This window comes from Ammospiza caudacuta, chromosome 8, assembly GCF_027887145.1.
Source record: "Ammospiza caudacuta isolate bAmmCau1 chromosome 8, bAmmCau1.pri, whole genome shotgun sequence".
In the NCBI taxonomy this organism is placed as follows: domain Eukaryota; kingdom Metazoa; phylum Chordata; class Aves; order Passeriformes; family Passerellidae; genus Ammospiza; species Ammospiza caudacuta.
In genome coordinates this window covers 29,559,159-29,672,246 of record NC_080600.1, presented here as the reverse complement: position 1 = coordinate 29,672,246, position 113,088 = coordinate 29,559,159, and the positions used below count along the sequence as shown (strand labels likewise).

Here is a 113,088-nt window from a genome sequence, read left to right as displayed (position 1 = left end):
TCATCATGCCCACTCCTCAAGGCTTGGTTTTCATTAATTGCATGGGTTTGGGTTTACTATCTCCTGCTCCACACACAGGCTCTTCCTGAATGGCCAAGATATTTCTGCAAAGAAAAGTCCAGAAGAATATTGTGAAAAGGACTTTCCCTTTTAGATGTTGAAGACAAAGCTCCATTTGGGCCTGTGGCCATCTTTAAATAGAGTTGTATCAAAAGATGAGTCTGTCCCTTCATTTATCAAACAAAACAATTTATCTCTCTTTTACTCATGTGTTGCACTAAAGCTCTACAAGTATTGGATAAGGCTGGCTGAGCCACGTTCTGCCTAGCCTCACTGCTACCATGATGTTTTGGGGTTATCCGTGAAGAAGTGAGAACGTTGGATACAGATGGATGTGCTCAGGTAATTCCCGCTCCTGCTTCCACCACAATTCCTCCACTGGGCTCAGAGGGATGGAAAGGGTAAAAGGCTGCAGCAAGCCAGGCATGGAAGCCAGCTGTCCCATGCACAAGTCTCCAGGGCCTTAACCTCCAGACCACAGCGCTCAGCTTCTTCTGAAAAAGGGCAAGGCTGTACAGCAGAACTGTGGAACTGGAAGGCTTGTGGGCTGAAATGAGTCCAAAAGACATATTAACAGGCATGAGAGGCCTGTGATGAAATAGCTAAGGTATTAATGCAGCCAGAGGCTGGTAATGAATATAAAAAATGCCCACATTTACCCAAGAGGTCCCAAAGGTCTTTTGTCCAGAACATTGTGATCCTTAGAGAAATCTCTTAAGAAAGTTAAACCACAGGGTTAGGGCTCCAGCACAAAATCTGGGCTAGTGTGGTCTCTCAGCTGTTCCGAGAGACCTGTGACCTGATGAGACCTTATTTGCAGTGTTGTTAAAGAACATGGATATCATGCTCTGGGACTTGTGCCCTGTCAGGTGAGGGTGCCCTCCTGCCCCTGTGGGTGGTGTGAGTCTCCCACTGTGTCCTGTGGCTGTGCTGCAGGTAGCAAGGTTAGCTCGTGTATTTTCAGATGAGATTCTGTCCCCTGGTGACAGGAGAAATCCTGAATGCTCAGGTACTACCCATGATATACAAAATGCTCTTCTGATACTTAGCTCTCCATCTCTCAGCTGCTGAAGAAAACCTCTGAGGTGCAGAGCACAGGATAAAGTGCCACCATCACAATCTGACCTTCACCACTTCTTGTTTCCTTGGCCCATTCATTTTTTAATGCATGGAGAACCTTGGTCCTTGGTGCTTGAACCATGGGCTCTTGGTGCTGAGCAGAACTGGGTTGCAAGGAGAAAATGGGCCCTGGAGGCTGATGAAAGCAGAGAGTTGGATGGCTGAACATGGTGCTGGATAAAGTGCACACATCACAGAAATGAGGAAACAAAACCAGGTTTGATGGATCTTCCTCTAAAGTATATTCTAAACCAATGCCCATCTCATCTGCTTTTGGAGTGGATGAATCCACTTTTTGGGACTCATGTACTGCAGTCAGGCACCTTTTGGACGCCCCCAAAGGTGTGGCAGGCCCTGGCTATCCTCAAGGCTGTATCTACACTGCTCACCCTATGTCTGTGTGTCCTTTAGCCTCCCCATCCTTCAGAATTTTTTCTTTTGTACATATGATTTCCCATTCAGAGTGCCCCAATGAGGATGGGCTGCTGAGTGGAGGCATTGCTGTATGGCACTGGCATGTCCCTTGGCATGAAAACACCACCAATGCTGTGATTATTTTGTGCACCTGATGTGAGAGTCGTACAGCCATTCTTTGCTTTCACCATTAACAAGGCCTGATTTTAGTCCAAAACAAGCTTTCTTGAAACAAAATAGTAATTTTCCAGTTTTCCTGTGGAAGCCAAAAGTATTTTAAGTTGGACTGGGGTGGCCTAAACACAGGGTGGGGAAGGAGTCGGTAGGTTTGGGACATTTTAATAATGAAGAGAAGAATGTGAAAGGAAGGATTAAACATGGTGTTTTATGTGTATTTATTGAGTCAATTTATAAGGTGCCTTTTGCAAAATATCTTGAGCACTGCATGGAAAACCACAATGCAAAATATTTGAAAAATCTGAACACAAAGCCAGAGTGTCCCAGCATACAGCCAGGAAACAAAGGAGAAGCTGGCACTGGGAGCAGTTCTCTAATCACCAGGCCCCAGCAAAAGGAGATCTGTGTCTGCAGGACAAGGTGAGCCATCATGGGAAGGATCTGTTCCCTGTGCTCCAGACAGCCCCAGGTGGGTCTCTGTGGGCAGCCTGGAGGACAAATGGCTCAGCCCATCAGATCTCCTCCGAGAGAGACCTGGGCTGACAGACCTCAGTGGAGATAGGGTGACCCTGGCTGATCTAGGAGGCCTGAAGGTGGCCCAGTGCAAGCCCAACTGGTGAACACATAGGAGCAGGACTGCCTGGATGGGAGCACTTTGAGGAACACAACCGCTGCTCCATCTGTACTGCACAATCCCCAGGACTGCTGCCCCTGGACCCTTTTCAGGGAGAGGCCAATTAGAACCCCATTCCACCTGGCCAAGGCAAGAGCACAGATGTTTATGGCACTGTTTCTGCTACGGGATTTTCTTGCTTGGAACTGAAGCATGAATTTTTGGCACACTGCTGTGCTGATGGCTTTTTCCTGTGAGATGGCCAGAGCTGCCCCTCCAGCTGTGCGGCTCTGCTAAACCCTGCGGAGGGGCTGCCAAGTGCTCCCCAAAATCCTTGTGAAGTCCATGGGACACCTGTGTGGTGAGGAACACTATAAATGATGCACTTAACAAGAGTGCTTTGAAGTAATGGGTACTGCAAAAATATTCTGTGGAGGATTTAACTGAATTAAAGAAGAGGTAAAGACCTTAAGGCAAAATTGCCACACCTCTATTATACAACTTCAATAATTTTCAAGGGTGGCAAGGAACTGCAAATGGGTAGAGTAGAAAAATGACCATACTGATTGCTTTGAGCTATACAAGGTGCATTTTTTAGCATCTGTAGCACACTTAATTTCCTTATACATATATTATTTTTCCTAAAAATAATTTGCTATAATAAGAATGAAGGAATACCATGCCCATGGGACAGCGATTAATCTGCAGTACACAAGGACATATCTTCAGGGGAGGAATTATACCTACAAGAGGAGGTATCATACCTACAAGAGGGGGTTTAATTGCAGGAAATACTGCTCATCAAATTGCTGAGTTGTCAGCATATTTGAAGAGATAATTTTGTTTTGCAAATCTAACCTGTGCAGTTTCTGCTGTGGCGGAGGCTGGGAGAGATGAGCGAGATCAACAAATGTTGTGAGTGGGGTGACCCTCATCACTTCCATCTCTTACAGTCAACCACTTGCCTCTCCCAATGAGAAGAGGTAAATACTTTAAAAAACCCGAAGCAAAACAAGAAAACCAGCTCATAAAGCTTCATCTGTTGGCAGCGAGGCCCAAGACAGGACTTCAGTCTGGTTTTAGCTCATCTGACAGAAGGTCAATCCACAAAGTAGCCCCTTGGTTGGCTGGGACATTTACTACATATATTAAGGCTTTGGGCAATCTGTGTTAGGAAAGGGGTTTTGGACAGGTGTCCTTGAGAGTGGTCCAGGGTCTTTCAGTTATGAGCTGCTTGTCCACCTGCCTGTCCCAGTGTTGGAAGAGAGGTGAGAACAAGAACTATGAGGGCCAAAGCTTCCACTTAGATCCTGAATGAGAAGCATGGACTGATGCTTCTGCATCACCTGGCAGCATCCCCAGGCAGCATCACCTGGCTTTCTGTCACATGGCTTTCAGGTATTATCTGGACATTGCCCTTACCTGGAGGACTTTACCAGCTAGGAGCAGAACTGATTTACAGCCTGATATTTTTCAGAAATAAGAGTGTGCCTAAAGCAGAGAGGTGCTTGTATGGATGATGTTAGAATAGGGGTTGATACTTGGAAGTGCTGCAAAGCATTTCTGGAGGAGCTGGTTTGCATGTAGTAGAATTTGACCTTGAATTTTCTCCTGCAGTTCAGGCCAACACCCTCTACCCCCTAGGCCTGAAAAATGTTCCTCCCCCTTTCTTTAAAAATATATTTGTTATGTCTAATTTTTCTGGCCAGAGCACTGGTACAGACTCGTACCCACATTGCTATGTGGGTCAGGGGTGGGACATGATGTGACATGTGAGTGACTTTAGCTGAGCTTACTGGAGTCCCCAGTGCAGTTACACCAGCACAACTGTTCTCTTCTGGGGACAGTTCACTGTCATTCCAGGGGACAGTGGCTTTACTGTCTCAGTGAGAAGCTCTGTGAGTCTTCCTGGGCTCACACTTGGCTGTGGCAGCCACAAGCTTGCTGTGACATCCATGCTGTCAGTTCCAGAGTGGGTTTGAAAGCAGACATAAGCTCTGACCTGCTCAAGGGACCTGCCAAGGGATTCTGGGTGTCTTGGAGCAGTGTCTCTGATGATCCAGAGCATGTGAGCTTGGATCTTGGCTGTGGATCTCCAGACCTTATGTGGGACATGTGTGGGTGTGTGAGTAATGTGACTAGCAGAAGAGTCCCGTTGTGGGGACAAGCTCAGGTAGAAGAGTCATGTCCCCTGTGATCCCATGGGTTAGGCACAGAACAGGACATGGACTGAAGCAGGGATGGAACAGGTTTGTGTGCTCCAGCCACGGAGCTGCAGCCGACTGCCTGGTGCCCAGCCAGAGCACTGCAGCACCCAGGCCCAGCTCCAGAGTGGTTCTCCTTGGGATCACACACACAGCTTCCTCCAGCCCAGCTGCTGGGCAGAGTGGAGGCCACTGCCATGCTGCCAGGTGCGTGTGTGAGTCACAGAGCACAAACCCCCCACTCCCAAGTCAGTCTAGACACGGTGAAGTCCAGCTGCCTGCAAACACCCCATCCCATCAGCTTCCCAACCAGAGCTCTCCTGGCTGGCTTGGGTAATTTGGAAGGACTCCAGCAGAGAGAGGATTTGGCAGGCGGATCTCTCACAGTTCTTCCCAGTTCAGACCAATGTGGTGAACTGGTTTACCAAACACTTCATACTGTTCACTGTGCTTTTGCCTTTCTTTGAGTAATGACTGTGTTTATTGGCACAGTGTCAACATTCATGAAGTGACACCCCTTGCCTTCGTGTGAGAGGTTACTGTCACACTGGAGTGGAAGCATCTACTTGCTTTTGTGGGAGAAAAGTGGGTATAGAGGGCAATGTGGTAATTTTACAAGCAGCAGTGTTGAGTATAGGAAGCTACATGGTTAAGTCCTGTCTCTGCCACATCAGAGTGGGTTTTCCAGTGAATTCCCAGCAGTGGGGGATCTTCAAGGTGTCTTAAGAAACATTCCACCTGACTGGGAAGATGCAGGCAATATCTCAGTGAGAGCTTGCTCTCAAACCTCTCCAGGTGCTTATCACTGGCATTGATTTTTTGGACATAAATAGTTTGTGTAGAGAGGCTGACATTTTCCCACAGACCATGACTTAAACCTTGTGGGAGCTCATGTGCAGGCTGCTGGTGGTGTGGGTACACAGGAATCCTGGCTGGCTTCCATGCAGCTACCTGCCCTGACCTGTTCCATGAAATCAAGAGATGCAAAAGCTATTTCCTAGGAGATCTTTTGTGTTTATGCTCTGCTGGGTCAGGCTGGCCCACAAAAGCCATTGGGCTGGGGCTGTTTCTGTATTGACTCAGTGGCTGGAAGAGTTTGAAGGCTGGACACCTTTTTATAATACCATGTGCCCCCATCTCCTCTCCATGGGGCAGGGTAGTCCTGCTTGGACAGAAGGCTGGCAGTATCCTCCTGACAACCTCTTCTAGGTGTATTGATGCAGCACTAGAAAGCAGTGATAATGTCCTTCAGGGAGACAGCTGCACAAATCTTGAGAACCTGAGCTAGAAAAATCTTGTTTCATTGAGATATTGGGCAATTCAAAAGAAACACAAGTGGCAAGAATTATTCTTCTGTGATTTTTAATTTTTTTTAGCTTGCCTTCCATCATTTTCTGTATCCACTGCAGTTTCTAGCTCTCTCTTCAGCTTTTTCCTGCCCACTCTCATTGCATTCCCAGTGCATGCAGCCCTGCAGAAAGGCAGCACTGGACCGTAAAGAGCCGACTCTACCCAGGAGCTCCTGGTATCCGGCAGAGGGCAAGCGAGCAAAGACAGCGATCCCGTCCCTGCAATGCTCCCTGCTCAGGGAAGATCTCTTGGGATTGTTCTGGCCTCTCAGCAGACAAAATCACAATATCCAACCCCTTTTTTCCCCTCTTCACCTGCGTGCATCTTTCCATTTCTCCTGGCCAGTAACACCAGATTTTATTTCTTTCTACCCTGGCGTCCTGATAGGTAGTGGCATGATCTTCTAGTCAAAACTTTTAGCTATTTTTCAGTCTGACTGGATACAGGAAGTATTTTTTAATGCTTTTTTTGTTTCCTGAGTTTATTTCCTGCAGTTTCGGAAGACATCTTCCTCTTTTTTGGGTCCATTTTGGATCACAGGCCCTGGGGTCTTGAAAGCTGATTCCCCAGAGAAGCTGTTGTTTCCCCAGCCTGCTAAAAGCAAGGAGCAGTTCTGTCCAACGTGTGCACAAACATGACTCAAATGGCTCCTGCTGCTCCTTTACAGCTACAGTACATCCAGACATTCACGTTGTTACCTGTTACTGTTCCAGCTGGCAGCTTCACAGTCCCATGTACTGGAGGACAGAATCTTTCTAATCAAGTCCTCTCCTTTCTGGGAATGTGCACTGTTCACCCTTACACCTGGCTGAGGGTAAGATTTAAGATTTAATCAGCAAATTAAAAAAATAAACAAAGCAAGTTTGAAGAGAAGCAGATATTCCTGTCCTTTATTTTGGGATGCTCTCTCTTTGTTCTCAGCACAAGTTAGTGTGTGTGCATCATCAAAGGGAATTAAAATGTGGTTCAACTCTCAAAAGACACTGCGGGAAACCAACACCAGTTGCTGTGAATTTGCTTCCTGTGAAAGGTCAGCACTGGGCTGTACTTGCTGTGAGAGTTAAAAATGCTGAAGGAAATCATATACTCATTTCTCTTTGAATGCTTGTAGTGCACAGGCTCCTTGTTCTTTTAGGTTCTTCTGGAAAATCCCAGTAATGAAGGTAAGTAGGCTTTACTCCAGCTCACAGCTGTTCTGGTAGGTAAAAGAGTGAGTAACTGGTTTATTGTCTTAGACAAGGGTGTGTTTGCTCCTGACTGTGCCCTGTTCCTCCCTGCAGCCACATCAGCAGTGCCCACTGGGACAGAGTGACAGCAGGGAGAGCTGGATGCTGTAGAAGGATGGATACAGCATGGATCCAGAAAATGGATCAGGTTCTGGCTGGGTGGATATCTCAGAAGCCAGGGTATTGCATAGGGTTTGGGGGGGGGAGGTTAATTTGGACCCTCTGTTTTAGAGATTGTGGGTGAGGGAGGACAACCTGTGCTTGCAGAAAGCTCAATAGAAAACAGCTCTCTCTGGTGGGGTGGGTTTCATCTGGAATCTGTGAGAGACAATAAACAGGATGTCCCACAATGACATTTTTATAGAGCTGCATTGCAGAGTGGGGCTGTGTTTAAAATCCAAAATTAGTTTATTTGAGTGGGAGCGTCCTCAGCTTTAATGTCTGCTTGCTTTCAAAGCAACATGATAGAGCTTGGCTCATGCAGCTCAGATGTCCGGGCAAACCCGTGATCTGGATCCCTCCTGCTATCCTCCTAAAAGCCCCCTGCCCTTCCATTGAGCTATGCTGGTGCTCGTGTGTTGAGACTTTAGCTGTAATGATTTTGTGTGAAGGGTTAATTAGCAAGCTTTGCTCTGCAGCAGAGATTATTTCATTTTAAGGTTTAAGCATCTTTGTACATCAGGCCAGTAAAATATTCTTGGAACTAGACACAGAGCTATAAACCTAAAATCATGCTCTACTGCTGAATGAGATACAAGAATCTTTAATAAAAGGTCTGGTTAATTACTAGCATGTGAGGGCAAGTGATGAAGAGAGGCTGTGGGCTGTGTTTGTTCAACGTGGAGAAGAGAGGGCAAGAGCCAATTGCTGTATTTGACTCTCCAAAGGGAGGGTTCAGATAGGATGGAGCAAGTCTCTTCCTCAGAGACGCACCACAAATGGACAAGAAACAACAGGGGCAAGCTGCTGTGAGGGAAGTTCTGTCTCAATAAAAAGAAAATAATTTCAGAGGGAGAGTGGTTTAGCCCAGAGTGGCTGGAGATACTCAAAACTGGATCAGAACAGATGCTGAGGCAACCTTTTGCAGCTCTGAAAGGAAACTCTGTATGTCTCTAGCTGAACAGTGTGCTCTGCACAGCATCTGTTTGCTTTAGGTGGGGGATTCCTGGAGGTATAGGTTTGTGGGGTTACTAGGGGACTTTTTCTTGGGATGGAAGGAATATATAGCCTTGGGCAGTGGTGGCCCAAACTTCTTACTTCAGTGATGCCTTTTCTTTGGCAGGGTGTCCACACCAGCAAGAAAGTGAAGAGTTTGTTAGTGCAGCTCCTCCTCTGTCACAGCGAGGGTCCGGAGAAGCAAGCCAGAAACCAGCAGTGATGCTTGGAGAGAATGGTGCAGAAGGGGTCTTGCTTGTGGGCTGCATGTCAGTGCTTGTGTTCTTAGGCTGGTACATATAAACATACTGAAGAAATGGAAAGACTCACTGCTGTAGGAGTGTCTCAGGCTGCCTGGCTGTCTCAGCAGGGCTGCACCAGTGCAGGAGGGCTCATTGTGCTACCCTGGGATGAGATCACCCAGATCATCCCCTCCCACACCTGTCTTGACAGGTAGTGTGCTTTAAAGCACATGATTAAACACTGTGAGTTGAGGCCCTGTGCTTTTCTGCTGGCCCCTGGACACTTTTCTACAGGGCTGGTTCCTCAGTCTTTCTCCTATGCTGCTGCTGAAGAGGGCAAGGGGTTCTGTCTGGAGGCAGAAGGGCAGAGTTGGTGTCGCCCCAAGGTCCTTTACAGGTGTTTCTGCTACTGAGCAGAGTCAAAGGTGGGATGGAATTTATCTAGGTCCTGGAGAGGTGTAGGATGAGGGCCTGTTCCTGCAAGATGCTCTCTCCCTTCTGTTCTTGGCTCCATCTTCTTCTGCCTTGGCCACATATCCAGAATTGAGTCAGGAGAGGTGTAGATCCAGGGCCAGGGAAATGGGATGGGAGAAATTCTTGTTTAAGAAGTTGGTAGGGGGTTAAAGGCACTGCAGTGCTGTGTGTTCCCTAGTCCTGGAGTAGCTCCTGTTCTTCAACAGCCAGAGGACTTTTAGTGCTGGGGTTTCCTTTGTGCTAGACATAAATGTCAGCATACCTTCAAACACTTCTCTTGCCCTAGGAGAGCTCTGTGCTCTGAGTCAAGATCTGAATGGCCTGTCTTGCCCCAGCCAAAACACGACTGTTCCCTGTGTTTCTTCCAGTACTTGTTTTATTTGTCCCATGAGACGAATAAAGTTACTTCCCTGAGGAGGCTTTGACATAGGCAGCTAGAGACCAGCAGCTGGAGTCCTTTCTTAATATGTACTCACACTACACTTTCCTTTCCTTCATCCTGTTCCATCCAAGCACTTTCTGTGGACTCATGTAAGCAATCCCTGCTCTCCCTGGGGTTGCAGCTCCTTTCCACTCCATTCCTGCATGCAATGTTGTTACTCAAAGCAGTATCCCAGCATGGTGCCTAGAAAAGAGCTGTTTTCTCTCCTGAGTAGGTTCTCCAAAGCTGTTATTACTTTTCCAACAGCAAATACAAAGCAAGTGGAAATGTTGGCTGATGCTGCTAACAAAATTCTTAAGCATCTATGTGTACTTTGAAATGCTTTCATCCTGCTGCCCTGCTCAAGGGGTACCAGGCACTGATGGGAAATTTGTCAATGCAAATGTCAAAAGGATCTTTGGGTTCTTATATCTGTCAGGGGAATATTGTCCATTCGCTATTCCAGGGCCTGGGAGGCTGTCCCGGCCCTCTCCGAGAAGCTGGACCCTTTAGCATCTGGACTCATTGAAACAAAGGGATTTTTAATCTAACTTTTATCTTGGGACCTAAATCCCCATGGAAACCATGGATCATTGGAAGACTCGGTGGGTGTATGGATTGTGGTGGCTCTTACACCCAGGCACGTGAGTCTTTGGAAGCATTCCTCCTACTACTGAAGGGAAATCATGGTGGAGTGGTCTGGAGAGGAAAGGTCTCTGAGGCCAAAAGAACAGGTCCTCAGGTAAGGGCTGTTAGTCACCAAATATGAACAGTACTAGTCCCCATTCCCTCTAAGTTACAGCTGGAATTTTGTGATGTCTGTAAAGCCACTAAGAATCTAGATCTTTGTAAACAAGTCACCTTCTGCTGATATCCTGAGAACTGCCACTGGGAAACTGTAATAAAGAAGCTGTGTACAGTACTAGGTCCTTTAGCCACCCAAGGCCCACTTCAAACAGATTTGTTTAAAGTAGGAATATCTCTGCAAAGATGCACTGCTACCTTGGCTCTTCCTTGCCCTTCCTCAGCTACATCTCCTTGCCAGGTCCTCTTCCAAGAGCAATTATTCTGGTATCTGCAGAAATCAAGGGCAGTCTCCACATAAATCCTCTCTGCTTTTGTTTTATCATCTCTATAAGCTAAGCCACTGTGCCTAATCTGCCTGGGTCAATATTGAAACTTTTTTCCTTACCTCTTCCTGGTCAGTTGCTTGGTTTCAAAGTGTTTTAGACACCTGCAACTAATGAAGGCATCTTTGAGAGAAGCTTAGGGATGAGTGGGGAGTCACTATGGGGTGTCCAAGCCTCTGCTCTGTATGGCAACTGCAGACCAGACAAACTTGTGACACGCTGCCCCTCTGCCCTGCAGCCCTGCAGGAGAGCAGTGGTGCCTGGGACATGGGTAAGTACTGAGCACCTGGCCCCTTAGCATGAGAATCACCATTGCTTTATGCCTTCCAGCTAATGGGTGGTTTCAGCTCTGCTAATCTCTAATCAGTGCTGGAGAAACCTAAACAAACTAGCCTGGACCATTCCTAAGCATTCATAATTACTGGATCAGGCTCAAAGATAATGCATTTAGGGCTGCTCTAAAAACATTTCAGATAGGGTGAATGTAAATAAAGTGGCCTATAATTGACCCTTCTGCTGACATCTGAACCCTGGCTGTGCTGATGCACCTGGAGAAAACAATATAAGGATGGAGAGGGGTGCCTGGGGCATCAGGCAGGCCCAGACCTACCTCTGAGTGTGACCTGTGGAGCAGCAGAGCTATGGGTGTGGATCAGAGCTGCAGGAGCGTGTGGGGTACCTGAAACCCTTGCATGGGAGCCAAGCAGGCTCCAGAGAACAAGTGCTGATGGAAGTGTGAAACATGCTGATGAGTTTTGGGGGAGAAGATGTGACGCTGGGAACTCATTTCTGGGTCATTCCTTTTTTCCTTGAAAGCTTGCTGTTTATTGTGTGATTGCCTTGGGCAGCAGCTGTGGGCAGGATGGAACAAGAGGGTCTTGCCAGTGCCTCCCTCCTCCCTGCAGGGCCCTGCTGAGCTCACTGGCACCACCCTAATTCAATGAGCAAAGTTACTGAACTGGGGTGGCTGAAGGCAGAACAAGGCAGCATGGGGCTGGCATTGGGACCTACAGTCCTGGGGAGTGTGGAGAGAGGGACAGAGGGCCAACTCCATGGCTGGATCCAGCAGCCTGGATTAGTGCTCCTTTTGAGGGGGAGTAAAGGTCCCCCCTGCAGGGGCAGAGGGCAGGGCAGAGCTCCTTCTGCCCTTGCTACCGACTCTGGCCTTGGTCATGTTCCCCTGGCACCCCCTGGGAAGGAATGGGGATGAAGGAATGGGGATGTTGTTCCACTTTGATGTGCTTCACTGTGAGACAAAGGCAATTCCTACCTCCCAGTACCTTTTACTAATGGCCGAGCTTCACTGAATTTCCAGGGAGAAGGCAATATTCTTTTATGGCTCTGTCCTTTGTCAAGGATGAGCTAGGAAAAATAAACTCACAAACAGAAAGTGGAGGTGCAAATACATCAATCCCAACCTTTCTCCTCACAGCCTCCCCTGTGTCATCACCTGCCCCTCACCATGCCAGCTCTGGCACTCAGGAGACTTTCTCCAGCACCTACCATAAAGCACTTTGTGTCAGTCTACTGAAAAGGAGGACTTTAAAAATAATTAAAACACTGTTTTAATCTTCTTGACTTTTTTTTCTTTCCCCCCTCCCCCATGCCCCATTACCCATGAAGAAAAAATGAGGGAAAGAAAAAGGCAGAAGGGCACTTTGTTTTCTCCCCCCACGCACTCAGAGCTGTAAAATACTTCTTAATCATTGGTAGCAAGAGGATCTCCGTGCTGGGCCTCCACTTTTTGTTTGTGAGTTTATTTTTCCTAATTCATCCCTGACAAAGGACAGAGCCATAAAAGAATCAACCAGCGCGTCTGTGGGAAAAAACTGCCCTGAAAAGGGTCGGAGGAATACTGTAGCATTTCCAAACAATTCCAAGGGCTAAAGCCTGTGTGAGATGCAGCTTCAGCTATAACTTGCCTTTCTAGGAACAAGCCTACATGTGTTTGGCAATGCCATATTTTGTAGGGTAAAATAAACCCTTGAGAACAAACAGGCCAGCTTATCCAGAGGGGTAAATGCTTGGGAACAGAGCTCACTTGTTAATCCTAAAACTGTCAGCAAAGACCCACTGGAGAAATTATAGCTGGCCATGGGCACTCAAGCTGTTTCCCTCTGCCTCCCTGCCTCCCCCATCCCCATAACAGCTGTAAAATCTTCTTTATTGTTCTGCTGGAGTTGGAGAGCAGCACAGAGAGGTCTCCCAGCCCAGGGCTGCAGCAGCAGGGGCAGGAGGAACATCTGATCCATTGTATCTGCACCGGTGTTATTGCTTTAGTGGCAGACAAAGAAAATGACGGTGATAAAAGGAGAACAGCCCGAGCACCTACTAAAGAGGCATATGAACAGGAAATCCTGGCTCGTTCCCACATCTGAGCTAAGTACGGTTTCTTTCCCTACAGGATCATTATGTTTAATGTCCTTCTGCAATTCAGGCAGCTGAGCCAGCCGAGCCCCTTCTCACCCCCTCCTCTCCACCTTCCCTTCTCTCATCAGATTTCGAGCCCTCCCTGTGGAAAAATGATTTGTGCACAAGCAGCCTACACAACGGCGCTTAGAAGGAATTTGCCCTTGCCAGGAGTTATTAATGGCATCCCAGTAAATGCCCCCAGCAAAATGGGCCGCTGCAAGCATCAAGTGCGTGTTGAAAAATCGGGTTTAAATCGTCCCTTGGGCAATGACCTATTGGCCACCTAAAAAACACAGGGTTGGTTTGCTGTATAATTAAGTTCAGGCCATCTCTTGTGCTTACACATGCAGAAACCCAGATGTCAGCTTGGTGCGAGTCAAAGTTCTGGGCTCTTTTAAAGCACCAGAAGACAGACTGCGAGGGCATAATATTTGCCACTGGAAGAAAACCTACTTTGAATACTTGGAATATTTAACTGACTGCAACAGATAATTAGCCAAACCCTCTTACGCCTCCAAATATAGATTCATTAGTCATATGAAAATATCTCATTGGAACCAAATGTGAGTCATTAGTGAAGTCAACAGCAGATCATAAAAAAGGTACCGAGAGCCTCCTTCTCGCTATCCCCGAGAAGTTGTAAGTGTGCAGTGAAAATAATTTGCTCCATTTTCTATTGAACATCTGCTGGGAAATCTGTTTAAAAGGGAGGCTTTTGAAGGGCTGCTGGTATGCAGGGCTGTGCATCCCATTTTCCCACTTCGAGATTTGTGGGAGTAACAATTGCAAATCCTCTGCTGTGCATTTTCACTGCATTTATTTTTCTTTTTGTCTTCTGGAAGAGACTTTCTCAAGTCACCCAGGCTAAAATTTGGGTTCTGTAATATAAAATGATATTTTGTAACATAAAGTAGAATAAAAATCTCTCCATTATTTGCTTGTAATTTCAGGGGAATATGTTGGTTGGCTTGGAATTTCAGAGTCCCCTGCACTCAGAGCAATAAGTGCTACTGCCACAGGGACCCCAAAAACAACTGGATACTTTCCAAAGGGAAATGAAGCTGGTTAACATCAGTGTCCAGCTTAAGCAAGGTGCAAAAAAGCAATGGTGTGCTTTAAAAACTAAAGCAAGTGGGTAGCTCCTCTATGGCAAGGTATCTGCAGCATGATGGGCAGACAGAGAAATTGACCATGCTTGATTAAACTCTTGTAAAACCTGAGTTATTGTTTGGGAAGACCCAGGGACTGGGTTGGGACTGCATACTCAGTCCCAGGACATATCACAGATTTCACAGAGCATGCTGAACGCTGCAGTCCATCAACCAACCCTGCAGTCATCAATCTCACAAACAAACATGTTGTTGTATAACTCCAGAGCCGCGAGTAATCCTGTGCCAAAAGTTGTGTTGTGCGAGTTGTCAACAGCAGCGTTCTGTATTTTTCTTAATTTGAAAAAAAATAAAACCAGAACAACAAGAAATTATACCACCAAATTTTAAATGCTCCAAAGCTGTCATTTTTCCTGTGGCTGAGGGAACTCAGGCTGCCTCAGTGCCTGACTTTAACCATACACTCCACAAAGATATTAACTGAGTTTTCCAGTTTCATTAGCTCAGTTGCATTCCCTTGACTTTGTTGTTACTATTTTTTTTTATTACAGAAAAAAATGTCACCTCTGTGTAACACCCCTTGTAGTTAAAATCTTCTGTGTAGCCTGTGGCAGTTGGACAGCAGGAAAAGGAGTGTGATAGGCTTTAAAATGGGCATTTCATACCAAAACGCCCAAAGCTCAGAGACCTCTGTTTTTGTGCCTCTGGTTGTACCCCACTTTTGGTTACCTTCATGAGGCAGTTCCACATGGAGGTGCTAAGTCAGTTGTAATTTGATCAGGAGGCAAAATACCCTGTGGGCAGCCAGGCTGAAGACTTGGGGCATCCCTATGGGCATGGAGCGCTGGGTCTCCAAGAGGTCTCTCCCAACTGCAGGCTCCTGTTTCTATGGAGGCATGGTGGCTCCCAGGACCAACATTAGGTGAGCAACTGGGTGTTGGGACTGTCCCTGAGTTCAGGTGTCAGCCCCCATGCCCATGGTGGCACCTGGATTGAAATGAGGCCGCTTGTGCCAGGCCTGGCCCTTTTGTGGCAGCAGGGTGAGAGCGGGCCCTTGCTTAACCCCCAGCTCCCCTCGCTGTTGGGGGTGTGGAGATCACCCAGTTCCCCCTCTCGGAGCACGTGCTGTGAGGCACGTCCTCAGCCCTCTGGTGGGGTGGGATCTCCATCCCTCCCTGTTCCAGGTGTGTCTGTGAGGCGGGTCTTGGTTCCCGTCGTGTTTAGCTCCGCCGTATTCAGCGGGCAGACCCCCATCCCCAGAGGGATGTGTTTCCCACTACAGTAGGCCCTCGCCCCGTGTCGGTCAGACTCCCCATTCCTCTCTGGCTCATCCCCAATCCCGTGTGCGGCTGGCCCCAGCCCACTCTGGGTCTGATCGCCGCTCCCCACCGGGAGGGACAGCCCCGACCCCCGCAGGGGAACGGGGGAGGGCGCGGGGGCGGCTCTAGGACCCAGCAGCGGCGCGGCGCGCCCGGCCCCGCTCAGCTCCGCTCAGCTCCTCTCAGTCCGACACCGCGCCGAGCCGAGCCGAGGCGTGCTGTGCTGTACCGTGCTGTGTCTCGCCGGGCCGTGCCGTGCCTTGCTGGGCCGTGCCACGCCGCCTGGTTCCGCTCCGCTCCTCTCCTCTCCGCCCCGCGCCGCCCCGCCGGGGGGCCGAGCGGCGCGTCCACCTGCCGGCCCCGCCGCCCGTCAGTCCCGCCATGGCGCTCGGCGGGGTCGGGCGCGGCGCGGCGCGGGCCGCCTGGCCGCGGCTGCTGCTGGCGGCGGCGGCGGCGGCGCTGGCGCTGGCGGGGCCGGCGCTGCCCGAGGTGCTGTTCCGCTGCCCGCCCTGCACGGCGGAGCGCCTGGCCGCCTGCCCCCCGGCCGCCCGCCCGCCCTGCCCCGAGCTGGTGCGGGAGCCGGGCTGCGGCTGCTGCCCGGTGTGCGCCCGCCTGGAGGCCGAGGCGTGCGGTGTCTACACGCCGCGCTGCGCCGCCGGTTTGCGCTGCTACCCCGACCCCGGCGCCGAGCTGCCCCTGCAAGCCCTGGTGCAGGGACAGGGCACCTGCGCCCGCCGCCGCGACACGGCCGAGTACGGCGCCAGCGCCGAGCGCCCCGCAGGTGAGCAGCGCCCGGCCCCGGCCTCCGCGGGTCCGGCACGGCGCGCCGGGAGCCGCGCACCGGGGACGGGGCACCGAGCGCTCTGCGCGCCGCGCCAGGGACCGGGCACTGCGCCCCGGGGACCTGGGACTGGGCACCGCCGTCCGGGCTTCGGGCGCTGGGGACAGTGCACCGTGCATCGCTCACCGGCTACCGGGCGCTGGGGACAGGTGGGCGCTGGACACCCCGCCCTTGGGAACGTGTGCCGGGGCAGCACCGGGGTGGCGGAACGTCCAGGGGACAAAGGAATCCTAAAGGGGAATCAAGGGGGTCCTCCCGGGGCAGAGCGACCCCGCGGGAGGGCAGACATGAGGGATCCCTGCGGGAGAGGAGCGAGAGTAAGTCCAGGGAAGCACAAAGAGGGAGGGAATGAAAGGGGCTGGAGGAGGGAAAAAGCATGAGAGCATCCCTGAGGTGGGCATAATGGGGTGTTCGGGGGTGCAGTTACTTCGGGCTTAGAGAGGTTTGCTTGGTATGGGGCAGGAACCCCAGGGGTGGAATGTAACGCGGGAGGCGAGGGGGAATGCAGGGACTGCTCCAGGGGGCAGGCTGGAGGTTGGGGTCTTTTAGGAGAAAAAACCCACCATGGGAGCAGATACGGGTGAACTTTGTGGAGATGCAGCTGAGAGATAGGGAGGGTCCTTTGGGGAGCATAGAGAAGTGAGCGTTCAGATTTGTGTTTGGTGGAAGAATGAAACCACCCTGAAGGGTGATGGATGCCCCACAGATAAGGAGAGAGGTGGTGTGGGAGGACCATGTGCTGCCTGGTGAGAAGGGGGAGGCTGAGGGACTGCTATGTGAAGAACCCGTTCCCTATGGCCACCCTTCCAGCAGAGTCCGCTTTGGAGATGAGGTGACCTCTGCCAGCTCCCGTGGGGGTCCTGGCCCCCTCAGGCTCTCCTTCTCCGGGAACTGGGTGCAGGGACAAGAGGAATGCCTCCCGGGGACACAGCCTCGGGCACAGGGACACCAACAGGCTCCTGACCTGTTGCTGTGATTGCCGTGGGAGGGAGCGCTCTTCGGGTTGCCGGTACAGCAGTGCTGGGATTTATTAATGCCTCCTCTCCCGTGCAATCGACTGAATTGACAAATCAGCTCTGGAAATTAACACTAGCACTTTCTCCTTTGTAATCACCCCTCCTTGACTTCTGCCTCCTTGCTGGTTTTGCTCCCCTGGCTGTAACTTGGCTTCTTGACCCTGTTTGCATAACTAGTTCAGCAGCACGACTTTGAACTCCCTCCCTTCCCTCTTGAGGCTTGATTTAAAAGCGCTCTGGACCGGGCTGTACCTCTTGGCTTCCCTCTCTTGGGGATGGGAATGCAGCCAGGTACCTGTGCATGCTCCTCAGGGTACCTGTGCATGCTGCTCCGCTCGAGGAGGAGAGATGGAGAGAGCGCAGTAAAGGAAAAAGAGCAGCACGGAGAACTTTGCACGTTTCAAGCGGCTGCTTCACACAGCCAGGCTGTGACTGCTGCTGTCCCCGCTCCTGTCCCCTCTCCTGTCCTTGCTCCCTTGCCCAGCTGTGAAGGGCTGTGGAGAGCCAGGACTCTGGAGAACAATGTTAATGCAAAATCTTCCTTGACTACAGAGTATAAGTGTCAAGGGAATGAATTTTAGACTCTCCAGAAGAAGCCAAGGGCATTTAGATTTAAGGAATTTGGCACTGACTTCCAGCCTTATGCTTTTACAAAAAGTTGGGGTGGGTGGAGGGCATTGCAATGATGGGCTGAGAGGTGATTTTCTGAGTTAGTGCTTCTTTTTTTTCTTTTACAGACTTTAATTCAGAATTATGTTAACTTCACTCAGCATTTTGTTTGATTGGAATATCTTTATTCCTTTACAATGAGTGTGATTTATTTGATTGTATCTCTGTGGATAATACACACACACACAAATAGCACACTGTAGAGAACCCTATAATGTATGTGGTGTTCTGCAATATCCATAGGGGGTGAATAATCAAAATACTGGCACATCCTTAACCAGCGTGATGTGAAACATGCAGCTGGAATATTCACAGTTGAGCATGTCTTGGCAGAGGAGCTTGGACATCCAGAAAAGGGTTTGTGCTCTTCAGATTACAAAACTTTTAACAGGTTATTGTAGCCATTAGGAAAAAAAAATCCCAACCAAAACAACAACAAAAACAAAATCCGAATCTGCCAGCTTCACGTGATACTGTTCCCTTTAGACTGCCATCTTTGATCCCATCTGCACTTGTTTGCTAAACATATATGAGGGAGCTGAGTTTGCTTTTAGTTTTAAGCAGTGAGAGGGAAAGCACTCTGGCACCCAAAAGAGCAGGGACTGGAATTTGCTTTCAAATGCTGATGTTAAGCCAGTTTCGAGAGTGCCCCAAGAGCAAGTTTTTGCCTGCAAAAAGCAGGTGTTGAGGGCTTTTTGGTGTGGTTGGTTTTGTGGTGCCTTTTTTCTTTTCCTTTTAAAATGTGCTTAAAGGTATTTACCCTTTTTCCCCTTTCCAGCTTGAAAAGGCTCCTTTGGCTGATTCAGGACTGGAATGCAGAGCTCGTGCTATTCCTAAATTAAGAGGTTGGCAAGTTTTTTTGTCCCTGATGAGAGGCAGAAGGATTGCCGAAATGAAACAAGGAATAAAACTCTGCAAATTCTCCTGCTATGGCTCCAGCATTGTTTAGTCTTCCACTAAGGTCTGTAAAGCCAATCCTGAAATGGTTGTAGGCGGAAAGTAACATAAACCACCATGTAGCTAAGGAGCAAGGGATGTTGCTCATTGCACAAGAGGCTTTGGGTATTTTGGAGATGTTGGGAATGTTGGAACAAAACAGCAGCAGTCTGTGGAAATCAGTCTGAGAACTTCTTCCCTCCCAGGGGAGGCGAGTGCATCAACCCCCATCAGTGGTGGGAGTGAGGTGGAGACTCAGCATCTACAGGGATCAGGGCCTTTTAGGTAGTTCTGGTGCCTCTGGACCTCATTCCATTGCAGTTTGTTTCGGGTCATGGTGTAACAAATTCCTGTACTTCTGACTGGAACCGCCTGACCTGGGGACAGAATTGTTACTGTGTGTGCAGAGCTCGTCTTGAGTGTGCTTATTCTCTCAGCACCTCAGCAAGATTATCACAGTGTTTTGCAGATGGTGTAAATGATGTGCCCAAGGTCCTCCAGGACACAGGGAGCAGAGTGAGGACTGTCTTCTCATTGTGTTAGTCTGTGTCCTGGCAGAAAATATCTTAGTCCCTGCAGCCACCCTCTATTCAAAACAGGGCTAAGGTGGCCATATGGGTCTTGTAGACACAGTGTGATTTGAGAGGCATTTTAGGTAGCACTGGGGTCTTTCAAACCCTCCAGTCTCAGCCAGAGGGTGGGGATCCTGCCTTCTGTTTTAGCCATGATGAACTGGAATCAGGGGCTTGTGTGGTGTTGTCTAACTCTCAGCTTCCATGTCCTTTGCCCTTCCTTCTGCTGGTTCAGCTCTCACGTTATGTCAGAGCAGGCTGGTTCAGGAGATAGTCCTGCTGCAAGCTAGCCTTAAAAAACAAGTGTCAGGTCAATGACCTGAACTGGCTTAAGGTGCAGCAGGGTGCCCAGCAGGATGCCAAGTACTGTTTCCAGGTGGGAACTTATGCTAAGAGGTGGAGCAGGGCAGATCTCAGTGATGTCGGCAAATGCCCTAGATTGTTTTACCCAAGCTATGAGAATAGTTGAAGTACATATTTTCTCCTAATGGAGACAAGATCCTTGGAATAAAACTTGTTCCACTCTTAAAAAATGTTTCTTGAGCCACTGTTCAAAGCTGACCAGTTGAAGGGATTTTTTTTCCCTTTGCCAATTCAGTTCAATTGTGTTTGTAGCATTACTTTGTTGTTGGGATACTTGTACTAATTTAGTGGGATACGTCTCAGAGCCCACTGCTAGCTAATGAGTCCTGCTTTGGAATCTCACTTACTTATTAAAACTAATGTGTTTTTTCAGTCCATGCCAGTGCAAAGTAACCTTTCCAAAGGGAAAGAGAGCTGTGAAAAGAATGTGGCTGCAAGCAAACTTGAACTTAAAGGTCTGGAGTTGCCTCACTCACCTGACCAGAGTCTCCACTTTGAACTCCCATGACACGAAAACAGTGTCAAAATAGTTAACTGTTAAAAACACAGCTTGTTTTAGCATCCAGCTAAAATCCTTATTTGGGTAGCTCCAAATGCCACACATCCTTCCTTACAGGTCAGATGTCAAAACCTTCATTTCCCCTTGGCAGGCAGCTGCTAAAAGACAGTTTAATGTATTGCTTGAAAACACAGAATACTCTGAGGTTGGAGGTAGCATAATGTAACTGGAATTTTAACAGCAACTTGAAAACCATGCCAGTAATGCTATGAATGCATTTTTCATTTCTACTGAATTGCCAGGAAGACTTCTGCTTTTCTCTTGCTTTTATAAGGAAATGAAGGATCCGTCATGATCTGCATGTGCATGTGTGTATCTGTCCTTCCGCCCCCACAGCTTCTGACCCTGTCAGTCAAGCTGGTGGGTCCGATGCAGCAGTGGATGTCCTAAAAGTACTGCATTGCTAAAACATGGCTGAGGAGCAGAGGAGAGCCAGGCTGTGAGTGCCCCCACATCCTGTGCTGGAAGCACACGAGCAAGAGGGAGGTTAGTTATGGGTGCAGCAGTCAGGCTTTCAGCCCGATTTGTGCAAGCTTGGGCATTACCACACACCAGGAAAGCTGACTACCAGACCCAGATCCACAGGGGTGTGTTACTATGTCCATAGCCACTGCAGCGGCTCTGCCCAGGATTAGCTGAACATCTGCACAGCTCCTTGCCTTGGAAGAAATTATTAAAAGTCAAATGCAATTAGGAACAGCTGTAGGGATTATAGGTGAATAAGAAAACCACACAGTTCATCTGTCCTCATTGCCTCTGGGGCTTTGCCAGGAGGTGGACCAGGGCTTCAGGCTCATCTGAGGCAGCTGTGTCTGGTCAAGAGCTAACCTGGTCGTCTTTAAAGTATTAAGACAATAAATAACACCTTTGTGAAGCAGCTTATTGAAAATAATGCTACCCCCTTCCACAGTCCCACTGGAGTTTGCCGTGGTGAGAGTGCTGCTGGTGTGAAAATGGTGGTTTGGAGGGAGAGGGAAGCCTGGGAAGATTTCAAGGCTCTGACCCAAAGCAGAAATGTGTTTTCATGCTGTCCCTTGGCAAATGATCTGTTTCCTTCTTGCCCTTTGCAGTTGTTTCCTTTCCTCTGGATTTCAGGCTTATACTCACTGAGTATGGTATTTGTCAAGGGAACAGCAAGAAGCCCCGTCTGTGAGAAAGTCCATGTCGTTTGTTTTATCCACATCCAGGAATTGAGCTGAGATAAACAATTCAGGAGGCAAAACAGTGAAAACTGGAATGTGAGAGGTGTCTTTGTGTATGGCTCTGTACTAGACCTGGCTGCAGTATCATCTGGGTCTAATTTATCTGCCCGATGGGTAGCTGTCGCTGTTATCCACAAACACAGCTGGATTTGTGAAGGCAGGGTTTCATCCCAGCAGCTAGCAGCATTCCTGTACCTGCTTTTCCTGGTCATGTGTTCTGAGCTATGGAGCTAGGAGAAACAGTAGTTTCCTTGATGGATTTTTTAAATTTCTATTTGGATTAGACAATTCTAAGCTTTCTGAACATGGTGACATCTGCCTTTCCTGCTGGGACTCCTTCAGGGAGGATCTTTTGCTCTAAGCAGACAGAATAAGAGAAAGACCAAGGTAGAATGTAAAGATGCTGTATAAAGCATTTCTGTTACAGGAGGAAGGCTGAGTTTGGTGGTGTATTGCATTTTCAGGCGTAAGAATTCCTGTTTTCTTTCCTTAAATTGGGGTGAGATATGTAACTGTGATTAAGTGTCTGCTTAGCAGACCTTTTCTGTACTAGAGAGATGCAAATCCATTGCCATTGCTTGCACTTCCACTATCACTTCCACCCATCTTCATCCTGGCTCTCCCCTGGGGAGGTGCTGCTGGAATCAGTGTCCCTATGGAATCAGTGTCCCTGTGAGGGTGCCCTTTAGCAGCACATACTGAACACATTGTGCTTTCCAATTTGTTCTCTTTGACTGTTTGTGTCTGCCAGAAGGGGCAGGTTAGTCGTGAGGCCTGCATTAGTGTCTTCCCGTGGGAGGGAGCTGTAGTACGTGTGTGCAACAACATGGTGCCTCATGAGTGCTGAGTGTGCTGTGGGACTGGGGGGCTGACCATGCTGCATGGCCCTGCTCTGGACTTGGGAGAGAAGGAAAAATCCTTGCTAGCAGTTCTAACATATTGTGCAGATCATTCTGCTGAGCTGATGTCGTGGCAGCCTCGTGCCACTTTATTCCCCGTGCACATTTCTCATGCTCTGTCATACAGGTCTTCGTTTTTGTTTGGACCCACAGATTCATGATAAGAAATTTACCCAACCAAATCTTCACTTTTCTGGAAGGATGAGTTTTCTGCCAATTTATCAGATTTCAAATCTAGTCTTATTATTCTTTCTACAAAGACAAATTACCTTCAGTAGACCAAGTCTGACTGAAACATCTCTGCCTACTTTCAGCAGTCACTGCCAGCAAGCTGGAAGGTGTTTCTCATTCACAAGCGCCAAGCGTGACCTCATTAAAGGTTGAGTTGACACCCAATTACAAGAACACGTGATGTGATGGCTATCCTAGGTAAAGGCTGAGGAAAAAAGGGTTAGTGAACAGTTATCAGAGCTTTGCTGCAGCCCAGCATTTGACTGCTCTTTGTAATTGCATTATTGATTGATTTCTGCTCAGTGCTTTGCCAGACATGTCATTTAGTGAGAAAGATGAAGTCTCTTGTTGCATCAGCTTATGGTAGAAATAAATTGTTTAAGAAAGGAAAGGATCAGGAATTACATGCCTTTGTTATGGACTGAAATTCTGGGAGACATCAGGTCACTTTTATAAGCCTTGAACTGTCCTCTGACATTGCAGCTTTTATTCTGAAGAAAGCTGCACTGTGCCTCTTGGCTGGTGCTCTCTGTAGTCAAAGATCCCATTAATTCTGCCGGCTGCAAGGAATGATTTCTTGGTATTTCATTCTGGACTGTAATTGAGAGTGACACAAAGCACTGGTGGGAATTGGACTGTGTTGAAATCCCTGCTTTTTCTGTTTTCTGCAGATAAACCAGCTCAGGTGGGATGACGGTATTTCTAATGCTCTGCCCTTGAAATTTATAATATTTTCAACACCTTACTGGCTGGAGGCTATTTTAGAGAGGTGTCTTTGAGCCCTTGCAGCTTGTCCTTCTGCTGCAGGATGTCTACAACATTGACACACTGCACTCACTTGCATAACAACATGTGTGGGATTACATGTCCTGTAATATAATGAAAATTCATAAAGCTTTGCCCAGTATTTTTGCTCCAGACTACAGCGAGATTTCCCGGTATGATGTTGCTGGTCAGGCTTCCGCCAGAAGTCTGCTCTCAGCTCTCCTGGCTAGCTGTAGAAGGCTTAGTCCGAGCTGATGAATTTCTCTTGGCTTGGTGAGGAGATTGAAGCCTTCCTTCCCTTGTTTTCTCCTTGCTGTTTTCCAACAAGAAAAGAGTGAGCATCTGACATCCATTTCTTCAAGAGTGCTTGCTGCTCAGTCTGAGCTGACTGGTGAGTTGTTGACTGGTAGTGTTCCTCTTCTTTTGGCCATAATGAACAGGACTGCTTCTATGGCTTCTGCAGGGGTGGTTTGGGTAGGATTTTGTTTAGGCAGAAATCCAGGTTGTTACAGACTATTACAGAGATCATTGGAGCAGAAGATCTGGTTTTCTAGTGGTGTTTAGGGACTATTGCCATTCCTGGGACAGGATGCTGGGTCAGCAGTACAGGTACTAATTAGAGGCTAACCCACCAATTCATCACTGAATTTAAAGAGCAGTCTGGGGCTGGGAGAGAAAAGTGAGACTGGAGCAAAATGTTGCCTTCTTACAGGCCAGCTCACGGTGGGAATTCTGAGTCATTTTGTTATTGTTGATTTTAGTAACTAAAATCAGTGTATTTTCTCCTTTTTTTCCTTGCCAGACCCCACACACCCTGTCACCCCAAGCTTTCAGATTCCATTAATTCTTGTGCACCAAGGGATTTTGGTTGATTAGATTCTTTCTCTGCAGAGGAGCCCAGCTTCCCACTGCCTGCAGATGGGACCTGTAAAGCTCAGCTGCCTCACACACCCAGCTGGGTGGTGGGAACACAGCTTCAGATGTCTTCAGGACAAACTTGGTGCCCTGTTCCTTTCAGAGCACCTGTTGCTGAGAGCATGGCCAAGACTGGGCAGGTGGAAAGCAACTGGTCTACTGAGCTTTGAATAAAGCCAAAATGCCTGTTTTGGGCTAGGAAGGTCTAGATGTCTCTGTACATAACTGAGGCATGGTTGGTCTGTGGGCATGGGGAGGAATTTGGCATGAAGCCCTCTGAAGCAACTGTCTTGTGTAGTAAAACTCGGGCTGTGGGAGTCGGTGTGAGGAAATCACAACATCCACTTTGGTTTCTGCAGGCTCTGTCCCGGGGGCTGGTTGGGTGTTGCAGGAGGCCACAGGAATCCTGCTTGTGACCACAGCTAGATTAATGGCCACTTGGGCAGCCTTTCAGAAGTGAGGAATTTGTCCACTTTCACAATAGTGGGTAGAAATTCCACATGAATTAATTAGTCTTATTACAGGACTTGTCCTTCCTGCTTCTCCAGGGCTGCCTGAAACACTGAACTCATTACATGAAGAAATGGAAATAGTACTAAAAATAAGCACTGGTATTGCAAGCCTTTGTGAGGATACACACAGAGTATACTGACATCCTCCACCAGATGTGTTTCCCAAGCTGTGGCTTTTGGCCAGATGAGATCTAAACTTGAGTTTTAGATCAATTGCAGCCACTTAAACACCCCTGCCTGCTCCACGACTCAGTCTTCTCTCATCCTCTTATTCCCTGCTCAGTTTAGTCTGTTCATCTAGGCTTTGTAATTACTCACACAATTTCAGTTTGATGCTGTGTTCAGATCTGACCCTTGGACGTTGCACAGTGAAGGCTGTGCATTTCAGCCTCCTCTCCCCATTAGAATGGGTTTCCTACCTTGCAAGGACACTGTTGGCTTTTATGGCAGTGAAGTACTTGGAAGTACCCTTGTGAAAGGGTGCTCTGCACTTGAGTTGTGGTGGCATGGGACTTTGGAAATATTTGATTGAGTGTAGTCATAGTAATGTTAGACTGAGTAAATATTTTGGGAACCCAGAGCCAATAATTTTCCCTTGCTTAGGTTTGTGGGGGGTCAGCCTGCAGAAATTTACCACCTCTCACATGGTTTTAAACAAATGTTGTGCATGGACTCAGTGTGATTTTATTAATCCCTTTTTAGAAGTGCTGATGTTGTCTTGAGATTTGCCCTGCTGGTAAGGGCAGGTGTACTGCTTGCTGGTCATTCCAGTGTTTGCTTTATGAACATTGCTGCAGATACTGTGGTTGGATGGACTCATTTTGAGTCCGACCCGTCCTTTCTGCTCAGCCCCACCTTTGTGATCCAGGCTTGGCTTGTGCTTTTTGGATGAAGGGAGTTCAACATGAGAAGGCTGACCAGTGAGGTGGCAAAGTTCCTGCAGGTCCCACGGCACAGAGTGGTATGGTTTCTGATCAACTCTCTTGAGAATTGTGACCCTTATCCTGGACTATTGCCAAATGAGCTAACAAGGACTGAAACACAGAATTTCCAGCATTAACAAAATGTGCCTGTACAAAGAGTAAAAAATGCAAATGCTGACATAATTTCTTCTAATCTCAGATGAGTGGAAAGCTTCTGTTGTTCTAATAATGTTTGTTGTAGATTTCAGTCACTGCTTTCCTTCATTTTTCTGCTTATTCTGTTTATCACGCTGATTTCAAGGATTTCTTACCTTACTTACCTTACTCTTAGTCTGCTCCTGCACATCTGAAACTGACCTTTGCCAATTCAGACTGCACTGAAGGTATGACAGGGCAGTAGGTGATCCTGGCCGAATGTCTGTCACATTCATAATCTGGCCTTGGGTGACAGCCAGCGATGCACAAACTGGGGATTCACGAAAAGAGTTTGGAGTGAGCCTTGAGAGGTGGGAACAGTGCTATGGAAACCCATCATGCTGCTGATACTGCTCAGCCCACGATTTCAGGGATTTCCGAAGCACAGCCTGGTCTGCTGGCTGCTCACAAAGGTGTCTTCATTTTTTGGTGAGCTGCCCTGACTTCCAGCAGGGCAGACAAACCCACAGTGATGTCTGTGTACATCAGTCCTGTGTCTTGAGGCTTCAGCTGTGGTGAGAAGGGAGGTCCCATCTCTTGGGCTGTGCCCAGTGGAAGAACAGCCCTGCCCAGATCTGTTTTTATCCTTAGCTACAGGGTGTGCTAAGAGGGTTGAGCCTCTGGCTTGTCGTTGTCAGCAGTATCCTGTCCCCTGGAGCTGATCTGCCCTAGCAGAACTAAAATGTCTCAGCTGACCTAAAAAACTGCTTGTAATTGAAATGCAGTGGCCCCCATAAATATTTAACTGAGTGTGTGCTTTGCTGTGCATTTTTTTTTCCAGTTCTTCTCTTTTGCTTTTCCCTGCCTGTGTGTGGATAATCAACTGAATGCACATTCCCTCCATGGCATCCTGTGATGAAATGGCATTTTTGGCAGTTAAGTGATGCATCTTGCTTGTCTTCCATCATCATCATGTTTAAGATGGATATCAAGCTCAGTGTTGAGTGTATGAATGCTCCTGTGGGAATGTTTACACTCCACTACAGGCTGCCCACTGCCATGCAAACCACATCCTGACAACCAGTGTGCAGCCTACATTAAGATTTTGCAACTCTGCTGTTGAAGCAGTGGACTCCCATCAGATGAGGGAAGTTACCAAAGTTTTCCCAAGAAATAGCTGTGGATGGATTGGACTTCAGGTTGTGAGGCAGCAGAAGGAGCCTGCAATGCAAGGCTGGAATTAGTGCAGTCAGACAGTAACAAAGGTATCTCTGTGAGCAGCCGGCACACTGGGCTGAGCTTTGGAAATCCCTGAAATTGTGACCTGAGCTGGGCTGACTGCCTGACACCAGTACCTTGTGCAAGGTGTGCAGCCTGCCCTGTAGTGGAGTCACCCCAGCTGGGATGCTCTCCTTTCTCCAGCTGTGGAAGCATGCACTATGCCTGAAGGACATGTAGCCAGAGCCTGGCAGGGACTAGGACAGTGCAGATCAGACTGCTCCTGTGGTAGAGTTAGGCTGGGCGTGCTGCAAAGCCTTTGGAAAGGGTCACCCATAATCACAGCTTAACCCGGAGCAAATGTGATTTCCCATTGTGACAGAATTAACGGCTGCATTTCAGAGCTGGAGAGGTGTTGGTTCCCCTCTGATCTGAGCCCAGTGCAGATGCAAGGGCAGTGCTGCCATCCTGTCCTGGCTGACATGTCCTGGAGAGAGTGGAGCTGTGCTGTTCTCAGCTGGGGTCAGACCCTGGGCCAGAATTGCAGGTTTGCCCTTTTCCCAGACACATGCATCTGTTTAAGCCAGACAAGGCACAGGGAGAGTGAGACTGAATCTCCCCAAAACCACCCCTATATCCCAAGGACCTGACATGGGGGCCACAGAAGTGGGATTAGACACCAGAATTTGAGGACACACATGTTGCAATGCTGCCTGGAGGGTGCTTCTGTCCAGGGGCTTTCCTGTGGAGAGACATAGCCGGGGAAACAGAAATAGCAAGTGACTAAATGTCACGGTTACATTCCTGCCATCTGAAAAGAATTCCCTATTTTCTTTTGGCTGCAAAAATTAACTTCCCTTTTCTCCTCTCTGAGCGGGCGAGCTGGCTCCCGGTGGCTGTGCCCTCGTGGCGGATGCCCAGGACGGTCCAGGTCAGACTGAAAGGAAAACTCTCCTACTGGGGGCTTTTCACTGTTGTGCTCCTTTCTAAAGAAAATGTGCAGGGCTTTTCTTGGCCCTTGTGAAGGCCAAGATGCAGGTCTTTAGCTGGAATAGGATAAGACTGGCCTCATTTGGGAGCTTTACTGGGTTTTGAGCTGCTTGCTTCCCTTCTGCATCCCGCTGAGCTGTGTGGGGTGGGGGCTGGTGGCTGGCATCCGGCTTTTTGTTATTCATGTAATTAATCTCATTCCTCCCCGACTGTGGTTCTGCAGCCCCCAGGCACTGACTGGCTGTTTAGCCTCTGCTGCACAGTAAGAGCTCCACCTGGGAGTCAAGAAAACTGAGGCAGGTACAGCTGAGTGTGTTGTTTTTGGGCGTGCTTGTCCTTTGGTCCTGCTGGAAGATTCAGTAATGTACCTTAGGAGAGTAAGTTCCTTAGACTGAACAGCTTGCTAGTTGCTCCAGTAATGAGCACTACAGAAATGATGATGGTGCCACGTGTTGCCTAGTTTGAAAATGCCAGGGAGGGGGAAACACAGAAAAGGCTCCAGTGCAAAATTCCCTGTGATTTAAAAAATTTCTTTTGATACTCTTTGCAATAGCAGAAGTCTGGACTTTTGTGGGATGAGAGCCTGATGGGTAAGGAATGACTCAGCAGCTGCTCCACCTGGGAGTAGTCAAGAGCTTGGTCCTTTGACTTGCAAAATCTTTTGTGAGCCCTCTGGGATCCCCTTAGTGCCAAGAAGAAAATATGCATCATTATACCCGTGCTGACCATGTGCATTCAGGCCAGCATGCTCATCCCCGTCTCCCTTGCCTTTTTCCTTTGCTGCTTTTTTTTTTTTCTTTTCTCTGGAGCCCTGTAGTTTTTTCCCATTGCGTATTTTTTTGGTCAACAAGTTTATTATTTTCCTGCTATGAGGTGCTGTGCTTTCTTTCTTCCTCTCGTGTTCTTGCTGCTTTTCTGCCAGCCTCATCTTCTCTCCCCAGGCTTGGTCTCATATTTGCTTCACATATTTTCAGCAGGGTGCTAGCAGGATTATTGTGACCTGTCTGGCTCAGTGAAGACCTGCTGCAACCTGCCATTCATTGATCCAGCGGGAAGAGCCGTCAAGGAGCGCTCCTGCCAGGTTGGGAGGGTCAGGCAGAGCTCTGCACAAGCGTGCCTGGGAGCTGTGCAGGTGACACTCTGGGTTTGGAGTATGATGGAAGCCACGTGTTGGTTCCTGCTTGGGACTGATCCTTTTGGTTTGGCTGCCAAACCATTTGAAAGAAAACAAAAGGTAAAACTAAGGTTTTATTCTGGTAACTTTGCAATATTGACATTTCTCCTTGGAAACACAAAGGAACCTCAAAGCAAGCTTGCAGAGATATTTAGGGAGACCAGCAGCTAAAGAAGTTCACCACTTGAGCATCTTTACAGAAAGAAAAGGGAATGAACATCTACAGTCTCAAAAGCAATTCCAAAGAACATGCCACCAGTGATCCAGGGATGTGTGAAAAGTCATCCCAAACTCTTCCCATGCCTGAGAGGTGAAGCCAGGCTGTCTGGGCTCCCACACTGTAACACATGGGTTTTGCAAAACTCTGACATTTCAGTTGGCAAAAGCAGCTGGTGGTGTTTAGGGGAGAGCCTGGAGGAGCACAGTGATCCCTCTGGGCCTGATGAACCTCCTGAGCAGCAACTGCAGGAGCCAGCGGGATCTCTGGTTCAGTGGGTGTGGAAGACTTTAGTCCCAAATGGCCAAACTCCTGGTGGCTTGTGTTGTCATTGCTCCTCCAGTTCTTGCTGAAATTGGGCCATAAACATACCTCCTTGGTGGAGCTGCTGGCACACAGGCTCCCTCCACCCAACTGGCCCCAGAACTGACCACAATCTTCTATTTCTTTTCCTTCTAAAAGGACCAAAAAGAAGCATTGGGTTTGACCATAAGCCAGCCTTTTTGACTTGACTGCTGTTACTGCTGTGATTAAACCCAAACAAAACCAAAACCTGGAATGTTTTCTGTATGTCCAGTTTTAGTTCCTTTTTTTTTCCCAGGTCATCAGCCAAACTAAACAGTTCCAAACAGACCCCAGGTGTTTGCACTGTCCTGCTTTTCATGAAAATGCACAGTTCCTTTATAAAAATGTGTGCAAGAATTTGGGGTTTTCCTACTTGCTCTCTTTCTTAAGGGCATTCAAAGAGAGATCCTCTTAGTTATAGCTGTACAGAGATGTCTTTATCCTGACACTGTCTCTCTCCAAGGCAGGACAAGAAGAAGCCATCAGGAAGCTGTGGAAAGAGTAGTGTGACTGAGAACCAAAGTGAACTTAGGAGCAGAGCCCTCCAATGAAGTTATCCTGGGGGTAGTGTCGACCCTCTGGGTGGGTTAAATGTCTGCATCTATAGCCACCCCCTTTCTCCCCTCCTGCAAACCGAGCAGAGCTTTGCTGGAAGCCCATCCCAAACGTGAGGCTGGTGGCTTGTAAAGTGGTGCCAATCCAGTGCCTGGACTGCACTTGGACCAGTGCCCATCCACTTTCCAGAGTGGGGGAGCCAAGTCCACAAGGAAGATTTTCCCAGGTTTCAGTGAGTCGAGTGACCATTATGGCATGTGGGCTGAGACGTATGTGGACCTTTATGTCTTGGCTCTTTTTCTCCAATTACCTGAGGTGCTGTCTGTCGTCTCAGCATGTAATTCCTCCCTGCTTTGCATCATAATTCCAGCCAGTGCAAATTGCTCTCCTCCTCCGCTGATATCCGTTCTGTTCTCTGACTTAGCATTTCTGCTGCTGCTGAGTTCTGGCCTTCCCCCTTTGGGGGCTGGCACCCACCAAACCCAGCTGAGAATGTGGCCCTTTGTGCTGGAGCTGCTTGCAGGAGCTGGGGAGCTTTGCCTTCCCTGCTGCGAGCCTTTTTGGCTGGAGAACGCGTGCTCTTTCCTGGTGGGGAGGGATTTAGGGGTGAGGGGGAGGTGAGAGCGCTCCTTGTGCTGGAAGAAAAATGATGAATGACTCTCTTGTGCTTCTGAACAAAACCAGGAAATGGGGGGGGGAAGCAAAAAAAAAAGAGGAAATGAGAAACAGTAAAGAGGCCTCCCCCGCCTTCATATAAGCAATCACTCCACAGCATCTGGAGCCCAGTAAAAGGTCTGTTCCCGGGAGACCTCACACTCAACAGCCACACAGATCTCCTTTATTGCACCCTCTTGGGGATTGCACCCTCACCCTCCTCCCCTGTGCTGACCCTGCACCCCAAACCAGCCTAACAAGGGCGAACTGAAGCTCAGTTTCCATGGCCATGAGCACCAGAGATGCTCGAGTGTGGCTCGGCTGGCAGGGCCTGGATCCACCCCAAGGATGTGGTTGTGATGCTGTCGGAGCAGCTGGAGCACCTGCATGCTGTTTGTGCTGGCATGCTGCCTGGCAGCACCAGGGCACTGACAATTGTGGTACTCTTATCTGGTGTGAGATCTGCTGGAGTGCAGTCACCTCTCCTGCTCCCTCCCCCAAAACTGTTCTGGATGCATTAGATGCAGTAGGGAAGAGCAGAGTGGGTCACTGCCCATTGTGGTGTCAGATTTTAAGCACCCTCCTTTGTTATTTGTTAAAAACCACATCTGGTAGGAGCCTCAGTAGGTTAAGCTCTTACTGTAACCTTGCTGGCATTGCTGGTTTAGCCATTGTGGAATGGCCTTGTTGGCAGTAGGAAAACTGTTCCTGAGTGCAGCTTTAAAATCATAATGCAAGTTTCAGAAACAGAGACCCTGAGAGGGGAGTGGTTCCCATCCATTTCCAGATGGAGGTGATCACAGTTAATCACTGAGCATCTTTATGATCCCAGCCAAAACACTGGGTACTAATTTAGTTGTAGCTCTTACTCCTCTTTGGTGTTCATCAAGTCCCAATTGAATTTATATGTTAGGTGGGATGGGATTTGGTTGTTAGTTTCTCTTTCCTGAGCTGAGAGGAGCTCCTCTTCTCCTGGATGTAAGTCAGTGAGCTGTTGTCCTCTAGTCTGGAGATGGGGAGTGTTTCTGATGTGGCATTTGGGTCTTCCCTGGGAATTTTTGGTGTTCAGGTCTCTGTAGCAGAATTGTTTGTCGCATAGGTAATGGAGATAGTGGGCAGCCTCTGTGGTGATGGATGTTTTTGTTGCTTATATCCAGAGATTATACTTTCACCAGGCTTCATTGCAGTGCTTATTCACCTGCTTGTGTGACCCCATTTTCATTCATACAAATCTGGAGGATTGAATGCATTATCTGAAGAATACATTATCTCTTTTTGTGGGCATGGGAAGAGAAAGTTTTCTATTGTGAAAAGTTAAATCACCGCTTTGAATATTTGCAGCTGTTGTTGAAATCCCCTCTTATCCCTTTGTCAGCACAAGGGAATCCTTATCCTGTTTCACAAATGCAGTGTCCCTGACACATATCTCTGCCTGGCATGCTCCCAAAGAAGCTTCTTCTTGAGGGGCTGAGGAGAGGGATGGCTGGGCTCGCACAGGTGCTGACATGGAGGAAAGGCAGACATTGCAGAGGAGTCACAGACACCTCACTGTTTTGTGGAGAGACAGCAGTTATGTGACCAGTCCTTGAAGGAGGGCAGCTTATGATTCACCCCATTCTTCCTTTTGCCTTTACATGAGCAATGCTTTTAAAGGAGGGGTCTTGATGGCTGGGGAGGGGAGTGTGCTGAGTCAGCAGCTGTTGCTGAGATCAGACCCTGATGGGGGGTGTGAAGTTATGGGGATGCCTCAGGCCATTGAGCCTTCTCTGCTGGCTGCCCCTGTGTGAGGGGGGGGGACCTTGTGCTCTCCTTAGTGCAAACCAGCAGCATTTGAGCCTGGTAAATTTACTTTCTCTGGATGTCACTTGGTTGGAAACCCTGGGTCAGTTGACTGGGTGACTGCTGCATTTTGCTCCTGAGCTCGTCAGAGTTAGATGGGCCCACTCAAAGCGAGAGAAATCTTGGGAATTGTCTTCCTTGGGAAAAGCTCCTGAGGGAACTCTGACTCCTCTGTGGTTTCCATAACAGCATGCTGAGGTGTCTGCATGTCCTAATGTCTTACTAATTTGCCAGTGATGATTTTTTTTGAGTTATTTTAAACAGGCACATTGTGCAACTAATGGGCTTTTTATTGGTGGTAAACAAGCCGAGCTAGACAGGAATGCTGCCGAGGCTGGACTGGCAGGCTTGCCTCTCAGTGCTGTAGAAATAACTTGTTCCTTTTTTTCCCTTAAAGAGGGAGAGAGAACCTGTGGCTCTTCTGCAGCCTGATGCTCCCCATGGAAGCAGTGGCAGAGCAGCTGAGGTGCACGCTCTGTACCTCATGGCCTGATTTTTGCGTCTAAAATTGCTTTCTGAATTGGCTTAAGGGACTTTAACCTTTGGTGGGAAGCCAGTGGCTTTGCCCACACACTATGGCTGGATGGTGCAGGGCCCAATCCTCTCCTGGCCCAGAGAGCAGCTTGCTGCCAGGCAGTGCCTGGGATGCTCAGGGCTGAATGCATGGAGCTGGTGTGTCTCCATTGGGGCCGTGGAAAACACAGTCTTTTATCACACCTCTTGCTTGATGGGGTCAAAACTGAGCACACAGAGCATTTCCTCACTCCTGGAGGGGAGTGAGGGCAGGTTGGATCAGCTCCACTCAGGGGAATGCAGGTACTGCCACGGAGTGTGTGGGCACTGTGGTGCCTGGCAGTGCTCAGGCAGCGCTCGCTGCGGGGCCGTGTCTGGCCTCAGCCTCTGTCCCTGCACTGTGTGCCACCACCGGCCAGGATAACCTCAAGTGAAAAGTATCAGACTTCAGTGGCCAAGAAAAGAGTGCTGACCTATTTTGGACACTTATTTATATTCAAGTTGCTTCTCTCTGTCTCTGTGAAAAAGCTGTAGTGACTCCAATACTTTTAAAAAGTTTTTTCCCCTCCCTTAGCTTTTGTTTGTAACCGGATATGATCTAGGACTAACATCTGTATTTTTCAGTAGCCAGAATAAATGTCTTATTATCTTTTATTTTTCTTGCTCAAACAACACTTTTACGGAGCAAAGCCAGTTTTGTAATACGGCTAAGCATTTAGTTGCATTGTGTCTCAATTTTTACAGGTTCTCCTTTTATTGAAAGTCTTTACTATAATTCCCAGTTTTCAGACCAAAATGGAAAAAAGTTGGAAGTATGTCACTGCTGTTTCTGATTGTGAGCAACAAAAAGTCATCTAATGTAAAGTCACAAAACTTCTGGAAAACTGTTTGTTTTTTTGGGTTTCTTTTTTAGTACGGCTTCCTTCTGTCACTTATTGGCGGTTTGAATTTGCTGGAATCTTGATTTTCTGAAGGATCTTACTGGTGAAAATGTTTTGGGTGTGGTTTTTTTGGGTGGTTTTTATTTTTTTCTTGTTTTGACAGCTATTTGCTAACTTGTTGTACTGCAGTTCACAGTTAATTTCTTATGTTTTTTTAAAATTGAAGCTTTAGTTTCTCTTGACAAAATTCTTCTATTAGAATAATCATGAAATCTAAGCAGCTTGGTCTGGGTAGCTGTGTGCACTAACCTTAGGTGGATACTTGCAGTCCTGTAGGTTTTAGGATTTGCAATTCTGTCAACAGTAGGAATCTAAGTTAGATACTTAATCAGCAAGGAAAACAAAGGCAAATGCTATGAATATTCATAGTTCATCCATATAAATGATGGTTGTATCCATAATACTGTATTCCATAATTTTTTCTGCTTTAAGGTAGGAGGGTTTTATTATCTATTTGTTTTTTTTGTAGTGTTGTGGTTGGATTTTTGTTTGTTGGCTTTTTTTTCTTTTTTCCTTTCTGTGCGTGTCTTTAAGACCTGAAAGAGCAAGGGTGAAAAAGCTTGCTTTATGGAAATTGCAAATCCTTTGGCTTCGCTAGCTTGCAAACTCACTGAACAATGCCAACCATGCACTGAACTAGCTGTGCCCTGTGCAAGTGCATCTACACGAAGATCCCATGCAACTCCCAGAAGACCCAAAGTATATCTGAGAAAGATTATGGCATTTTCTCTGTTGAACAGAGTTTTGGTGGCTGTTGTGCTGTCACATCTCTGTTCTGTCTTTAGTGGCTGACATGAAATTACCAGTTTGCATGCCCAGACAGACACACAGCCATTTGTACCCCTGTGTGCAGTGAAATGTCTGTGCATGGATGTGGCTGCATGGGATGATCCCATTGCACCGTGGCAGAAGGGCTGTGCTGGCTCCCTGGGCCGATGGCTCTGTGGCATCAAGTAAAGCTGCTCCTTCAGCATGGTCAGGCTGCAGCTGTTGCTGCTGGTGAGGGTGGCCCTGTGCAGGGTTTTGGAGAGGAGTACAAATTTTCCTATTCCTAAACTACAGTTTTCCTATTCTGGGCATACATGGAAATGATTGTTAAATTTTCCTTGACTCCATCAAGGATTAGTCCCTTCGCACTTTGGCCTCATTATCTTCATGGTTGGTGGTGGTCTTGTGCATGTTTGGCTTCACACCTTACACGCCAGAATGTCAGCATTAGGACAAATTTTTTATAAAGTTACTGGGGAAAACTTATGGTTCCATGTTGTTAGTTTCTTGGAGACATTTGGATCCAAAGCTGAGGCTTGAGTGTTCTTTCGTTGTGTTGCTGCCACCATATTTGTCTCTAAGCAGGAACACAGATTAAATTACAGTGCACCTCTGATAATGTGCACCTATGGCAACTCTCTGAAGTTTCATATTAATTTTTATGTTTCATGTGGTGAATAATCATGCTCACACATCCAGAGGGTTGAGGAAAGAACAGGACACAGTAATTGCTGGATATAAATTTCAAAATTCCCTGTGGAAGACTGTCTAATTAGATTTAATGAGCTGGCTGGTGAGCATGCGTGTGCATGTGTGCTTTCACCACCTCTCTTGAGCCAACTGGATCAGAAGTGCTTATGTGTGTCCGAGGTGAACTGGAGGAATATGTGGAAGAGATATTTTTACACTTGGAGAGTGCAGGTTTGAAGCAGACTTCTACCTGCTTTTCTTGTGTGTGTGCTGTAAAGAGGGATTTCCACCACGGAGGTGAAGCATTTGATATTTTACAGGTGGTAAATTGGAAGTGATTCACTGTGGTTTCAGCTGCTTAGGTGAGGAGAGATGAGAGCAGAGTATCTGTGTCTGTATCTGTGCAGTTGGTGTCCCTTCCTCTGTAATGTACTCCTCAGAGCTGCTGGTGCAGGGGGTAGCAGAGCTACAGCAGGTCACAGGATGTGTTGCCACCGAGCTGCCAGGAGAAGGTTTTGAATTAGCTGGAGGCAAATGGTCAGTGGGGCTGGGATTTCTGTGAGCAAGGTGGATTACAGCCGTCAGGTTTGAACATTGCTGTGTCTCTGATCTGCTCTGCTGGCTGGTTTCCCACCCCTCCATCACTGGAGACAGCCCTGAGGTGATTGTGTGCAGTTTGGCTTTTTTGCAGGGGTCATTGCCATGGGTCAGTGCTCTGTTTCCAAGAAGGACCAGAGCGAGCAGAGAGCTGTGCTGAGAGGGTGGCCATTTTAATGAGGGGGCTTCGGTGTGGTTTCTTGTTTCTTTTTTTTTTTTTTTTAATATTAATTAACCTTTGTTTTCTGTCAAGAAAGTTGTCCTGAAGCATGACTTAGCAAGGCAAACATGCCTGGACAAAGGAAGCATTAAGCCTGCACAGAGGGAGGGGAGAGGGTTACACCTCTAATTACTTTGTGTGCGTGTAATTTTTTTTTCCCCTCTGGTGACTGATGGGTCTTGAAAGGACTTGCCGGGGTTGGTGTGTGATTCAGCAGGGCAGAGCGTGTTCTGGGCTGAGGCTGCCGGCTGTCTGGCCCTGGATGCCAAGGGCAGGCGATGCCCTTGTGCCGGTGTTGCTCACGCCTGAGTCAGCACTTGTGCAGCACAGCTGCTGCCCAGCTGGGGGCCAGCCGTGGGATTCAGCGCTCACACCCCAGCCCAGCTGGACAGGAGGATGCAGAGGTTTGGCTCTGCCACGTGAGCACTGTCTGGAGTGGGCTGGGGTGAGGGCATGTGGAGCAACATCTCCTGGTAGCAATGTGGGTGCTCAGAGCACTGGGTGTGAATGTGGGTGTGGAGCACTGAGCTGCCAAAGTGCTTAGGCCAATGGAGGGGCTGGAGAAGGAGGCAATCCTGAACCCCTTTCGCACATCCGTATCCCCAAACAGGGAAAAAAGGATCAGTGCTCTCCCACTCTCCCAACAAACATCAGCCTACAAACTAACCTGCCACCCTGTCATTTTCTCTGGTCTTCCTGCTGGTCCTGGAGCCCATGGGTAGATACATAGCTCTCCTGAAAAAAATGGGACCTGAGATTGGCTAGGTAGGGAGTTAGAGCTCATGATGTGGGAATCAAGAAGAGGGAAGAGGGCAACTGAGGTGAAGGAGAAAAATGGGTAATAGGCAGTTGTGGGAGTGGTGTTCAGGGAAGAGGAGGTGAAGCTGGGGCTGCACAGAGGAAAGGAGGAACTTGTGGAGTGGGCTGCAGTCCTGGCCTCAAAACTGATGGATTAGAAGGGCTTGGCAGAGAGTTGGGGATCTGGTTTTAGGCAAATAGTGTAAAATATGTGGAATTCAAGGAGAGAGCTCCAAAGCCAGTGGGCTTGGCTCCTAAAGATCCCACAGGACCGAATGGATTTTAGTCGGCTTTCTGTAAAGGTTTTCTCTTTCCCACTAGTTTTTGGATCCATTGACCAACTCCCTGCTGGTGGGGCAGTGCAGAGGTCTCACCAATGATTTTCATCTTCAAAGTTTGGTAAAAATAAATGACCAGGTAGAGGAGGAAAAGCCCTCTTAGTGTCCACTTGGAGAGGAAGGCTGCAGGATGGGTTCAGCTGGAATATTAGACATCAGGACATCTGTGTGGGTGCTTAAGGGCAAAGATGCACTCTTTGGCAGTACTGCTCCTGAGATGCCTGGCTGTCTTTGGGAAATGGTGCACTTTATGCATCAGAATAATGGAATCATTTGGGTTGGAAAAGGCCATTGAGTTCAACTATAAACCCAAAACTGCCAAGTTCTCCACTGAACCATGTCCCTAAGTTCCATATCTTTTAAATACCTTCAGTGGCAACACCACCACTTCCCTGGGCAGTCCATTCCAATGTTTGGTAACCCTTTCTATGAGGAAATTTTCCCTGATATCCAATCTAAACCTCCCTTGCTACAGCTTAAGGGTATTTCCCCTTGTCCTATTTCTTGTTACAAGAAGGGCCAGAAGACATTATTGCAGAATTCTGTTTGGCATATGGAAAAAGCCTAACCCTTCCATGGCACTTAGGAGATGCAGGGGATGGGACCCTTCCTGAGCTGGGTGGTTCCAGATTTGAATCCTGTAATTTTAGATGTGAGGTTTCCCTGCTTCTGGGAATGAAACTCAGTAACTTAAGTATATCTTACTGTTGGAACTTTTTTTCCAGTCCCTTTCTTTTTTTCACCAATTCCTCTTTCCTGATGCTTTCATAAGTCTCAGTGATGCCTTGTGAAGGTTGACCTAGAACAGATGCTAGACAGAGTTATAGAATAAAGTAGGTATTTATTAGAAGGCCTCAATGGATACACCTTAGGCAGTACAAGAGCCCAGCCAGGGCTACACCCAAGATGAACCAAAATGGTCACAAAATGGACGAGCAGTCGTGGTGTCTCTCACTTGTGTAAGTTCTGGTCCATTTGCATATTGGAGTTAATTGTCCAGTTATAGCTTTAGGTTATGAAGTCCCATTTTTCTTGTTTTTCTCACTTCATTCTGCTGTTGTTTATGCTCTTGGGCCTGAGATTTGGATCAGTTGTCCTTGGTCCTCAGCTAGAGAAAGAATTGTTTTGTCTCCCCACTCTGTGAAGAGAACTTACCATCCCCTATTACGAAGCTCAGAACTACAAACTAAAGCAGTGCAGAATCTGAAAAACATAAAAGCTAAAACCTGAGGCATCATCAGTGGCTTAGAGAAAATATTTTTCATATCTTCCTTCCTCCCCCCTGACAATCATCTCTTCTATTGTTTTCATGAGTGAAAAATTGTCTCTAGCAAAAGAGAATGAGAATCTTTGCCATTTTGAGCAAATTCTTGTCCTGCCAGGGTGGGGAAACCTATCAGCGTCACCTGTTTGGTTCCATCAGTTCTTCTCTGCTGATAGAAGATCAGCTGCATCTTGCAATTGAGTTTGGTTTTGGGTGTGGTTTTATTTTTGTTACAACAAACCAAAAAACCCCGCCAAAAAAAACAAATATCCAAACCACCCATCTGTCTGGGAGTACTTTCATTAAATGGAGCTGAGGGACCTGCAGTAAGCTACCTCTTCTGCAGGAATCTCTTTTGGCTTGAAAGGAATTATTCATGCAGTTACGCAATTCACGATGAATTTTCAATTTGTCACAGTTTTTCTCTGCCTCCTCCCTTTTGTCCACCAGCCTAACTAGGTTCCTGCTGAGTCTCTTCACTGACTGACATGCTTTAGCAAGAGTTCAAATGTGTAGGTGCAGTCCTGATCCAGCAGCCCTCCAGGGAGTGAGGGGTTGCAATGTACAGTGAAGTCCTAGATTCTTCCCAGTTTAAGGTCACACCTTCTGAGAGGAAAAGCCATCATTTTTCATCATGAATTCTTTTCTGAGAGCCTGTGGTTGCTTGGTGTCTTGGCTTTCCTCCCTTCATCTGTGGGGGAAAGTCAAGTGGTTCACATTCTTGCAGGAAGAAATCTTGGAAGCGGAGGACTGTGTGATCCTCTGCAGTCCCAACCTGAAGTGTGACTGAAGTGCACAGGTATGGGGGAAAATCTCAGAGCCTTCACTTCCTGAGTATCTGCTCAGATGGGTGGTAGCTGAGCTAGTGTTTCATTTTTCTCAAACAATTTCGTATGTGGGATGGAGGTGTTGACTACTCATCCTGATGTAGGAAGCTCTGCCACCTGCAACAGGAACATGAGCTGCTGCTGGCACCAGTTAAATTTTAAAGAGGAGCCTGTGTGTGCTGCACATCTGTGGTGGGTTGGTCCTGGCTGGATGCCAGATGCCCACTAAAGCTGCTCCATGGCTCCCCTCCTCAGCTGGATGGGGGAGAGAAAATAGAAATAAAGGTTTGTGGTTTGAGATAAGAGTAGGGAACAATCTTACACCACTGCTGCTCTCAGATCAGGGAATTCATGCATGTGCACCCGGGTGGGATGGCAGGGAAGGCTCCTCCTGTCCCCTCACTCTCCCTGCAGAGCCTGGTGCTTGCAGAGGATCTGCAACAGGAGTATGGGGATGGGTTTGTCCTGCAAAAATTGTGAGTGTGGCTGCTGAGGTCTCACACTCACTGTCACATGTTGCCCCCTCCTCTCTCCCCAGGGGAGAATGGGTCAATGGGGTGATCTTGTGCTGAAGGAGCCATGCAGTGGGAGATGTCTGAGCAGCACCAGCACGTTTAGTGAGGCAAATGTTTGTGGGATGCGGATTTTCATTTTACTCCTCCCATCCATAATATTCTGATCAGTGGTAGGAATTACAGCTGATAATGCTAGCTGTTGCCATTAACAAAGGCATTTTCTTTCAAATCCCTAAGAGCTCCAGCAGAGAAAATAATAAAAATTCACTTGCTTGTTCTTGTTTCTAGGGTGTTCATGCCTTGGAGATGCACCAAGATGGAATAAGAAGATCTAAGGGAGGGTAAACTCTACTAGGACTGTTATCAGGAGTATGAAGATCTATTCACAAAAAATATAAAACAAAATAGAACAAACCCAACCAACACTACACTTCCCTAAAGACCACTTTAGCTGCTCTCCCTTAGTGCAGCCCTGTGTTGAACCTGACACCCCCATCCTTCTCTGTGCTGATTTCTGTTACTAATTTCTCTTGCTGCAACAAGTGCTAAATCCCAGCTGCTAGCAGCTGGTCTGGGCTGTGTTTCAGCCCCTTCCTCTTTCCCAGGAGCTGTTGATGTGCCTGTGCTTGCACCCTTCATGCTGTGTCCTCCATCCTGACACAGCTTTTTTCTTTCCTCTCCCTCTCTCACATTTTGAAGGGTTCAGGTTGGGACTGTGATGTGTGTGGTGGGGATTTTTTAGGGATATATCTGTCTTGACAATATTCCTTGAAAGCTGGCCCAACCTGGACAGAGCAGAAAACTTGTGGAATATTTGAATAACTAACTGGTTCAATGGTCTCCTGGGTCATGGGGCACAGGGGCAAATGTTGCTACTGGCATACCTAGAGTTGGAAGGAGTTCTTTGCTGCAGAAGGCACTGCTGAATTCCTCAGCTGTGGTGAGGCCAGCCCAGCCAGGCAGAAGGGTCCCCGGGGCCTGCTGTATTTTGTATGGGTCCTAAAATTACTTCAAGTGAATTCGAACTTCATTTCTCCTGCTTGATCCAGCCCTCTCCCTGGGTTTCCTCCATGTGTGATGTGCTGGAGCCATGGAGATGCAGAACACCTCCTGGATGGTGTCTGGAGCAGAGCCCCCATTCCTGTGCGGGGCTGCTGTGGATGCCGCGCTGAGCGCTCAGGGCCCATGCCCTGGCTCCCCTTGTGCAGCAGCTGGGGGCAGGCGCTGAGCAAGCCCTGCCCGCAGGCTGTGCGAGGGGAGCAACTGGCCCTGTGCTTCCCTGCGGGCTGCTCCGGAACGAGTCTGTCCCTGCTCGTTCGTGGCGCCGCCCGAGCCGCGGGGATGGGGCGGGCAGGATCCCCTGCGCCGCTCCGGGACCTGGCACCGCAGCGCTCCACGTCCCCGCTTGGTGCAGGCGAGTGCGTGCATGCGTTTTACGAGGCTGAGTTCACTGTGCCCCTTAAAACTTCCAAATCTTACCTGGTTTTTTTTTTTTTTTTTTTTTTTTTTTTAATCCCCATCATATGAATGCATACTTCATGCTCATGCTTCCAGAGCATCTCGAGTGCTCACTGTACTCTGAGCGCAGATCTCTCACCTTTAACGCCTCTACAGTGTGCCATGCCATATTAACTCTGTTGAGAGGGCATCTGGCCAATAAAGTGCAAACATGGTCCTTGTTTGGCTCTTGCACTCGTTAAAGACTTCTCTTTCTTGCTTTAAAGCAAGGCACTGGCTGTCCCATTTTGAGCCTGGCTTTCTTCCAAACGAGCCTGTGTGTGGGCACGTGTGGATTATCTTTGTCTCTATGGCTACCCTGAAAACTTTTGAACCGGAAAATTCAGTTGAGGGATTGAGCTCTAAGATACTGGTTTCCTATGGCTTTTATGGAAATAGTTGCTGGGTGGTAGGACTGTACCTTGCTCATGTCTCCTTAGGGGTTGAAGCGGAAATTCAGCCAGTATTAGACATCAGAGAACCAGCAATGTACTCACAAGCACACTCTCAGGAAAGATACGTAGAACTCCTTAAAAATCAGTCTTTGTTAGTTATATCACTCAAGTGTATTAATATTAATTAGGTCATTTAACTAATTACCTGTTCATCTGCATGTAAGGGGCAATTGATAGCTTGTTGATGGGTCCCATCTGGAAACTGTAGAGCATGAGAAACAGACCTTGAGAGTCACGTGTGGGCAAGAGGGGGTTGATTATCACTTCCAAGAGCTCTTGTTTGCTAGGGCTTTAAATCATTTTGGCAATTTCTGAGGCTTCATGTAGAATGGAGAAGTGCTGTCTCTGATGAGGGTTAAACACATGCTTTTTAAGAGAGAATTAGTGCATGTAAGCTATTCACTGGTGCATCCTTGCTAAGAGATGCTTGTCAACATTTTGAGTCGATAACAAGTAACAGCACTTGCACATATCATCATCATCCTTATGTTTTGTCTCTTCAGTCACCTTCCCAGCTGGGGATTTAAAGATGTTTCTAATTAGTCACTGTTTCAAGATCTGGGAGATTAGAGTTGCTGAGGCTCCTTAGCAGAGATGTCTGTATTCTGACCCTCTCTGGATCTTATTCTGGGATGAGCATTGTCTGTGCTTCCCTCGTGAAGGTCACACACTCTACAGTGAGCGTGAGGCGATAAAGCGGGGAGGGGACAGTGGAAGGGGAACCTTGTGTTTGATGTTTCCTTTGGGCTTTTGGTCTCTTAGAAGAGAGACAATCACTGAAGACTTACTGGCTAGTCCTGCACCATCACTAGGATGTGCCAAGTGCTTTTTCTTCCTCTGCCTTGTCCAGCTGCAGTGGCACACAGATGCTGCCTGGCACCAGTAGGTTTTCCAGCCCAACTGTGTCTCTGGGTATTTCCATGCTAGGCTGGACAAGATTTGGTGGTGAGCAAATGTGTAGTCACTTGTCAGTCTCTCTAGACTGACTGTGGAAGTCATGTCCTATGGGTGATTTTTTTCAGTGTGTTTTTTTAAACATAAGTGGTGACATTTCCCATGTTTCAGTCATCTCATGCCTGGTATAATAATCTTTGGAGCCATTCAAACTATTTGTTACTCATTTAATGAAAATTGGCAAAGAGGCTTTTAATTTTTGAACTTAAAATACTACAAATTTGATGTTGGAAAGCCAAATGGAAAGAATTCAGTCCATGCCAGTCCTCTGAACAGACAGCCTCCTTGTTCTGCTCCCTGGAGAATCCTCCAGTCCATTGTCATTTTGGGCAGAAGAGATGTTAAAGCTGGCCTCATCCTCCCCCAATTCAAGAGCATTTTGGTTAAAATCTTGACATTTTAATGCAATTGTTCCTTTCTGGCTTTCAAGCCTTTCCTATTGTTTGCAACCTGCTGAAAGCTGTTGCTTACACCCTTGCTGATGGCAGGTTGATGTCTGTCAGACTTTTCCTGATTCCTTCCCCAGCTCCCTGAGCCCAGTTCCCTTTCTCCAAGTGTTTCTTGATAATGCAGCACAACACAACACTCAAATTCAGATTAAGCTGCCACAGAAAGTGCAGTCCCCAGAGGTTCCATGTGAGAATTTTGATGGTGGAATGGGTTTGAACTACTGCTTTTTTTTCCATCAGAGTGTAAGGAAGATCAGGGTCTGTCAGAAGTTAATATTGCTCTCAGAAGATACAATGAAGGCTTGGTCTGAGATGGGGAAACAAAGAGGGGGGAGTGTGTCCTTACCTGCAACAAAAGCTGCTGTTGCTCAAAGCAAGGAGTGAAATAACATGAAATATAAGTGATGGTGTGGCTTAAGTGGTGGAGACAGGCAAGGAGGCAGCTGCCTCTGGACATCTGCACATGAACAAACAGCTGTCTTGGGAAGAAATTCATTTGCCCTGGGAAGAAACTACTCTGGATGGGAACTGGTTAGGGCAGGTTTACTTCAGTACAAGGTTGCATCATGCAGCCTTTTTTCCCTCCCCTTGGGCCATCTGGGGATTTCCTGGCTGATCCTGTTCATGCTGCTTTCTCTGGGTGCTTGAGAGATCTCTAATAGGTGCTTGTGAACAGCTGTGGGGGATGAGGATCAGGCTGGCCTAGCTCATTATGGGAAAATGGGTTCAGAGCAGCTGAGGTGATCTGGGGGCATTAATTGGTGGAAGAGGAGGACAGGATTTTTCCTTTTCATCGCAGCAGCATTCCGAAGGCATGCTGGGATCTGGGGAGATAGGTAAATGGCAGCTGTATTCATGGAAGCCCTGAAATAAGATTCTCACTGCTCTTGGCACGGGTCCTTTGCCCTGCTGTGTTGCCTCAGCAAGGCACACTCATCTTCCAGTCATTAGTCATTCTCGTGTTATTTCATTTTGTGGAGGAGATTATAACCAGCTGAGGTGATATGGCAATGTGAGAGACCAGGCTGCTGTCTTAGACTGCTGTATTGTCCCTTTGTTTTGCTTTGTCCTCCTTCCAAACCCATGGCTATCCAGCCCATACAATGGAGAGCAGGCAAGAGCATTCCTTAGAGTGGGAGGAACAGACAGTCTGGATTTTTGCAAGTTAAGTTGCCCAACACTGGAGTTATGTTATTCACTGTGGAGCAAACAAGGGCTAAGCATTGTGATGGTGCAGTGTTGATTTCAGAGAATTTATAAACTCTGATGAATTTATGGAGAGCAAAGGCTCAGGGCTGGAGGACTTAATCATGTGGCTGCTTATTGCAGTCTTGGAATCAGCCAGGCCTCAGGATGTTCTGTTCAGCAGGAGCAGGTGGATTTGAGGGAGCTCAACTTCAGCTTCTGGACCTGAAGATCCATATTACCTCATCCAGTCATGAAGCAGTGAGACTGGGGATGCTCATCCTTTCCCTTGGAGCCTGAGTGGTGTTCTTTGATGAAAAAGTCTTTAGGAGACAAGATTATCTCTAAATTAGCCTGTTGAGCAAATTGTATACTGGGACTCAGTTGTCCTGGAGAGACCTCAGGTCAACGCACTGATTTTAAGTTGTAACAATAGTATTTGATCAAATGGCTCAGGTGCAGAGCTAGATTTATCACTTCTAGGAGTCTGACCTTTGCTCCCAGGGTCTTACAGTTCCTTCAGGACCAAATCTTGGTCCTTCTGAAGCTGTTCACTGCCTGGGAGCAGCACTCTGAATGAATAGCTCATTACTGCCTGACGTTTCTCAAGGGCAAGTTGCAGACTGCTGTTGCCTCTTACATGCCTAGGCTTACATGTATTTTGGCACGTACACCTCTTTGATATGAAAAATGATTGGGTTGAGAAAATGCAAATCACTTCTGCAAAATTGCTGATTCTTGTTATATGAAGGAGGAAGGAAAAAAAAAAAAAAAGATGCATCCAAATATTTCCTGAAATTTCCAAGTTTGAGGAGTGTCCAACCTCAGCCAGGCTTGGTAATCACCTGTGCCTGATGCCAAGCAACAATAGGAATTTTTCATCAGGTAAGAAGGTAACAGTGAGGTCAGTTGTGTTTGGTGCTGTGGGGGAACATCTGTTTCCCCCACCCACCCTGCTGTGTTATCCAGACTGAGGGCTGTGTTAGGGTGAGTATTCAGAGGCAGTTGTCTTTATCTCCTGGGTTTCTGCATAGGGTCAGTTTTGCTTAATCTGCGTAGCGTGAGGAAAAAAAAAAACAGGTTGTCTTAGTTTGGGGAGCTGCAGTGCATGAGGTTTTTTGTGAAGAGGCAATTTTTGGAGCAAGGCAGGTGAGGTAATTACCACAATCCTTTTTTTAGATTTTGCTGAACGCCTCCAGCCTTTGCAGGGCTAAAGAGAGAAGGGAATCAAAGTTTCCCCCAATCCCCCACCCCTTTTTACTTTAACCTGTATGTTCAGTGATAATAGCATGACAAAATAAAGGGGAATTATTTATGTGGCACTAAAAGCACAGTCAGTGTCAGAGTAAGGGACTTGGACCTAAATTATCTATTCATTTTAGCTATGTGGCTGTCCTTGCCATAGTTACAAGAATTTTTCCTATCTGCTAGCTTGATATTAACAGTCATTCTGTCAAGGATGGGATTTTTATGGTCCCTTTTTTATAGATGTGTACTGCTGTATAGAGTGATAGAATTAATTCCTCAAGGTCTCTGAAGGATCAAGAAGCCGGGTAGGAGGGCTCAAATCCAATTCTCTTGAATCGTAGTTCACGAACTTGGCTCTGAAACTGTTTATGGGACCTTCCTCGTGTCAGGATTGACTTCCCTGAAGTCAGTTGTATTGTACCACCATAAATTACCTTAAGCAGATTCTGGCCAGGGCCACATTAGTTGCTTTCAAGGACCTCACTGTGAAACAGAACACACAAAAAATGGAGTGGGATCAGGAACGAAGAAAGTACTGAAAACAAAACTCTTTGGTCCCACAGTCAGTAACAGAATGGACACTGAGACTTTCTTAGTCTACCAGAATCCATTTTTGTTTTAGTCTAATTCATCCTCTTTCATTTGCATTTCCCTTTTTTTGGCTCACACTGGTTTTGATGAAGAAATGTGCCAGGCCCTGTGACATCCATGACAAGTCCATTCACAGTCCCTCATGTTGAGCCAACACTACTGACTCCCATCTCAAACAGACCAAAGATGAGGCCACAATTAGCAGACTTAAATGTTCTGCAGTGACAGGGTTTTGTGGCAGTGTTTTTCTGTGATGGTGTGTTTTGTTTTCTTTTATAGTATCCTCAGAAATGAGGAAGGTCTGGGTGGCTGTGATCAGAAGTCAAGGACCCAGAAGTAGTGATACCAGAAGCACTGGCATGTAGCCTATATGGACTGGTAGTGATGCTGTCCTTGCTATAGCAGTGTAAAGATGAGAAAGGCAGCCTTTGTGGGGAAGGTGGAATTATAAATGAAAATTAGGAAAATTAAGAAAATGAACGAAATTCTATGGGGTGGTAGTGATCATGTGGATAAATGTCTCTGTAATGTTTTTGGAAAGATAAAAGTTTCCAAAATAATATTTCTGTGGGAACTTAGGAATGTATCTTAATATCTAGGAATACACATTAACAAACATGTTTTATTAATAAGGCAAAACATAGATATGCCTGGATGTGGTAGCCCAGACTTTTTCATTAATAGAGCCCCAGCAAATGGAGGTGCTATTTTAGGTTTTGTTTTGGTAACTAGTGTTGATGTTAAGAGAGCCTGATTGTACAGAGGAATCTCAGACTTAGTGCTCATAAAATGGATTCCTTTTAAATTAAATAGAAACCTAAACAAAAGTAGATCTGGAACTAGGATACTTGTCTTTGAAAGGGCAAACTTTGAAAACTGAAAAAACCCAGTGAGTGAAGTCATCTGGGCAGAGAATGGTGAATGCAGAGGATACAGAGCCTCTAATTCAGAGGTGCAGAAACTATCTGGACCAGGGGTCCTAGGCAGAGAAGGAGAACAGGGCAGGAAAGGGCTCCTAGCTGAAAGCTGGTGAATAGCCACCTTAAAAAGGATAGCTGGGATTAAACAGAGTCTGTAAGGAATGGAAAAAAAGACTAATTGGCAAAAAAAGCAATGTCTTAGAGGTCAGGAAGGGTAGGGATAAAATGAGAATTGCCAGAAGTCATGCTGCGTTAGGTCTGGCAAAAGAAATTAAAACAAATAGCAACAGGTTTCTCAGCTACATAAATAAAATCAGACTTGAAGCTGCTGTGCAGCAAGGACCAACTGGAAGATCAAAGATGATGTAGGTATGGATACAGTATTAGCCAAATTTTACTTTGTTGTTAAATCTTTGAAACTGAGGGTAAGAACTGAAAGTCAAAAAATCAAATTGTTTGAAATTAGTCAGAGGGTAGGAGCACAACCTCTGGTGGAAACTGTATGTGTGAAGATGTTGAATACATGTGGTTGCACTGTTAGGCTCATTGCTATGAAGAGAGAAAGCCCAGAAAAACTCTTTAGGATAAATGATGTGGATGGTTGAGAGTCAGGAGTGAGATAAAGCCGAATAGAACAGAGTGCTGGGATGGGCAGTGAAAGACCAGACTGAAGACTTTGATGAATGGGACTTCTGCTAGTGAAACCTGCCAGTGGACAGCTAAAACCTGCACGTGTTAATTGATCCCGGGGGAAAGGGGGCTTCCCTCCTGCTTTGAAGAAACCACCCAGGCTCACCCTGTGTCCACACAGAAGTGTCCCACGGTGAGGGAAGCATTAGCCCCCTGGAAAGCAGCTGGCAAGCCCTCGGCAGCAGTCATGAGCCTGAAAAATGGATGTAGGCAGGCACAGGTGCTCCAGGGAAGAGCTCCAGGGGAGTGGGAGCTTGTGCCACGGGGAGGACTTGGCTGCTGTGACGACTTAGAGGAGGAAAACAAAGACAGGGAGGGGAAAGAGCACTGTGAGCTAGAAAATAGTGTTGGCATGAGGATGTCATGCCATAACTCAGCCCTAATAATATCCTAGGTATTAATGTCTAGAAAATATGGCATCTCATACCTCAAGGGCAGGGCAGATACTTCTCTGCTCCCAGGGAGGTTGCTGTGATGTGGCTCGTGGCAAGTCTCACGTCCAGTGGTTCAGGAGGCCTTTGCACTAATCTCATAGAGGATTTTTTTCCTTAAAAGAAGAATTTTCTAAAATGTTTTAGTTCTCTTCATGAGCCCACCAGGTTTTGTCAATACACAGGACACAGTGCTGACCTGCCATGGTAATGCTCCTTCAGCTTGGCCAAAGGCAGGTTTTGTCATGGGAGAGTGATTATTAAAGATTAGTGTGACTAAATGATGATCAAGACTAAATTCAAAATAAAATTGTGTTCAGAAGAGTCTGGGGTTTCATTTACAGTACAGTTGGATTGAGGCTGAAGCAGTATTCCTGTTTCACAAAATGTTTTACTGTATGGAATTTTCAAAGGGAATGGAGAGATCATTTTGCTGTTGTTGTTATTACTGTTTTTTAGGTGAGGGTCCCTGGTCTTCCTGTTTAAGTTAATTTTATTTTAAATTATAGCAAAGCAAGTGGCATGACATTCTCTGACCTAAAGAGGGTTTCCCTCTATTTATTTATTTACTGAGATTTTATTGCTCAGCATTTCAGAGTAGCAGAAGTGTCCTATGTGTTTGTTTTCTTTAGGCTCTAGAGTTTACTCCGCAGCCAAGCCAAACTACTCCAGCTTTGGGGGGAGCTGAAACGAGGAAATGTGTACTTTGTGACCTTACACTTTAAATGAAAGGGGATTTGGGAAATGGAGCAAGTGATCAGAAAGTGAGTATTTGCAACGGTAAGCAGGGGGAAGAATTTAAAACAAAGCCTTTATTCAATGCCAATGACCAGATAATGTGGTAAAGTTGGGAACAGAGATAGAGAATTGGTTGCTCAAGAGGAGGTATCAGGTATGTTGTCTGAGGCCAACAGCCCTGACAGAAACAGGGAAAAGGATAGCTGGCAGCTCTGATACTTTAATTGCAAATGAAACAAAAGCTGGTAGGGGAGAAACTGAGAAGTGTCACATGCCTGTAAGGCCTCCAGAAGGCTCTTCCCCAGCTTACAGCAGGCCTTTCTGGACTGATTTATTCCTGTGACTCAGTGAGGGTTAGATTTTAAGCATTTGCTTCTCTCCACTTCCAAGCTCCCCCCAGCATGGCCATGCTGCCTTTGGGGCAAAGGAGCAAGATGCACTCCAGACTGTTTATGGCTCATTGTACAGTTTCATTCTGGGAACATCCCGGGGAGGCTCATGGCTGTTTTGATGCAAAATATTCATCAGCATTCTGCCATTTTCCAAGTTAATTTGTCTGGATGACTTCTCTGATGACTTCTCACATTTTCCACCAGCTGATGCTCTAATAAGGGTTTGTTCCTTTGTCTGTCTTTGGGGCTGTTTCATTGTATGGGTGCTTCTCCATTTTCTGTCCAGTTTAAGGATTCAGGCTGATCTTGTGAATTCTGGCAACTGATCAAAGCCACTTTTGTAAGGAATCATCATCTGGAGACCTCCATCCCAGCTCCACTGCAGTAGGTGTGATCTGAGCACTGCCCTTTTCTTTGGTGGAGGTGCTTGGTTTAGGGATCATTCCACACAGTGCAGGTCATCTCTCAGGGCATCCATTTCTGATGCTCCCAGGTTAATTTTTCACACGTCTGCAGCCAGAAGGACACTGTCCCATTCTCAAGCCTGCTTCCTGGTCCAGATTTTTGGTATGTGAACCACTGTTTTGATTAGAACACTACAAAAAACTTGGTCTTGACTTTAAAATCACTCATAACATGATACACTATCACAACCCTTTTGTAAACTATACCAGTGACTATTTATTTGGATTTTCCATGTTTCTCTAATCCATTAAATTTTCATCTCAGTAAAAGCTGCATATTAATAAGAGTTCTTTTGGTTTTCCTAGACTTAACAATAGGTGTAGTCAAATTTTCCCTGGTTGCTCTTTTCCTTTCTAGTATCTTATCTGACCAATCTGCCCTACTTTCTTCTGTGGCGCTCCATTATCTATTTTAGGTACAAGAAAGATGCTTGTGTGGAATTATCTCCACAGGTTTTATTCACTTTTGCTTTTCATTATTCATAAGTTTCCATTCTCCTCTTCTCTTACACCTCCTTAACAATAAATATTTATGTTGCCCCATCAGTTTACAAAGTATTCTGCAGATCTCAAAAGAGGCAAAGTCCTGCCCACCGATTTCTTGTCTTTCCATGCACCTTCCATGCTGCTGTGCAGGCACTAGAAGCAGAGATGATACAGCTTTGCAGGGAAGGACTCACATACTGCAGAGGCTGGGTGTATTTTGTTCCTCTGGAGCTCACTGGGGATGGAAGGCCTTCCTAATTCCCTTTTAAAGAGAGGATGACAGCAGCTGGTGGTATTACACATGGAGAGAGTGTGAAAGTGCCCTGAAACTGTACATACCCATTCTACCTTCTCTGGTCCTGTAACAAATCCTGTCTTTGAATGCAAAGTTCGAATTACTCCTCCTGTGAGGTGTTAAATGCCGCCAGTAACTCTTCCCTGCTCATTGCAAACCCCTCCCTCCAGCATTACCTGTTTGCTGCTCCTCCAGGCATGCTTTCTATGTGATGTAGGAGGGAGTAGTGAAATAAGGTGGTAACTCAGCTTTTGTGGCGTTAGGGATCTCTTTGGTCTGGAGGAACTTGATGATGAAGGGATCCGTGGCTGTGTAGGGATCAGCCAAATGAAGCTGGCAGAAATGAGATCAACCCAAGGCTTTTCTTACTCTGGTATTCTTCCTACTGGTATTCAGGAGGAGGACTCAAATGTAAATATGATTGCAAGCACATGTGGCTGTGGCTGTCCATCTTGAGACCTGTTCAGTGAAAACTGGATTTATCTGTTTGCCAAGAGCAACTTGCTTTTCCCTTTAACCCTCAGGAAGCCTTTCAGCTTTAGTCTGGCTGACACCACCACGGTTTATTTAGCAAGGCAAAGCATGGTGAGGCTGAGGGAGGGGTGTGAGAGGCCACAGCTGGGCTTTGTGAGACACTGGAATGGGGCAAGGGAGAAAACAATCAGGAAAATAGCAAGTGCAGAGTTTGAGTGGGAACTTGTAATGTTCAGTGGTAAACAGCTGGTTAATCAATGCCAGATTGTCTCTTGGAAGTTGTCTTAATTACTTTAACCTGTGCCAGACAGTGATATCCTTGAAACCTGAAAAATCCCATTAGAAGGTGCTTTCATTGGTCCTCAGCCAACATGTTTCACTGTGTGACAAGAGGCAGTGCTGATGGGCTGGGGGGCAGCACTGGGGGTGGCACTGGAGGGGTCTCTGTGTCAGGGCGCTCTGTGCAGCTCATCAGGAGCTTGCAGCGAGTTCCTTGCTCTGGGGTGGTGTCCCAGCTCTCCACTTAGGCAGCAGTAAGAACTGCTGCTGCTGTTTTCCATGTGCTTTGGCTTTGTTCCTGTGCCCTTAGCTCATGCCAAGGCCTTCTGTAGTTGCAAAAAGGCTGGGCATTTTTCTTTCTTTTTAAAGAAGAGGTGTCCTGGCTCCCAGCCCCTCACCAGGGCTGTGGTTGATTTTGGAGGCATGCATGGCACACAGCAGGTGCACTTAGCATTCTGAAGGTCACCCCTTGGCTAAGGGGTCTTCAAAGCCTGTCTCAACAGAGTATAAAGGCTGGCACTGTGGTGTTTAGGTCTTTCTGCTGACTTGTTCCTGTGGGCTGAGGGAAAGCTATGAAGCAGGAACAAGAAGATCACTATTTTTCAGTTTCATTTGGCATTCCATGAAAAGATCAAGCAGGGCACAGAGCTGAACTATGAAGGTTGCTCCTGTAAGAAGTTGGAAATGGCCTTGATGTATAAGTGGCATCTAAAAGGAAGTACAGAAATTGATAGATATTTGGCTGGCTAAGAAATGTGATGATCCATGTGCAGCCTCTGGCTTGGAAAGTCCCTGTGTCACTGGTTTCTAGAAGCATAGGAGGTGAACAGTCATTACAGGCCTCCTTATGTCAGCTGCTGGTCACAGAGGAGCAGCTCATTCCCTGACTGCTCCATTTCTTTGGGAAGCAATGCTGCAGAAGCCATCTGCTGATCCGCTGTCCCCTCTCTGTCATGGTTGAAGGGGGTGTCAGTGTGGGTTGTACACCAGTACCTAAATTCTCTGCCTTCCCTAACTATAGAAGATGGGGTGTCCTTTGGAGGATAACTTGAACTGGTGTTCCCACAGGTAGAGTCCAGCTGGGTTCAGCTGTAAAGCCTAAAGAGGGATTTTTTCATAGGAAAGATGTCTGCTTTGTGCTTATGAGCTGTGCTGGCAGAAGAGAGCAGGGCAGGGAGAGGTTTGGAGACTGTAATTTGCTCACTGCCTTCCTCCCAAGGAATCCAGAAGTTTGTTTTGTTAAAGACAGGTCTGTTTTCCTCTCTAGTGAAACAAGAGTCCCTGAGTAATCATCAAACACACAGGAACATCCATTGCCAGTTTGGTATAGGAAGTGCAGAGTTTAATTACATTTTGACTCTCTTTCACTTCACTATTCAGACATTTCTTTTCCTGGGTTTGAAGTCTTGTTGGACTGGGACAGGAAGGAGCAGGGGAGCTCATTCACCTGCTGCTAGTATGCCTTGCTTTTTGCTTGCTTCAAGGGTGGCTTTTGTGTTTAGACACTGGAGAAAAGATACCAGGCAGCAGGGATAAAGGATGGCTGGACTCAGCACTGCAGCATGAAATCAAACTGGAACACAGCACTGGGAGAGCTGACAGTGCTTTGAATATCTTATTCTCATTGGAGGGGGTCAGGCAGGACATTGATGCCTGCTTCCATTGGAAAGGTTGAAAGCCACAGAGGTCACAAGGTGTGACACTGGCTGAAGAGGGGCATTCTCTTGTACGTGGCAGGCAGGAGAACAAGGAGCTGAGGTCAGGGCAGGGCACTGGGGAGATGACTGGTAGGGGTGGGGAGCATTTCTGCTGGGCACATGAAAAGCAAGTGGTGGTGTAACTGAGGAGCTTCCTTCTGGGTGCCTGAAACAGATTGTGGGGATTGCTGCATCACAGCCATGACGTGTGGTGGTTTGATGAAACATCACTTCAGCCACTTACCCTGAAGCTGCAAAAGTCCTGATTTCAGCAGGTATGGAGCTCCTGGGCTGATTGTGTGGGTTGCATTCTGTGTTAGTATTAAGCAGCATAATGTATTTGTGTGCATTTGGTGCCCCGTGACAGTCAGGCGGCCAGCTGAGCAGTCTCAGCCTCTGTCTGCAGGGAGAAAAATACTGTCTGGGATGGTGCCCATCCCACATCATGGCCTGAAAGCTGTGGAAGGATGCTGGGCATGGGCCCTTGTGAGGATGCCACCGACCAGCAAAGGTGCCCAAACTCCTTGCCCCGGGAGGCATCAAAACTTCTCTCAGTGACTGAAAAGTACTTGGAGTGGCTGAGTGGGAGAACAGCTAACTTTACAGGCAGTGCTCCTCTATGTTCCCAGCTACTGTGTGCTTGGCTTCTGGTTTCACAGGGAAACAGGCAAACAGGAGATGGCAAAGGGCATTTCAGGTAACTTCTCCTCAGTTTGGGGGCTTGAAGGACCCTTGTGCTTTCTGGAAGGGATTCAAGCACTGCATGCATCAAATGCAGGCTTCCTGAGCTGGGCTCTTCTGTTGTTCAGGCCACCTGGAAGGATGTGCCAGAGGAGTCTCACAGTGTGATTGTTTGTGAGCAGTAGCTGGCACTGGCACAGCCTGCACTAGGTGGTTGGAGGGGTACATGGGGGCTGTGTTTTGATTCTGCTTTTCCTGTTTGTTGTAACTTGGCAGAGGCAAAGTTTCAGAGACAGCAGGGGCAGCAAGATCCTTTTTCTTTCTTCCTGACATGTACTATACCACCTTCTGCCACTAATTCTGATTTTTTGCTGGGAAAACAATGGGAAGGGAGGATTGGTGAGGTTTAAGTCTGCAGCTTTGAAGCACATAAACCAGAATATTTAGCATGGGGTTTATTGTCTGGAGAGGAGACTTTCCTAAAAGCAGCCCCAGAGATTGTGAGCAGCTGTCATAGTAGCTTTTGTTCCTGCTTCAGGTGGGAATTTAGTGGGGAAAAAAATTTAAAAAGGAAGAATGAAGAAAGAAAGACGCAAACTTCAGCCACATAAAGCCCTTTCTCCAAGGCCTGTTCAGAAAATGGAGATAAAGCAGCAATAAAGTCAAGTGCTCAATTAAGCCAGATGTATGTGCTTTAAAACACTAACAGATGTGGCAACAGTGGCTCCAGTGAAGTGGAGCTTTATGGACCAAGTGTGGTGGAGGTTGATGTTGGTGCCTGTTGCTTCCTGATGGGAAATAGTGCAGCAGTGCTTTTTTTCTGGGGACTGATGAAAGGGCGTGTGTAGCTGCTGGGGACTGTTCTCCACTGTCTCATTGGCTCCTTCCCCCTTTCCTCTGGGCTGGCTGTGGGTACAGTGCTTTCCAGTTGTGGTGGTCTGAGGGCAGATCGAGTTACAGCACTCTGGGCAATCTTCCTACTGACAGCCTCACACCTTAGGGCTCCTGGGATGGTTTGGTGCCTCCCTTGGTGGGCTCCTTCCCCAGAGCCTGTGCTTGGGGACTTATATGCCCTATAATGACTGCTGCATTTTGCTTTGAAAATTTGGGGGTTCCAAAATACCATAAATACAGGCCAAGTAAATGCTGTACAACATGAGCAGAGTACAGTGTGAGCTGTACTTGCTGCAGAGCAGCTGTCTGGGCTGTGGCTGGGGAGGCTGACCCACATCAGGTGTGCATCATGTTCAGGGCTGGTTTGGAGTTGGGATGTAAACATCCATGTGTTACAAGCCAGCTTATGGTGTTTGGCATTTTATGGGGAGTTCCATGGGAACACCAATTCTTCTTGAAGCTGGGGGATCCCCTGCACTTCCTTGCCGAAGCTCAGTGTTTCACTGTTTGGATTGTTTACAAAGGCAGGGGTGGTTTTCTCTAATTTGGGGGCCATCCCACCCAGTGTATCATCAGATCCCACTTTTCATGTGCTCTTTGCCACATGCCTGGATCTTTTCCAGGGCTTTAAGTAGTATCCAAATCATCTGGCCAAGAAAGGGGTGCTGTATAGATCAGGTGTAAAGCAAGCACACCAGGGTGCTTGGTGCTGAGTGTGCTGGCAGGCTGTACACAAAATGCTTTCTGGAGCTGTTTAAGTGGAAAGCTGACTGATGTGCATCCGAGCTTCTGTTCCAGTGCTTCAGCTGGGTTATCACGTTTGTCTCAGTCCCCGTGTTCTGTGGTGGTTTGTTTCTTAAGCTTTGCAATGCCTCCATTCTCCTTGGGAATGCAGCTACTGATGTTCCCCTGTCTTTTCTTCCTTCCTCTACCACATTTTTATGACTCTCTCTTCCTGCCTTTTGCTCAGCAGGAGTCTACAAACTCCCTAGGTTTGAATTTGGGCAGCTTCATGGGTGGCCCAAAATAGAGAGTCTTTTCCAACAAAATGAGATCCAGCCCTTTATAGAAAAAAGGCAAGAGACTAAAGCAATATCATCACAGTGAAGGAGCGGGCTGTCTGGCACTGCTTCCCTCACACCTGTGGGGAGGAATCTTCCCCTTCTGAAGTCCAGCTGGCATGGATGTGGCCATGCTGCAGGCTCTGGAGGTTGGAAGTCGCTGGGGTGACTTCCATTACTTGACTGAAGGTGCCTTGCATTATTTGACTGTGCATTCATTGTTATTTCAGTAGCAGTGCTGTGTCAGTGAAGATTTTATCCTTAGAGAGTGGCAGTTGCCTTGTTTCAGTAAATGCACATACTAAGATAAATAGTAAATGTGCATAACAAATACACATGCAAGACCTGGTTCAGTCCTTTCTCATGGAGTACTTGAACACAAGGATTCAAATTCTGCTCTGCCTCCAGCTGGGAGAAGGGTAAAACAAGGGTTAAAGAAATTGAGCAAAGTGACTGCAAAACTGAGTGAAATACTGCCCCAAGAACAGATGGTCAAAGTGTTTTGACATAACCTGAAACAACTGTGGTGTTGCTTAGCTTGGATGTCAAATGAGAAAAAAACACAATCTGGGAACAGCTCAATTTGTGGCTTAAATGTGGGATATAGCAACTAAGTAATAGCCCTCATGAGGAGGGAAGATAATGACTGTGAGTGCTGGAGGCAGCTGGGAGATGCTCGCGGGCAAAAAAGGCTCAACTAAATTGCAGCAGATACTCCCTCTTCTACCTACAGTTCAGTGCTCTGGTTTTACTTGGAGGCACTGTGTTTTGTGCCTGGGGAACAGGCAGGTTTCTGGGGAAAAAGCAAACAGGGTTGGCTTTAAGGGCTCAGGGGCTGCATGGGGACAGTGGGTCCAGCAGACCTTAAGGTGACACTGATGGTATTGGCTGTTGGTCTCTGGCAGAGTTTCTGAGAATTTGGGAGAAATTACTGTAATAATAGTGTGTTTTGAAAAAGGCAGACTTTTAGGAAATGTGCAATGAGATTTGGGTGGGTGGTGAGGAGAGCCCTGGCCTCAGCTGCTGTCTGGAAAATTGACTTTGGAAAAGTGAGATGTTATTTAAAAACTAGTAATACAAATGACTGAAGTTCATTCCATTTGTGTGCATAATAACTGGAGAAGGCAATGTGGCTGAGAAGGGAGCAGAGCAATACCAGAGATAGGTGAGAGATGGCTCTCACAGGCAGGATGAAGCACCTTTTTGCATTTTAAGTGTTTTTTTTTGCTTTCTTTGTGGTGTTTTTTTGTTTGTTTGTTTGTTGTTTTGTTTTTTTGATTGGTGGGTTTTATTCCTAGTTTTGAGGAATGTTCCACTTTTTTGAGGGTCCAAGGTCAGATTTCTGGCTGTGCTCTACACAGCCTTCCCAGATGGTGCAGTACTCTGCCATAGGCTCCTCTGCTCATGCTGTGTCCAGAGCCACTTCCCCACCAGCCACTGATGCTGATGGGTTTGTGAACAGGCACCAAGTGGTTACCCACAAATCAGTGAATTGCAGTTGGGCTTCCAGAGCCAGAGGACATCTTTTTGGTGAGCTTTTGTCTATTCTTGAGGAGCCGGAACAGGCAGAGGGCATTTTCAGACACTATCTCCCTTAGCTGCTTATATGAAAGAACTCACAAAATTTCCTTCAGCCACCTCTCCTTGAAGCAAGATGTCTTGTGTTTGGCTAAAGCACCCTATCCAAGAGACAGGGACAGATGTGAGTACTTCCTCTAGTAGTCCATCTCTCTGCAGGTTCAAACTGAGTCTGTCTCCAGCTAGCATGGCGTTTGCTTGTTGCTGCCTGCACCTGAAAAGGTAATAATTTAAAAATAGGAGAATAGTCTGGAAAGGTTCTCTATACTATAATTTTTCCCAAAATAGGTGATGAAGCAGAAACATTTAGTATGATTTTGAAGAGTTTCTTGTTTGTGATTGTGTCCATCAGATCATAAGTCCTTCATCAGTCCTTCCTGGCAGGCTGCAGAGTATATACCTGGGAATCAGCCTTGTTGAGATTCACAGCTCCTGTCATGCTGGCAGCATCTGGCTCTCCTGCAGGAAAGAGAGGTGCAGCAACCCAATGCCAGACAGAGATCATCTAGATAGTAATGAACATGCAGGCACCCTCATGGAGGCTGTGGTAAGGAGAACTCTCCTGTGCTTGCATACTCTGGACTGTGGGGTGCAAAACCCCTGACAGATTTGGACTTGGGGTTAGAGACGAGCCCATGTTTCCATTGTGGAAATACAGGTAATTCAAACACAGCAGTTAAAACTACAGGAAATTAATAAGGTAGTTTTGTGATTCACTTTTAATCTGGAAATTCATAGGGACCAAGGATTTAGGTGCTGATCTTATACTAGAAATTGGTTCAGGCTTTTTGGGGGTGCCTGAAGACCACACAGATGCATGTGAGTGAGCAGGGAAGGAGAGCAGAGACTTGGTCTGGTAGGATTAATGGCTTCTTTCATTCAGGCAGAAGCCCCTAATGACTAAGTAGTAACAACTCTGGGGATTTTACAGACAGGGTCAATGTCAAATTGGGAAGCTGCAGTGCAATTAATTTAAGCTGGGAAGTGTTTTCAAGTTAATTCATTTGGTTCTGCTGGGAAGGTTGGAGCTTTGCAGAGGGCTAATTGCAGAACAGTGTTGAAAAGGCTGAGATACGGTTCACTAACAAGGGGGAATGCTTTTATGGTGGCAGGGAGCTTGCAGAGCCTCACTCAGCAAAACCTTCCAAATGCGTTAAAGGTCTTTCCCCTGAGCATGCTGCCTTCACACACATTGAGGTTAAGTACCTGCACAAAAACACTGTCATCAGCCATGAGATGAGACCCTCTGGCTCCTCAGCCTCAGCTTGTAGCTAAGTCCAGAGTGTCTCTGCTGTAGGTGTGCACTGGGATGCACAGTAGCTCCATGCTTGGGAGAAGCTGTGAAAGAAAAGCAGGACTGTAAGTGGAAGCTTGGTAAATGAAGGGACTTGAAGCATTCTCATGCATTTTTGAGGGTCCTGAACAGCATTCTCACCATTCTTGGCACACAGTGAACAGCTGGTGTGGGAGAGAGCAGGATGTTGCAAATAATACGTGCAGGCTCACTGCTGGCAAAAGGAGGGCTGGAGCAGACCTTCCCCAGCAGTGGTTTGTGCTTTGCTGGGTCTGCACAGAGTGGGCTGGTAATGTGCTACACAGCCCTTCAGTAAAATAATTTGGAAAGAAAACTAACAAAACAAACCCTCCTATTTTGTCTCTCTTGAGCCTGGTTGCACATTTCCATGAAATGGTGGAAACTTACTATTTTTGTGAATTGTGTTCCTGTTTGAGATGCAGTTGGCATTTGCTGACGTGTTTGTAGATATATTGAGAGGTGGAGGGGGAGGAGATCTAATAGAGAGACAGGCAGTCATACAAATATACATGCAGAAACACAGAAGTAGGCTGTGTAATTGCACAAGTCCTGTATCCTTGGGATACCAGTCTACAAACATGGTTAAAAAAAAAAAGAAAAAAAAGGCTGTTTGAAGTAAAGCCTGGGGGAAGGGACATCTTGGTCCCTCTTCTATCCTCATCTGACATCAGCTTCATGTCAGCATTGCCTGTCCCATGGTCCTGGAGGGCTTTGTGTGCAGAGGTGCACAGGTGTGCTACGGGGCACAGTGGTAAGAGGTTTTCCTCTGGCTCTGGGTGGAGCCAGGTGGATGGAGGAGGGAAAGTTGAGCTCTCCAGCCACCAGGAATAGGCAGAGAAAAGAGAGCAAAGCGAGCTGCTGAAAGCTGTGCTGCCCGGAGTCAGTGTCCCTGGCACTTTGGAGGAGCATAAAGCATTTCCTGTAGGATGCCAGAGTCAAAGGAAAGCACTGGGTGCCCCTTGGATCACCCCTCAGTGCCAGCTGCTCAGGGTAGGGAGAGGAGCTTGCTAAGCAACCCCTGGCCAGAACATGCCGTTCCCTGTTCCCTCCCCAGTCCTGCCTTCCCTGCTAGTAGAGATGGGCTGAAAAGATCTCATGGCAAAAAACAAACAAAAAAAAAAAGGTGTTTGCAGAGCCCTCAGGGCTTTTTGCCCTAGGAGATGTGTGAGTGTTTTGTGGACAGCTTATCAGAGAGGTAAAGCAAGATCTTGGAGACTAATGTGGGAATTTTCTGGCTGTGGTGTGCAATTCCTCACTGATACTGAGCAAGTTGGTGTGATGAAATAACCCTGGGAGTGCAGGCAGGCAGAGAGTCCTGGGAACTCTTCAGCAGATGGAGAGATGCTCTGAAGTGATCCATGTCCCATGATGGTAGCCTGTGTTTCTGAGAGATTGGGATGCTGATGTTCAGGCCAGTCCTTGCAAGGCTGGGTGGTACAGACACCTCTGGAAGTCCTTTGGAACCAAATCAACAGCTTTAAACATAACCTGTTCCCTGTGCAGAATTGGATGAAGCTAAGCAGAACAGGCTGCTGGCTGAGGAGAGGGGACAGCAAGCAATATGGGGGTGTCCCTGTACTTGAATCCAGAAATGGTCATGCACAGCTTTTCCCTCTTAGGTCTGTCAATGGCTGTTAAACCTAGTCTAGATGAAATAGCTTTGGTGTCTGAGCTGCCAATGGCCAGGAGGAGAGCAGAGGAAGAATTGCTCTGTAATTCTTTTTTTCTGCCCCTCCCCTGAGCATCCATGGTTGCCCTCTGTGAGAGATGCTGTTCCTGATGCTGCTTCTCTGATGTGTGACCTTCTCCCATTGCTCCCTGTCCTACACAGCCCATTGCTTATGCTCTCTCTCTGGCATTTCCAGATGCACTTTTGTGCAAAGTAAAGAGTGAAACTTGAGTGGGTGCTTTGGTTTCATCTGCCTCTGGACAGCTGCATCCAGACTGGCTGGATGATGATGGGGCCAGACCATGTACCAGTGCTCCCACATTTTCCCTCTGCTGCCAGCTGAGTGTGAATGGATGCTGTGCTCAGTGCTTTGCAGGTTGGCAGTGCTGATCAGCAAACCCTGGGTCCTTTCTGGGGGTAGGGTGTGGGCCAGAGGTCCTGGGCGTAGGTGTGGGCTTTGTTCTTGGCAGCTCCTGCTGTGAGGAAATCGCAATGCCAGTATAATCCTTGTTGGCAAAGTTTTTCTGAGGTTTCTGAGTTCCAAGTCATAACACACACACCAGAGCTGTTGCACCTTTGCCCAGGGCTCTTCTTGAAGCACTTTGCATATTGATGAGGCAGAGGTCACTGGGGCTGTGGTTGGGGTTTGTCTGCTCCTTACCTACCTTCCTACAAGTAATTCTTCTAGTGGGGCTGTTGTGTGTACGAAAGGTCAGGCTTAAAGGCTCTGTCTGCTCTCAGGCTGCACAGGACAAGCACTGGCTTCTTGGCAGCCTGGGACACGCAGCTCTGCTCTTTAAAATAAAAAGTGGCAAGCAATAAGGCATTTAAATTATGTTGAAATGATAGAACTTGCAGACACAAAAAGCTAAAAGATGCAAAAATCTTCCCAAACCTAGATAAGACAGATTACACTTGCTCAGGGTGGAAAACCTCTTCATGGATGCTGCATTCCCGCAATCCCAAGTGTGCTCACTCTTGTACATGGTGCCAGGCCAGGACTTGAGCTTCTGGATTTGCCCATATATTCCATACATGACTTTGGGCAGCATTCTCAACTATTTCTGTGCCTTTCTTTTGGTTTTCTTTAACCATGTGCAATTCAGGATGAACACCTTTCTGTCTTCAGGGTAATTAATGAACTGCAAAGCTCTCAGACATCTTCAGAAGGAAAGTGCTGGCCAGTGGAGGCTGTGATTGCTGCGGGAGGGAGATGTAAGCCCTGTCCAGCCCGGGACACAGCTGGGACCCCCAGATAGTGGGGTTTGAGGCAGCGTGTTGAAGGCCACTTGGATGAAACTTTCTATGGGTCTGGGACCTTAATCAGCATTTAAACACTGTACAAACACCCTAGGCAGATAAGCAAATGCACGTGAAACCCTCTGGGCAAGCTGTTGATGAAGGAAAGCAAGTGCAGAGAGAGCAGGAGCAGCACTGGCAAGGGCGGCTGCAGTCCTTGGCATGGTGTGTGCTCCCTGTGATAGAGCCTGGCTCTCCTGTGCTAAGTGAGTGCTACTGGCTCCATCCTGTTCCGCTGCCCAGATACGCTTCAGGGCTCTTCAAAGGGATAAAAATATATTTTTAACCTGAGGCAGCTGCCTTTTTTTGTGTGGTACATTTTTTCTTGTAGGTCTGGAAATGACAGGTTGTTTTTCAGCCCCTCTGTTTCTCAGCTGTCTCGGCAAAGGTGCCTAGAGGTCTCAAACCAGATTCCCGAAAATTTTAGCACTGGAAATTGGTAGTTGCTTTTGAGAATGTTGGCGAGACGGTGCAGCTCCCTACAGACATTAACTGATGGCCATTTGAACAGGCTTTTTCCTCAGCCAAGTCCTCGCCCCATTGAAGCAAATGGGAATTTTCCTTGAAAAAGGCCATAAAGAAATCGTTTTCTTGGCAAGTAAAGAGGTGTTTCATGGACTCTGCGTCAGCATTCAGGAGAACTTCAGCTATCTGCTTAGATTCCTGCCACACTTGTCCCACCCTGCACAAAGCTCTCTACCTTTTGATCTGAAATAACACAGGAGATGTTTTCCACATGCCGTAAGAAAGAACTATAAAACAATTGTTTTGGAGTTTGGCACCACTCCCTTACAGATATATTTAGTGTGAATTGAAATTGGTCAGCAAAAAGGCGTTGGTCAGGATGACAGACAGATTAGGGCTCTGTGTCTTGGGGCTATCACATACCTGCCCATCCTGGGCTAGTAGGGGCGGTAGGTGGCTTCATTAGTTCATGGATTGTAATAAACAAGCATGACTTGCAGCTTTCAGGCAGCATTAGGAAGCATTTTATCTAGCTGTAAGAGGGGTTATTTGGCTTGTGTCATGCTCTGTGCTGTCCTGGCCTTGAGTCTTTATCTTTCCACTCTTGTTGCTCCCCAGCCCTTTTGCTCTTTCAAATGTGGTCCATCACACCTGGTGCTCAGCTTTCTCCTGTGCATGCAGCTTGTCCTGAAAGAAATGCTGGTGCTCTGCACATGCGGCCAAACTCTTCCGTCTCTCCCTTCTGTGATGAAGCCACCTCTGGAAGCTCCAAGTCAGGATAGTCTCTCTTAAGAGCAGCACAGATTTGGGAGAGGGAAAAGCTGTGATGGGGCTCTGCCATCAGCCCCAGGTGGACCAATCCAGCTTGGCAGCAGGGTCAAAGGCATGGCTCACCGTGACTGACTTGGCCTCAGAGAGGAAAGCTTACAGTCAATAGCAGCTAGGCCTTCCTGGCTGCTGATCCAGTCTTGCTCCTGTGATGGTGCCTGGGGAGCCAAGACCAATCTCTCCTGTCTCTGGGTGTGTTCATGCACATTGACTTGCACACTCCACTCCCATCAGTGGTTTTCTTTGGGCTGATACTTGTTAGCATTGGAAAGTGAGAAAAATGAACAAAAATATTATCAGAAGCAGGTTTTGTGAATGAATCAGCCGACAAGAGGCTTACCAGCTCGCCTGCATTTACTAGCACAGTGCTTATTTGGGCAGATGTCTCTGTGTTTTAGTTGGAGGCAGGAAGGGAGTGAGAATGGATGGGGGAGGACATCACTTCCAGTTTGCTGCTTTTCTGTCAGTTTGTACCTTTTTTTTCTGAATGAAGCAGAGGACTGCAGTGTGTCTGAGAATCTGCCCTGCTGCTGCCCTTGTTCTGCTGTTGTTGACAACATGGGGGGCACCAAGGAGAGGAGCACAAAAGAGGTCAGAAGGCTAAAACTCTCCTAAGCCAGCCTTGCCTTTCAGCCTTGCCCATCTCTTCATGGTGCTTTTGTAGTTGATTCTCTCTAAAGGCGGCCTCATGGCCTTCTCTCTTCTCACTATGTGTTTCTAATTAATGGGGAGACTGGTGTATAAACAGAATATTCCTGCTCAAAATATTGCTTGTCTGACTCCTAGGATGATGGCCAGATAGCAATCACCAGACAGCAGCCTAGACTTTGAGCTTGCCCATCTGGCTATCAAACCTGGTCTCAATTCTCATCTGGAACCAGAACTGAGGAAACTAATGGGCTTTGCCAGATTGGTTTTGCCCCATGTTTGCTTTTTAGTTGCTACCTAAGCAGCTACAAACCTGCAGACCAAATGCATTTAGTATTTCTGGAAATCATGAAGAAGTTCAAAAAGATACTGGACAAATCCACTGAGGGTTGAGTCTTTTGGTGACTTTTCAATCCTGTGGATCGGATGCAGTCTTCAGCCATGAAAGTGCTCTTACTGCTGGTCTGCAGCACAGACTGGGAATGGTCCTTCTGCTCCCAACAGCTGCTGATGGTCTCTCATGAATGGCAGGCTGGGCTGGATGGCTCCTTGGTCCAGCCCACCTGGGCCACCCTGGCATCAGGCAGCTGCATGTTTGCTGAGTGAATTCAGACGAAACTCTTCTCGCAGTTTCTTCTTTGTGAGCTTGGGGTTGTAATACCTGAAAAGAGCCTAGAAAGCTGTGGTAGAAATAAAACACTTTCTATTATATTTTTTCACTCTGTCATGACAGTAGGGCTATGCTGACAGTAGAGATAAACAACATCATGCAGATTCTGAAAAAAGGAACTGTTAACATCTGTAAATGCTCTGTATGCTTCGTCCTCTGAGAAGCAGGAGAGATCTATAAATTAAGCACTGTTATGTGAGCTAAATCATTCCTTGTCCTGCATCATGCACAGTTTGATATGATTTCTTTACATCTAGATAAGTGCCTGAGTTTTCCATAATGCTGGAAAGCTGAAATTGGAGGGGCCAGAGAGAGCTCTAATGCTGGGAATTTGGGGGCTACAATTCTTCCGTGGCAATACTGAAAGACACTTCCTGTTAGTCACCATCACCAGAACAGCCTGGTCTGTCCCCTGGTATAATACCTATGGAGCTGCTGAAGAGGTTTTGTGCAGAGACATACATACAAAGCCTGGCACTGGGAAGTGATGTGCATATGTGGGTTCAATCCTAATTTGGGCTGGAAGGGACCTCTGGAGGTCTTGCTTCAAGTCCCAGCTTAATTCAGGCTCAGCTTCAATATTATATTTAGCTATAGTATTAGATTGTGCTTTCTCAGCCAGATCAGAGCAGGCAAAAGGGAGTGATCAGCTGTCACCTCCTAGGTGTTAGAAGCAACCAGGAGGAATTGAGATCTCTCCTCATTGCCACTGCAAAGTCCAAAGAGACTGGTGGCTGCAGCATTGTGACCATCATGTCCTGCTGTGGCAAGGTTTGCTCTCACAAATTTTGGTGAATTGGGAAAATGCATAAATAACAGAGCAGAGGAGATGGAAAAAGTCCAGAAATCCCCAGATTTCCCCTAACTGATTTTAAAATGGCTGTACTAGCTGGGATCTTGTGGCATTCACAGTGGCAGAGTTGTGACTGTTCCACTGTCAGCAAATGCAGTAATAGGTAGAAACTAAATGAGTAACACAGTATATGAGAGACAATGGGAAAGATGGTGTGGCAAGGATGATGGTCTCTGAAATGGCAGGATCTCCAGAGGATGTTAGGGTGGCCACATGGCCTTAGTACAGAGCTGAGGTATTTTTGAAAGCAGAGCTGAGAATTTATTTTAGCACATGAATGTTGAGTAAGTATTCCTGGAGATACTCTGGGGGATGACAGATGGACTCAAGGTATTGTTACTAATCACTGTGGTTTTAAGTGCTGGAACTGAAGTACACTTGGCATCTCCAATCCAACTGGACTTCTAATGGGAAAATTGCATTCTTGGGAAGTAATTTAGAAGGTCACAGAAAAGCCAGAAAGAACTTCTCCAGCAGTGATTTCCCCTGCTCTCTAAACTGTCTTTTAGAGTGGTAATAACTCCAGAATGAAAGAATCTATTCTCACCTTCCAGATGAAAGGGATAATGCAATTTAAAATTTTTGCATGCAAAGATTTTATGGCTTGGTAACCAGCCACGTCTGAAAATGATCCAGGGCAGGATGAACATGTGAGGCAGCGCCTGACTGAGCTGGACACTCTCCTTGTCTGCCCTGTCTCCTGCAGATAATGGTGATGACCGCTCTGAGAGCATTCTCGCTGAGAACCACGTGGATGGCACCGTGGGGATCCTGAGTGGAGCTGGAGGGAGGAAGCCCATGAAGACGGGCATGAAGGAGCTGGCAGTGATGAGGGAGAAGGTGAACGAGCAGCAGCGGCAGATGGGCAAAGTCAGCAAGGCTCATCACAACCACGAGGACTCCAAGAAGTCACGGCTGTCGACGGGCAGGGTGAGAGGGCAGGGCTGTGGGGAGCTAAGGGGGGCAGCTGTGGGCTTACTGGGAAATGCTGAATGCAAATCCTAAATGGCACCTGCAATAAACTGTCTTAAAAACAGAAAAAGTAAATTGAAAGAAAAAAGTGGGGAGAAGCAGAAGAGGAGAAGCAAACATTTTTTCTCTGATGCTGGGCCTGAACACACTATCTGATGAACTTTGATATGCTGGTCAGGAGGCATTATTTTCATTGCAGCTTCACCTCTGGAAGGGGGGCTTCTGCTGGCTCAGCACCTACCTCTGCAGGAGTGCAGGCATGCCCTTTGCCCATGGGCTGGCTTTCTCACACCCTTTTTCCCTAAGTAGGCATGGCCCAAGGGGATTTGAGGGGCTAGGAGCAGGTCTGTCTGCCTGCTGCAGGGTAGCCCCAGTCCAGGTTAAAGAAGGCCACAAGCCCCGAGGATGACCTGTGTGACTGTCCTGTAGCAGGGAGAGTGCTCTAAGACCTCCCGGTCTACTTTTCTGTCCCTGTCTGTTATCCAGTTCTTGGCCGTGGCTTCCCTCTAGTGGGAAGCTTGATCAAGGCAACTAGATGGGATAGGAGTGGAGATGGAGATTGAAACCCACCCCAAAGGATCCACGATATACATCCCTGTAAACATACAGAATATTAGTATCTGGGGAGCACAGGGACAGAAAGGAGCTTTAAAAGAGTCCTCATGCCTTCCAAAGGCTTGGCAAAACAGAAGTTCGAAGTAAAATGCAGGCACCATCAGCTCTGAGAGTTCACACACTGCTGCTGCTCCTTTGCAAAGAAAACCTCACGCACTGCAAAAGCAGAGAGGTGTGGACTCAGTTTGCCTCACATCAGGCATATTTCAGCCACACTGCCTTGGGTGGAAGCCCTGTCTGGGAGCTGCTGTGGAGCAAGAAGGATGCCTCCAGAGGCTGGCTTGGGGTACTCCCATTCCCAGGTCTCCCTCTCCACTCTCATGGAGTCTCACATGCTTTTGAGTTGTACTTCTGGGCCAAAACTGCATCACAGGTGTGTGCTCTGGGCTATGCTCATGGAAACCCTCCTGATCTATCCGGACTAGCCCTGCTTCATGTCACTTGCCACCACCAGTGGGAGCCATGGTACCCTCTGAGGTTTCTCCCCTGTATCCAGGACTTGGGATCTGGTATTATGTTGGCTCTTGTACCAGTCAGCTACATGGGAGATGTGCAAGTCTATGCACAACTCTGATTTTGGGTGACTGGAGGTGAACTCTGGAGCAGGACCTGGGGCAAACATGTGTCTTTAGGGATGCTCATGTGTTCACCCCTGCTGGTGTTACCATTGTCCACAGTGTTGATGCTGAATGGTACCATTGTCCTGACAATAATTTTTTCCTGTTTTCTGGGTTGTTTTCAGACCCCTTGTCAGCAGGAGCTGGATCAGGTCCTGGAACGCATCTCCACCATGCGGCTGCCAGATGAGCGAGGGCCCCTGGAGCACCTCTACTCCCTTCACATCCCCAACTGTGACAAGCATGGCTTGTACAATCTCAAACAGGTAAGAGGGGACAGTGGAGGCTCTGGGGCTGTCTGTGTTTCCAGCAGCAGCTCTCGGCTCACTGTCTGTCCCCATCATGTGCAGACACAGAACATGCATAGTTCAGGGCTGGGCTGATACCCTATGCATGATGTGAGGTGTGGGGTAAATAGAAAATGCTGCACGTGGCATGGACAGGTTTAGTTACACCCCTGTACCTCTGCAGCCACTAGTTTGCAAGTGGAGATGAAATGCACATCCACACATGGCCGTGGGCAGTCCAGAGATGGAGAATCAGTTTAGTTTTCCCCATAAGAGCTGCTTATCTGTCCAGGTCTATTTTTTTTAACTTTGAGCCAGATCTTGTACTGTCTGGGCCCTGCTGCAGGAAAAAAGCAGAGAGGGACTGAATACTGACCAGTCTTGCCGACAAAGCAGAAGGTGCTTCTGGGAGTCAGGAAGGTTTCTACTGTACTTCACTGGTTTTCTTCCACAAGTCAAGGCTAGTCCCCCAGATCCAGGAGGGATTCCTTCCAGGCAGGGTGGGGGTTGGAGTGCAGCATGCTTCTGAAGGTATTTATGGGACCCACAAGAACTCAGAAAATTTGTGTGTCTGAATTCTGACTTTCTGGCTTCATTCATGCTAAACCACCAGGTGTCAGTGGCTGAGGAATGGGAAAAAACTGCTGGGAAAAAACAGCAGGAACAACAGCTGGTGCAGGGTTGACTGAAGTAATCTGTGAATAGTACCTGCATATGAGGATTCCTTATAGCTGAGCCTTTGGAGGGGATCCATCCTCTTTTCATGGCTAGGCCTTCTACTCAGGGCTACTTCTATCCCTTCATCAGAAGCATTAAAAAAAAAACAGGATGCTCTGAGAGAATCTCCCTCTGTCCATTCTCCTGTTTTTGTCCCACTTGGGCCCTCACCCATCCACCCCTGAAGAGCCCCATGGGCTGGCTGGATCCCCCAGCATGAGCACACTTGGAAGGGCTGGATGGAGCAGAGGTGGCAGATTGCCTGTAAGATGAGCCATGTCTGGGGAATGAGCCCGGACACTGTGGGTGATGCTTTGTGTGCTACAGAAGGAAAAACAGCCTCTGCTGCTCCCTGTGCCTGAGGAACAAGTCAGCCTGCACTGGCCTGCTTGGAGTAACCTCTGCATCTCCCACTACAACCTGTTCAGAAATGCATCTGCTGGGGCTGGAGGGATGAACATCAGGGTCAAAGTGCCTGCAGCACTGCAGGGCAAGAGGAGGATAACTGTTAGACAAGAAACTTTTCTCTAACAAGACTGGGAGGACAGAGGCCAGGTCCAGATGCACCATGGTCCCTGCCTCTGTTCTGGCATAAGTGAATCTCTGTTTGGTCTGGCTGTGGGGGCCTTGATCTGATGTTTGTTTAGCCTAATCTGCAGGTGAGAAGAATCTTACACAGATCCTCTGTCAGTCTGTTTCATCCCTCTTTCCCAAGGGATCTTTGTCTCTTTGGATGCTTTTCATCCACAGTTGGCAAAGGGTGATGCATTTCATGGACAATTGTCCTTCTGGTTAATTAAAATTGGCTTCTTGGTCCCTGGCACAGTCCCTGAAGAAAGAGGTTCAGCCCTCATCCTGGACTGCTGGAGTAACGCTGCCGGTGCAGCACAGGCCCTGGGGGGTTTGAGTACAGCATCCCATGGATTTTGCCTGAATCTAAACTAGTGCCACATCACCAGAGGCTGGGGCTTTGGGCTGGGTGACCTGGGAGGTGGTTTGTTCTGTCCTTCTCTTGACTCTGACATGTGTCCTGTCCCTCTCCCTGCAGTGCAAGATGTCGGTGAATGGGCAGCGTGGCGAGTGCTGGTGCGTGGACCCCATCCATGGGAAGGTGATCCAGGGTGCGCCCACCATCCGCGGGGACCCCGAGTGCCACCTCTTCTACACAGCCCACGAGCAGGAGGACCGGGGAGCGCACGCCCTGCGGAGCCTGTAGACAGATGTGATCTTGCTGGCTGGAGGTGGCTCACTGTGGCCCCAGTGCTGGATTTTACATGGGTTTCAGCGTGTCTCTTTAGGCTCTGGAAGAGACTGGGTGCTGCCCTCCTTCCTCAGCTGCCTGGTTCCTGGGGAGGGGAGGGATAAGGGGAGGGGAAGGTGGTGGGGGGTTTGCAAGGAGAAGGGACTGCTTTCTTAGTCTTTCACCCAACATAAACCAGAGAACTGGTCTTTTTTGCTCCTCGCCCTGCAGCCCTGCCCTCCCTGCTGCTTTGTGGCATCTTTCTGCACCCTCCAGCACAGAGTGCCATGTGCTCCCTGACCCCTCCCTGGGCACAGAACCCCTTGCTATGAGTGGGAGAGGGTAAAAAACCTGAAAGAGCCCAGCCTTTTCCCCTCTTTTTCTCTCTTCCCCAAGACCAAAGACTGTAAATACTGTCACCTGCCTCTTGTGTCCTGCCAGTCAGTCTCTTGTGCCCCAGCCCGGCCATCAGTCCTGGCATGGGATGTGGTGTGGGAGGGAGTAAAGGAAGAAAGACCCTGGATTCCCAGCTTGAACGTATCACCATAGTTGGGATGTGTTCCCCAAGGAAGCAGCAGTGGGGGAAAGGGCTAAAGATGAGACAACTGCCACCTTGTCCCCTAACAACACTCTTGGGTGCTTCCTTTGCTTGTGCTGGGGCACAGACAAATCAGCAGGGGCCCAGCTTCAGCCACTGGTGTGGGAGCATGGGGTCTTTGGGTGATAGCAAAGCTAAATGCTTGTTTTTCCAAGGGATTTGAAGGGCTTTTGCACAGTATTTCTTAGGATCAGCTTATGCCGAGGGAGCTAAAATGAACTTGCCGAGGCTGGGTGGAAGGATGCGTGTGTAGATTTAGGATAACAAGCCAGGGAATGTCTCTCTTTCTCTCATTCATTTTTTCTTTATTTCTAGATAGGAAAAAACAAAACAAAACATCTAAAACCTGCGTTCCCAAGCAGCTGCCCTTGTCCCTCCATTTTTGCTTGGGACTGAAGTGAGCATCTGTTATTCAGCACATAACTTTTTCTTTTTGTAAGTAAATTACAATATATATCTTGCTTTGTAAAGGCCCTCACTCACACACACACACAGACACACACACACAAACACACGCTCATACACTCTCACACTCCTCTGCCCACATACACATTTGTATAGATGAAATCCAAGTGATTCCAGGTGCTCTGAGAGGTTTTGTGCTGGACATACTGGGGAGAGATGTGTCTCTGCTGTTAATTCACCTGTTGATTTCTTTCTGTACAGAACACACTGATGCTGAGAATAAATAACTTCCCCATTGCCTAAGCAAGGAGGTTTTATTATTTTCTTCCTTTTTTTTTAATTAAATATGGATGTCCTTGTTAGGGCAATTGCAAAAACCCTCTCCCTGGAGTAAATGTCTTGGGTTTTTCTTAAATGGTTTGTTGTTTCTTGTCCCCCTTCTTGGACCCACATTTCAGATCTGAAGTGTGAAGGGCTCAGGTGGGCTTTGTTAAATTAGGGCTCTCGTGCCTTTGCAGGGGTCTGTACCTGGCAGTGGAGGAGACTGGGGAAGAACCCCCTTTGGAAAGTCGGGGATGGGCATATGTGGATGTGTATGAATGGGAGCAAATGAAAGAAGATAACACACCTCCGTGCAAAACCAAGTGACTGTAAAAATGATGCTGTTTTCTGTTAACATCTGAGGGTGTTCTGCTTTTTCATATAAAATTTGCACATGCTGGCTCTCATCTGCAGTTTGTACTTTGTTTTGTTTAGGAATAGGGAAGTTTTCTTATTTGTTTGCCTTCTTCCCTTTTAAGAAAGCTGAGCTACATAAAATTGGAATAAATTAAATAGGATGCCACAAAACTGTTGTCTTTCCCCTCCACACTGCTGGCAGGACATTTCTTTGCTTGATGCATCACACACAGATTTGTCCCTGTTCATCCTTTGTCCATGGCCAACAAGCAGTAATGGGAGCTGAGCTTTTATTGTTACTGGCCCTGGTTATGTGGGCAGGGAGCAACTGGTGTCACTCCTCCTTTGCCTGGCTATATTCCTGCTGTACACATGGGTCCTTGTGAATCTGTTGGGAAGTGCAGGGAGGTACAGGCTCTGTATGTGACCAGAGTTTGGCTGAGCTGCTCCACTTACACGGCTGTGGAGAGGTGTCCTGCACCTTCTCCCAAGGTGAGAAGTGCTGCCAAAGGGTGCGTGACAGCAGAGCTTGGTGTTTGGTCATCACAGAGAGGCAAATAATAATAAAAATTAAAAAAAAACACCCCATGCTATTAAAATTGCAGCATTGAAGGAGAGGCTCTTTGCTGGCCCTAACATCCTGCATCCAGCAGACTGTTGTTTTCCCTTTGAACTCCCCAAAGGGAGGCAGCACCACTGGACTTCTTCCCCTTCTGTTTTCTTCTACCCCCTGCAGCGAGTTTCACACTGACACATGTTGAGGAGCTTGCCAGTGCTGAGGAGCACCAGGAAACTCTATGGGGGCAGGAGGCAGTGAGTGCAGGGGGCTGCAGGGGAGGTGAAAGAGGACTGGCATGATGGGGGGTGGGATGTAGACTGAAGAACATGGGACAAGTAGCAAAATTACTGTCCTGTTCGGTGCCTCTGGGGTGAGCTGGAGGTGGCTCAGGTGATGCCATGGGGGGAATGCTGAGTAGCAGGGTGGGACATGGGTGCTCCAAGCCAGGTGCTGCCCAGAGAGGGCTGGAGGTGACAGAGGTGCCCAGTGCCCAGCAGTGCCTGGGGCCACCCTCCTGTTCAGGGGCTGGAGGGGAACAAACACAGCTGTGTGTGACAGTGTGTGACACCTTCCACTCAACCAGGCTGCTCTAGGCCCCAGCCAACCTGGCCTTGGACATTCCTACAGCTGGGGTATCCACAGCTGCTCTGCCCAACCTGTTCCAGTGCCTCATCATCCTCACAGTGAAGAATATCTTCCTAGTATTTTCAGTATAAAACCCTGTACAATAGTACAATATAAACGATATTTAATATAAAGAACATCCTTACTGTACAGCTGTATGTTGCATAGCTGTAGCTACTTATACACGTGTATACAGCTCCACCTGTCCTTAGGGATGTGATTTATCAGCCCGTAGCTGAAGGCAGCCATAACTTTTTGCACGCAAAGCTCCATTTCAGGGCCTCTGCGCCTGCAAGCGGCAGCAGCGCGGCCGGGCCTGGCCGGGCCCTGAGGGTAACGCGGGCGGGGCGTGGCGCCGCCTGGTGGCGGCTGCGGCACCGCGCGGCTCCTGCCCCCGGTGCTGCCTGAGGGGGTCGGACCCGGCCGTGTGGGGTGTCCATCGGGGACAGGGTGTCTGTCAGGGACAGCATGGTTGTGCCAGCTCTATGTGCTGCAAGATGTCTGCGGGGTGCATTGTTAGCGCAGCCCTAGCAACCCGCGGTCCTCAGTGCAGCGGCAAAGGGGATGATTTCGCCTCCCGCCCCGCTCTGGGCGCACGGGGGATGTTGGCAGGTGAATGGAGGGGAAGAGGGGCACAGGAACAGGGAGGTCGCGGGGAGCGGGAGAATGAAGGGTGATGGTTGCCTGGGCGGTGAGGCAGGGTCAGATCTAGCACCGGGGAGGACAGTGGGATGGAGCCACCAAGAGCTACCGCAGAGTGTTTGAGGACACGGCCTGGCTGGGCTGAGCAGCTCCAGGGATGTTCTGGCCGCTGGGACATTGGGGCAAATCTTCCAGCGGCCCCAGGAGGTCTGTGACTCAAAGAGCACGTCTGCTCCCAAGCTGTGGAGCTCAGTTTGAGATGGCATTTAGGGGCTTAACGTCACTGGTTGCTAGGTACTTTGCCCTGGTAAACTGCTTGAATGTGTGTGCCCCACTTCCACATCCATGCAAAGAAAATTATAAAAAAACCCCAAAAGATAAAAAATTGTAGCTCTGCTTGCAGGAAGCTGTAAAGTTAAGCTTGCAACTTTTACCAGTCACCTAGCAGATTGTTCTAGTATCAAAAGCTCCCCTAAAGCATTGCCACCGTTTTACCCCATGGCCTGTACCTCCCTGAGCACCCTTGTGGAGCTGGCTGAGCCCCCCAAGGGACCCAACACAGGTGGCCGTGGGATGCTCGGGGCTGGAGCAGCTCACTGGCAGGCCCTGGCACACAGATGCTCCACGAGGGTCAGGCACGAGCTAACTGAATGCATAACTTTATTAAATAAATGCTTTGTCATGAGAAAAGACAAAGATCAAAGAGTAACATAAATTATAAGTTGAATAAATAGTATACAGCAATCTTCACTTTTTAATAAAATGTGAGATTTTTTTTTTAAGTACAAAATGCTAAACAGAGCATTAAGCTCTTCTTCCATTGTCAGTTTTTCACAAACTGCTTTTTTTTTCCCACCAGTAAGATTATGAGTATTTCTTGTTTACTGGAAAAAAAAAAAAACCAAAACAACAAAACCAAAACGAAACAACAGAGCTACCGTATGTATGTAAAGCTATAAAAAGCTACCGTAAAATGTGTAGTGAGTATTGCTTAAAGATAAAAACCAGGCAGGAAACTCGGAATCTGGTGTGTTTTAACAACTGTGTTACAACGGTGGGTAACGTGCGTGGTGACGTCTGTCCCAGTGGCAGTGGCGGTGGCTGGCGGGGCTGGGGAGGGGGCCACAGCAGGCAGGGATCCTGGCCAGGGCCAGGACAGCGGTCTGGAAGCGAGGTGAACTGACAGTTCTTTAAATATACAATGCTCCATTTGGGGGGAAAAAAAATCAACGACAACAAAACAAAACAAAAAAAAAAAAAAGAAAACTAAACCAACAGCAAAGAATTTTCATGGGGAAGGTGGAGAAAAGGGGAAGGGGGGAGAGAGCGGAGAAATAGTGCAAAATGCTCTTGTACTAGTGGTTTTCAAAGTCCACTGCAGTACAGACAAGGGGTAGCCCAGCCACTGAGCGCCGCTCCCTGGGCAGATGTGGTGGAAGGGCTGTCCTGAGCCATCCTTGTCCTCTCCTTCCCAGCTCCCATCCTAGATACCAATGTGGGCTCAGCACAAATACCGTAGCCAGAGACCCTTGAGCCTCATGACCCCCCGATGCACAAATTGCCAGCATCTCCTGGTGTGCCTCAACCCTCCCCAGCTTCCAAATCTGCCCCTTCTCGTTCTCTCATCCTAAATGCAGAGGGGTGCTGCTGGGTGCTGAGAATGGGAGCACCTCATCACTGCCACCCCAGAGGGTGACCAAGCCCTCCTGAAGTCACTCTCAATCCCAGGCTCCAACCCCGGTCCTAAATATTAGTGCAGCTTGTAAACAGCCTCGTCCTGCTGGGGATCCTTAAGGGAGTGGGCAGCTGGGGGGGTCACTTGGTGCCCCATCCTGGGAGCCGAGGTGATCTGGGGGGTGAGGGTGGTGCACCCCAAATGTCCCCAGGTTCGTGGGGACAGGACAGGCAATGCCATCCCCGCATGGGGTGTGCAGGTGTGAGGGAGGCTGTGCGGGATGGATTTTGGTACTCTGGGCTCCAAGGGCCACATAGACTTGCTTGGTAGGGAGAGGACAGAGCACTGCCCTGTATCCCTTCCCAGTGTCTGTGGTTGCCTCTTTGTGACACCACCTGGGGGCATCCTGGCCAAAAGGCAAGGTCCATGGGGGTCGATGCCCTTCCCATCCCACCCTGGGGGCACATCTCCTTTCTCTGCAGCCAAAGGCTTTCAAGTTTTGGGAAATTAAACAAAAAAAACAAACAAACAAATTAAAAAAAAAAAGCAGGAAAGAGGAAGAGAGAAGGAAGGAAGGGTCCTGGGAAAGGTGGTACTGGCCTATGACAGTCAGGAGGGTTTGCACAGGGATCAGCAAGCGGACAGTGTCAACAATGGTGTCCAGTGGCCCTTGGGGTTAGCACAATCTCCTCTTCCTCCCGCTTTCTTCACCCCATTCTTTACTCCACTTGCACCCCAGCATTAATCCACCACTCTGGTTAAACCAACCCTGCTCCATCAGCCCTGCAGAGCCTGGAGGGGTCCCTCTCTCAGCCCCCACCATGCTCCCGTCCAACAACACGGAATTACCCCACTCCAACAGGCTTTTTTGGGGGCACATCTACACTGGAAGCACACTTCCGTCTTTTCAAGGTGGGAAGGTGCTTTGTCCCCAGGACAAAATGTGTTCTGCTGTGTCTCCGTGGAAGTCCATAGGCAAAACTCACTCCTGCTGTCATTTGGAGGGAAATAACCACAGGTGTCCAGTCCTGCCCTCCATCAGGGTAACGTCCTGGTGGGGAGCCCACAGGATGCTTAGGGGAGCAAGGTCATCTCACGAGAGGCTATGAGGGCTCCCAGCCTGTGATGGCAAGAAGCCTTCACCAGCACCCCCTTGTCCCATCCCCACCAGTGGGGCTCCAGTGGTGCTGTGGACCTCCATTTTTCTCTGCCCAGGTCCAGGAAGCTGAAAGGGATATGGGGGTTCAGGAACCTTCCACCTGAGGTCAGCTGTGTCCTTTGGCCAGTGCTGGCTGCCACCTCCAGCTGTGGCAGTAGGATGTGGTTCCCAGCGGGTGTGTTTCCCCACCACAGCACCCAGACCCCACAGCTTCCTTTCCTTTCTTTCCTTCCATTCGCTGCAGGATCTCCTCCCAGCACCAACATCGTGGAGACCCTTGTCAGGGATAAGCAAGAGGTGAGAGTCCCAAAATCAAATGTAAATGTTATGAACAAGAAATGAGTTAGGAAGGCAGCCGAGGGCTGTCCCAGCATGCCCAAGGCAGTGGGTCTCCATGGTGCAGTGGCTGCTGTCACTCAACAAGGAGCTGGGCCCCAGTTAAAGGCAAGGGCCCATCTCAGGATCTTACTGCAGGATCATGGGAATCAGCCGTGGCAACATGAGCAGTATCCTCAATGCAAAAGGATGGCGTTTTCCTAGTCATGGGGAAAACTATAAACCGGCCTTAACAAAAAACCAAGATGAAACAAAGTGGAGGTTTGGGGGTTTTTTCCCCCTGGAGCAAACCATATTTTCGGCTGTGTAAAAAAAACAATAAAAAATCTCCATAGTTGGTCGTCTTTGTGGTGGCAAAGGGTGGTGAAGAGTTTTGGCCCTGATTCCCCTGTCCCCATGTAGGGATACTTCAGTTTGAACAGTGATGCAGTCTGCAGTGTTGATGAGGCCCTGATTCCACAGGCACCGATCTCCTCCATAACTCTGCTTCTGTGCTTAATCCAGCAGGTCATTATTTGTTTTTGGGAGGGGCAGCATATCCCCCAATTGCATATAACATTGAAACCTCCAGATTTCAAGGTGAAGCGTTGCAAGGAGGGAAAGCCACATCAATGCACACACAAGTGCATGCAGGTGACGAACACTTTCACACCTGGATGGACAAAGGTCAATCCTGCTTGTCCCAGAAAATTTCTGACCTTCTAATCAAGATGAACTGGACAGGGGAGACTGTATTTCCTTTTGTAATAATTTTTTTTGAAGTCCACAAATACTTTCTGGGGGTATTTGTGCTGTTGCAGGATCTGTGTTTCCCTCCCCAGCTTATTTCCAGACACAAAGTGAACAGTCCCACGTCTCCTCCCTTGCTGAAATCTGCCTGGATTGGGGGGCAGTCATTTGAGATGGAAATCAACTCAAGTGAGTCCCAGCAACACGGGAAGGACACTCTGGAGGACTGCAAGGGGAACGCTGGTGGCCACAAGATTTGCTCTCAAGACCCTTCAGAAATCAACTAGCTAACATGAAAAAAATATAAAAATAAAAATGAACCTGCCCAAAACCCGTACTGGAGAATCAGCAACTTGGAGAGCTTCCTACATCAGGGTGACCTCTGCTTGTGGCAGAGGGGTGCAGGCAGCGTTGGGGAGAGGTGCAGGATGGCAGAGTGGCCATGGCTGGTTTGTCTCTGGCTCTATCCTTTCCTTGCTGAGTCCTTGTTGTCAAAAGGCTGTTGTAGATTCCGAGTCCTCAGTTTCTTCAGGGTTATTTCTCTCTCTTCTATTTTTTCCTTTTCTCTTCTTTCTTTTCTCTTTTCTTCTCTTTTTTAATTTTCTTTTTTCTTTTCTCTTTTTTCTTTCTTTTCTCTCTTTTTTACTTTTCCTTTTCTTACTTCTTTCTTTCTTTCCTTCTTTCCCTTTCTGTTTTTTTCATTTTTCTTCCTTTCTCTTTTTTCTTTTCCTTTCTTTTTTCGTCTTACATGAGATGAAAGGAATCGGAGTCCCGGGGCGTGGGGAGGTGCGGAGGGGAGGGTGGAAGGGAGTCTGGATAGATAGTGATGGGGCAGAGGGAGGGGATGTGGCTTCACTCCACATTGCTGCTGTCGAACGCGTGGCACTGCAGGTCTCCGCTCAGGAAGTCCGTCCCCGGCAGCTTCATGCCATACTTGTCCACACACCAACACAGCCCACGCTTCCGGCCCCGGGAGGGCTTGCACTGGGGAGACACCCAAGGGCAGAGATCAGAAACGAGCCACCAGACGCTGTGTGGCTCCCTCCCTGGGGACCAGGCCTATCACACCAGCAATGCAATCCCCATGGTAGGATCTGGCTCCTGCTCTCTGCTTTCAGCACTACCCCAGCCCAGGGCTCTCTGACTTTCCCCTCTCCCTCACCAGCTCCTTCAGGATGCTTACTTCAAGCCAGATGGCACCTGGAGCCATCAGCAAGGCCACCCACCACCAAATGTGTCTGGAGATGCTTGCAGCACCACCCAGACTAACCCAGCAAAGGAAAAACCTCCATCCTTCCCACCCAGGGCAGTGGCAGAGAGAAGTCTTCCTGGGTGGGGAACATCTTACCTGCTTCCTCTTGTAGAAGCCCTTGCGGTCACAGTTGGGGAGGTGGACAGCGCGGGGGACCATCCTCTGGCTGCTCTTCAGCTCCTGCAGGGACGCCTCCATGTGCCTGCGGCACGGGCCCTGCACGCAGGGAGATCAAATGTGAGAAAGGAAGCACCTCACAGAACCTTCCAGCTGCAAAAGCCCCCAGGTCCCCCCCGACTAGTACCCATTTCCCAAGGGTAAAAGCCCTCCACAGTCACCTTCCCATGGGAGCCTCATGGAGGGAAGGTGAAGGCACCCACCAGCTCAAACTCCTGCCGGAGCTCGGGGATGACCACGCGAGGGTGAGCCGTGTTCTCAGCCATGCCCACAAACTTCGCCAGGGTCAGCTTCTTCCGGCGGTCCTTCTTCAGGGCTTCAGCCTTGAGCTCAGAGAGGCGCCCGTGCTTGGGCCGGTAGGCCTTGGGCGGGTAGGTCTCCTCCGTCATCTCCGAGGTGGTCGGCTCCTCGTGCTCCCGGGACTCCCGCTCTGCAAGGGATGGGGTACCAAACTGTCATGTCTCCATGAGATGAGTGGGGCTCGCTTTTGCACAGAGACCCTCCTGCCAACCCAGAAAAGAGCTTTGGAGCAGGCAGGATGAAAACAAATAATGGAAGGAATCCCTTTCCTAGCTGCTGACTACAGCCCTGGCTTTATCTCACTGTGTGGGACTTCACAAGGTTTTTTTGTGACCTCTGAGCTTGGGACAGGAAGCTGTCTAGAGAGCATGGAGGAGTCAGAGGTCTAGGATGCACTTCTACATACAAGGGCCATCATTGTTTCTGTGGAAAAAGACCAGTATGAGGGTCATCCAACCCCCAGGGCCAGGTGACACATAAATGAGGCAGAGAAGCCCCTGTTTATCCATGCTGAGAGGATTAAGTGACAAGTTCATACTTCACCCTGCCTTAAGAAGGCAAGAGCACAAGCCAGGAATGCTTGAAGATGAGACAATTCCAAAGCCAAGGTCAATCACACAGCACAGCCACCACGTGGCTGGGCAGACATTTCAGCAGTGATACCAAAGATGTGGTTGACAAGTACTGGGATCTCCAGGGTCCTCAGCTTGCAGCCCCACTCATGGGATCAAACCAGCTCCCATCTGCTGACACACACCCAGCAGCCCGCAAAGCCAAGGGTAACACTGCCAAGTAATGCTGCCTGACTGCCATTGATGGGACTGACAGCAAAGGGGGAACATGTTTAGGTTCTGTCCATGGCATCCATCTTCCTGTAGATCCCCCAGCACAACCTCTGCTGGCAGGATGCAGGCAGGAGCCCTGAGCAGTTATATATAGGAGCAAGCTGGTGACAGTCTAAACTTAGATGACTTGTGACATTTAGTGCAACCACCAGAGTGAAAAAGGGTTATTTCTTGACTAAATTTGAATATAGTTTAAAGGTCCTGAGGCTCCTGGTCTCCTGACCCTTGGGTCCCCAGCTGTCTGGTGTTGATGACAAGTCTGTGCTGGGACCAGCAAGTGACCATGAGGAAACTCACTGCAGCAGAAGGAAAGCATCAGAGTAGCTGAAATCTGTCCCTGAACAGCATCTCTTGCAATTTCTATGCCAGTGAACCCAGATCATCCCCTCCTACGGGAGGGAAAAGGCTCAGGATTAAAACAAAAGCAGATATACACCCCCAACAAGGCAAGCAGGATTCTTTCTGCAAAGCAACTGCTTCCTGGAGCCCAGATGCAGCACCAGGAGGGAGAAAGGTGAAGAGGATGCCATTGCTGCCCAGGGATGCCTGAGGATGCCCAGCGGGGGGGACAGATGAGATGCTTAGTGGCAGATGGCAGTGCCAGACTGTCACACACACCTCAGCCGGGGGGTTTGGAGGTGACCGAGTGTCACTGGGTCACTGGGTGCCCAAGCCATCCACAGGTACAAGTCTTCTATTCCTCCTTGCCAAGGGGACCTTGCACTCTCCCAGCAAAAATTTGAAAGTTTCTCATGGCCACTTATATAAGTGGCCCTTTTTTTTTTGTTTCCACAAGAATAGCACTGGATGAGCATCCCCAACTCTACACTCTCCTAACTGCCAAGAGCAATGTAAACAATCCCCTGTACCATCCCCAGAACTCATGTGGCACCCCAGGATGGGATAATTTTGCCATTTTACCCCATCATGCTTATATGCTTGGCGGTTTATTCCTTGCTGCAGGACTCACCTGCCTGCACAGATCAGGGCTCCTCTACTCTAAGAGGATGACAGACAGGATAGAGAAGAAACTGAGTAAACTGGAAATTACTCCCCAGAAAATGAAACAACACAAGGTGCAGCTGAAGTGCTTCCTTTGCCTCAAAAGATATTCTGGCAACTCAAGGTCTGAAAGAAGAACAGAGGCATCTGCAGTGACTAAGCCCTTCTCATAGCAGTGAAACATGCAGTGTTCTGTCCCAGGAATCCCCTCTGGCACCCACATCCAGGGCTGGTGCTGCCAGAGTACCTCCCTGGGCTGCCCTACAGTAATAAAGGGAAGTTTCACATTGGTGCTGGCAAACACCCAGTAACACAGGAGAGGCCCAACTCATTACCTCAGCAATACCAAATAAGTGAGGCACAGCTTCTTAGGGCAATCCTAACAAATAAAAACAAGTAACAAATAAAGGATACAAGGCAGTGAGGATTCAGTCAGAGAAACAGTACAGGGTGTCCAGTCCCCAGAACTCAGCATGCAATGGGTGTCTGCAGCAGCTCAGACTGCTCACATGGTCAGCAGCTTTACCCCCTTGCAAGCACCTTATCCCTCCTCTCCCTGCAAGCTGCCAGCAAGCCAGAGTGAGCTGGGGACTAATGTGGAGCTCTTTCAGCAAGGATAGATGGCAGCCACAGGAGCCCTGTGCTCCTGTAACTGATGTGCCCTAAAAGCTGCCCAGATCCCAACCCAAGTCTGGTGCTTTCTGCACGGCTGAAAAAACACCTGGAACTGACCCCATTCACTCTCCCTGGCATGCATGTGTTCCCCCTCAAATGGGAACATATGCTTGGGATGTCCTAAAACAAGGATTAGAAGTGATGGGACTCCTTCATCTGTGACTCAGCAGTGGTGTCTAGTTTGGGTTTTTATATCCCAGTGATGGGGTGGTGCCTTGAAGGCATCCCTTTCCTCCATCCTCTTATGTTTTTTATAGCCTAATTTCCTTCAACAACAAGGCTGATGCAACCCCTTCTTCTAACAAGCCAATTTTGGCAAACTGAAGGGCAGAGGACTCTCACAGAAACAAGCTCTGGGCAGCTGGTAAGGGGCCTTCCCAGGGCGAAGAGGAGAGGGAAAGGCAGAGCTGGCACGTGCAGCATCCATGCAGCCCCTCCTTTCTCTTCTTGGCTGGCCCATCCACCTTCACCTGCAGCTGCCCACTGCCGCCAGACCAGACACTCACATCAGCATCCCCAGAGCTCCTGCATCTATCTGCCCATCTGCATCCACCTGCCCATCCTCACCCACCTGCCCATTCATTACCTCTGTCTGCCCCCAGGCTGGCTCATGGCAGGCAGCATTTGGCACCACTGTGCCTCCATGCCTGAGAAGATGCTGGCAGGAGCAACGCCCAGTTTCACCAAATGAGCCCAACTTCTGTGGGAGACTCAGGAAGGAGTTCAGGCTGGAGTTCCTCCTCCCTCACTGTCAGGTTCTGGCCTGCCACACAGCCCCTTCCCGCCTACTCCCATCTGCCTGCCAGCCTGGTGCCACCTGCAGAGGCCCAGCTGCCTGTCTGGGGACACAAGGCATGGCAAAGCACGTTGCACCCCTGTGGGCTTAGGGCATGGGCAGGCAGGCCCTACTCACGGTGTCCCTAGATGAGGGACAGTGGAAAACAGAAGGTGGGTGGCTCACATAGCTCCATTCCTTCTCCCCACAACACAGGAGGAGATCACCTCTCACTAGAGGTCCTAAACTTACTGGCATAGAAAAATTACACAAAAGAATGACATTGCTGGCCAAGCTGAGGATGCCTGGCTAGCTTGGAGGTGACACATGGGCTGAAGCCACCTCAAAGGGATGCTGACCCTACAGCCAAGGCAGGAGACTGAATTCAGTTCAGAGCCACTCCATGGCTTCATGTCTGGTCTGATCCACTGCTGCCCAGGGAAAGAGGGCAAGCATCTGGAAAGGCTCTTGACCCAGGCCAGGCCAAAAGGACTGTGCTGTTGATGAGCCCTGGGACACAGAAAACACCCACAGCAAAGAATGGGATGTCCTATGCCCTGCGCTCAGGCACAGTGTCTTCTCCCCACTCCAGGCTAGCCAGTGGAAACTCCCTAACAGGAACCATTTCCAACTGTTCCCTGCAGAAGGGAAGGGGAGTAGCAAAATACCAGGCACTGTTTCTGGGAAGTCACAAATTGCTCCTGTCTGGCTGCCTGCTGTCCTTAAGAGATACCACCCAGAGCAGACTACACATCATTCTGCCCCACAGCAAAACCCAGCCTGGTGCTCCTGGCTTCAGATGCTTTGGGCCCATGTGACCCATAAGGTGGCGGGTGCACTCACATGGGGGAGCAGAGTGTGTGGGAACACTGCAACCCTGCCTGCTGACATTACAGAGTGGAACACAAAACTTTTTCCAAATGGCTGGGAGGCTCAAATTTTTGTAACACATTTTCATTGGTTTCTGGCAGAAAGGATCTATTGACTGCTGCTCTTAATGAACCGTGGTTGTTACAGCCACAGCCCACTGCTAGAGGACTTGCTGTCCTGTTCAACACCACCCCCAAAAGCCACATGCACTGAAGAAGTACATGCACAACCACAGCACAACCTTGCTAAACAGCCCTCTTAATTATTATCATGATCATTATTATTTACAGCATAGGCACTAACATAATACACCACTTAAGCAGGAAGGTGTTGGAGAAAGACTTAATGGGGATCTCAGTTAAACCTCTAGCACAGGAACAACGAAAATGTCACTTGTGGAGACTCTGAGAATTTGTCCAGTCCTTCCTCTGCCCCAAACTCAGCCATGTCTGTTCAGAGGTGCTCATTGCATATGGGGCTTATACAGGAATTCCGTTCTTAGGTACCTGGCTGGAAAAAACCCTGAGGATTTTCCCCAGCTGCCCTCCCCATTTGTTGCCCACTCCGGAGGAGGGGACATGCTTGACCTACATCAAAACTTCCTGGTACTGGCAGGCAAATTTGTCCCTGACCTGGACTAGCACTTGTGGCCATGATGGGAAAATAAAAATTCCTCCTTCCTGGTCAGCACACAGAGACAGCGACTGTGTTTGCATTCTGAAGATGCAGGGAAGGGAGAATGCAGGCAGGGAAGAGATGCAAAGAGAGGAAAGTCATCTCATCTTGCACCCTTTGGCAGCTGGAGCGTACAACTGAGCAAAAGCATTCCTGAGCTCCCCAGAGGCCACCAGACTCAGCCCAGGCAGAAGCCCAGCAGCTCTCACCCACCTAATGAAGAACAGCTCGCTGACATTCCTGTCCCAGGCACAGCCCCCAGCGTGGTGGTGACCGGCCCCCAGCCCTGCTGGGGTGGTCAGAGAGCGGCCCAGGCACTGTGCCTGTGCTGGGGTCACTGCTGAGACCACCGCCCTGGTGAGGTCAGGCAGTGAGCTCAGGCAGCCCAGCCCGAGGCCATCTGGCACCCACTGGAGCCAGAGCAGCCAGGGCTGAGGATGGAGGCTACAGCCAGTTCCTCCACTAGCCCAGGGTGTTGTCTGCTGGAGAGCCAGCTGCAATGTGCCTTGGACTTTGAACGAACTTTTGTGCTTTGGTGGGGTCTTGGCATCAAGCCGGTGCAGTCAGTCTGGCACGGACTGGTGAGGGAGCATGCTGGTAATGCTTGCAGGTGATGAGAGGCTCAAATGAGACACCACACACCAAGAAGGACAGAATAACAGCAGCCCTGCTGGGACTGCCACCCCACCTCTCACAAGTCTCAGCAATGTGCAACAGACACTTAAATCTATGTCACATAACACCCAAATGCTAACACTGAGGTGTTCTGGATGGCCAAACTCCATGTGTAAGTCATTGCAGAGATGCTGCACCCTCCAAATTGTGACCAGCCCCATAATCTGGCTTGGGTTGTGATTTTAGGGTGGAACAAAAGTCCAGCCTCCTCTCCTGAGACTCCAGTGATCACACTTAGGCCTCCAAAGGTCTGAAGTTAAGAGAGGTAACTCCCACCACCTCTTCAGTCTTGGTCCCCTTCAAGCCTGTGATGTAGTTCCCATGGGCCATGCTGTTTTACAGACACAGGAGCAGTAGTAAGAAAACACGTGCCCTGGGAATTAGGAACTTCAAAACCTGCCAAAGGCAGCAAAACACTTTTGTGATTTGCAGAGTGTGGAAGGAAGTGTTTAGCAGTCAAAGCACTGTGAAGTGCTCCCAGAAACACCCACTCTGCCCCACCACACCCAGTCACCTACCAAAGACCGATGATCAGAATCCAATCAGTCCATGGCTCAAAAGCCACACAAGCTTTTGGAAGAGGGGCTCCAGGGTATTCTAGTATCCTATACCCCTGTGACAACATGGTGGAAGTTGATGAGACCTCACTGCCTTGTTCCACTGAGACACCTTTTAAGGGAAGGATATGGATCAGTAAGGCCAAGCTCAGAGAAGATAATGGAAAAGCATTCAGAGAGCTGGCTTGGAAGGCTAGGCCTTATCTCCATTTCCTTAAGCCAAGAGCCAGGAGGATGCTTGGGAACAGCTCAAGAATACCTGAAGAGCCTCAGAACAAGCACTGATGGCAGAGGGATCTGCTATTCTGTGGCATTTTTTACTTTTTTTTTGAAGTAATTGTTTGGGCTTTGCTGAATTAGCCTGGAAGACCAGCTCTTTCTCAGGTGATTAATGTCTCCTCAGCAGAAACCTGTGGATACAGATTCTGCTGTATCAGCCAGGGCTCACCTGCAGAGCGTGAATATCAGGTGTTTGGGCTGCCCCCAGGTTCACACAGGATTCATGGGAAAGGGAGATCATCATCCTGATGACCTCTGTGTCCTCATACAGATCTGGATGGGGGAGAAATGCAGCTCAGCATGTGGGAAAGGAGCTCTCAAGGGAACCAGCTCATGTTTTGGTCTGCTCTGGAAGTGCAGGAGCTATCTGTAGGAGTGGATCTCTGGGTCAGCATGACTTCACAGTGCCAGCAAATGCCACAGAGGTGGGAGAGGTACAGCTATGGGAACTGGAAGCTTAAGGAAGGATCTGTGTTGCCATGTGCACATGGTACTTTCCTGAGTTGTCCTTTACTGCAGTCACAAAACTCTGAGAGTAACTCAGTAGAGCAAGGAGAAAAGCAGGTTTGGATATGGGGAGCTTCATGATGGAAGCTCCTTCCCTACACATTGCTAGCTGTGAGTCCACAGTCTCCATGCTGTGCTGGAAGAGCCAAGCTTGGGCACCAGCTGGTGGGCCAGACTGGTGCTGCCTTGAGATGTAACAATAAAGACTGTGGCTGAACAGGTGTTGTCTTTGTCTCTTTCCAAGAACTTCCCAAATCTGTTTGCAGTCAGTTCTCCATGCAGGTGTGGGAGTTTGCAATGCACATACAAGACACACCAAGACCCGGTGACGGTCTGAGTCAACAGGCAGCATAGCCAGAGACTCTGGGTTCTCATGACAATGATTTCTGTCCAGGAGAGAGCCCAAAATGTCTAACCAATAAAAGAATTGGGAAACTTTCCAGGGTTTCACCCTCCAGTAAGATGATGAGCAAATGTCCATCCATTTCAATTAAATGATGCTGATGTGCACCATCTTGCAAAATTGCAGACACTCTGTTGCTAGATAGCTGCTTATATCAGCCTGACATTTCCTGAACAAAGTTATCTTCCAGAGAACTGAACTGGCAAGGGGAGAGGAAGGAAGTATTGCAGGACTAGATTTATATCAAGAAGCTCCTGTTGCTGATGCACTGATGATAGGAAGATAAAACGTATTTCCTTCACATCATCTGGAGGCTGCAGATGTTCACCATTCCATATGTTGAAACTGCAGAAGAAGCTGAGAGCTGAATTATGACCCACAGAAATCAAAATAAATCATCTTTCAATATCAGAGTGACCAAGACATATTCTTCCTTCCTGGAAAGGATGAAGTAATTCAGACTTTCTTAGTCTCACATCTTTTCCAATAAATTCACCCAAGCAGCAGATTTCATTGGTTGCAATAAAGGAGGCAAAAGCCATACCAAGCTGCCAAGAAACTAAGAGCAGGAAAGATTAAAAAAGAAAAACTCAGAGAAGACTGCATGACAGTCTCTGCCTAACTAAGGGTGAGGAAAATCTGGTTTAGCTCCTGCAAGGCATCATTGAATTGTTTACCAGCAGTTTCTCCATGGGGCTTATTTGGGACAAAAAGATGAGAACACACATGCTTTAAGGTTTTCTGAATGAAAACAAGAAGTTGTTTGATCATCTGACCACCTGAGATGACTTGGAAAAAATCTTCTTGTGCCCACAGAAATGAAGGAGGTGTGATGTGTCCATCAGCTGTCATTACTGCATGAAAAAGAATCAGGCAGGGGACTTTTTGGATGCAGGTAGCTCAACATCAGCAGTGGAGGAAGTGTAACCAGGGAGAAGGAATAAGTAATTTGCCCTCCTGGACTCCATGGGGCTTATCTTTAAAACTCAGGTGAGGAGTGGTACCAATCTACATGAGACATCAAGAAATCTGGACTTAAAAGCAGGTGCTGCCAGGATGCTTGCCCCTTGCTCCCCACAAAGAGACAGGAAAAGGCCCATCAAGGTGGAGCGTGGAGATGCACCTGTGTGAGGTGTTGGATAAGAACTGTTACAACACCAAAAGTATTTCAGATGTGCAGCTCTGATTGCAAGTTCCAGCCTAGCCTGGACTAACTTCTAGGCCTTCAGCCTCACTTTCACAGTTTTGCCTTAAACCAGATGGAAAAGCTGTGTGAGATCATCCATTGCTCATCTCTGTGTCAGCACCAGATGACACATCATCACATGTACCGTCCATCCTGACTATTACCACCTCTGAGGGATGAAATTTCCAACCTCTGCCCTCAGGACTCCTTTCTTAATGGCTCCCTCTCTCAGAAAGCCTTTGCCTGCAGTAGGCCTGGATGTTATTTAATCTCTCAGTCAGCCTAAGTAGGGCCACAAAAAAGTACCAGAAGCTAGACATTCACACTCAGACAATATTGATAAGGAGGAATTTCCCCAAGTTTGATCCTAATGGGTGACTCTTGCCTCTCTTGGCCATTTTCCACCCTGTACTCCTGCATATATTAGCAATTTCTTTTGGTCCAACACAATGCAAAGATGCTTTTGAATGTTAAAAAATCCCCATGGGTATCTTGATGGACAAAAAGGTATAGATCTCCATTTTGGGGTCTGAAATTCCATGAAAGACAACTGATCACCCCCTTGCCACAGATCTGGAGCCTTTCTGGAATAATAAAATCCTCGTTGCACTTTGTTGTTTCTCCTGCAACCTCAGGCCACTGCTGCTTTTATAAAACCAAATAACTGGCCATTGAAATGGTTATGAAATGATGCAGTAAAATTTCACCCACATCTACTATTTCATCAGGAAAGAAGGACACACAAGTAAGAGCAATGACTGTATGTCATTTTGTATTTAGATAAAATATCTTAAGACATGTAATAATATCTTAAGACATGTAATAATATCTTAAGACGTAGTTGTGGCGCAGCATAATTGACTGCTGGACAGCTATAGGACAGGTATAAGACAATTCTTCTGCAATTCTTCCCTAGTAAAACTTTTCTTCTTTTCCAGCATGTTCTTTAAATTAGGAAGTGAAAGCCAGGTTCCATAGTTTTCACTGGCTTATTTAATTACAGATTTTCATCATTAGTCTAACACATAACATCTGATTTCTTAAGCATGAATAATAAATGACTCTTGATTTAATTGTCCTCTGATGAATCCCATCTGTATTTGGAAAAATAAAGTATTTCTACTGTTTTTCTACAAAAAAGAATTATGAATATTAGCCAACTTTGCCCCCAAAGTTACCTTTAAAAAACATTCCTTCTTCTGTTTAGCTAGGCAATCATTTCCCTAAGTATCAGGATTACTTTCTTGCCCTTAAATAGCAACCAGACAACTCATCTCCATCAACATAACAATCATCTCCATCACCAAGCCAGCTGTGTCCATCCAACAAGCAAACAAACCAAACTGCAACAACAGCCCTCCAGGCTCAAAGCTGCAAAGAAGCTTTGAGCCCTTCCAGAGCCAACAGCCTTTGCTTTGGCCCCACAGTCCTTCGAAGACTGAAGCAGCTGGTTCCCACCGAGGGGAGAGGTGCGCAAAAGCCTTTGATTCTTTGGCCCTAGAGGAAAGGTGCTCAGCATCCTGCAGGATCAAGGTCTGCCAGGCTAAAAGGGACCTGTGTGCCAGTTTGTTGGAGGAGATATTGACCCCCCCATTCTGCATTTGAAGAGACAGTACCACCGGGGTGGTGTTACAATGAAAAATTATGGGAATAACAGAGGGGTCTGGAGAATAAGGGCAATAGTGAGAGCAAGGCCTTGTGCACGTGCACACAAGAAATGCCCACTGACTTCAGAAGGATGAATTTAACATGACTTCTCAAAGTTTAATCTCTTGACCAGAGTTTCCCTCTCACACATGTCCTGGAAACATCATAGACAGAAGACTTACCAAAACATGCTGAGAAATGGATTCCTTGAGAGCAAATTTGCTCACAGCAAATCACTAAGAGCCCCAAATTTCTGCAAACACATTATGCTGGCTCCCGCTGAGATGAACTTCAAGCAGTGGATTGACATGAACACTAAGGGGTCCTCTCAGATCACTAGCATCAGAGAGCCACCTCAAAAACAACATCTTGCTGAGAGTTGCCTTGGCTACACAGCTGAAAGAACACAGTGTCTGGTGGGGGTTGAGTGGAAAGGGGATGGGGGATGTCACCAGATATGATGAGACCCTTCCAGGATGACCTGAGGCATGAATCATGAACTGTGCCCAGTGATCTTAAATGGGCGGCCCCAGGATCCAGGCGTGCTGGCACAACTGTTCCCCCACTTCATGTCCTTACCCTGTGTATCAGCCTGGGGAGACCCAGTGTGGAGGCTCATGCTCACTGGACCCAGTGGGCCAGGACTTAGGGGATTCCAGCATGGGGGGTCAGGTGTCCATCTCCTTCTCACCAGCAAGCCTCCTCATGCTTTTGGCTATTCCAGTCCGGATGATAAACAGACAGTATCTACTTTTTCCCTGTAAAAAGCCTCCTTATTAACAACTGGGTGGTTATCAGGCTGGCTGCCAGTGAGTTCACACAGGCTGAAGATGATCTTTGGATCATCTCTGACTTCTGCATGCATCATGTCTTTGGGTCCTGTAGCTTCCTCTGCTCAGTGCTGAATGAAGGCTGTTTCTCCTGCCCTCAGTTGCTGCATTTCAGCAAATGTGCCATTTTTCCCCAATTCAGTTCTTCTCTCACACTTTCCTGAAGGCCAGTTGCTGCTGCCTGGGCATGGAGAAGTTTGCAGGATCCCAGGGACCTCAGTGTCCCTGGTCCCATCTCCTTCCACCAATGACACCAGCAACCACTGCTCTGGCAGGTGGACTGGCTGTCATTTGCAAGGCACAACTTCACACCTTCGGTGGGAAGAATTTGCTTGTTTGACATGGGAAAATTTGCCCTCAAGAAATCTCTCAGTGTATTATCTTAGTCTAGCCAGAAAACATAAGCCACCTCCAAGCAGAGGGGGTGAGTTTGGATCCACACAGCTGGCTGAGAGGAGGATAGATCTTGCATCTATCTCCTTCCTCACCTCCCATTGTTTGATATGCTCACCAGGTGCATCTCATTTCAGAGCCCTCAGTGGGAGGAGAGGATAGGCTGATCTGTATGCCAGTATCTGATCTTTATGGCAAAATACGATGTGCCAGTCATAACCAGAATCCCTGCATCTAAGAGAGGTTTGTGTGTGCTGCCTGGAAACCATTCTGCCTCCAGAGACAAGAATACTCCGTGTATGTGCTTGCACACATTAAATGTTTATGCAGGCGTGTGTGGGTGTGTGAACACGGGTACGTGTGTGCATCTGCTCACACGCATATCTGCCCTGTGCATATTAATGCTGCTGCTCTGCAGCCCACATCGCTGGGCAGGTGTGCTCCAGACAAATTCTCCACTTAGGTCTGCCCTTGTATTTGCACTACTAAGTGCTTGGGTTAAAAAAAAATAAAAGGAAAAAAAAAAAAAAAGGGGCAGGATTTGCTGTGCCATGGGCGCTTTTATCTGCCCTGTGAGTTAGCACAGCGAAACGAGCTACAACTGTTCTCAGCGGCTCACCCAGCTGAGAGGAGGACGGCAAGCCCCGGAGGGGATGAGGTTCCCGCCACCCTTCCCAGGCTGCTCCCAGGATTTTCAGTTTGCATGGAGTTTAGGGAAGCGCCGCTGCTGCATGTGCGGCTGCCGGGCCCGGCGAGCAGCGCTTCCAGCCGTCGTTAGGAGGAAGCAGAGCACCGCGCTCCGGGTGAGGCAGCGCCGGGCGCCGCCTCTCCTCCTCTTCCTCCCCCTCTGCCCCAACACGTGGGAACAACTAAGCGACAGGAGACCCTGGGGGATGTCTTGAAGCTGGCACAGAAGGTACCCAGTCCTTCCTGCCCCCTTTTGTCAAGCCGGAGGGGACGGCCCGCAGTGAAGCAAACGCTTCCAGTCGCACATGACTGTGCTCAAGTCACTGACGTGCCAAAGCCGCGACGATCATCTGGGCTCAGGATGCTGCTGCTGCTGCTGCTGCTTAAGTATGACACGAGGAGGCACAATAGCCTCCTCCAGCATCCCTCAAGTTTGCAGAGGCTCCCGTTTGAGAGCAGCCCCTGCTCTCCGCTGTGGTGGTGCAAGCTCTGGAGCACTCCCTGCACTGACCTGGAGTGGGTCCAGAGCTGTGTGGAAGCTCGGGGCCAGCTCTATCACTCATGCACGCACGCACGCACAGAGCCACGTCTTTTCTCCGGTGAACTCTGCTGGCACTCGGCAGGAATTTCATTTGGATCAACTACTTAATATTCTCTCTCCTTCCTTAGAAACCAGGCTGCTGAAAAATCCTTCCAGCCAAGGCCCCTCCTTTCCTGTTTGAACCACCCCATCCCTTCCTCCCCCGTACACACACACACACCGCAGAAACCCAGCTCTCTTGCTGGCACCTGATGGATTTCACTCTCCGTCTATTTTTTTTTTCTTAAATATATTGTTATTGAAACTCCAGATCAAAAGAAAAAATGGAGATTTTCCTGTTTTGTGTCTGAGGTTTTGCAGGCCTGTTGATACTAGCTTTCACCTTGACAGCTCGGAGCTGCTTTGCACAATGGACGTGCAGCCCGCACCAGCTGGGTCCCTCCCGCAGCGACATGTGCACAAGGCAGCGCATCCCTGCTCCCATGACCCCTGCCCTCACCCTCACCCCGGAGCTCGGCATGGAGCTGCCCACCTGCCTCCCCACATCCCCTCTGCTCACCCCTGAAGCCTCACATCCCTAAATGCAGAGCAGGGGAGTACGGGAAGGGGGAATGGGGTGGGGGAAAATATGTTGGGGAGCAACAAAGGACAGCACCGAACACAAGCTGCTGCAGGAAATCTGTGCTCGGCAGCACTCCTCCTCCTCCACCTTTCAGCTGACGCTGCAAAGATGATTTTCTTAGGGCTAATTCTGCAAACCCTCCCCTTTCCCCTCCTGGTTATCGTTGGCTCACGGTTTCATAAGGAAACTTGCCAAGTCTTGCTCGCTTTCTAGAAAGAGGGCAGGAATGAGAGAGAAGGAAATATTTGACAACCTTTGTTTTTCCATGAGCGTTTTTACGGCGGCAGGCTCCAATCTGTGCCCTCCGCTCCCTGGTGCTCAGCCTGACCTTGCTGTCTCAGCAGGAGGAAGTCTGGCAGGAGCACAGGGGAGAAAAATGGAAAGACATGGTATATTTCAAAGGAAACCTAAACAAAACAGAGAAAACCCAGAATCCTGCAGCCTGTGCCATAAATGAAGCTCATTCATGTTTTATTTTACCAGGAACAGTCAATTGCAGACGTGATGTTTGGCTTTAAGTAAAGGACAGTGTCTGACTGTTGTGGGAGGAAGGACTACAGGGACCATCCTGTCAGTACCTACGTATCCATCTACTTAAAACAAGTCCTACTAAGGCTCTTTAATCCCACACTTGCTTTCATTTCAGACCTCTGAACAAACCAGGAGGACATTCTGCTCATTACCTCTGGCATTCCTCAGTACCACTGCCCAGCATACATATGAAGAAACTGAAGCATGGTACTGCAAGCATCTTGTCCCCAGGCAAGACATCTGCTCTACAGGAGAGCGAAGCCTGGCCTCCCAGGCTCTGGCTCTGGCAGTGCTGCTCAATGCATTTCTACCTTGTCCATAAGGAGGAAAGCATCTGCGATTTTAAACTTGGCCAGCACGAGGGCAGAAATAGATAGAAATGCAGTTTGATCTAGTCCTCACCACTGTCACATAGTTTATTTTGCAGAGTGCTGATTTTTTCTCAGCAGTTCTCAGCTCAGGGCCAATTTTGGTCATTGATAGATGGGAGGGCCAGGCCAGCTTCCCCAGTGCACGATCCCTGTGCTGCTGGCCAAACTGGCAGAGGCCAGAAAGTTCAAGTCAAACTTAATTTCTTTTCTTTCCCTGTTGCTTAGAAACATGCCTATGAAAATATACTTTGTTCTCACACACTACCAGTCAAATGCCAAGTGACTTTTTTTTCCCCTCTCCCATCCTCAGGAATTCCTGATTTATTTTTTATTTCTATTTGCAATTGCATAAATCTCAAGAGGAGCCTGCTGGTCTCCTGTGGCTTCTTGCAGCAGCCTTTCCAGTCCAGGCTCATCTGCTGTCTGCGAACAAAACCTGTCGAAAAGAGGCCCCTGCGGCACTTGGGGAGTCCAAACTGGAAGTGCAGGTAGTGCCACAGGGTTGGTTTGCACGACAAACCTGCCACCGCCTTCCCGTCCCTCTCCTTGCTCATTCAATGGGTGTTGAATCCCAAGAAAATCAAAAGCAGTGGAATTACAAGGGCCCTGGCTAAAGTTTTCACACAAAGCACCTGCTAAAGAACCAGTTTCCTTGGGAAGTGCGAGGCAGGTGGAACGGAAGGACATTCATGCTGGGAGCCAAGCGCCAAAGCTTTTTCAGGTGCCTGAATGGGGCACCCTCAGCTCAGGCACAGGGATGGGCCCTGCTCTCCTGCTGGGCTCCAGCTGCATGGCTTTGCCTTCCCAGCCACACTGCCTGCCCCTGGCCACACACACACACGTGCAGAGTAAATAAACACCAGGATGACGCACTCTGGGATACTTGGCTATCTCTGCTGACAGTGGTTACTGCCCAGCTTCCTGGGCTCCCCAGCAGGAACGTGGCTCCTGGCTTCACCCTCTGGTCCCTGTGCAGGTCAGCTCCCAACCCTCCTATCTGACAGCTGCCCTTCAAAAAAACAAGCTCAGCTTTGCTGTTTCTAGCTGATTAAAGGGAGTTTGGACATCTGATGTCATTCGAGGGAGGGGGGGAAGTTATTACACACAGAATTTGGTTTTGCTCTGAAGGATGGTGCGTAGCAACGCAACCACTGCCTGCAAGCAGCAAAGGGGAAAAATAATAAAAGCATCACAATTTATTAGGTGCTAGGAAGGAGAAACGGATTCCCGTTGCATGGGTCTAAGCAGACACTTGCTAACAAGTAGAAATGACTGTTTCATGGACCAGAAACAGTGAGGGTTTCTGGTTGTTTTTTTTTTTTTTTTGCCAAGTGGTCTCCTGGACATGCAGACACCCTCCCTACCTCCCTTCACACTGTGGCAGAAATATGGATGTACTTGGAGGAATACAAGGAATCTGTCCTCACATGAGCTACAGGATCCAGAAATGAGAGTGAAATGAGTGTCAAAATGAAGCAGCACTTTCTTTCATGCTTTTGTCACGTGCAAGGTACAAACATTTCAGAAGCTTGGCCTTGCACTGGTGCTGCCATGCTCTCCTTCATGCTTGCTTTTAACCTGTTCTTGCCCATTATTAGCCACACCACCGTTATTTTGGCAAACCCATATCCTGACCCTAATGCACCTGCTCTCTTCATCTCCCTGAGCTAAAAGCCCATCGCCCAACAAAGATGTCCAGCAGCTGGCAGACAGAAAGAACAGGCTGTAGTGAGATTCCAAGGAGGAAATGTGAGGCAGAACAACAAACCTGGGGGTGGCTGAGACTTTGGGAACGGGCTGTTGGTTGAAAGGAGATGCCCTGCTGTTCTCCTCTGTACTTCAATCTGCAGAGATCAGCTCGGGCCCCAGAGCAAGGTGGAGGATATGGTGATAGAAAGTTGTCAGGGAGAGGGCTGAAGACAGAGGTGCAGGAAAGATGTAAAGGATGCAACGGGGAAAGGACTGGGATGCAGTTGTGACTAAAAGGGTGCATCTGGGAAGTGGGGAAAGAAAACCCTTCCACTGGAGATGGGACAATCAAGAGGCAGTGATGGAAGGCAGGGTGGGGGCTGTGAGATGATGCAACAGGAGATTTGACCAGAGCACAGATGGAAGGAAGGATGGGAGAAGTGGCAGGGGGCATGGAAGAACAGCTAGGGGGGTGGAAAAGTACCCACCAAGATGGAAAAGCAACTGTGGGTGTGGGTGGAAGAACATCTAGAAAGATGTGAAAGTAGCTGGAAAGGTGGAAAAGCAATAGGGGGGGGGTGAAAGAGCAGCGGGAGAAGTGGTGGTTGTGGAGAAGCAGACAGAAATGATGGAAAAGCAACCTGGGGCTTGGAAAAGTTGCTCGTGGAGGGGGTGGGGAGGAGAGAGAATGGGGAAATAGCTAGAGAGATGGAGCAGCAGCCAGGGTGTGTAATTGTGTGAGAGAAAGAGAAAAGTCAGGCAGAAAGGCAGAAAAGTAGCCACAAAGATGGAAAAGCAGCTGGTGTGGTGCAGGGGAATGGAGGAGCCGGGAAGGCGAAAAAGCACACGACGGGGGAGGGGGGGGAGGGGGGATGGAAAACCGGGCGGAAAGATGGAAAAGTAGCCGGGAAGGCGGCAAAGTAAGTGGGAGCATGGAAAAGCACCTGGGAAGATGGAAAAGCAGCCGGCGGGATGGGAAAGCAGCGGCGAGGGCAGGGAAGAGCAGCCAGCGGGAGGGAGCAGAAAAGAAAGCGGAAAGATGGAAAGGGAGCCGGAAAGACGGAAAAGCAAGCGGAGGGTCATGGAAGAGCACCCGGAACGAGGGAAAACGCAGCCGGGAGCCGGCGGTGGGGTGGAAAAAGCAGGCGGAAAGATGGAAAAGGAGCCGGCAGAGCGGCTAAGCATCCGGGAGAGCTGCGGATGGAGGATCGGGGTCACTCACCGGCCTTGGCTTGCTCGCGGTAGCTCTTCTCGCTGAGGCAGACGGCGGTGCCGTGGAGCAGGGCGTGCAGCGGCTTCTCCTCGCCCTGGCGCGGCAGGCAGCGCAGCCCGCGGGCGCAGCGCTCCGTGTAGACGCCGCAGGGCTGCCCGGCGGGCAGGGCGCAGGTGAGGCAGCAGCCGCAGCCCGGCTCCTTCACCAGCTCGCAGCCCAGCGGCGACGGCGGGCAGAGCGACAGCGCCTTGGCATCGCAGGGCTCGCACTGCACGAAGGAGCCCAGGCACCGCGACAGCCCCGGGCAGGCGCCCAGCAGCACCAGGAGCCGCAGCAGCATCGCGGCGGGGATGCTGCGGGACGGGGCGCGGGGGGCTGCCGGCAGCGGGCGGCGCTGGCTTTCCGCTTGCCCCTTCGAGGGCCAAAAAAAAAAGAAAAAAAAAAGAAAAAAAAAGGAAAAAATTCAAAGAAAAAATTAAAGAATTTTAAAAAATAAAATTAAAAAAGGAAAGCGCAGCCCCTGCTTGCAGGCGCCCCACTCTGGGGGTTATTCTCGGGGTGCGAGACCTTCCTGCTTTTCTTTTGGCGCTGGGAGAGGGGGGACGTCTAGATTTCCTTTTTTTGTGTATTTTTTCCTCCCCACCGTTTCTCCTTTCAGCTTTTTCTCGCCTCGAAAGGGGGAATTCGCACCGCGATCCGCGGGAGCGCAAAAAAGAGGGAGGGAAGGAGGGGGGAAAGGGAGCGAAGCCTGCAGGGGTTGCACAGCCTACAGGTTGCAGGGGGAGGCGTGGGGGAGCAGGGGTGTTTGGGGAGGTGGGACGGCTATTTCACACACTCGCTCACTCACGCGCGCACATTCACTCTTCCCAAAGGGCTGGGAGGAGGCAGGTTGGGAAAGGAGCAAAGTTCCTTGAAAACCAGTGTCCTGCTAATAATGCATCAAAGCAGTCAAGAGGAGAAGGGAAAAAAAACAAAAAAACAAAAAAAGAAAACGCAGGAGAAGGAAGAGGGGATGCAAAGACCCCCTCCCCTCCCTCTTCTTCTGCAGGAGGAAAAGTCTCTCCCGACGCAGCGAGCTGCTGGGAAGCTTGGTATGAAGCAAAGTTGTGTTTCGATCGGCTCTGTTCAACTCTCCCGCTTTCCTCTTCCAAGATTTGCAAAGAAAAAAAAAAGACCAAAAGAGTAAAAAAAAAAAGTTTTCTGCAAAGTTGGAGTGTTTTGTTGCAAAGTCGGCAGAGGAGCGGTAAAAAATCAGGGGGAAAGGAAAAAAAAAAAGAGGAAAAAATATCCACTTTGTAGATCTCCCAACACTTTTCCCCTGGAGAAGTTTCTAAAGAGACTGAATACTGCAGAACAGGCTGTCTTTTAAATAGACTGCCTCTGGCTGCCTGCCAGCCCCTCGCTGCAATTTGAGATCCCAATGACACCTCAGCTTGACTAGGTGCCAGCAGCGAGGGCCCTATCAGTGCGCGCTCGGGCCGTGGGGGTGGGGTGCGCAGCTCCTGACTTCTGGGCTTCAAACCCCGGGCAGTGATCAAGGATAATATTATGAGGAGAGACAAGGGGAGGAGGAGGGGGAAGGGGAAGCCGAGCGCTGGAAGGCGGGGTGGGGGGGTGGGTGGGGGGAAAGTTCAGATCTTCACGGTTTAAGGAAAAAAAAAAAAAAAAAAAAAAAAAGGCAGCAAAGTGGTTGCCGTTGGGTTGCAGGGCAGCCTGGGCTGCAGGGAGTGTGGATGGGAGAGGTCAGGGCTCTGAGTTTGGGGAGGAGGAGGGAGGTTGATGGTGGGTGCTGTGCCCGGTGCTTTTGGGGCGCGGAGCCCGCGGCGGGCTGGGAGCCGCACAGCACCCGTGCGCTCCGAAGGTGAGCAGGAGAGATGGCTGGGTGCCTGCCAGGGAGCTCCTGTCGCCCTCCCGGGCCCAGCAAGGAGCCTTTGGGTGTGCAGGGTGCCCAGCCCTTCCCTCGTGTTCCCTCTGCCCCCGGGCGAGGTTGAAAACCGCAGCGAGGCTTTGCCCTGTGCCGGGGTGCGCTCCTGACACCCCCAAACAGCAAGGGTTAACGCGGCCGGACAGTGAGCAGAGGGAGGGCTGGGCTGCTTGTAAGCACTGTGTTAGATTCCTCTTTGGAAAAGTTCGCTGTTGCTTAGGGCATGCCAGAAAAGAAGGGGAATTTTGCCATGTGAAGTCCAATTTGCACGTTTTAGCTCATTCTTCTGCCTCTTGCCCTGCACAAAATGGGGAGGGAGAAGAAAGGAGAAAAAAAAAAAAAAAAACAAACGCTTTGTAGTGCTCATCCCCTGTCCTGGGCAGCTTGGGGTTTGTTGTCTTTTGTTCCACCGCTGCATTCCTCAGGGTTACAGTTCTCCCGGCCCTGGTCCTTCTCACTTGCCTCCCTCAGTTCTCATTCATCTCTCGGAGCAAGGAAGCTGAAGCGTAGGAGAGGGAATCTCCAAACGCGGGTGTGCAGCCCCCGCAGCTGTGCTCAGGGGTTACACCTGGAGCAGGGGGTGAGCAGAACCCAGGGTGGGAGTCTGCTCAGAAGCTCAAGCTCGGGGGCATCTACCAGGGCAGTGGGAAATTCAAAGGGATCAGCTAATTCTGAGTGAGGTTTATGTGCGATTCAAGTCAACCCCCCTTCCACACAGGCACACACTCCTCCAAAGCTTCATATTGCCCAGGTTTCTTTTTAGATCAGTCATCTGTGCAGCTGCATTGCATGGATTTTGCCACTAGAATGCACCCTTATCTATGGTAAGAGGAGAGATGGCTGCTTAAAAGCATTAACTCCTTCTTCTCCAAAATTTCCAGCTTAAGGCTTTCTTTGCACCTCTCAGGTGTTGCTTGTTTTACTGCCTTTCTACCCCATGTACAGTCAGTAGTAAAGATCAAATTCCTCCTGTTCTTACCGCTTGCCCTCCAAAAAAGAAAACAACATTGCTAAGCTTGGCTGGGTGGTTTTTTGCTTTTCTTTCTACTAAGAGTTTTTTCCAGAGGTTTTATTTATTACTACCTGAATCTCTGCTTAGATCACAGTTAACTGGAAAAAAAAAAAAAAAAAGTAAAAAAAAAAGCACCTTTAAGGTAAGAAAAGCACTCCCCAGGGGTTTTATCTTGAAATGCTTTAAAATGGTTTCTCCAGTTGACACTTAGGGCTTTTACAGCATATTAATTGCATCCTGCCACTGTTTTTTATGAGAATCTGCCACTGGTCTGAATGGGTGCTTTGCAGAAAATACCACCAGGCAGACAGTGAGCACTGCTCACCTGGAGATCTGGAAACACTTTATGAGAGGGCTTAGAGCAGGAGAAAAATGGCTTTCCTCGTTCTCTCATCTGCCCTGTAAGAAGCAGAGTGCCCCGTATTAATGCCTGGTGCAGAAACAGTGAGAGTATCTGAGGGGTGGAGGAGAGGTTTCACTCCCACTCCTACCTGCGAGACACAAAATGGTGAGGCATGTAGAGAACTGCCTCCATCAAGCCCAGCTGCAAGCCCTGGCATGGGAGGCTTGGGCACGGCTGGATTGCCACGGGGCAGAGATCCTGCGAGGGATCCCAGGGGAAGCTGCTCCTACTTAGGGCTGCCCGGGAAATTTCTCTTGGGCCAAAACCCAGGTCAGGTGAAGTTGTCTTGCAGCCAGCCTCGTTTCACTCCTCTGCTGTCCTGCGAGGACACTCATCCACAAAATCTTGCCTGGAAACTGAGTTGTATCCTCAGCCAGAAAATGGTGATATTTTAGCCATAGGAGGCGCTCTCTTGGCAGGTTTTCCCCCATTTTATGGAAGTAGTCTCAGCTATGGGGTTCTTAGGGCTGCCACCTGTACTGACCCACTGAGGCCAGCAGTTGGGATGGAGTTGCAGATGACCCCTGGTCTGTGCTCTCTCCATGCTTTTCACAAGGTTTGTCTTTATGGCATCTTCTGCTGACCCCAAAAAGCTCCCACTGCCCTGGCAACCTAAGACAGCCACAGGACAGTGTGCAGCGTATGGCTGGCCATGAGCTGTAGGAGAGCCTGCAGCTAACAAAGATCACATTTCTCCTGGCTTGTGCTCTTCCAGGGGAGATCACAATCATGTTTTATGTTTATAAGACATGCTCTCTTATTTCGAGGGAGTGAACAGAGAGCGTTCAGAGGAAACCAACGTTTCTGTTAATGTCTTCTCATGTATTTCATTGCTATAGGCTCTATGTGTTACATACAGCTCTGCTGCAAAAAGAGAAATAATTATTTGGAAAGCAGTTAGTGTTCTTAACATATCAGATATGTTACACTTCATTATGATAATCTCAGTAATATGCAAAAGCACTGACTTTCCTGGGTATGATAAAGAGGATGGAACACATACTTTAATCAGTTTGGGCTAATCTGTGTGTTTTGGAAGCACTTAGAACATAAAAAAAAAAGTTCAGGCTATCTAGAAAGATTAAGAGCTGAATGACAGATACAAAAGTAAGATACTTTTTTCTTCTCTCTCCAGAACCACTGTCCGATTTTTCTAGATCTGAAACTCATTAGCGAAATAATGCTTATACAGGAGAATGTATAATTTTTTTTTCATGAGCAAGCATTAAAAAACACAGAATAGTTGTGAAATCAGGGGCCCGAAGCATTGTTCTGAAAAAAAAGAAAAAGCCAGTACTTCTACAAAGCTTGGAGGGAAAAACGACAAGCACCAGAAGTAGAACTGATGGGACAAGTCTGAGACAGAAGTGCGGAAAGCAGAGATGAACACCAGCAGGAGGTGCAGATATCAGCACTGTATTTCACTTTGCATGGAGACTGCGTTGAGTGTCAAAAGTAAAATGTGATTTCTTCCCGAGATATTCGTTCTTCCCTTGGACAGTGCCTTCTTGCCTGCGATGATAACCCCAGCAAGTGTTCGCAGCTCCGTGCTGGGAGCCCCTTTCCAGCAGGGTCCCGCAGCCCATCCCGCAGCAGTGGCTGTAGTAGAGCTAGCGAGGGCTAGGTGGCATACTGGATACGTTGGAGAGTCACCTCTAAGGACTTCCTTCCACATCCAGCAAGGGCTAGGCTGAATGAAATTATCTCTTTGCAGGCAGCTTTCTGTGTCATTAAAAAAACAAAGCAACCGATGCTTCCAGTGAAGACAGCATCAATGTTTTGCTTTCTAACATGCCTCATGGGGGTATCAATTTTTAACCGCATGTAGAAATGGAGTCTCCCCCCACCAGATCAGCGCCTGGGTGTTCTGCGGGGCCGTGTTGGCTCTGTTTCACATTATCAGGGCTCAGCTGCCAAGATTTCCAGTGGTGACGGGTGACTGGGGTGCCTCCACCTCCCGGTGGCCCACACGGGCCAGCTTGGGGTGCAAAGTGGGGGGGATTCAGTAAGCGAGGGACATCAGATCCTGGGTGTCAGGAGGTCCTTCCTCAGAGACTTTCACAAGGAATGAAGCATAAATGCACTGGATGTTTAAATGATAGAGGCAGAAATAGCACAGGGGACAAATTCCTCTTGCCTGAGCACAGACAAAATTAATTTCTTCTGCTAACAGGGAAAATACAGATGTTTCATCATGAGCAGACAGCACAGGTTCCCCTTTGCACCTTCCTGGCCGAGCAGAGAGCAGAGGTCATTGTGTTGCTGGTGGGTCTCTCAAGGACCTGAGTGTGGGGTGAGCAGTTCAGTGCCCCTTGCAGCACCGTGCTGGCACAGCAACAAGTGGGGCTGTGAGTCTCCTGCCCCACTGGCCATGCATGCCATGGCCATGGTGCCACACATGTACCTGCTTCCCTGGGGCATTGGAAAAGTGCAGTCTGCTCCATGACTGGGGATGAGTTGCAAAAGAAGCTTCAATTTCCCTTATCTGTGCAACAGGACCTATGAGGCTTTTGTGTCTCAGAGAGGACAGGATGAACTTAAAGGGCTGTCTTTGTAAGTGGCTGGAGATCTTGTCAAGGTGCTCTGCAAGCTGGAAATATCCATGTGATTCACTGCTTTCCACCTCCACCTTCCCCCGCTTCTTGCTGCCCACATTGTTTTTTTGTTATTAATTGTTTTAGATTCAGACAATGCCTCTCCTTTGGCCTTAGGCAGACACACTGGCTGAATCACTAAAACACTTTAACACACATCTGCTGAGGCAGCAAAACTCAGTATCTCCTTCTCTCTTTTTCTGCCTCTCCAGTATCACAGTCAAAAGGTGACTGAGACACAAAGTAGATCTGAATTTGGCTGAAAAGGGAAAGTGCTCCCAGCTGAAGTGCAGAAAACACCTGCATCTAATAAAAACAAATGAGAAACATCATCAATAACCAGGAGAAAAAGTAGTGTAAATAAAGAAAGAGTATAAATTCAGATGGTCTCTGGGAAACTTGAACAGATGCCCTAGCCTGCTGTCTTCTGGAGGTATTGGCTAATTATTTACCTTGTAGTGAAATAAAATACAGGGGCTTGCCCTGTCTCTCTGGCGTAGACTCAGGTGCTCTAGAAACCTTGCTGTGCATATGGGTGCCATGGTGATGGGTGACACAGAAATACAATAGATTGTTGCTGTGGCAGGAGAGGAGCATCAGTTGTCCTAAGAAGGATACTCCTTTCTGCCTGTGTAAGGTTTTACATGTTCTCAGTGCTTGGATAATGATTCAAGGTATAAAATGTGTTTGGAGTTGACTGAGAATCTTGAAGTGCCTTACAGGGTGTGTTGGGTGAACATGGGATGTCCTTTGCCTCTGTGGTTGTGTACCTGCTGCTGGCCCCATGAGCAGCAGTGAGGAGTACTTTACCTGGAGGGGATGACTCCTGACTGTGACCTCCCTCCAAGCCTGCTCTGTGCACGTTCATTCCTGAACCTTTGCATAGTGCCTGAGGAGCTGGCATGAAAATACCCTCTTGGAGCCCTGCTGATTTCATTTTTTCTTTTTTCATCTTTCAACCACTCTGGATTCCCTTCTGCTCTGTGCATGAGCCAAGATGGATATAGGCTTTTCATCTCTTTTTGTGATGCCATGTGCCTGAAAATGTTCTTGCCTGAATCAATGTTACCACCAGGAACACGCCAAAACCCCTGTCCAGGGACATGGAGTTGTCATGGAGAATCTCATGGATGGGTGTCTGGCTGCACCATTGGTAGGAGTGGGTACGGATGGTTAGGAGACTTTCTAGGGATGAGGAAACATAATCCCTGTAGCCTGATTCTGAAGAGTTCTCAGAAACCCTCCTGTCTCTTTTGCTGAGGTGCTGCAGAAGTTTCCAGGGACATCCAAACTACTCTGGGATCTGTGGGTAGCAAATGCTGGCTGTTACCATTTATAGTCCTTTTAAATAGAGAGAACTCTCCTGCCTGTGACTATCACACCTTGAGTTCTTGCAGAGCTTTCTGCTGGTGGGTTGTCTGAGTGCAGCTGCCTTCATTAAATACCCACAGTGAGCAGTTGTATTATTCAAAGAACAATTAAGGTCCTCACCAAATTAATCCAGGCATCAGCTCAGAGCCTCAGCTTCCCCAATGGGAAAGGAAAGGAAGATATCCTGTCTCTGTCCCATCCCAGACACACGCATGGAGCCTCATCCCTGAAGGTCTGCAGAGTGCTGTAGGATCAGAAATGCACAAAACATTTCAGGGTCCTGCTGAGAGTCTGGGGACAGCAGGTTCTGTGATGGGTGTGCAGGCTCATGCAGGACTGGATGGAGATGGTCCCAAACCAGAGAGGCCCTCAAACCCTGCTTGGATACATCCTCTTCTCAGCCACCAGTAACTGGCCTGGATGTGGGCTCATGATTATATCCCTGAAGTAATTCCCTGGACCTCTCCTTACCCCCACTCTATAATTATTCATAGTTATTTTCTAATGCCTGTCCTACCACTTGTTTTCTTTCTGGCTTTCTTTTTCTTCTGAGTAATGAAAACACATCAATGGCCTTTCTCCAAGAGCAGTTATTAAAGCCATCACCCCTGCCTATCCCCCCTCCCCTCATTTAAAGCCTATCAAGCTCCATTGGATTTGTGGCCAGAGTTTGCATCAAATTACTATTTTAGGGTTGCCAAAATAAGCACAACCAGAAAGTTTGGAAGGGGGGGGGGGGTGAGGAGGGAGAAAGAAGAATAGGGAGAGAAAGTTATAATCTTCCCAGATCACTATTAATTACATTTATAATAATTATACTTTTCCAGACGGTTACACTGCTGACAAGTAGGAGGATCAGCTCTTGCAGGGCAACCTGTGTGTGTATTTTGGCCTTTGCTTTTTCTCTACAACAAATCCTTTGTGACTTGCAGCTGCTGCTGGGACACCTCTGTCCCCAGTGTGATGGAGAGGACAATATGCATGTGCAGGGAGGGTGGATGGCTTCACTCCCTCAATGACAGAGCTTGCTCCCACAAACAGGTCCCAGCTTGGCTTGACAATTAGCCACCTCCTCTGGGGCTGAATTTCAGTGCCTTGTTTTGTTAATCCTGATGGTCTGGAGCACAGCAGAGGTGGGGTGGTGCGGGATGCAGGACTGGGGGTAATTGTCTAAAGCTGTTACTCAAGGCAAAGAAGCATTAAGAGGTGCTCTCTTGTGGCTCTGGACTGAGCTGTGCCTCCTTCTGAGCTCCTGGGAGCATGCTCTTGCTCGGGTGGATCTAGTGGATAAACAGAGCAATTTGGAGTAGCTCTCACAAGTCAGACTGTTCCTCATGTGTCAGGAGATATTTATTTATTTATTTAAAGGGGTGTAGCAATTAGGGAAGAGAACAGAGATGTCAAAAGGCACTTGGCTTTTCTCCAACCAGCTCCTTCTTCTGGTGCCTCTTTCTGAGGCCACTGTCCTCCCCAGTCTCCTGCAGTGCTGAAATCCCTGACAAATGTCTGCCTTGCACTGCAGCCGAGGTTATTCTCTGTTCTCATTGCCTTTGCTTGACATTTCCTGCTTGACACCCCCTCTCCTATCCAAAGTCAGAGGGCTGAGGACCCATACGCATCAGAAGCAAAACCTCAGAGGCATTAAACATATTTTGTCATTGACCCAGTTATCTTAATTTTCAGAGCTGTCTTACTTCAGACATGTCAAAACTTTGGATCCCACATATTCTCACCTGTAATGTGATACATTTTATTTCTTCTACCAAATGCCCTTCCTAAAACTGTGTATTACACAGACCCCTCAGTGAAGAGCAGAAACACCCTCTTACTAGTGTGGAAATGTTTTATACGACATCCACTTTGCCTCCTGCCTGTGAATCCTGGTCCTCAAGGGTCAGCTAAAATAATACTGACTCTTGAACTAAAATTACTAACTCTCCTGCCTGTGTCAAATCACAGCCTCAGCTAGAGATATTAATTTTATGGTATATTATAGCTTCCCCTGCAATTTACCTGTCCCCCAGGATTCTAAAGGCAATAATTTTCTGTCCGTCTGTCCATCCGGGACCAGCAGCTTTTTTACCTCCCCTTTTCCATCTTTCCTCCTCTGCTTTCCAGTTGCTGGCTCCCTTAAGATAGACAGGCATGGCCATCGCAGCAGAGAGACACAGGTGGTGTTTGTGAGCCAGGGACAGATCTCCCTGGCACTGCTGACAGATGGCTTGCAGTGGTGGTCCCCTTGTTCTCTCACTTGTGCAGTAATTGCAAAAGTACACAGAGCAAGAGCTGAAGGGCCTCTCTGCCAGCCTGCCACCTTAACTCCCTTACCTCCTTGGTGAGGGGAGGCATTTTCACCCTTTGAACAACGCATCCTTTCCCCTTGTTTTCCCTAGGAATCATCCTGACTCCCTTTTCTGCCCTGCTTGCTGCCTGCATTGCTCGTGGATACCCCAGAAAGAGTTCCTGCCACCATCTGATGAACAGCCATGGGACACACTGGTCCATGGGCTTGAGACTGGCCCTAAGGACTGTTTCACTCAATGTTAAAGGAAATAATAAGTGATATTAAACTAGATGCATAAAAAGTAGTATTAGAACACATGTCTAAAAAAGGCAGCTGAAATTAGAGCGGATGCAGCAATCCAGGAAGGAGTTGAGGGAAAGCAGAGTCTGTGCTCAGCACAGAAATAGTGAGGCCTTCGAGGTTCAAGTGTCTCTTGGCCTCTCAGACTCAGAGCACACATCAAAGGCCTGAACTTGGTCCAACCCATCATTTCTATTCTTTCCCCCCTGCACTCCTCCCTTTTCTTTTCTTGAGGAGGGAATCTCCACAGCCTCCCGCGAACCAAGTTTCACAACCTGGGGCATGTGGCTTTCTCTGCAGTCTTCCTATTTTCCTTCACAGCTGTGCAAAGAAGCACAGGTAGGCTAAGAGAGAGGGAGAGGGAAAGTCAGGGCCACTTATGCCTTGAATTGGTCCTGACTCCTCAGAAGAGTCTCTGTGAGGTTGAGTGAAGCGCATGGGTCTCACAGCAGGAGCCAGCACCCTCGTGGATCTTTGCTGGGAAACGGCATATGAGCATATGAGTGTTGTGCTTTTGCAGCCTGGGGAAATGCTGTGACTCAACACACTCGTGCCAGTGGGTGACATCTTTGTGTTGGGATGCGTGTGTTGGCATCAGGAATTAATTCAGCATTTCCCCTGCATATCAGGCTGACAGGAACTCGCTCAGACCAAAGACATGCTCCGGCACAGGTGACATCGCATCTTTGAGGCACTTCTTGCAGTGGTCCCAGGAAATGCCAGCCAACTCTGTGCTGTTTGGCAAGAGGACAGTGATGCCAACAGGGTAAGAAAGTACAGCCCTCCTACAAAAGAGAATTCCAGGAGAGCTGCTCCATAGCTGTGGGCTGCACATTCCACTGGGATCCGTGGACCTTTGGTCACCATCCCTCTGTCTGAAACAAGTCTGGTATAAATGATGCCTTGAAATATTTGCCTTCCTCTAGGGCAGTTAATTTTCATATTTCATTTGAGATTGAACCAGTGAGTGCAAAATGGGCAAAAGGTGGTTGAGGGCTCAAGTCAAATGTAGACCAGCTTGACAGGGTAGACTCAGCAGACAGTGCCATGAAGAGCAGGCAATTTACAACAGTTAGGAAGAGGAGCAGGGATCTCCCTCTCCTGTCACATAAGGAAGATGAAGAACCCTTTCTTGGTCACATTTGGAAGGACCACAGTTAACAAGCATTCTGGCAATGATGCCATCTCTGCCAGCATTCATATACCAGAGTGATGGATTGTTCCTCAGGACAAGAAATTTATCTGTGAACAAAAGTTTCTGCGTAAGTTTCAGCCAAAGGGAAAAAATCATTCCTCCCACGTGCCTTCATTTTTATGGCCCATTTGCACTCTTTTTCCGGAGTTTTCAGCAGGCTCTTCAATCTTCCTGCAGAAATCCCTGAGGACAGTCTGATCCAACATAAACTTTACTGTAGCAGCTTTCCCAGGTGACTGGCTCCTGTAGCTATTCTCTGTGCTCTAGCTCTGCCTGAAGTCACTACTTGTTGCCAGATCCTTGATGCTTTTCTGAGGTCTCTAAGTCTGTGAATAGCACATTACCTGATTTCCCATCTCTTTCTTGGTGTTCTTCTTGTCTGCCTCTTAAAATCTTGTCTTTCCAGAGCATGGCCAGAGTTTTCAGATCTTGTATGTCACACTCTCTGCTGAAACCTTCCAAAATCCAAACATATTTCAAGTCTAATGGTGGAAGATTTTGGAGGAGATCACAGAGTTGTATAAGACCTTCACCTCATCCTCAGTTTTACTGACAGTCATAGAGTCACAGCACAGTAAAATTGTTGGGGTTGAAAGAGGCATTAAAGGTTATCTAATTTCAACCTCCTGCCACACGCAGGGTTTTCTTCCACTAGACCAGGTTGCTCAAAGCCCTGTCCTGGCCTTCAACACTTCCAGGGATGAGGTAGCCACCACATTTCTGGACAGCATGTTGCAGTGCCTTGCCACCCTTGTGAAGAAATGAAAAATATGAATGTAATAGCCTGTCCTTGCAGACTCCATCCCATCTGTCCTTATACATTTAAAAGTTGGTAGTCTGGTTGAAAGTAGCTGTGGAGCTATTACATGGTTAAAGTTAGGTGTGGAAGATCTGAGATGTTCCCAGATAAGAGAGAGTTTTGGTGGATGTTGAGAAATCCTGTCCTTTCCAGGGTCAGACCAAGTGGTGACTGCTTCAGTGTTGGCAGAGTTCCTGTAAAACAGCCTGGCTTTTGTGCCTTGGAGTCCACAGCTTTTCCAGGAGGCTTGTGAGCCATTGGCTGATGGCTGCTCAGCTTCCAGGGCCCAGGCAGGAGCAGTCACCCTGGTGCAGCTGCAGCCTGCATGGGATGTCTTAGGCTCAGTCATGCCTGCATCTGCTCCAGCTGATGGATGAACCAGAAGGGCCACTTCTAGCTGAAGAAGTTGCTGGAGAGTGGCCTTACATAAAGTTTGGACTTGGGAATTCTGTTCCTGGAGCTGCCTGGCAACAGTTTTAAGCAAGCATGATGTGTGGCAGCTGCATTACAATCACTAGTCTTTTTCCTCTCTGCCATAACCAGTTTCCATGAGCACTGAAAGGCAAGATCTACAAAAAAACTCAACAAAAGAAACCCCCCAAAAAAACCTCTCTGTTGAGGGAAAAGATCAGTTAAGAGACTACATTTCCTGTACATCAAATGGCTGAGGACATAGAGGTTTCTCAATTTCCAGGGCACCGTAAAATCAGACACAGTAGGAAGGGGGAATGAAATTAATGGGAAAAATGAATGAAATTAATGGGAAAAGTGTCATGGTCTACTCTCAGCCAGAACAGTCTCACCAAAAGTGATGGGACTCTGCCAGTGAAGGCATGAGCGGGATTCGGCCTTGCATCTGTTAAATGGAGACATTACCAGAGTACCAGATGACACAGCCTAGTTTTCTGAGACCAATTCTGCTAAAGTAGAAAAGATTTGTTAGAAGGCTGCAAGGTCAGGAAAGCAAGATTATTGGTTTAGCAGCCTTCTGCTGTGCTGGGGACCCCAGGCGATGGCAAGCACAGCTCTGCCCAGTGTTTCACATCTTTGCTTTGTCATTTAAAGACTTGTAAAAAGGACAATGAGACATTCTCCTTTCTTTCTCTTCAATATTTGCACAGTTGGAGTAATTCTTACTCTGTACTTTTTTTTTCCTCCTCAGAAAACAAGTGCTTCAATGCCCTTATTTTCTAAATAAACCGAACATGCCCACACAAGTGCACCCACGAATGTGAGCAGCCCAGAGCGCATGACCACAACAACGAAGCATTTTGTAGCACAGTCTTCATGAATATCCTGTTCAGACCAGCCGAGCCCCCTGTTCATAAACAGCTCTATAGTTCCTATTAACCAGCAGCCCTCCAGTAATGATCCGTTCTGTTCAGCCCTGTACCCTTTGGTGACCTCCCAATAAAAGACCCTACTATTGCTGCGCAGCTTGGCCACAATTAATCAGCGCAGCTCTGGGCTTGCAAATTACTTTCACCCTTGCCAGCCATTACTTTCTAGTGACCCTACAATAACAAATCGAGATCCACTGCTGGCAGTAGTCAAGCTTGGCTTTTTTTCCCCCCCAAATACCTCAAAACGGTATTCTCTAAATAATTTTTCCCTATCCATTTCAGAAATTAAAACATTTAACCTGAGCACAAAGAAATAGTAATTTGGAGGAAAAAGCAGAGATCACTTTTAATGGGTTAATTGTCCAGTTAGGAAAAAGAAGGAACGCTCAGTGTCAGTCTGGAGGATCCAAGTCACAGATCACAGATCTATGGAACTGCAGAGTGTGTGTCCCCACCCCAGAAGAGGAGGATGTAACCCATCTTGTGCCTGGGCCTGTCTCTTGCCTGAGGTCCCTGTCCAAAGGCTGAGGAGATGCTGTGACAGCTGTGCTGGGGAGTGTGCTCACAGTTCCATGCCAGTGCTTGAGCCCCCGCCCTCTTTAGCTTCCTTGTGCAAGTGCAGCCACAAACCTCTGGTCTGTGCCCCCTGCACCCTCCCTGCTCTTTCTGGGATGGTTTGCTTGGGGCCAATGCTGTGAATGAGTCACTTTTTCCTATAGCCGGTAGTTAATCTCCAGCTCTCTTCTTTATCTGGTTGCCAGTTTTCAGGAAAACCGCAGAAATGTTGCATCTTGGAGCACCCTGCAGTGCTGTCAGATTGAGTTGAAATGGGCCAGTGGGTTGAAAAGCTACTGTAAAGTCATGGGGACATGGAAATGCCCATATCCTTAAGCATAAATATGGCTGTGTACCATTCAGTCTGTGGTGTCTGGTGTCACAGCATTGTGGTGGCATTTTCACTGTGTCCTTCATAAGCTTCTGCCAAAGTCAGAGTCTGGAATTTGTCCTGTTTCACCTTGTTTTAGCACCTGGGGTTGAAATGAATTTTAAAAGCAGAGGGAAGCACAAAGAGCTGGCACACAGTGGGGTCCTGGCTCTGATCTCTCTAGAGCCACTGACTCACTCTGTGATCTTCGGCAGAGCTGTTGACCTGCTCGTGCTTTGTGCTACACAGCTGGAAAATTGAGTAAAAAAAAAAAAGCCAATGAGAACTTCACTCAAAAGAGCAGATGCACAAATTTTCTAGATAAACAAATCACCCAAGCCCTGCCACTCCAGTGTCCCCAATCCTTCTCTCTTTCTTGCATCTTATAGTTAAAGCAACAAGCAGTTTAAAGTTGAAAATCTGGGGCTGTGTTTTCTCACACGTTCCGGATCCTCCTTTAACTGTGAAAATGTTCAAAGTGAAAACTTGACCTGGCAACAGTTTCTGAATGACTTCGCTCTGGCTGTGAAATCCACTTCAGCTTTGCAGGAGCAAATTTTTACAGTCTTCTCTGGTGGAGGAACAAAAAGAATTTTATTATTATTATTATTTTTCTTCAAGAGGAAACTTTATACAGACTGTGTGTTATGTTTTCTCCCAGCACCCAAGGTCAAATCCGCAGTTCTGGTCTCATTGTTCCCCACTCACTTTATATCACCCAAAAAAAATAAACCCCCTTCCCTGCTCTCACTGCAGACACCCCAGGGCAGCAGAGGGGAAGGACAGAAGCGCAAGCAAACAAACGTGACATTTCTGCCATTGCAGCCACACACAGTAAAGGCACGTCTGGGCAATGTGATCATGTAACTGGAAGTTGCTAATTATAATTGCTACGTCCTAATTCAGAGGAGCAGTGATTCATAGGAACCCTGGCCTATCCAGGCCTCACAGATCCAAGTTCCTCAGACTACAAGCCACAAAACTGACGATAAAGGCCTCCAGTGCATTAACTTCAAGCTGGAACTCAAGTGGCCAAAGACACCACTGGTGAAGATTTGATATCAACTTCTCTCCAGCTTGGTAGTGAGTGTAGGCTCAGAAACTGTGGCTGAACATCTGCAGCTCAGCGGGAGCCAGCTTGATCCTTCTCAAGCACGCAATGCCAGAGGCCCTCTGCTGAACACTGCAGTGATTTTCTACTGGTCACTTTTGCCAGGACACCGAATGCAGCACCAGCCATGCACTGGTTGAAAAAGAACATTTATGTTTGTTGGAAAGGCTTCTCCTGTGCGTGACGGTGGCTGTTTGCACGTGCAGCCAACACGCCTCACACCTCGTCAAGACTCACAAGTGCACACAGCACAGGACATTATTATGTATGTGCCTGCACACTCTCACAAAGCTGAGCCTTAGGTGACAAATAATTCTGAATGATGTGCTAAAAAACCTAACAGGTATAGAATAAGGACTAATCCTAACCTGAAAAAAACTACTTCTTTTTATCTCCTGGCATGGCCCCTGGACAGGAAAGCCTTGTCTCTGACACTGACTTTCCCCACAGTCATAGACAAGTGTTAGCTTCAACTTCTTAGTCTTAGACACTAGGCATGATAAACATGTCCTTTTACTTGGCCAGCTCATACCTCTGTTTCTGAAGCTTGGCCTGGGGAATAGCATGTCTCATTCCCAGTAAGGATTCTGGAGGTGACTACCACAGGATGGAGGAGGGAAGGGAATTTAGTTATAAGCCAAGCTGGACTGTCTTGTGCCAGGCAGACTCCAGAGTATGGTCCTTGATCTTTTAGTTGCAAGGATATATATGGCCTGCATTTCCAGAATTGTAAATGAGACACCACATCATCAGGGCTGAGAGACTAACGCACTGAGGAAAGGGAGTCAGGCCAAGGACATATTACAGTATTATCTTATTATTCCTTCACACTCTCTTTCAATCAAACTGTGTTCCCTGTCCAGCATTTTACACATGATTACAGACTCTCTGGGGGGCAGAGACCATCTCCTTGCTGCATTTGTGCAGCCGCTGGAGAAGTGAGGTCATGTTCTTGATGAGGAGGAATTTCTGCACGCCAGGGATGCTGAAGATGCCAGGATGCTCACGGGAAGGGTGAAGGAGCACTCTCCTGCTGAGATGCTATTCCACAGCAGAGCTGAAGGTCTGTTTGCTTGTCTCACTTATTCCAAGTTGGCAGGAGTTTGGTCATGGCCATCTAAGGAATATGTGCGTGAGATATTGCAACCAGACAGTTCATTCCTCTGCCCACAGAGGTGTTTCCACATTGGAAAATGCCTCACTTGCACAGGAATTGCCCCTGCCACCAGAAATAACTAAACATGTAACTAAAATGTAAGGTCTAAGGAATATTGTCAGAAGTCTCTTTAAGGTAATTTTTATTAGGTGTTGGATGTCCTAGTTGAGGGTTATTTTCCCCCTTAAAAGCTAATGTAGGAAAGAATCACACCATCAGCTCAGGCCTCCCATGAACTGCCAGCAGACCACATTCCCAAGGGGAATGGGGGCAGTGGGATGAGATTACAGAGTGTGACCAGATGTGCTGAGGAGTTTGTGAAGCCTGTTCTTTGCTATGGGGTTAACGTGCATGAGGAGACTGCTCATCCTATAGCTGGTCCTCCTGTGGAGCTGAAGCTTGATGTTGCTTTGAAATCACCTCCTCCTCCCATCTCCATTGCTGTGGGAGGCACTGCTCCATCACTGTGACACTGATGGCTTTT

General features: G+C 48.2%; 2 protein-coding genes across 2 annotated transcripts; one reads left to right on the top strand and one right to left on the bottom strand.

Annotated features, from left to right (window-relative positions):
* Positions 1-15,806: 15,806 nt before the first annotated feature.
* Positions 15,807-72,022, top strand: IGFBP2 (insulin like growth factor binding protein 2). Its single transcript, XM_058809558.1, has 4 exons — positions 15,807-16,206; positions 66,339-66,562; positions 67,962-68,102; positions 69,889-72,022. Exons 1-4 carry the CDS (start codon positions 15,807-15,809, stop codon positions 70,054-70,056), a joined length of 933 nt encoding a protein of 310 aa, XP_058665541.1. The 3' UTR covers positions 70,057-72,022.
* Positions 72,023-74,229: 2,207 nt separating this feature from the next.
* IGFBP5 (insulin like growth factor binding protein 5) lies at positions 74,230-97,490 on the bottom strand. The gene is made up of 4 exons (XM_058809412.1): positions 96,197-97,490; positions 79,118-79,344; positions 78,834-78,953; positions 74,230-78,469 (listed from the first exon to the last, which is right to left on the bottom strand). The coding sequence occupies exons 1-4, from the start codon at positions 96,525-96,527 to the stop codon at positions 78,338-78,340; spliced, it is 810 nt and encodes a 269-aa protein (XP_058665395.1). The 5' UTR covers positions 96,528-97,490; the 3' UTR covers positions 74,230-78,337.
* Positions 97,491-113,088: the final 15,598 nt, after the last annotated feature.

Bases quoted from the DNA above. Each gene is read 5' to 3' on its own strand.
- IGFBP2 (XM_058809558.1), top strand. From the start codon at position 15,807: ATGGCGCTCGGCGGGGTCGGGCGCGGCGCGGCGCGGGCCGCCTGGCCG. The intron at 16,207-66,338 runs GTGAGCAGCGCC...TGTCTCCTGCAG, and splicing joins CAGCGCCGAGCGCCCCGCAG to ATAATGGTGATGACCGCTCT. The intron at 66,563-67,961 runs GTGAGAGGGCAG...GGTTGTTTTCAG, and splicing joins CACGGCTGTCGACGGGCAGG to ACCCCTTGTCAGCAGGAGCT.
- IGFBP5 (XM_058809412.1), bottom strand. From the start codon at position 96,527: ATGCTGCTGCGGCTCCTGGTGCTGCTGGGCGCCTGCCCGGGGCTGTCG. The intron at 79,345-96,196 runs GTGAGTGACCCC...CATCCCTTGCAG, and splicing joins CCGCGAGCAAGCCAAGGCCG to AGCGGGAGTCCCGGGAGCAC. The intron at 78,470-78,833 runs GTAAGATGTTCC...GTGTCTCCCCAG, and splicing joins GCTTCTACAAGAGGAAGCAG to TGCAAGCCCTCCCGGGGCCG.